General features: G+C 36.5%; 2 long non-coding RNA genes across 2 annotated transcripts; both read left to right on the top strand.

Annotated features, from left to right (window-relative positions):
* The first annotated feature begins 2,393 nt into the window (after window positions 1–2,393).
* LOC116902448 lies at window positions 2,394–105,184 on the top strand. Its single transcript, XR_004388076.1, has 2 exons — window positions 2,394–3,460; window positions 105,099–105,184. It is a non-coding gene; the product is annotated as an uncharacterized LOC116902448 (long non-coding RNA).
* On the top strand, window positions 13,289–15,135 carry LOC116902451. Its single transcript, XR_004388077.1, has 2 exons — window positions 13,289–14,680; window positions 14,721–15,135. It is a non-coding gene; the product is annotated as an uncharacterized LOC116902451 (long non-coding RNA).
* Window positions 105,185–144,179: the final 38,995 nt, after the last annotated feature.

Consider the following 144,179-nt stretch of genomic DNA (forward strand, 5'->3'; position numbering starts at 1 on the left):
TAACATATCATAGCACAGGATATATATTACCAATCCAAAAAATCATAGTGAAGAAATACTGGCCCAAGGTAAAACTAAAGAACAGCCATGAAAACTCCAGACTCTGCATACCCATCTCTGATGTTCAACTCCTTTAAGCTTTGTTGACTGCAACACAGGTCTTTCTCGTTGTCTGGTTCTACACTATGTTAGCAGCTTTCCTCAGCAGGTTTCCCACAGCTCTGGCACCACTAACATCTTGTCTCTCCAAGGCAATTTCAACTTTACAACTACTTGTCCCTCTGTCTTGAACCTACCCATAATCTTCTGGGTTTCTCCAAGGGGCTTGGGTGACTTCTCCAGCTCTGTCCTGTGTAGTACTCTAGGTTCCATTCCAATGCTGCTGCTGTTCTTGTTGAGCATCCCGTGGTACTGGCATATACAATATGCTCGGGTCTTTTACTGCAACTAGACTTCATGAAAAACCTCCCATTGGTTCTCATCATGGTGCCAAGCCTCAAGTTACTTGCATGACTCCTTCAATCCTGGGCCATCTACTGCAATTGAGGCTGCACCTTTACTAATGACTGTTCCTGGCCTTTTACAGTGTCAGGACTTAGGTGTTCTTTATGGCCATAAAACAATACCATCCCAAACTACAAGCAAGAGGAAGAGTGGACATTAGGGATGATAGGACATTTTTAAAACCTCATGGCCACCCCTAGCAATATGCCTCATCTTAAAAGGCCAAATTCCTTAATTCTCCCCTAACACAACAACAAGGGCCCAGTATTCAAATTTATGAGCCAACAGAGGCCCCTCTTACTTAAACTACTACACTTTTGAAAAGCAAACTCAAACTATATGAAGTTGAAGTGGAGGGAGGGTTGGATTATGGAAGGAGTTAGGAGGTGGGGGTTAATAACAAAATGTATTGTATGGGAGCTCAAAATTCTCAGCTATATGAAAATTATATAAAAAAGCACTATATTACAAATTAAAAAAAAAACCACAAGGGATATCCTAATCACATATGAAGAAATTTGTATTTTTTAATTAATTATTTTATTTATTTACATTTCACATGTTCCACTTCCTGGTCACCTCTCTGCTCACCCCCAAACTTTTCCCTCCCCCTCCACCTGCTTTACCAGAAATTTGTAATTTTATTAATTGTTAATAACCAGCACTTGATTAAACAGTTACTGCCTTTTGCAAACGTTATCGTTCACCTCTGAGTAAGAGTGCTGAGTGGGATATGCTCCATCAGTCATTACCTTTTCCTGTTCTTTAAGCAATTAACAGTAGGTGGGTTTATCTGGTGTACTGCTGCATATCTGGACAGGGCAGAATATGCTTTTTGAAGCTGGGGTTTCTGGTCCATTGACCCTACTGAATAGATGGTCCTCGTATTCTGATCTTCAAAAAAGACATGAAAACAAATCTTTTAATTGGTATGCATGCTCAACAAGAAAGAGTCTAAGAAGTAAAAGACGCTGTCAAAAAATAATTTATCACTAAAATTTAACTTTTATTTTTCTTCATGTAAAACAATACAGAAAGAGATAGAAGGCTTTCGATAATATTTAAGGCTGGCTTGTTGCATTAAAAATGTTTTTCGCGGGGTTGGGGATTTAGCTCAGTGGTAGAGCGCTTGCCTAGGAAGCGCAAGGCCCTGGGTTCGGTCCCCAGCTCCGAAAAAAAGAACCAAAAAAAAAAAAATGTTTTTCGCACTGCATTCATAACTGAGAAAGCATTTATTTTAATGAGTACATTTGTTATATAAGACATAATTATGTAAAGTAAAATGTCTAAATTATTTTAGAGACTAAGTTCCTTTAGCAGATGAAGATTATTACTACATTTTTAAAAAGCAGCATGTGTCCCTGTGCACATGCTTGGTACACAATAACACACACACATACACACACACACACACACACACACACACACACACACATACACACACCAGTACCTCCTTTCTGATGTGCTGTGCTAAGAAGTACAGGAACACCTCCTGTATTATTGAAGGGAGTTTTACTAGGCTTCTGTTTCTACCTATATTATTACACACATCATCCACTTGCTTCCTGCCTGCTGCCTATTTCCAATTAGCACAAAAAGATTATGAGACAAAATCAAGGTTCATAGAAATCAGTCGGCAATACTCTGATTGTTGTTATATTTACTAAATGTGTGAGTTCGTTTCCTGATTCTTGAGTGTAAGAGGAGGCACTTACTATAGTTTCTATATGTATTTGATCATTGTAGTCTAAAAATAAATTTCGAAGATTGCGTTGTAGTCCAACAAAATAAGCAAAAACTCTGCAAAGGGGAGCCTTCCTTATCTATCTATCTATCCATCTACCTATCTCTGTATCTATCCATCTATCCGTTCATCCATCCATCCATCCACCCATCAATCTATGTATCTACCTACCTATTTATATTTAAATATTGGTTACAGAGGAGAGTCAATACTGAGTGTATCACTGCCCTTCACACCTACAACCTTCCCAAATCACTGAGAAATGTGGTTTCAGATAATGTGCCCTCCTCCTTCTTATTTTAATTTTAATTCCCTCCTGACTTTAGCTGGTCAACCCTAGCCAAGAACAAACACAAGCAGCAGATCCATGGGACTGGGGAAGGTTGCCCGCATTGAGCTCCCTGCTGGCGCCTTCTGGCTGGACAGTCCGTGCCAAATAGCGCCTAGGGGAAAAAAAAAACAGCAAGAAGGAACTCGACAGATGCGGTTGCGGCACGTCTAGGACCACAATTTGACGGAAAAGGAGAGTGGAGGAGGGTAGCCGGCTGAGAGTCTGCATCTGGGAGACGCAGCAATGGAACCAGTGGCAATGTGTGCGCGCACAGGTGCCACAGGCCTGGCGAGCAATGCTGTGTCTCTGCAGCCTCCCGGCTCAACACACGCGGCGGCTTGCTGAAACTGCATCCGCAGCCGAGCGTGGGTACTCCAAGCTACAGACACCGGAGGAAGAGCGGAAGGAAAGGGCGCGAAGGGGGAAGCATGGAGTGGCAGGTTTTGGGGGCAAGACTCATAGGCTCATTTCCGAGCTCCTCTGGTGGGAACCTGTACCCGACTGCTATGCTCCTCCCTTCTTTTCCCAACTCTCGGTGATCATCTCCGTCTCCCCTCGCGCATCCCTTCCCCCCTCCCTGCTTTCTTTGCTCTCCCTCCCTGCCGCGTGCCTGCTCCCCTCCCCCTCTCCTGTCTGCTCTGGGCAGCGGCAACCTCGGCAGCCTGGGAGATGGGAAGAGAGCGCGCGGGGCGCTGCACCTCTGGAGCCACCGATCTTTCCTACTCCGGTGCCCTGAGCCCCCGCCGCCGCTCTCGCCCCCTGGCTACCCACCGATTCCCGCTACGCTGCTAGGACAGCGCCGCCACCACCGCCAGCCCTCGTCCCGCCCGCGCCTCTCTGCCCTCGCGCGCCCTGGATGGAGCTTTCCCTTGCTGGGATCGGTGAGTACCAGAGACTCTGGGGGATCAGTCACAGGACTGAGCGCCCACCGAACATCCTTAGAGGAGAGAGGCATCACGGCCACCTGCTGGGTATCCTCCTGGCACAGGGTCTCCCGCAGGTCCTCGGGGACATTTGCTTTCAACTGCATCAGCCCGGAACTTGAACCCTTTCTCTTCCAGAGATTGCTTCTTTTCCATAGTAGTCCCTTGTCGCCCTCCTGCCCTCCCGCTGCTACCCTCATTCCCGCGGCAGATAGCCTCTGCCTGGCGTCACTTCAAACAGGGTCACTGCTGCCCTCGTCGTCCCCAGGTCTTTCTGAATTCCATCTTCTGCCGCGCGATATCGCGCAGACCTAGGTTTCTCAAAGTCCTTTCCTGACCCATCTCCCCTCAAAACCTGACCACATAGTCATCATCCGTCCTGCCATCCCGTTCCTCCTTAGAGGCTTAGTGAATTCTGACCTCATTCCTTCCACATGATGCTCTCTTGAAGCTTTTCTGACACTCACCTCAAAACTGATACTGACACGCGGTGTGTCCTGTGTATTGTGTCTCTGCACCTGGGCCATTTAAGTAATGATCAAGCATGAGAAGAGGACAAAAACAGGCAATCTTTTGGGACTAAACTTTTTGTCATTGTTTCAAAGAGTACAACTATTTACGTTTAGATTCCTTCTTGTTTGAGGGCTTGTCTGCTGAGCACACGGAAGGCCCCTTAGTTCACCTGTTTTCCCAGAATCTGTCTTTTTCCTCAGGTCTAGTCAAAGCACCTACACAGCCCAGCTGTGATTATCCCTGAGCTACGCCACCAAAGCTCGGCAACTTTTAAGGATAAGCAGTTTTTTTCTTGAGAGAGGTGGCACCAGAAATACCTTCTACAAGCTTTTCCTTATTGCTATGATTTCAGTTTTCAGTAAGCTAAAGTTCTTATTTCCTTTGTGTTTATTGCCCAAGAGCGGAACGTTGTACAGAAAACTTCCGCATCATGCTCTTAAGGGGAGGTGTAGGTGTAGTCTCTTGTCACCCTTAGGAGTTTCCTGGATGCAGCAGTCCTTCCCGATGAAGTCAAGCTTATCAACTGTTTGTGGTAAGCCTGAACAAAAATAGGCATTGTGTTCAGTGAATGAATCTGAGGGAGTGGGTACCTGTGAGCAGGAAAGAAGGTATTGGTATTCAAGATTCCGCTGTGCTTATATTGTAAAACAAGATCCCTTACAACTTATGATTTACATTCAAACAATCATGTAATTATTTATTTTGTGGTGGCATTTTATTGCACAGAACTGAACATAGGGCTAGTGTTGGGGGAATACAGTTCGGAGTATTCAAAGAAATATAAGAAACTTTGAAGGGTGCCCTATTTAAGAATGGACTGTGTGAATAAGTTTATTTATTTATCTTTTTGAGATTACTGTAAGCAATTTAAGGGGAATGAGACTTGCCTTTCCATCCTCCCCTTTGCAGTTGACGGAGAGGATGTGTTCAGTCTTCTTGAACAGGCAGTTCTCCCTCTATATAAAACAGGAAGGGAGAGTTGATCAAATGTACGATGAGTTTGTTTACCAACGATTGCCTTAAAACCTCCTCCTTTCCCATTACCAAGCGTTTGACTTCATTTTGCTTCCTCTATGGTCCTTGTCTTCGTAGTCTGGGTAGGAACAAAGTGACCAGCGGTGGTTTTCAGCAAATGTGTTCAGCTGCATCAAAATTCACAGGGGCCAGGAATACTAACTTTACTGTTGGTTTTCTAAATCCAGAAATTTGCCTAATTAACCTCCCTGTGGGACTAGGGAAAACACTCAAAACTATGTATTGAAGTTTGCAACTGCTGCAGGTATTCCCTTATGCCATGCCGTGTGAACAATAGGTGAGTTAGAAGATGAATGAAGGGATCTTTTAAATTTCCCCCGGAGATATTTATCTTTTGGTTAGCAATAGGGTAATTGGTATGTAGAGTATATCTAACAATAATGAGTTTTCACTGAATAGATATATCGCAGCTGAATGAAGCAGAGCAGGGAGTAATGCTGAATGTTCTGTTTTTGTGGCAAGCCTAAGTTCAAATCAAAGTATTCTAACATAACTGTAATTTATGTCAAAATATTAACATTGCCTAAGTATCATCTATGAACATGAAAATGAATTTGTCATAAAGCATAGCAGAGATTTTTGTTATGGATTCTTACGTAGAACTCAAGATCCTCCTGGATTTAAAGTTTCTCGAGTTAGGAAGACTATGCAAAATAATCAATTATAGCAGACGAGGAGACAGGACCACCAATATTGGAATGGTGCATTGTTAAGTGTAATGCTCTTATTTATGCGCTACCAAGAGGACAGGTTTAAAGTCAATATTTGCCTTGGCAAAGGAGATGAGCAGTTGTGTAAATGATGTAAAAGATTCATCAACAAGTTGTCCTTAGTTCCTGAACTGATTTTACTGAGAGTGCAAGGTGAAGAGATAAGGGCTGAGAAGGTGACACATACAAAGGGAAAATAAAGAACCTGTGAATACTGGCTTGAAACTTACTCAAAGGGGGATAGCTCAATAAGATCCCTATTATGCTGGCATTTTAGGCAATAGCTGTTCCGACATGGTTTTTCAGAAGTCTACTTTATTTCAGAAATAAAAATAACACATTTTCTTCTTTATATAAAGTGAATATTTAATTTCTTTCACGGAAATTTGAGAGTCAAAGGAAAACTCATGTGATCTGTCTAAATGAATTAAGTACTAAACAAATTTAAAACCAAAACATTGGACAATGAATATGTAAGCTAATACCTAAATGTACCTAAATGGTGGAGGTAAACATCTCTTGCTGTCTTATTTACATTGGTGAGTGTCTTATTGGATTTTATGTACATTTAAATATGATTTAATTCACAATAGTCTATACATTAAAACACACAAATCTTCTTAGCTGAAGGAGCACCCAATAGAATGGAGAACAAGCCATTGTATAAGATTTTTGTAGTTTTTTCCCCCTAGCCTCAGTATATACAGTAACATATAACAACAAGCCTTCTTAGCAAACAAGAGTGATAATTTCAATACTAGTTTCATGACTTAACCAAAGTCTCACAGTTTTCGAATACACGTGACAATCATACGTGACTATGATTCCTACACTTCCCTGTATCTCGTGTTTCAAACCTGTAATTCTGATATCTGGGAGACTGAGACAGGAAGGTTATTCATTCAAAGTTAACCTGGGCTGCACAGGGTGTTGCTCACTGAGAGGACAAACAGGGAGTTGCTCACTGAGAGGACAAACAGGGAGTTGCTCACTGAGAGGACAAAAGGAAAGCACAAAACCAACAAAAGACAGTTAAATTTTGTGGTGAGACTTGTGACTTCTTGAACATTCATTTAATTGCAAAGGGATGACTCACAGGATTTAGATATGGATTAAAGAATCTGAAGGATGCTCCCTTTCTATTAGTTTACTAATGATTTACCAAAGAGTTCCTAAGTAATTAACAGACTCAGAATTAGAGTCCTAGGTTACTCTCCTCACGCTGTGTCTCTTTCTCTGGTATAAAAGCAAACCCCCTCATTGTTTCGGAGAAAGGTAATACAGGATAACTCAGTTTCAGTAAGAAAGAAAACAGACAGATAAACACAGCAAAAGGTTAGCACTGACTCCACGTCACCTCAATGCTTAATCTTTACTTAACATAGTTGATGGTAACCAGTCTTCCTGACACTTTAATTGATCACGTTCTTGTTAAAGCTTGGGAAACATTTTAAAATCATACAGTTGTGAGGCTACCATTCCATTTATATTTACTTTTCTCTTTTTTCTTATTAATTATTTATCATACAATGTAATTTGCTTTTATCGTAACATTATACCACAGATATTTTTCACTTGAACTTTTATAAGCAGTGGATTGAAAGACATTCCCCAAAGCAATGTTGGTTTCTTTAGACATGGAACAGAAATGAACTTGGAGTTCATCTGTCCGTTTACTTAATCTTTATTTTACCACAAAGAAACTTTACACATTGGTGCCCTTATTTCCACTTTGTTTGTCGTCCATAGACTGAGTAGCTTGGGGAGTTGGGGAAGAAAAATCAGTTTCAAAGTTCAAGACCATTATCTGGAAACTCTGGCACCTGTAAATTTATTTTCATTGATATGGGGCCATGAAAAAGTGAACGAATATGTCAATGAGGAGCCGTCATCATTAGTGGCTAGATGATAAACTGCCAGGTGCATTCTTGGACACGGTGGCTCATTACTGCCATCTTCCCAAGGAAACAGAAGGAATTAATGTGTGTAGATAACTGAGTCTTATCACTTACAGCAATATTACATTATCTAAATGTGCCTGGATTGGAGGTAGTGAAGAGAATTGGCGATTGCTTCATAGCTTGCTAGACAAATGAGGGACCATGTGTTAAGGGTTCCTTGTTACAGCCATTCAAGATGAAGATGTGATTGCATCTATAACGTTTCCATGACCTAATTTCTTTGCAGTGCAATTCAGCCTTCATTAACTGGGATCTTACCATACTGTATGATCTGATATGATGAGTACAGACACATGAAAGGATATGATATAGACTTACTTCAAACGCATTACAGTTTAGCTGGATATGCTGGATAGGCAGCTTATAAATGAAAAAGGAGTGCTGAAATACAGGCTACCCTTAACCTAGGACAGCCCAAACTTCCTCAACAGATGATTCAAGGGAAAACAACAAAACAACAATACAGCCTTTGTAAATCTTCACTGTATTTCATTTGTGGTACTTTGTTATTTCTAAGACTTGATATGAAATTAATGCCATTTCTCAAAAGCATACAATTTTGTTGCTGCCTATCTTTAAATATAATGCCAACCAAATACTGATGATAATTTTATTATATATTATTACAATAAATATACTTGCATATTTAGAATTCTTACAAATAAGCAAAATAGGTGATTGAGTTATAAGATCAATTTCCAAGGGAAATTTTCTATACTTTCAATAAGTATACAAATTAGATTAGAATGCATATTTTTTCTTTTAGCAAACATTCACAAGGGAGTCAGCAAAATTGGGGAAGAGAGCTATAAATAACTTCCTATGTCGTATCTTCAATGCTTACAATCTACACATGGCTTTCATAAGACATATTTAAGCTTAAGTAATTAAAATCTGTCTTATTTGATAAAGAGCATTTACTGAATAATTACAATTGAAAGTTAGAAAAACATTGTTGAAATGTTATAATATATTCTTGGGACATAATTTGGAGAGATTTATAACATACTCTATAGACTGGAAGATTATATTCACAGTTATCAAAATTTATAGTATTGTTATAGTATTGTAGTTATTGCAAAGTAGTGGTATGTAATAGCTCCTTAGGATACATGAATAGTTTTATATAAAAAGATTCTCATATGCACTTGAAGAATTTATTTTTCTAATATTTGTTCTTAGTTTCCCAAGAGAAAAAAGAATCTATCTGATTTGTAGAAGTGTGTGTGTGTGTGTGTGTGTGTGTGTGTGTGTGTCTGTGTGCGTGTGTGTGTGTGTGTGTGTGTCTGTGTCTATGTATGAACAAATCAAAGGAATTCTTGTAGCAAGTGGTAACCACATGAAAAATGTATATTAGTAACTTTGTTGCATGAGTATGATTTGGTCTTTTATCTTAAGGAGTCTTAGATAGACAAAAGCTAGCCTTGACAGAAACCAAGAGCCATTCTAGGAGTTTAATCTGTATATTCAATTGCTTCAACAGCTGGGATTATGGTACCAACAGCTGGATTCAGTGAGAGATAATCCACTCTGAGCTCGTAAAGTTCATTAACTCTCTTACTATCTCTGGAAAGCTGCTATATTAGGATATTGCCTTGCTTGCTGCCTTAAATTCTATAATCAGATCTGTGGTCATTACTTTCTCTTATAATATTTAAGAAGTTTTGACTGGATGTTATGGGAAATAAAAAAGAAACCATGCAAGCTACTTTTGACTTTGTTGCCATGTGTCACATGTGTGTTTGCCCAGTTTTAATATTCTTTTCTAGTACTTAACTGATAATATGGAGTAGGCACGAGAAGTGCTATTTTCTATTATACAAAACTATCACACAGATTCACAAACCATTGTCACCAAATGTTTCCTTACCTTTCCTGCTGTGATCCCTGTTGAAAACCATGAAGATCCTTTATTTTCTACAAATACAGTAGTATCTGAGTATCTACAGCCAACAGATCCAATCCTCTTCCTCCCTGAAATCCCTGAATATGTAAATATCATTTAAAATATTAATTTTTATTTTATTTCTTTTCCTGTCTAAGTGCTCTGTGTGTGTGTGTGTGTGTGTGTGTGTGTGTGTGTGTGTGTGTGTTTTGTTTGCATCACACACAGGTCGAAACTATAAATCTTCAGAGCTCCTGGAACTTACATTATAGAAGGCTGCTGTGTAGATATTGGGAACCATACCCAAGTTCCATGTTGCTATATTTTCATAGATGCAGTATCCAATACTTCTGACTGAAGCAGTCTAGACTCATACAATAGTCATTTTCTTTGCAGAATCTTGTTTAATACATGGCATTGGTTAGTCCATTGTGTAGAAAATATCATTCAAGTTCTCACCAGCATCAGTTTTAGAGAGAGGGGTTATCATTTCTACATAGTGTTAGTGAGCCCAAAAATTTGGATTTCTTTCATCATTCTAATTTTCCATTGAGCCACCTCTATCTGAATTCCAACTCAAGTAGATAAAGACAAAGAACACAAATATCAGTGCAAGTGCACATGTGTCTTGTACCAATGATTTCCATGGGGTTTTCTTTTTTTTAAACCCAAGAGACTCTCCCTCAGAAGATTAAAGTTATTGATATTGGAAAATGTTGCTAAACAGAGAGAGAGAGAGAGAGAGAGAGAGAGAGAGAGAGAGAGAGAGAGAGAGAGAGAATGGAATGCTGAGAGAAACAGACACAGAATAATTAAATAAAGCAACTTATGTGAACCTTATTGTTACGTACAAGAGTTCTATGATTGCCAAGATAGGATAAACTTAGTTGGGATTTAAGCATAGAACGGTATATTGCTTGCCATTTCATCTTGGAAAACATATTTGAAAATAATATATTCTATTGTTCTCACAGGAAACAGTCAAGGTCCTAATGATTGACATAGTGAAGTTCTCCTTCACCCTGAATGCATATGTTATTTTTCTAATTACTCCCAGAAATCCTGACAGTCCTAAGCCTATGAAGGACAAATATTAACTGCTACTATAGGGATGCACATGTGTAACTGCTTCTTCTGTTGAAGAGGATGCAGTTCTGTTTACTGGAGAATTACTAACAACTGAGAGTTATATTTATTTTACCTAATTTTTATTTGTTATACTGAAATAACATCATTGTTTTTCTGTGAAAAACAGGCAAAAATTTAGAACCATTTATTGTTCATTGTGTGTTTGTTATTAGCACCTATATAGTTTCTAAGTTTGTCATTCACAGAAGTTGCAAGGAGCATTAACATTTTTGTACTGTTTTGGGTCACAGTTTCCATAGGTCACGAAACATACCTTCACACATACCTTCACAGATCTATGCATTAGAAGAAAGGTATGTAAATCCTTTGTTATACACAGTAGCGATGCCTTCCTTTGTTCCAAAATGAAATTCTATTTATACCTTCTGAAAATGTTTGATTTACAAACATCTCCAAAAAACATTTGAAAGCACGCTAGTTAGTGATTCATACCATGTATAGGAGCATGAAGTGCTCGTGAGAGATTATGTCCCAGTGACAACAAAGAACTTCAAAAAATGCTTTTATCGGGGTCCTTTCTACCACATGCTAAATATGCATCCTAATGATAAGATGCTTTTTTAACATGGGATAACTGAGACTTATGAATCACTAAGCTTTTAAAAAAGATATGGTGAATTTGAACTAGAATCATATTTTAGATAATTTTCTAGTGACTGTATATTATAAAATAGACATCAAGCCATTGAAAATAACTGTACTTGTAAGTACAAATTTGAGCTCCAACCACTGATTATAATAGAGTAGATTATAAATTAAACTCACCAAAAATTTGATGTTTGTTGCACTCATGTCTTTAAAATTTCCTTAATCAGTTTCCTTAGAAATTAGACAAAAGTTTTCCAAATAATCAAAAGCTTAATTTTAGTGATCACTTAAGAATATTTGAATTTAAATAATGCCTTGGGGTTCATAATGACCCCCAAGCAATAGTCATTTAAATGTGTTCATTCTTATTTTTGTTTGTGACACAATGAAATTTTAAAGTTTCTTTCCACTTTATGTTCCTTTAAAAATTGAGATAAGAATCTCAAAGTGCAGGAGTGATTAGGAACCAGTGACTTACAGTACTCAGGATTGATGCCAGTTTTCTGAATTCTCAAGCTGGAAATTCCAAAGTTGGAAACTTTTCCATCCATAGAGCAAACCAATGACATGCTTCTCCGTCACATTTTGTCCTGATGCATAGTTTCTTCATTTTCTTCTCACTGTGTTCTACTCTTATGCTAAGACATGTGCTGCTCACACCTGGTTTTGCATTTTCTCCCCACCCCATGTCCATCACCAAGGCACTGACTCTGGAATCTGCAGTACCTTTTTCTCTCATGTACAGTCTTCCAGCTTGTTCCAACTTGAATTGGTCATTCACACTCTACAAATTATGAAAACAAAACAAAACAAAACAAAACAAAACAAAGCAAAACAAAACAACAACAACATCCAGCCTCAAAGGGACATAGTATTTTCTTCTGTGAAGGAAGACTTCAGGCCCTGAAGTAGTGATGGTCTCTTGTTCTCTTTGGTTGGATGCTATGGTTTGATTGTGTCGTCACTTCAATTCACATTGTATATTTATTTTTTGTTCCACAGTATTAAGGAAAGTTAAAACAGCAAGTTCTTGACATTATATTGAAAAAATTATCATGTTCATAAATGAATATGGCCTTGTCAATTGTTTTGCTTCTATATTGTCAAATTACTTTCTTGCAAGCTGATCAAGAAGCTACTTAATCATGAGAGAATTTAGAAAAATACATAGTGAATCATTAGACAATGTTTCTGTGTGAACTATGAATGGTGAGGTAGTAATTCACTTGCTAGAGGACATGGTTATAACCTTGTGAAAATAAAAGTAGCTGAACATAAAAGGAGTACAGAAGCTCCACAGAGGGAAGAGGTGATAAAGCCACCATTTTGAGCATGATATAGACAAAATCTAACATATATAGCTCCACAGAAACACTACTGCATATATATTTAAAAAATAGTTTAAATTTTATTTTATTTTATTTTAAAGTATGCATTCTATGAACTCAAAATCCCATAGAATTACTAATTGAGAGAGTAACATCAATTTTTATGGGTCTATAAGACTCCTATTCCTTCATGTAAAATATTTGGGTACTAGCAAAGTACAATTAGAGAACATTGGAAACTTCTACAATACTGAATAACATTAAATTCTCATTCATTTAAGGTAAAATGAACTGGTTCAATCTTTGCTAAAATAGGAAACGATACCTAGATAACACAATTATGTAATTAGCAACTCTTGGGTTGGTTAGAACATTTGAGCTCCAACTGCATATGCAGCGGAGAATAGCCTTGTTGGGGCAGCAGTGGAAGGGGAAGCCCTTGGTTCTGCCAAGGTTGGACCCCCAGTGCAGGGGAATATGGGGGGGCAGTAAGGGGGATGGATGGAGAGAATACCCATATGGGGAGGGGGAGAGGATAGGGGCTTATGGACAGGAAACCATGAAAGGGACTAATATTTGAAACGTAAGTAAAGAAATATATTTAATAAAAAAATAAAAATAAAAATAAAAATAAATAAAGAAGCTTAAAGTTTAAACTTAAAAAGAATATTTGGGTTTGATGGGTATACAGTAATATAAAAACTAGCATGTAGTGAGTAGTTAAAATATAATTAGAACCATATTTTTGTGAAAAAATTAAGTATGCCTTTGAAAAGGCAGTTTGCTCTTTTAATTATTATTAAGCTGCTGTGGCCCAACATTTCTTACATTTATTAAATTCATTAACTGAAGAAGGGCCTCTCTTGTTAAGCAATTCTGGAAAGACTGTAAATCCTCCGCAAACAATAATAGCTAGAGGAAGAACAAACACAAACCTTTTTGTGAACCCAATAAAACACTGAGCTCATTGGGCCTCCAAAGTTCAGAATTATTTAAAGGCTCATCCATGAAGAAATGAGTCAGGAGCTTCTGCTAGGTCTGAAAAGCTTACAGTATGATCTGACAGCAGTAGAGTTGCTGATAAAACGACCACTATTTCATCAGGCAATACATTAAAGTTTTGACAAGTAATTGAAAATTGAATATGAGAGAGAGAGAGAGAGAGAGAGAGAGAGAGAGAGAGAGAGAGAGAGAGAGAGAGAGAGAGAGAGAGAGAGAGAGAGAAAGAGAGAGAGAGAGAATTAAATTTCTAGCAGTACCCTGTGAATACCTCCTTGAAGTGGCTCATTCTTATTTTAATTGGACATCAACTGAGTATTGGCTTGTGAGAAATAATAAAGTGATCTGAAAGCCAGAAAGAAAAATTTCTCAGACATCAGTTGTATAGTAGGTCTGTCTATTAATACAGGTTCAACATGAAAGCCCCTGACCCCTCCCCCAAACTTTATTTGTAGTTCAAAGCAATGCAATGTAGCCTTCAGTACATAAAAGATCAACTTCTGGCTAGAGTAACTCACTTCTTCAAATAAATGGGCTTACACTATAAAAGGTATAAACCATGTCCTGGCATAAATAGTATAAATCTCAGTTTACCCCACATTATAAATTTAATAAAATAGTTACAAAACAAAGAGAAATTTAAAGAAATAGAAACATTGCCAAGAGTCTAAACACATTAAATTGTACTTGGAGATAATATCAGAAGTTGGACTATTCATTAAGGTGACTAATGGGAAAACATGGGGGAGTGGGGATAGGAAACAATGGGAGTGGGAAGAAAGGGAGGAAGAGAGACTATCAAAAGAATAAGAGGAGAAGGAAGAGGAAGAAGAGGAAAAAGAGGAAGAAAAAAGGAGAAGGAAAAGGGGGAAACAAACACATAAAGAAAAATTCAAGAAGTATCTGTCAAGAACTCCTGGACAGTGTCAAACCACTAAAGCTATGTGGTGGTTTCAATATGGTTGGGTCAAGGAACTGCACTATTAAGAGATGTGGCCTTGTTGGAGTAGGTGTGGCCTTGTTGGAGTAGGCGTGGCCTTGTTGGAGTAGGCGTGGCCTTGTTGGAAGAAGTGTGTCATTGTCTGGGTGGGATTGGAGAACCTCCTCCTAGCTCTTGAAGGATGGTAGTCTTGCCTTTTTTGACTTCACAACAAGATGCAGAACTCTCAGTTCTTCTTGTTCCATGCCTTCCTGGATGCTGCCACGCTCCCATATTAATGATAATGGACTGAACCTCTGAACCTATGAGTCAACCTCGATTAAATGTTTTTTATAAGAGTTTCCTTGGTCATTGTGTCTCTTCATAGCATTAGAAGCCATAACTAAAACAACCTACAGTTGAATTTCCAGAGAAAGAAGAGAGAGAATAAGGAGGAAACCCTGAAGAGGAAGAAGGAATTTCTTTAAAGAAACAGGAAATAGTCTGGCCTTTTTCAAGTTCTGCAAGATAATAATCAAACCATAATTTTAAAGGCTCAAGAGAACTAAAAACAAGATAACCAACAATAACAAACCATTAAACTACACACGCTACTCTACATTTGGATAAAATCAAATGTGAAAAGAAAAATTGAGAAAAAAGTACAAGGGTATATATTTTAAAGTGCCCCGTTGGATAAAAATAAGATCCAGACAAGAAGTGCTTGCTGACAGGAGCCTGATATGGATGTCTCCTGACAGGCTATGCTAGAACCTTACTGATACAGATGACGATGCTTGCAGCTAACCTTCAGACTGAGCACTGGGACCCAAATGAAGGAGTTAGAGAAAGGACTGAAGGAGCTGAAGGGGTTTTCAACTCCATAGGATGAACAACAATGTCAACCAACCAAAGCTCCCAGGTACTAAAACAGCAACCAAAGAGTACACATGGAGAGACCCATGGCTTCAGCCACATATATAGCAGAGGATGGCCTTGTCTGGTATCAATAGGAGGAGAAGCCCTTGGTCCTATGAAGGCTCATTTCACCAGCGTAGGGAAATGCCAGGGTGTTGAAGTGAGAGTGGATGGGTAAGAGGGGGAGCATCCTCATAGAAGCAGGGATAGAGGGGATGGGGGACTGGGGAACTAAGAAAGGGGATAACACTTGAAATGTAAATACATAAAATATCCAGTAGAAAAAATGCAAAATAGAAAGAAAGAAAGACAGAAAGAAAGAAAGAAAGAAAGAAAGAAAGAAAGAAAGAAAGAAAGAAAGAACGAAAGAAACCTGGTTTTCCCTAAAGACAAAAAAGAATTCTAGGAACAGTAAACTCAAGAAATGTGTAAGGATTTTAAAAATTTTCTGCTGCTCCAAGTAACAGTTAATTGTTTAAAAATAGGAACACAAATTAGGGGATTGTTATCTATGGAAATATAAAGTATATTATCCCTGGATTTTTAAAAATATATTGTAAATTTCCTCATTTTACATAATATTTATTATTTGATGCAGTCTCTGAAAAGTTACTTCCATTTATTGCAAAATATAGGTCAAGTAAATATATATGTTTTAGGCATATAACTAATATGCTAGTGGTGGAAATATTGGCATCATAAAAGTGGAACCAATAAAAAAGTGAACAGGAAAAAAGAAGTTGGGAAAATAGAAAGCAGTTGGTGTAGTGTGGGGTAAAATTAGTGAGCTACAGTTGAGCTTAGGGAAGAAGCTAGTGAACCACTATTTAGCCAAGGATTTTTGAAGCTCATGATGTAAACTGTAAACTATTTGATAACAATCATGTCTCGGTGAATATTTATCAACTATGAGGCATATTATTCTCTTGTGGGTATACTGATAATGGTTATGAATTTATGTTAAGCCTAAAGTTGCTGTAAAATTAATGAAATAAAAATTAAAATGGGTAAAAAGTAATTCATCATAATTATTAACTAAATATTATGTTGAGTGAAAAACTATATAAAGGCCTAATTATATAATACTTAAAGAGAATAAAATGTAGAAAAATAGGTTACTTGAAAATAGCATTATTTAATAAACAATTAAACAGAAGTTTTTTAGTTAATATCAATTAAGTAACAGACAGTGCATATGAATACATTTTATAACACAGTTGCAAGATTCAATGTGTACCCTGCTAAAGAATTCCTTAATTCAAGAAGCAAAATTTATCAAATTAGATGGATGACCCAGATCAATTTACAAATGTGCCTGAATATTTCCGATCTCTTGTCTCTGTAATCACAGAGAAATAATCAAGAATATATGCAGTGTCAAAACTGTTTTTATAGAACATATCATTCAGTTGGAACAGTTTTTTAATACATATTACAATAACTAAATGCAGAATTACAAAGACCTATCACAAGTCCACTATGGGGAAAAGCAATTTTAAAAAACATACAGATTTCTGAGCACTCAATTCATTTAAATATGATTGATAAAGAAGTATGTGGGGAAAAAAACCTTCAACATCTGCAGTTAGGAAAGTGCAGTGTCCTGAAGGAACTGAAGGAGCTTGGGACCCCATATGAACAACAGTGCCAACCAACCAGAGCTTCCAGGGACTAAACCACTATGAAAAGACTATGCATGGACTGACCCTGGGCTCCAACTTCATATATAGCAGAGGATGGCCTTGTTGGGGCACCAGTGAAAGGGGAAGCGCTTGGTCCTGCCAAGGTTGGACCTCCATTGTAGGGTAATATGGGGGGGCAGTAATAGGGGGTGGATGGGGAGGGGAACATCCTTATAGAAGGAGAGGGGTTAGGAGGCTGATGGACAGGAAACAGGGAAAGGAAATAACATTTGAAATGTAAATAAGAAATACCCAATTTAATTAAAACGGAAGAAAATAAAAGGAAAGTGCACTGTCAATTAAGATCAGAGTAATATGCCGTTGTACACTGGGTAGAAGAGAGAGCAAAAACAATGCACTCACTGATTCCTATCGAGAAGGGCAAGGGTGGGCTAAGGTTCTTCATTGCTATATGGAATGAAAAATGATAACGGCAAAACAGGTAAAAGCATCTTCATAAAATTGAAACATGCAAATACCTGTGACCCAGGAATACCATTTGTCTAAAGTGATATTCACTAATGTAACATGAACATAAGTGTGTTGAAGATCTATGATGAATGTACATCCTTAGAGTTTGCAAAAAGGGAAACAGACCTAAGTGGCCATAAATTATTAAATGAATAGCAAATCAAAGTACTCACACAATATCATGTTATTCATCCGTAAAAGGCAACTGACTGTTGTACAGTGAAGTTTTTCCCAGAAAGATACATGCTATACAGTTACATTTACATGGACTTTTTGAACAATAATCAAAACAGGAACAAAGTGGAAGGCAGTGATTTCCTTAGGTTTTGGATCGAAGCTAAAGCTGAATCTACAGTGATGAGAGCAAAATTTTGGATGATGAAATCGTGCTGATCTTCCTGCACTTGACTGTCTCAAACCTGTATGGTACCATAGCAAGGCAACCACAGATCCTTCATGCACTCAAACCAAACAATTGCCTTAGCCAGACCAAACCTACAGCTTGCCAGTCTGCAATCCGTTCTTTTGCTATTCAAACATTTCAAATTGCAGGTTGTGTCCCGAGACTGCATTCTTCCAACCTGTTCCACCACTGACCTAAGGAACTACACTTGCCCATTATGTTTGGAATTGGATTGAGTCTTCAAGAACAGTACTGTGTTTAAAATGAAAAGTTTTTGAAGATGTGTATTAGGATAATGTGCAGTTGTAAAACATTTCTGGACTTGTTCTCCAGAACTGCCATAGTAAGTTTCCTATGCATCATTTTAAATGATTGATTTTCTCCTTCTGAGCACAGAGAAATCATAGCTTACACTTTTTACATGCCATTCTATCCAGCCATGGTCGTAGGGTTGCATCGTTAAAAGCCTATTTCATCAGTAGAGAATGCCCCACTACAGTACATTCAAGTGTTTACTGAAGTAAAGAGCACCAGAGAAAAGGCAACAGAAAGGAAGAAATACATACAACTCAATGTATTTATTGTGTGCTGTGTAGTAAACAGCTGAGTAAATTCAGAGTGTATCATTCCTTTAAATGGCATTCTTTAAGAAACTTTAGCACATATATTTATATGTGAGAATTTTAATAGTATAAAGAAGTGAAGAAATTTCATATAATTTTCTAGGTAAGAAAATAGGCAACCAAATTAACCCATCCGTTCTATGTTCAAACTGCCTATTACTAAACAGCTATGAAAACTCGAGGTCGCTTTATTATTGTCTCTGTGCTCACGTCATTTCACAGTGTTCAGATTCCAGTTGCAGCCAGGTTCTGTCTATTGCAGGCTGTGTAACTAGAGAGATAAGAGCATCCCATTGAGATAATATGCTTTTGTTTCTCATGGTTACCCGAGGAGAGATGAACAATATACATTATTCGAGCAATTGTAGAGAAACTTCAGGCCAAATTTGCATGTTGTTCAACTCAGCATGACGGTGTTTGACTACCAGAAAGAAGTTTCTGTGTTGCCAACAAGGAAAAAACAAAAACAAACAAACAAAAGAAACAACAAAAAGACCCCCAAAACAAGTCTATTAAGAGCATGGGGTTTCCAGAGCTGTGCAATGAGTGATGAAATTATGTATATTAATTAGATATTATTGAGAAAAAAAGAAATTTTAAAAACAAACTTCTTTTACAAAAAGTAAAAAAAGAAATCTAAACATGTTATCAGCCATTTCCATAATACTTTTAAGCTTTGCTCTAAGGTTCCAAGGTTATGAACGTTGTCTTTTACTGAAGAAAGATAATTGTACTAATCTTCAGTGCTGAAAACTTTTGATTCAACTTTTAAATAGTGTATTGCTATTGCATAATAGATACTGGGCTGATGTGATGCATCTGTGAAACAGGGTGCTTCTATTCATTCATAGAAAATAAACATATACATGAGTGACCCCTAATTCCACTGAAGTATTCATAAATATTCTAGTCATGGTTACTTACATAGCCTAGAATTTAGGAAAATTCAACAATATTGTACAAAGTTTGTTTCCTTGCTGCATAAAATGATTTTCTTGAGACATAAAAAACTTATTGAAATAAATCAAGAATATAAGTAGAAATAATTGAGATTTTATTTTCTAACAATTATCAGCAATATACTTATTGACCTCTGCTTGTCCTCCAAAATATGAGCATATATAAATACAATTAGAGGTAAACATATTTATGTATATGTATAGATATACAAAAACTAATGTATAACATATATATATAATGCTTGCATTCAAATGTGCAAATATATATACATATATATTACATACATAATTACATATAGGTCTTCATATTTGTAAATATATCCAGAAATACATACATACATACTTATACACTTATGCCTAACTTATTGAAATGCTCATAGTTCCAGAAAAACCAAATTTTCTGTATATAATCACAATAAAAACTTTGACATAGAAATGAAAACCACAGAGACAGAAAATATAAAACTCACAGTCGTAAACAAAAGAGATTAACTGGCTTCTGTCAGTGGTGGTTCTCTGGTATATTTTCATCTTCATCTCTGGTCCTTGGATATCACTTTCTCTTTTATCTTCTCCATTCCTACATCATCCACTGCATGAGAAGAACAGGCAGAGGTAATTTCTTAATAGGGAAAGGGTGGTACCTACCATTGTGGGAGAGGCTTTACTACATCACTGTGATCAGCAACAGAGGACAGCATCACCCTGTCACAAGATAATCCTATGATTAGGCACTGTTCAATCCTGATGCCCATTTATTCTCTGGTGTACAGAGGAAGCGATATTCAGTGTGAAATCAAACCTGCAGAGCAAAATGGCAGCAAAAAATAATAATAAATCATCATGTAAATGGGCCGTAAAATACAATTTATGCGAAGAATGGTTTGCATTCTAATATAATTTCCTTGAATTACTACCTTATTCAACAAACAGCTATTAATCTGTATGTGAGCTTTCAGTATAAGATAAATGATCACGATTATCAAATGAATTAAGTGACATGAATCAGTTTGAGAAGCAATGGAATGAAATGTGTTTATTAGTGACTTTTACTATAGAGCAGTTTAGTTCTGAGATTAGGAGCTGCCACCTGCAAATCTTTCTACCAAGCATTGTCTCTCCAGAGTCCCAAACTTACACACGGCTGTTGTTTTTATTTGTTTGTTTATCTAATTTATCCTACTAGTAAACCTGTATTTCTGCTTTCTTCACAACTGCCAACCTCAAAGGTGGCTAAGATATCCTTCAGAGGAGAATAGATAAATACATTATAGTATGTATAGACTATAGAATATCAACCAGCAATAAAGGAAAATATATTAACAAAAGTAAAAGAGGATCTTAAACCGGATACTGCTAAGTGAAATAACTTAGCCTTTAAAATTTGTGTACCATACAAATTCAACCAAATGGTTTCCATTCTGCAAATAGTAAAATTATGGACCCAGTGAAAAGATTTGACTGCCTGAAGTTTGAACAAAGAGGAGGATAATCATAGGGCAGTGAACTATCTCTAAGGAATTAAAAATTGTTTTTTTATATTGGAAGATGAAATAAAAGCAAAGAAACCCAAGTATGACAAACAAACAAACAAACAAACAAACAAATCATCGAACAGCCAAAGGAAAGGCACACAAGGATGTAGAAAATGGAACACACATATCGACTAACAGAAATTCCAAAAGACACAAAATTAATAACCATTATATGTAGTCAAAGCCCTTTAGGATATGAAAGGGGGAGGGAGGGTAGTACTGAGATAAGACATCATGAGACAAACAAACAAACAAACAAACAAAGGAATGTTTTGAAGACCTTCAGAAATCCCCAAATACCCATTGATTTTTGTTTTGTTTTGGCTATCTACTGCTAGGCCTGGCCTTGAGAGTGGTTTGTGTACCCAGTGAGACTCTGTTGTAACAAACTAATTTTTTTTTGTATGCATGTGGGTTTTTTGTTTGTTTTTTGTTTTTTTGTTTATTTTGTTTTTCTTTTTACTTCCTTGTTTATCTGGTTTTGTTCCTTTGTTTTATGCAAGTATGTCAGTTGAAGATAGCCTTGAGGTTAGGGGTAGGAGCAGGTTTCCACTTCCGTTCTTAGCACGGGCATTCAATCTTGTGCAGATCTGTGCAGCCCTATGCATGCTGCCACAACCTCTATGAGATCACGTGCACATTATTTCTGCTGTATTTCGAAGGCCTTGTTTCTTCGATGTTCTGTATCTTCTCTGGATCTTCTGCCTTTTCTTCCTGGGTGTTCCCGACGCTTACATGGAGGAACTTGATAGAGACATCTCCTTAGAACTGAGTGTTTCAAGGTCTCTTACTTTTTGTACATTGTGCAGCTATGGGTGTCTAAATTTATTTTCATTTACTGCCAAAGAGGAGTTTCTCTGATGATGGCTGAGGAAGAAACTGATCTGTATGTATAGCAGAATGTCCTTAGGAGTCATTTTGTTGCTATGTTACTTAAGCAAAACAAAAGTATTTGTTTTTTTCCTCTAAATCCCTGGTCTCCTTAGTCCCAGGTTTTTGGCCACCTGAGCACTGTCAGGGGTGAGGTCCGCCTCATGAGTGAGCCTTAATTCCAATAAGAGAGTGGTTGGTTAATCCCACAAGTCTTTTGCCACTACTGTGCTAGCACATGTTTTAGGCGGGTCTTCATTGTTGATGGACTGGTTTACGGGTGGCTTGGTGTTTTTCTTTATTTTTTGGTAGTATGCAGAGTACATCATAATACCACAAACACCAGTTAGTGCAGGTGAAAGCTCTAGGTAGGCATCAGCTCGACTTCTCTATGTTCAAAAAGTTGTGTAGATGTCTTCAGTAAGAGGGACGACTTATCAGTTTGTGCAAAGCGAAAAATAACTTTGGCAATAGCCTGGAATGTTTGGGTTTCTCATGAGTCTCCTTTGTCCATTTACTTAATTAGATATAAGCAATTTCCAGGACTGGATAAGAGATGTCCAGCTGGTACCCATCACTTGACATGACATTTAGATTATAGCAAATATATATTTATATATTCCTGCATTATGCCCTCTTTCTTCCTCCTCTTCATTTGATCCTCCTAATAGAACCTCCTTCATCCATTCATAACTATCATTCTACTTCCTGTTCCTAATTCATTCCTTCTAGCCCCTGACTCTATACCTAACCTATGTGGTTATATGCACTGTATCCTGCTTATTAAAAACTTAATCACAAACATGCACATCTAAGCAAATATAGATCATTATTTGCCCTTTTGTGTCTGGCTTACCTCACTAAAGGTAATTTATTTCAAGATTCACCTGTAAATTTATATTCTTTTAAACAGCTTAGTAGTACTCCATTGTGTAGATGTACCACCTTCTCTTTATGCACTCATTTGTGTATAGACATGATGTCTGTTTCCAAATTCTATTATGGGTAGAACAGCAGTGAAATGGTTGAGCAAGTGTCTCTATAGTAGAATGTGGAATCCCTTAGTAATATGACCAGAAATTGAATATCTGAACCTTGAACTATTCCCTCTTCCTGTGGAGCAACCACATTGATTTTCATACTGGCTGTGCAAGAACATGTGTTTATTTTTTTTATAAGAGATGCAGAGAAAATTAGCAAAACTTCTTAAAGACAAGTGAAAAAAACAGAAATCACCCATGGTTTTTCTTTCTTTGCTCAATTTCTAAGCGTGTAAGAAAGGTCTGTTCTGGAGAAAGAACTTTATATTAAAAATCAGAAAGTACACCCTGTGTGGACCAGAAACAAGAAGCCACCCATGGCTTAAATAAGAGACAAAACAAACAACAACAACAAAACAATTGACTTTAATACTGGCAAATGAACATTTTTCTTAAAATGAAATTAAAGAAGGATATGTAAATATCAACTCATTAAAGTTACCTGAGTCACAGAGATTCGAAGGACAAGAAATAATTCTGGGAAAGAGAGTCATAGACCCATTTTTCTCTAAGGAATTCTACTTTTGTCAGAAGAGATTATGAAGTGGGTGGGCAGGGAGTTGGAAGGAGGGAAAGGTGAATGATAAAAAAGGGAGGAATAGAAAGAGGGAGGGAGAGTGGTAATATTCCAAGAATGTATTAAACATTATTGAGTTACTCTTACTGTGTCACACTAAGGCTAGGAACACTGTAAAATAGTGACTTCCTGTCACTAAGCATTTTTTCCCTGACAATTCACTTTGTTCCTCTTGTCTTGATACCTTTTACCAAACTGATTTTTCTACGTAATAGCTTACTTACTCCTTAATCCACACATATCTATCTGACTTTAGATACATATACTTCCAAAAGCATTTAGTGTTTTCCAATTTTAAGAGGTAATTTCAGAAATATAGGGACTCATACTTTTATAGACTGATGTGGTATTTAATAAAAACTTGAAAGATTAATTTTAGCCATATCTGATAAAAATTTCAGTCTAACATCTGTGAATGAATACTTACAGTTTTAATATTCTTTTGCATGTGTGTTTTAAGCCAGATCATTTACATTTCAGAATGGAGATTCCAAGAATTATGTTGCTTAATGTGGAAACCTAATTTAATCATTAGATATCCTTTAAAAATAGCATTAGCTTTAATTATGAGACGTTCCTGGAAGAATCTCATACTGCTGTAGTAGATTTTGAAGACTGAATATATCCCGAAATTTGTTTCCCTAATTAAGTCACATCTAGAACAGTGCTAATTTGATATGTTGAAGTTATTATGAAAGCCATAACCTTATTGTGCTGCATGATTAAATCAGTTCTTCTCATAAGTGGCTGTCATTAAAATTTCCTGGCCAAAGTAATTTTGTGTTTTTTTTTATTTTCCTTTCCATTTCATCTATATGATCATTAATGGAGATATCTTCAGCTAATACCATTCATAATTAATCATGATTATAAATAAGTCAAGCAGAACACATTACAAAGAAAGATTTGTTTTCTTCTAGACAATTTTTTCCACTGTTAGGCTCGTTCTTGCACCATATAACCAGAAACCCAGCTTCACCAACTGCTGTAGTATGTCTGTATTATGGGATCACAAGAAGGAGACAAGAGGAGAGCATCTTCAAATATCCCCAAATATTCTGCTCTTTCAGAGGAAGTGTCTTTAAAAAAAAAAAAACAAAAAAACCTTATAGCTAGCCATATTCGATCTCTATCTGAACCACATCGAGATACTATTAGAGAACAGACTCTGTTTCATTAATCTTGTGTGAGAGACACGATTTCTTACAAACTCCGGTAAACTGTTGTTCTAGGAACTATGCTTTAAGTAGCAAGAATCTGTTAAACTATAAAGCAAAAAGCATCTAGTTCAGTGGCCTTAAGGAAGGCTTTGAGGATCCCAAGCATCTAACCAGAGGATTTCTGATCCAATGAGTCACAAGACATAAATATGAGTATTTTTCTGGACTGTGAATTTTAATTGTTAGATTCTTTGAGAAGCTTGTTACTTTAGTTATGTTACTTCTATTCAGTTCTTTCCATTTTAGCTGAGCAAACTGAAGACCAAGGGGTCTGAGATACCTGTTAGATTCACAGTTAGTCACAATCCTTAGATTTGCCTCCACTGTTTTGGGACCCCAAAAATCTTAGACTGTCTTTTGATGAAAAAGTGGGTCAAATTTAAAAGTCAGTATATAAATGATAATAAAGAACAAATAAACAGGTGAGTAAGAACACACTTAGGCAATAGAGCCCTTTAAGGATTAAGGGCATTTGGCATAGATCGAGAAACTGATTACAGTGTCAGGTACCCATGATGTCATGCATAAATAATGTCCACCAAAAAAATGGAGGAAAAAAACAAAGACTGTGACTATGAATGCGGAGGCAACAGAGTTCAAAGAAAAGTAAATTTTGAGAGTATATTCCCTGAATGTTTAAAACAGAGTTCAGTCCCAAGCACTGAAGGAAGATAAGGATGAGGATGCAGATGAGGAAGAAAAAAGCTCACAGTTTTATCGACTAATATGGCATTTGTTCACAGGAACCTCAAGTTTTATTCTAGCTTTTATTTATATCTGAAAGGAAGAATCATTTAAAATCTGAGAACTAATATTTCATTTTAAGTTTCTTTTATATGCTTTGAACCAAAACATTTATGCTCTGGGTAGGGATAATATATAATAACTCAAGTTATCTTTCTCTGTCTGAATAAAAAGTGAAAAATTTTTACTAAATAATACACAGAAAAGAAATTTGTGTCTTTATTCCAAAGAAATGTATGTATAAACATGATTATGTAAAGAAAACAAAATAGCATAAATTCATTGAAATAAAACTTTTTAACATTTCAGTAGTATAATTGATAGGATTAGACATATTTTCACACACACACACACACACACACACACACACACACACACACATATTATACCTATTACCTTCTTGTTTCTTCCCTCCACCTCCTGTCTCCATTTCCCTTTTAAAATTTGTTTTGATTATGCATATGAGTGGAAACATGTAAAGTTTGTCTTTTCAAGTATAGTTTATTCTATTTAACATGACCATGTCAGGCCCAAGTCTTCGTGTATGTATTCTAGTATAATTTGAAAACAAGCATTGTAGAATTTCCAGAGCTATGCACCTCTTGGTCTTCTGTACCGTCTGTTACAGTGTGTTCTTAAGGAATTCCTCCAATGTGGCTGAGGAAGATGCTATAATAATTGTTTTTTCAGACTCCTGAGCCATACCTGTAAAAACTTCAAGCTGTGCTGTAATTCCAAACACTGTTAGATGTTTCCAGGCAAAGGAACTCATTAGAGATAAAACAGAGACCCGAGACATGGATTCTCACAGCAGCTCCTGCCTAGAATAGAGGAAAACGTTTTAAACAGTGCCAAGGGTCAGTAGTCCACAAGGACGATCTGTAAAATGTAACTAGATACGAAATAAAAAGGGAACGCAAATTGGAGACGAAAGATTTAAAGATGAAAAGTAATAGTTTTCCATTTAACTTCAAAATATTTAAATAGAATGAAATAAGAAGAGGGCAGGTCTTATGCAGAGGGGTTGTAAATATTCATTGCAGAGGATCCTTGCCTCATTTAGGTCACAGGAAGCCAACTGGTGGTGGAATCTAAAACTTAAGTGGTATCAGTAATAGCACTGTCATGATTAAAGGGTATTTAGAAATTCAGTGGTTTGACATTGTTAAAATAAGTGTCTACTTGAATGGAAGGTAGGGAGAAAAGGTCCAGTGTGTTTGCATCTAATGCCCGTGACCTATTTACCGTTCAAGTCTTACTGTGTCCTAACAATTCCCAATACCTACCTGCTATTAAAATGTCAGTATAGCGTTTGAACAGCTAGTCTTAGTTTTAGTTACGTTCTCGTTGTTTCTTGAGTATTTCCTGCTGGTCCGTGGCTCGTACTTGAAACTTTAGTAAACTGACAAGAAGAATGTTTTTGCACCGTCTGTATGAAACGAGTTTTTGTCTCCTCCTCTTTCTTTCTCTTCTGCTTCTGTTTTCACTCTTCAAGGAGCAGTTTTAGTTCTGGAGAGTTGACTCAGAACTTTTTGTCTTCTAGGACATTCCCCAAATTAACAGTCTAGGATAGGAAATTGTTGGCCTTCCACGAAGATCTCTGGTCCAGCTAGGTGTGTGGGTTCAGGTGAGGGGAAGAGAACTGGGGTAGGGACGCGGTTCTGCTTCACTGATTTTCTACTGGTGCTGCTCCACTTCCTTTGCTGGACCTCGGGCTGGAATCAGCCAGCAGTGGGGACCAACTAGCTGGTGAGGGGTGCAGGGAAGCTTCTGGTAGTGATTTTTGGAAGAGCAGATCTCTTCCCCAAGCTGCGGTATTACAGCTCTTATGACAGAAGCTCTCAAATGCTGGAGTGATTCTCACACACCTTTAATCCTTCTGAATAGGATTCTTAAATACAGTTTCAGCATGGGTCAGGGTCTGACAGCAGGTACTTCATATTGGCTTGGGCTGAGAGCTTGGGAAGACCTCATCTACATACTTTGGGTGCGGTCCTGCTAATATGTGACTGGCTGGCATTTGAGTTCAGGTTTAGAAGCAGAATATTACTTCCCTTTTTTTTGTTTTTTTTTTTTTGTTTTTGTTTTTTTTTTTGTTTTTTGACTTCTGACTTACTGCACATGTAACTGACCGTCCCTCTTCGTCTTGCTCATATTTTGCTAGTATGTTTTTGCTTCTCGTTTTAGTTTTATGTTACAAAAACACAGCATAGTTAATATGTTTTGTAATATTTTAAGTAAATGTTATGTATATACATAACATATATTAATATTTAATAACATAAATGTGTATCTTTAAATTGCATAAGCCTCATGTACACAACTCAAAACGAATATAACTGCTTACTATTTTCTAAATGTAAATGATCACCTGGCTACATTAAGGTAGGTGTTTTCTTTGTGGGTTTCTTTTTAAAGGCCTATGGCCTGGCAACTCTGCACAGAAGTTACGAAGTGCAGTGCAGGAGAAAAAGCCTAGAGCTAGCTAGGCTTGGCTGGACCAGACAGCCTTGTTGAAACAGACAGCCTTGCCTGAATCAGCTAGCTTTGCCTGAAGTTAACCTGAACCATAATGATGAGATTGTAAGGCTTCTTAACCTTTCTGTTTTTAATTATGTATCTCTAAGTACATTTGTTGAACAAAATACTATGATCTATACATGTTAGAACTCTAGCACACTAAAACACTCTACTGACCCATTTATCTGCAGCCTCACAACCTGAATACTCCCGTCACCCCACTGGAAAGTTCTGTGGAAAAATTAAGTTACTTCTAATGTTACTGTTATATACAATAAGAATGGTTATTGTTTATATCATTCAGATAAAATATTTTATGTGAATATGCAGATGACTGAATCTGATTCAATTTTGGCTAAAATTGATTTTAATTTTAATACTGGAGGAAGGTTGAAATGATTTTATCAATATGTTTTCTGTTTTGTTTCTCTGTTTAAAAAAATGACATCAAATAGTTGGTATCCAGAAAAATGTAACACTAAAACATACTAGAATTTTTTCAGACAGAGAGTGTCTCGATTAGCTTGTTTTTCTCACCTTTAAGCTTATGATATTTAAATATTTGAATTATTTTTTTCACTACTTCTAAAAGAAAACTAAAATCTGTTTCTGGTGATAGTACAGTCATTAGTATTCATTAGATTTTAATTGCATAACATCTCAAGTTACGAATGTTCAAATAAAGAACGTATCCTCAAGTAACTGCAGAAACCAGTGCAAAAATATCACCATTGAGAGGATAGGGAGGCTGGGGATCAATAGAGAAGGGAATATCAAGATACAAGTGATCTTTTGGATGAGTGACATGGGAAAGGGAAGACTGATGAGGTAAACACAGAAAGTGAGAGGAAAGTAAAATAGCAATAAGGATGTCTGAGAAGGTCACAAGGGATGTATTTTATTCATTTAACTCAATCGAACTCTATAATACACACAATTCTGGGTATAATCATACATGTATAGTTTTAATGAACTTTTCTCACATCTGCTGACAATGCAACTTCCAAGAGCTAAAAACTACCTCACCAAAAAAAAAAAAAAAAATTCCAATATCAGAAATGAGAAGCCCTTGTTTAAGTTCTTATGTAAGAGACTCCCAAAACATATAGTCCATTGCTATTGACCTTGGTTGCGCTTCATAGGTGGAAGATAAGTCTCTGTCGCTGGAGATGCAATGTGCTTCAAAACAAGAGCAGATGAGTTGAAATTGACCTGAGTGCCCGAGGACTAGCTTTCATGACACAAGAAGATATGCAACCAACACGCTTATCCAGTTGTGATACTTTTGGGTCAACATGACAGCATGACAGGACAGCACTAAGCATGAAGTAGTGCCACATGGACTTGATGGTAACCAACAGCTCAAGTCACATGTATTGAAAGAGAATCTACAACCACTGCTTTCAATGAACCAGCATAAAGCCTGACAATACGATCAATATCTGTCCTTATACCCAGTACTAAGTGTAGTCTTCATGTATCGTCAAGAAAAACCTTCTCTTTCTAACTGATGAATACCACTGCAGAGAACCACAATGAATTAAAATGCAGAATATTGAAACCCAGGCCCAATAGATACATCTATCTATAAAACACTCTGGCATGTAAAGCTTAGACATTACAGAAAGGAGGTCAGAAAGACTGTAAGAGAAAGACTGTAAGAAGGTCAGGGGGTGGTTATGAGATTGTGGCTACTGGTAACACCAGAAGCTACACACCATCAAGTCTCACCAATATGACTGTTGAAATGTGAGCTAAACAAGGATAGCACCAAGGGATATTCCATACTACTCTAAGAAATACCCCAATGGTCAGCCCTGGAAACATAAACACAATTAACATTATATAGGTTGAATAGGTTATTTTTGAAATATAACTTGGTGAATTCTGAGAAGGATAATTATTTTCTTCAGTTGTTTCCCAAAGTGTGAGTCCATTAACCAAATGCCACATGAAATAATTTGTTTATTGTTAATGATTCCAAAGTCAGCTAATGATAAAACGAATCCGTAAAATACAATTAATGATGTAAAGTGTAAAGGGTCCCTGAAATTCGAACAAGAGAAAGGGTATATAGAAGGGTCCAGGAGAGGAAAGAAAAGGGAGAAATATTTTAATTGCATTATAATCTCAAAAAAAGGTTTAAATAGCCACAAAAAGAATATAATGTAAATTATTCACTCTGTTTTGTTTGAGATTTTACAGAGAATGTTAGAATTATAAAAATAACTTTCAGAAACTTTAAAGCTCCACACAGCCTTAAATAATCCAGTATATTTATAGATATATGTATATATATGCATAATATATATGTTCACATATACTCATACATGAATATATTTTAAATACAACTAAAAACTCTATATCAAATGATTTGTGACAAAAATTTATATGTTAGCTTATAGTATAACAACTTCTTTTAACTAATGTTCTGTTCCATTTCTCTTGAACATTGCCCTCAAATTATACTGGTGATAGTTTTCAAAAGTATACTTTTCTAACAGTTGGCTCCAACTTTGGGGGTATGCGTATATGTATGTTTATGTTTTTATATATATATATATATATATATATATATGTTTGTAGGTATGTCTATGTGTGTTAATATATGTGTGAGTGTGTCCATGTGTATGAGTGAATGTCTACATATGTGTATATGTGTTTCTATGTGTGTATATAACATTTGCATGTGTGTGTGGGTATATATGTACATTTATAGAGTACCAGGTTTTCAGGTTGTGATGCTCAATCCCTATTTAAACTGATTATCAATTTTGTGTTTTTTGAATTGACTGCCAAATTGTTTCCAAAGGCCAGGACACCAGGAGTCAGAGACACCATTTTTGGGCCTAGTGAGGAACCATTATAAAGAACAATTAAAGATTTCCGTATATAACCATGTAAATGTCTGTAATTGATTGCTTTCTATTTACTCTAATTGATAATTTACTATTTCCTATTCATTTCTACTTTTCGTTGATGAACAGGTACTAAATTTTCCTCTCTTGTAGAAGAATAATAATTTAAATTTTTTTCTTTGCTTTGGTTCTTTGGAAATTTCTGGTATGTATTTAGTTTCTTCTCTTTACTCTCATTACCCCCATGTCCTGGTTCAATCCCTTCTACACCATACCTTCATCTTTCCTGTAGATCCCTTTCCCACATTCATGACATTTTGGGTCTATTAATTTTAGCCAGGTCCTTACATATTGGCCATGGTTTAAGAGTTATTCTTTGGAGCCAAAGTACTCACAGTTGGGCAAACAATAAGACAAAAATTGTCCCTCTCCAGAATCTACCAGTAGTCAGTAGTTTAGCAGGAAGAGCTAGGATCCCATAAGCCGCTTTTTTGATTCATGATTGGCTATTAACATATTCCATATTTTATAGGCATTCAAAGCTGCATTGAGAGCGTGGTTACAGTTTATGCCTTCAAAACAATATCTTGCAGCTCAACTTTTTAACATCCGGTTCTTACATCTTTCTGGTCTCTCTTCATCAATGTTACATAAAACATAGAGGGGGTAGAACAACTATCATGTTCAGGGCTGAGCAGCCAACCTTCACTTTCTAAGCATGTTGAAACATCATGAGATTTTTTAATGCTGCTTTATTTTGTTGCTTATTACATTTTTCACACTAGCTAGCACATCTTTGTCAATTTTTCACAGGTCCTTTGCTGCTAGAAATTCACCATTTCTTTCAGAGTTTTCAATTTAATGGAGTATGGATTTTGAAGATTTTTAATTTTTTTTAATGTTTATTCAAATATTTCCCCTCTCTTTAATTTTATTAGTTTAGGTTTTCTTTCTTTTTTTCATTAATTTGGCTAAGCATTTTCTAATCTTCTCTATGTTTTAAAGGAACCAAATTTCATTTCATTGACTCTCTTTATTGCTTTTTAAACTTTACTGAATTTTAATTCTGACTTTAGTTATTGCTCCCTAATTACTGCTTCAAGTTAGGCCAGTCAGATTTTGTTTTTCATGGTTATTAGGTACATCATTAAGCTGTATATTTAAATTCTCTCTGATGGTTTTATTGTGGGCACACAGAAGTATAAAATTCTGTGTTTGTCTCTCAGATTGACTTCATTGTATCACATAGATTTTATTTTCATTCAATTCTAGTAATATTATTTTATCTCTTTTTGATTTTTCCAATTATGCAATACTGTATTTTTCCTTCCCAAAATCCCTACCCCAAAAACTATAGCTTACCTGTTTCTTTAGTTTCTATTTTATAGAATAATTTAGAGATTATTGCTGTCAGTGTTCTTTGAAATTTTGGTAAAATTCTGTGCTAAATTCATTTTCCCCTAGCATTTTAAAAACTTTTTTCCTGGGAGATTTTAAATTACTAAATATCTACTGTTATGGATTATAAATATGCTTAAATCATTAATTTCATTGTAATTTATCTTTGCTTTTTGTTTTGTTTTACATATCAAGAAATTGATCCATTTCTTTTGGGTTGTCTAGTTTGATGGAAAATAGACTTGTAAAGTATGTTCTTATAATTTTCTGAATTTTCATGTTCTTTGTCATGATGTCTCCATTTCCTGTACTAATTTTATTTATTTGTATATTTTCTCTATTCGTTTTGACCAATATGGCTAATAGTTTGCAGATCCTGTTGATTTTTTTTCTAAAGAACCAACTCATTTATTCTTTATAATATTTTGTCTCTACTTAAAATTTAAGGAACTGATACCATCCCACAATTCCCTGCACACAAATCCCGTGGGGAAGAGAGTTCAACACTCAGAGGTGCAGATATCCTGAGACAGCAGGACAGGACTGCCACTTCTGCAACCTCTACCCACATCGCTGGTCCAAGGGGAAACTGCACAGTGCCTCTGGACACAGGAATATAGGAATAGTCAGCCTCCCATATCTGCAGTTCTGGTCTGCACCCAGGACGGAACTGAACCAGCCAAAGAGCTCCCTGAGCCCAAATCCCGTGGTGGAGAGACCTGGACCCTCAGAAGTGTGGACACTCCTGAGAAGTCAGAGAAGACTACCCTCTGCCCACATTCCAGACCCAAGAGGGAATCGCATAGTGCCAACTGTGTCTCCTGGGTGCAAGTACCTAGGAGCAATCATGAGCAGGACCCTTTGATTCCTGCCCATGCCTAGAGCTGGAAGACAGTTTCCAGGTACACCTATACAGCTGAAATCAGAGCACTTGTTCTCAGGAAATGCTGAAAGTAAACAGGAAAGAGTTCTACAGGAGTGCTGACTCAGAGGTCTACAGCAGGTTCAAGTCACTCTCAGAAACAGCAAAACAAACAAACACCAGAGACAACCCAATGACTAGAGGCAAGTGCAGCAACATAAGCAATAGAAACCAAGACTACTTGGCTTCATCAGAGCCAAGTTCTCCCACCAAAGAACATACTAGATCTTCAAACACACAGGAAAAGCAGGATTTAGATTTAATAACACATTTTATGATAATGATGGAGGACTTTAAGAAGGACATAAAGAACTCACTTAAAGAAATGCAGGAAAACACAAGTAAACAAGTAGAAACCCTTAAAGAGGAAACACAAAAATCCCTGAAAGAACTACAGGAAAACACAACCAAACAGGTGAAGGAATTGAACAAAACCATTCAGGATTTAAAAATGGAAATAGAAACAATAAAGAAAGCACAAAGGGAGACAACCCTGGATACAGAAAACCTAAGGAAAAGCCAAGGAGCTTTAGATACAAGCATCACCAATAGATTACAAGAGATGGAAGAAAGAATCTCAGGGGCAGAAGACACCATAGAAAATGCTGACACAACTATCAAAGATAATGTAAACTGCAAAAAGCTCCTAGTCCAAAACATCCAGGAAATCCAGGACACAATGACAAGATCAAACCTAAATATAATAGGTATAGAAGAAAGTGAAGACTTCCAACTTAAAAGGCCAGTAAATATATTCAACAAAACTGTAGAAGAAAACTTCCCTAGCTTAAAGAAAGAGATGCCCATAAACATACAAGAAGCCTACAGAAGTTTAAATAGATTGAACCAGAAGAGAAATTCTTCCTGTCACATAATAGTTAAAACACCAAATGCACAGAACAAAGAAAGAATATTAAAAGCCATGAGGGAAAAAGGTCAAGTGACATATAAAGGCAGACCTATAAGGATTACACCAGACTTCTTACCAAAGACTATGAAATCCAGAAGATCCTGGACAGATGTCATACAGATCCTAAGAGAACACAAATGCCAGCCCAAGCTACTATATCCAGCAAAACTCTCAATTAACATAGATTGAGAAACTAAGATATTCCATGACAAAACCAAATTTACACAATATCTTTCTACAAATCCAGCCCTACAAAGGATAATAGATGGAAAACTCCAACACAAGGAGAGAAACTGCACCATACAGAAAGAAAGAATGTAATCTCCTTGCAATGAAACCAAAAGACACACAAACATAATTTCACCTCTAACAACGAACATAACAGGAAGCAACAATCACTATTCCTTAATATCTCTCAACATCAATGGATTCAATTCCCCAATAAAAAGACAGACTAACAGACTGGATACTAAAGAGGACATAGCATTTTGCTTCATACAGGAAACACACTTCAGAGACAAAGATAGACACTACCTCAGAGTAAATGGCTGGAAAACAACTTTCTCAGGAAATAGGCCGAAGAAACAAGGTGGAGTTGCCATTCTAATATTGAATAAAATTGACTTTCAACCAAAAATCATTGAAAAAGATAAGGAAGGACACTTCATATTCATCAAAGGAAAAATCCACCAAGATGAACTCTCAATCCTAAATATCTATGCTCCAAATGCAAGGACATTTACATTCATAAAAGAAAACCTTACTAAAGCTCAAAGCACACATTGTGCCTCCAGGATAATAGCAGGATATTTCAACACCTACCTCAACAATGGAAAGGTCGGAAACAGAAATTAAACAGAGACATAGAAACTAACAAGCTATGAACCAAATGGATTTAACACTTATTTATAGAACATTCCATCCTAAAAGAAGAGGATATACCTTCTTCTCAGCACTTCATGGTATGTTCTCCAAAATTGACCATAAAATTGGTCAAAAAAAAGGCCTCAACAGAGACAGGAAGATAGAAATAATCCCATGCATCCTATGAGATCAGCATGGACTAAGACTGGTCTTTAATAACAACAATTAGGAAAGAAAGTCCACATATATATATGGAAGTTGAACAATGCTCTACTCAATGACAACTTGGTCAAAGAAGAAATAAAGAAAGAAATTAAAAACTTCTTGTAATTTAATGAAAATGAAGATACAACATACCAAATCTCATGCACACACAATGAAAGCTGTGCTAAGAGGAAAAGTCATAGCTCTGAGTGTCTGCAAAAAGAAACAGGAAAGAGCATATGTCAGCAGCTTGACAGCACACCTAAAAGATCTAGAACAAAAAGAAATAAATAAACTCAAGAGGAGTTAAAGGCAGAAATTGATCAAACTCAGGCTAAAATCAACCAAGTAGAAACTAAAAAGGAGTCTACAAAGAATCAACAAAACCAGGAGCTGGCTCTTTGAGAAAATCAACAAGATAAATAAACCCTTAACGAGACTAACCAGAGGTCACAGAAATGTATCCATATTAACAAAATCAGAAATGAAAAGGGAGACATAACAACAGAATCTGAGGATATTAAAAAAATCATCAGATTCTATTACAAAAGCCTATATTCAACAAAACTGGAAAATCTGGAGGAAATGGACAATTTTCTAGACAGATACCAGGTACCAAAGTTAAATCAGGAACAAATAAACCATCTAAACAACCCCATAACTCCTAAAGAAATAGAAGCATTTATTAAAAGCTTCCCAACCAAAAAGAGCCCAAGACCAGATGGGTTTAGTGCAGAATTACTATCAGACCGTCATATAAGACCTCATACCAATACTGCCCAAATAATTCCACAAGATAGAGCACTACCAAATTCCTTCTATGAAGCCACAATTATTCTTATACCAAAACCACACTAAGACCCAACAAAGAGAACTTTAGAACAATTTCTCTTACGAATATTGATGCAAAATTACTCAATACGATTCTTGAAAACTGAATCCAAGAACACATCAAAATTATCATCCATCATAATCAAGTAGGTGTCATCCCAGGAATGCAGGGGTGGTTTAATATATGGAAATCCATCAGCGTAATCCCCTATATAAACAAACTCAAAGATAAGAACCATGTGATCATTTCTGTAGATGCTGAGAAAGAATTTGACAAAATTCAACACCCCTTTTTCTGGAAAGATCATGAATTCAAGACCCATATCTAAACATAGTAAAAACAATATACAGCAAACAAGTAGCTAACATCAAACTAAATGCAGAGAATCTTGAAGCAATTCTACTAAAATCAGGGACTATACAAGGCTGCCCACTCTCTCCCTAGTTATACAACATAGTACTTGAAATCCCAGCCAGAGCAATCAGACAATGAAAAGAGTCAAAGGGATACAAATTGGAATGGAAGAAATCAAATTATCCCTATTTGGAGATGATATGATATTACACTTATGTAACCCCAAAAATTCCACCAGAAAACTACTTTACCTGATAAACAACTTGAACAAAGTGTCTGGTTATATAATTAACTCAAACAAATCAGTAGCCTTCCTCTACTCAAAGGATAAACAGGATGAGAAAGAAATTAAGGAAATGAAACCCTTCACAACAGTCCTAAATACTATAAAATATCTTGGTGTGGCTTTAACCAAGCAACTAAAGATCTGTATGACAAGAACTTCAAGTCTCTTAAGAAAGAAATTGAGGAATATCTCAGATGATAGAAAGATCTCTCATGATCATGGATTGGCAGGATTAATATAGTAAAAATGGCCATTTTGCCAAAAGCAATCTACAGATTCAATGCAATCCCCATCAAAATTCCTACTCATTTCTTTATGGAGATAGAAAAAGAACAATTTGAAATTCATTTGGAATAACAAAGTAGGATAAAAACTGTATCCAATAAAGAAGAAAAATCATTTCAAGCAATGGTAGTGATAAAACTGTATGGTATTGGTACAAGACAGGCAGAAAGATGGTGGAACAGAAATTGAAGACAGCAACCCACACACCATGGTAGAATTTGACAAAGTAGCTAAAATCCAATGGATCCATTTTTATTACCAGCATGTGAAGAATGCACAATCGATTCTTATCAAAGCTTAAGTCCAAATGGATCAAGGACCTCCACATCAAACCAGATATACTCAGACTAATAGAAGAAAGAGTGGGAAAGAGTCTCAAACACATGGATACTGGGGCAAATTTTCTGAACAAAACACCAATGGCTTATGCTCTAAGATCAAGAATTGACAAATGGAACCTCATAAAACTGCAAAGCTTCTGTGAGGCAAAAGACACTGTCATTCGGACAAAATAGCAGCCAACAGATTAGGAAAAAAAATCTTTACCAATCCTACAACTTATAGAGGGTTAATATCCAAAATATACAAAGAACTCAAAAAGTAGACTCCAGAGAAGCAAATAACCCCATTAAAAATGGAGTACACAGCTAAGCAAAACATTCTCAGTTGAGGAATGGCTGAAAAACACCTAAAGAAATGTTCAACATCTTTAGTCATCAGGGAAATGCAAATCAAACAACCCTGAGATTCCACCTCACACTGGTCAGAATGGCTAAGATAAAAACTTAGGTGACAGCAGATGCTGGTGAGGATGTGGAAAAAGAGGAATATTCCTCCATTGTTGGTGAGATTGCAAACTGGTACAACCATTCTGGAAATCAGTCTGGAGATTCCTCAGAAAATTGGACATTACACTACCTGAGGACCCAGCTATACCTCTCCTGGGCATATACCCAAAAGATGCCCCAACATATAAAAAAGACATGTGCTCCACTATGTTCATAGCAGCCATATTTATAATAGCCAGAAGCTGGAAAGAACCCAGATGCCCTTCAACAGAGGAATGGATTCAAAAAAATGCTGTACCTCTATGCAATGGAGTACTACTCAGCTATCAAAAACAATGAATTTATGAAATTCTTAGGCAAATGAAATGAACTAGAAAATATCATCCTTTGTGTGGTAACCCAATCACAGAAAAACACATTTGGTATGTACTTATTTATAAGTGAATATTAGCCCAAAAGCTTGAATTACCCAAGATGCAATTCACTGACCACAGGAAGCTCAAGAAAGAGGGGTGACCAAAATGCAGATGCTCCCACTTCTTCTAGAAAGGGGAAAATATCCATAAGAGGGGATATCAAAGCAAAGTTTATAGCAGAGACTGAAGGAACTGCCATTCAGAACCTGCCCTACATACAGCCACCCAAACTAGATAAGATTAATGAAACTAAAAAGTGCATGCTGAAAAGGACCAGTGTAGATTTCTCCTGAGAGACACATCCAGAGCGTGTCCAATACAGAGGTCAATGCTAGTAGCAAATCACTGAACTGATAACAGGACCTCCTTTGGCGGAATTACAAGAAGGTTTGAAAGAGCTGAAGGGGCTTGCAACCCCATAAGAACAACAATGCCAACCAACCAAAGCTTCCAGGGACTAAACCACTACCCAAAGATTATACGTGGTCTGACCCAGGGCTCCAACTGCATATGTCGCAGAAAATAGCCTTGTTGGGGTACCAGTGGAAGGGGGAGCCCTTGGTCCTGCCAAGGTTCCTCCTACCTCAGTGTAGGGGAATGTGCGGGCGCCTGGTTAGGGAGGCTGGTGGGGGGATCACCCATATGGGGGGCTGGGGATGCAGGCTTATGGACAGGAAACTGGGAAAGGGAATACCATTTGAAACATAAGAAATATATTTAATAAAAACAATTACAAAAATAAAATTTAAGTGCAAAGTTTGCTTACTACTTTCCCTGTATTCATTTGAGGTGTTATTTTTTTTTGTTGTTTTTTCTAATATTTCCAAGTGTGTGATTATGTTACTAATATAAAATTTCTCTAATTTTTTAAATGTAAGTACTCAGTATTATGCATTTGCTTCTTAGGTATGCCTTAAAAATATTCCAAGGATTTGATTATGTTTTGTTTTTATTTTCTTACAATTCTAAAGACTTCTAAATGTCCTCCTTGTTTTCTGTCTTGACACGATTTTCAGTCAGTAGTGAGTTGTCTAACTTTCCTGAATTTGGGTACTCTCTGCTGTTTTTATTGTTGTTGATAGTCAATTCTCTTACATGTGTTGAGACCTGTTTTGTGTTCGTTTTTGAATACTGAGAAGAAATTATACTTTTTAGTTTTTGGATGCTATGTTTTATAGGTTTTTGTTAGGCCCATTTAATTTATGATGCTATTATTTCTCTATTTAGTTTGAGTATGCTTTGTCAGGACAACCTCACTAATGGCAGGGGTGAGGTTTTAAGTGACCTCCTATTATTGTGTGTCAGCATATAATTTTAGCTGTAGTAAAGTTTCTTTTAAAGTTCAGTCCATGTTTTCAAATAGCTATGTAGCGTCCTTCACTATCTCTTCTGGTTGATTTTAGTTTTGTCTTTTTTCTTAGCTCTTAACATAGCTATGCCTGCTTGCTTTAGTAATACCTTTTTCTATCTTCTACACCGAGATTATCTCTGTCCTTGGTGGTAAGATGTGTTTATTGGATGCCATAATAGATGGTCCTGTTTTCCAATCCAATCTTTCAGTGTATGTCTACTCATTAGGGTTCTGAGACATTTGTATTAAAAGTTATTAAGAATGGTGTTTATTGTTTTCTGTTATTTGGTTGTTGTGTTGGGGTTATCACACCCCTTCCTTTAATTAACTATTCTGAGATTATTTATTCCTTTGATGTAGTTAACTTTATTAGACTGAAAATTTCTTTTAGTGCCTTCTACAGAACTGATGGGTGGACAACAATTTCTTCAATTTTTTATTTTGTCATGAAAAGCTTTTTGTTATCTAGTTATTTTAATTGACATTCTCGCTGGGTATAGTGGACTGGGATAGGACTTCTAATTTCTCCTAATTGGAAGAAAATCCTCCCTACTCAATATGGCTTTCAGTCTTCACTGTAAAACCATGATATTTTTATGAGCTTGCTTTCATGTGTGGCATTTTTTTTTACCTTGTAGCTCCTAATATTCTTTCTCTGTTTTGTATTTTTAGTGATCTGTTACTCTTATGTGTTGTGGGGACTCCCCTGTCTCTACTTTTAATTTGTATTCAATATGCTTTTTGTACCTTTACAGATATGTTTTTATATTAGGGAACTTTTCTTCTTTGGTTTTTCTTAAAATATTTCTTTGATCTGTTTTGTTTTGCTTTGTTTTTCAATTTCTTTTTATTCCTTCTGTAGGCGTTATCCCTATGCTTGGTGGCAAGGTATATGCCAACATGACACATCCTAGGATCATGAGGGAAGAAGAAATCTTAATAAAGAAAATTCTTTCATAGGTTTGACTTATAGACAAATCTGTAACACATCTTCTTTCTTGATTGACATGGAAGGGCTTAGATTGCTTGTGTAGTACCACCCCTGGGTCATGACCCTGACTGCATGGAGAAGACACGCAGCTAACCAATAAGCCGCCCACTTTCATGGCCTCTGCATCAGTCTTGTCCCAGCTTCCTGCTCTGCTTGCTTTTCTGCCCTGTCTTCCTGAGATGATGGACAGTGATATGGAACTATAAGGAAAGTGAACCCATCCCTTCCCAAGTTGCATATGGCCATCTTGATTTATCACAGCTGTAGGAACCCTAAGGAAGACAGCAGGTTTTGTGTTTTTATAGTATCCCATGTTTTCTGGATGTTTTGTGGCTGAATTTTTTAAATTTAAATATCCATTTCTTCTGCATAGTCTTCAAGACTTGAAATTAAAGGGCATCTTTGGAAGTTCTTTGTCTCATGATGTTAAGTCGAAGTGTTTTGTTCTTGCTGTTTGTTTTTGTGTGTGCTTTTCCCCCACCTTACAGATACCATGAAAAAGCCTGATGCTTTCAATTTGGGCTTTACATGAGGTTACGGAGTGTGTCAATGTGTGTATTTTTGTATATATATCTATATTATATATATATGTATTATATATATATTATAGATATATATATCTTCATACACACACACACACATATATATATATATATGATGATAAAGATAGCTATCTAACTGTTGCAACTGTAGAATTTCTGTTAATTTTATAACTTTATCTGACTACTAGCATACCAGAAAAAATCTAATATCTTCTTGGATGATTTTAAATTAATCATATTTTCAAAATCTCCTTTTTTCACACATGTTAACAGGTAATATGTTTACAGGATTTGGGTCTCTTTAGCTAGACGTCTTGGAAAGAGGATTCAAGCAGTGTACCACAGTGGCTAATTAAATAACTGGGGTTTGAAAACATATCTGTCAAAACTATAGCACTGAAACTGAAAGTGGCTACTATTGTAATTCAGTGCAAATATTAATAGAATGAGAATGGAATTTCGATGTGTATGATGCTTAATAAAAACTTGCATAGAAAGTGAGGAGAGAGAAAATTCTACTCCATAAAGGAGTAAGTGGTAATCGCGTTCCTGTAGACGTTAGCTAGTAGAAAGATGACAGATAATGAATATTTACTGTCATAGTAGCTTACGGTTCTTTTGTTACTTAATGCTTCATCTGAAAGAAGATACATGCAGCCTTGCAAACCTAAGGTTCAGAAAAAGAAGTGCATTGGAAGCTTGTGTTTATGTAATCACTCACTCATCAATCATTTCTAGACCTTTACTGTGGGACAGTCATAAGTTGAAGGCAGGGAGAAGTTGTCATGTGTTATTGGAGATGATTCAGGGTCTGGTTTCTCAAGTCCAGTGGAAAAGAAATGAAAGTCTAGCTTCCTATTTCCATCTTTTTGGTAGTCTGAAGCAGACTAATCTTTCTGCACTTCATTTTCCCTCTTTTCATAAGACACATAATCAAAATGCAACCCTCATAGTTTTATTGTTCATTAGTTCATGTGAAATATATGAAACATTTCCTGATATATAGAAAGACTTAGATAAATACTAACTATAATTAATTGTTCAAACACAAGAAGCCATTATGGTAAAAATAATTGAGAGGAAAAATTTTGGTCAAGTTGAGTCAGTTGGAAAGTAATGCATAGGGAATCATGTAGGAATAATATATTTCTTAAAAATATATTTCTCATTGTAAGGACATATAGATTATGTGTGTATGTGTGTGTATTTATGTGTATGTATGTGTTTGTGATCCTCAGAAACCCTACTTCCAAAGCTGTGATTCTAGAATCTCTTTTGAAGATTACATAAGTTAGTAATATATATTCTCATGAAAAATTTAAAACTAATGTCCAAAAATATTAATATATTGTGCTATTCAAATCGATAATTGTGAAATATTTATGTATAAATTAAATATATAGTTCTAAGAGAAGAATTATATTCTAGCCCAGATGTTCTGCAATTTTTTTCTTTCTTCTGTGATTTATACAAGGCCATCATATTTCAAAGAATGTGATCAGCTAAGATAAAAATCTTATACAGATGCTTGAAGAAAATGTGTTATTTTAATGTTTTCTCTTTTCATGATACTTTGGAAATAAGTTCTCCTAGGACCTGGATGTTGGTACCATCAGTTTTAAAATAGTTGAGTCACTATTTTGATTTTTAATTTGGCTATGTATACTTTTCTTTTTTGTCTTTTAGGATATTTGTTCATCTCTCTAATTTTTTTTAGCTTTTTTTTTTCTTTTGGCTTTTGAAATATTGGTTCATCTCCTTCAATCCTTTCTCTAACTCTTCCAACGGGGACCCCATTTTTCAGTTCATTTGCCTCTGTGTTTGTCATGCTCTGGCTGAGTCTCTTAGGAGACGGCTATATCAGGCTCCTGTCAGCATGAACTTCTTGGCTTCATCAATATTTTCTAGTTTTGGTGGCTGTATGTGTATAAGCTGGATCCCCAGGTGGGAATGAATACACATGGATAGACCCATGGCTCCAGCAGCATATGTAACAGAGGATGACCTTGTTGGGCACAAATGAGAGGAGAAGCCCTTGGTTCTGCCAAGGCTGGACCCCCCCAGTGTAGGGGAATGTCAGGGTGGGGAGATGGGAAAGGGGTGTGGTTGGGGAGGGGGAAACACCCTTATAAAAAAGGTGGAGAGTAAAGGGGTAGTGGGCTTATGGAAGGGAAACCAGAAAAGGGAATAACGTTTGAAATGTAAATAAAAAAATCCAATAAAAAACATACACAGAAAAAAAAGAAATATTGGTTCATTTCTCTAATTTTATCTTTAGAAATGAGAAAGACCAGAATTATTGTGTTATAGATGTGGTCCATTGATATATATATATCATATCATTCTCAAAATCACTAATCGGGATGGTGTTCTGTCCATTTCCAAACCTGGGAATCTAATAAATAAAGGAACTTATTAGACGGAATCTTGTTCAGGGAATACTTGTTCAGAAGAGGGGAGGGGAACTTTTTGGTAACACTCCAGTAAAAAAAAGAAAAAAAAAAATGAACAAATTGTGTTACAACCCAGGGGATTATTATATTATGAACTCAGAATTATTAGAGATTGCTGTTGTAAAATTTAAGAAAATTATAATTCCATTGTGTCTCCAAGGTCTGTGTTATTATTTTTTTGTCAACTTGACATAAATTAAAGTCTTCAGAAAAGAGGCAACCTAAAACTTCCCTCCACCGCATTGACCTGTGGGATTTTCTTAATAGCTAATTGATGCACGGGGCAAGCCCACTGTGGATGGTGCCCCTTTGGAACAAGTTTACCTGGGCTGTATAAGAATAGTAACTAAGCAAGCCAGTAAGGAGTTCTTGTCTCTAGGTTTCTATCTTGTTGTGTCCCAATCTGATTCAATGATTCACTACACCCTGTAAACTGAAATAAACCATTTCTCCCCCCCCAAAAAAAAAAAAAGAGGATTCCAAGAAGGTGCTATACTCATCACATGCATGACCTCTGCAATGCTATCAAGAATTTCATAGTGCACGGCAGGGTACAGCCAAGCCCAAGTGAGACAGTTCCGAGAGGCACAATTCACATATCCACGAATCTATGTCTGAATTTCATCCAACCTAAATTAGGTAAAGATATTTTCAAGTAGTGGTTCGCTTTCTGTCATTTCCTAGTCACAGATTCAGCTGTGTTCAGGTTCTGAATTAATGGTCTGGTCATGAACAACTGCTGTCTTCATTATCGCCTAGTGCTTTTGAGTTTTTTAACAAGGTGAGTTTTTTTCCTTCTCCCAGCCCACCATTAAGTGTTATGCTTGCAAAACAAACTCCTTGTTTTGTGTCACTCATGTCAAATTCTATGGAAACATGGACATCGTGAGTGTATTACTTTCTTGTCATTGTAACAAAATACCTAACAGAAGAAACTTCACAGAGACAATATTTTATACTGTAAATTCTTTGATATAAAGTCCCAGACTGTAGCTAAGCTCATGTGAAATGTACTGTGTAGTCTAGCCTAAGTTGGTTTCCCACTTGATTAATTCTGGCTGTTTTCCTTTCTTTCTTTCTTTTTTCTTTTCTTTTCTATTTTTTTTTTTTTTTCGGAGCTGGGGACTGAACCCAGGGCCCTGCGCTTGCTAGGCAAGCGCTCTACCACTGAGCTAAATCCCCAACCCCTCTGGCTGTTTTCCTGATACTCAGATTCCAGTTTAAAGTTACCACACCCAGCTATGGGAGGTAGTGTTTATTTTGACTCAAGGTTCAAGAGGATAAGATCCATCAGGGTAGGGAAGACGTGGCAACTGAGACACCTCATTCCTTGAGGTATAAGCTTGTGTCAGCTGGCTCTCTTAGTTGGCAGTTTTAAGTCAGAGAGCTGAGCTGGACACAGGCAAGCTTCTAACATTTTGTTGTCACTCTCGTGCTCCTATATCCTAAATGCTCCACAACTTCCCAAAATACAACTTACTACCAAGGATCCTGTGTCCAAATGCAGCTTGTGAAGGTACATTTTATCCTTTAACTATAATTTATATGCCTATTTTGTCTTTCTGATTTACCTCAATAGGACATGGGGATGAATACTATTGCAAAAGATTCTATGTATCTTCTGAAAGCTCCTGTGTGTCTCCTCACAAGAAGCCTCTATCCTGCTGAGTCTCCTTTTTGTGATTCTGTTTCCCTCTGTACTAGTCTTTCCCTCCAACATTTTATTGCCTAAGTGCTCTCTCCCGCTCCCGCTCTCGCTCTCGCTCTTGCTCTCTCTGGAAAACTGTGTGGATCTAAGAGGGACTGAGATGGAAAAGGGAACAATGGAAGGCAAGCAAGATTTCCCACAAGTCCAAAGTACCCTGACACAGTTTCTTCATGCCCTTCCTCCATTATTGTCATCATAAGAAGCAAGAATTAGATCAAAAAGAAGAACTGTAATCACACCTAGACAGTGGCCACACTGGATCCATCTTCCAGAAAGAAAAATGTAACACATTTCAGGTCTTTCTTAATGATTTTGTTTATTGCTCAATATGAGTGCTGGCCATAAAGAATGCACATTTGGAGTCTGTTCAGTGGCCTTTGAAATTTTGACACATGAATGGTTGTTGGAGCCCAGTAGTGCATGATGGGTAAGATCAAACTTCATTGCCCATCTGAATGAAAATGGCAAAGTAAAACCTGTCATTTACTATATAAGTAGGTGTATTGACTCTCCAATAATAAAAACATAAATTCCATGGAAGCTGTTACCTACACTAGCCACTTTTCTCAATATCTGTGCTCTTTGTTTCTCCCAGGTTCACTGAAGTTCCATTCTCAGATTCCATTTACATCCCAGCACATTTCTAAATCTGTAAATTAAAGACATTGACAACTTGTCACATTATTCTTCTGGACTGCCATTCCATTTTACTTCATAGTCCTTGTTTTTTTTTTTTGTTTGTTTGTTTGTTTGTTTGTCTTTTCTCTCTCTCTCTCTCTCTCTGTCTCTCTCTCTCTCTCTCTCTCTCTCTCTCTTCTTTTTTCTTTTAAATCCTGGGTCAGTGGTGGAGAGGTTGTAACTGATCTTCTGAGCTAGAAGAACAAAAACAAAAACATTTTGGGTTGAGCACCGTTCCGTTCTGTTATGCTACCCCGATTTGACAGTAGGTAAAAACTTTGCCCAGTCCCCAGAAGGCAGTACCTCCTGTGAATAGTTGCCTTAGACAAGCCTCCATTGTTCCAAAAGCTGGATTTCTCACTGAGCAGAAACCACAGCGTTGTAAAGATGCCAGTTTACTTTTTTTAAGCTTGGTTGTTTTAAAGCTAGAAAGGAACCCTCACTGTTGAGACAACTATGAAAGAAAACCTCTTTTCACTACCATAGAACAAATGGACGAAGAGAGTAAGAGCCAAAGTGCAGACTGGGAACCTGGCTCTTCTCCAAAACAACAGAAAAGCCACAGTTAGAAGAAGTAATTGAACACGTCGAAAATCTCTTTGAAGACCTAATGCAGTGGAACTTTTTTTTTAATGAGTAAAATCTAAATGCATGATTATTCCATGTAAGAAAGTATAAGTGAGTGTTTTAAGTGCCAAGTGATGAATTTATAAATGTTTAATGTAGCGAGACCAAGCATTCCTACCCTTCTGTAATGCACATTAAGCGTTAGCAATGTTATTACTTGGAAGAGACAAATCAAGAACCCAGCGAGGTTTTACCTGTTGCTCTTTTGCTGCCCGTGTGCTTTGCTTAGTTTTTGATGGTAATATTATCTCTTTTGATGATGCTTGCTTAGTAGAATTTCTTTCTCCTGAAATAGGAATTTGGGCACAAGAAAAAGGGTACAGATATAAATATAAAAATTTCCACTGTTTACTTTTGAGACTAATAACAGCACTAAACGATTGTATATAACTTAAGAAATAGCTAATGTTATTTCATCTCCCTGGAAAAATGTACAAATAGATTTAACCATATACAGCACACATTTTAGCACTCTATTAGTTTTGAATGTTCTTGCTATATCAAGTTTAGGCATAAGAGTCATCAGTATTTGAAGAATTTTAATATAAAAAGAAATGTGTATGGAAGACCGTGAGGGCTGAGACCTATAATGTACAATGTTCTGAGGATTTATTAAGGTGAAACAGTTTTTATGTTTTGTGTTAAATTGGATATAATCTGTCACATGTTTAATAAATACCATTAGGAGCATTTTTGTGAGAAATCCAGTAGTTATTTTATATTACTTTTCTTCAGCCCATTTCTCTGTTTAATCTGTGGTGATCCAATCTGTAGCATCCATGGGAATTATAAAACTAACCACCTCCATACACACTTCTTTACTCCCTATTGTTTTACTTTGGGTAGGGCTTCCACTCTGGAACATACCAAGCTTAAGGATGATGGTTACCTAGAATATATTTTTTTATAATAGTGAGGAATGGCCAAAGTAGTAGGTGGGGCTTATTAGACTTCTGAGTGCATGCGTGCATGCACGAACACACACACACACACACACACACACACACACACACACACACACACACACACACACACGGGACTATTATCATGGGAAAGAACGTAACAGTTACCTAATGCAGCTATCCATCTCAAGCCACCAACATCACTGTGGGGGATCGCTAACTGGTGTTGCTTAAGGCTCAATCAAGGAGTTCGTTTGGATTTGGTTTTCAGAACAGTCTCCCAGTTTTTCACATAATATTTTCCTTTAATGGAAAAAAAGTTACCTCTTTTCATTTCAATATAAGACTATAAAGCAGGGAGGTAGAATTTCTTCTGAGTCATATCCTGTCTCTGAAAATGGTTCTTAAATGGCATTTCCAAAATATTTCCTGTCACCGTAGCATGGTTGCTGTGGGCTTATCAAGGTGGATGATTTGAACACTTTGTGTCTTTTTTCCTGTTCTTGTTTCAGTGTTAAAGGACTGTGCCCAGAGCCTTATGCATTAAAAGGAAGGCTGGCCCATTATGTGACTCACTAGCCCAGGGTGAATGGTTCAGTGTTTCTGTATTTGTTTGGTAATCTCCTCTGTATAATCACATAACAAGTATACATGTAATACCAAAAGGATACAAAGGAGCAAAATGTATCTATTATTTGTGTGGAGAAACAATCTACTTTATAGGTGGATCTCATTTCATAAATGCAATACTTGATAAAACTTTACTTCGTCATCATTAATTATCTGCATACAACAGAAGAGCGGGATCAGAATAAAAAATCTTAGTGTTGAATGCCAAATTTAACAATACACACATCTGGAGGGCTTTCTCACAGATGTAAGTGTGTGTGTGTGTGTGTGTGTGTGTGTGTGTGTGTGTTAGTGTTATGTGAGAATGCATGTGTAATGTAGAGGCCAGAGGATAATATTCAGTACAATCTTTAATTACTCTTAATTTTAACTTTTTTAAAATTTTTTATTAGATATATTTCTTTACTTACGTTTCAAATGTTATTCCCTTTCCCAATTTCCTGTCCATAAGCCTGCATCCCCACCCTTTCCCCCATACAGGTGTTCCCCCATCAGCTTCCCTTACCACTCCCCAACACACACACACATTCACCTGCACTGGGGGTCCAACCTTGGCAGGACCAAGGGCTTCCCCTTCCCCTGGTGCCCCAACAAGACTATTCTCTGCTACATATACAGTTGGAGACCTGGGTCAGTCCATGGGTTAGTGGTTTAGTCCCTGGAAGCTCTGGTTGGTTGGCATTGTTGTTCTTATGGGGTTACAAGCCCCTTCAGCTCTTTCAATCCTTCCTCTAATTCCCCCACAGGGGGTCCTGTTCTCAGTTCAGTGTTCAGCTCTTTCAATCCTTCCTCTAATTCCCCCACAGGGGGTCCTGTTCTCAGTTCAGTGATTTGCTGGTATCATTGACCTCTGTATTGGACAGGCTCTGGATGTGTCTCTCAGGAGAGATCTACATCTGGTCCTTTTCAGCATGCACTTTTTAGCTTCATCCATCTTATCTAGTTTTGGTGGCTGTATGTGTGTATGTATGTATATATATGGGCCACATGTGGGACAGGCTCTGAATGGCCATTAGTTCAGTCGCTGCTCTAAACTTTGCTTCCATATCTCTTATCTATGGATATTTTCCCCCCTTTTAAGGAGTGAGAGCATCTGCAATTTGGTCATTCTTCTTTTTGAGCTTCCTGTGGTCTGTGGATTGCATTTTGGGTAATTCGAGCTTTTGGGCTAATATCCACTTATCAATGAGTGCATACCAAGTGTGTTTTTCTGTGATTGGGTTAGTTTCTCACTGAATCTGGAGCCTGTAGACATGGACTCGTGAACCATCTATCTTTGGTTACCTGGCTATCTCTGCATCTCCAAATGGTGGGATTTAAAGCCTACGCTGCTTCTGCAGCTGGCTTTTTATTTCGATATCTGTGATGTAACTCGTGTCCTCATACTTACATGGTGCATGCCAAGTACTTTACAGTGGGAGTAACTTTCCTAACCCCAATAATAGCTCTGTAATACAATAAATAAATATTACCAAATATAACAAACATGATTGCCTCCCCAAAACTATTCCACTTTCCAACAATCATTTAATAACAATATATAAAGTTAATTTAAATTTATTTTACAACATATAACATATAGAAACATTAAAATATTTTAAGTTATTATCACTATACCTTGAAAATAACAACTTAAATAACCTCTTAGCTTTGAATTTGTAATAAAGACTACTTAAACCCACCACATTTTTAATATTAAAAAAATCTGGAGATTTAATGCAATTAAACAGTGAAATTCTACTTTAAAAAGTCAATTTCTGATTTCAAACCAGAGAGTTTAAGAAAGTAAATGTATTATCATTGTATTTTGCTTTGCTTTTTTTGAATAATGTTATAAATAAACACATATATTGCCAGTGACTGCCTGTCAAAATGCATTTCTAACCTGATTGATATTAGCAATGAGAATAATCCTATGAGCTTTCAATATGGGGTCATAGGAATACAAGAGGCATATAATTTTTCTGTATAATTTTAAAATTTGCCTGTAAAATAATCAATTTTATAATGGCAAAAATGAGAGATTTTATAATGTATATAACTCTAGTATGTAACCACATTTCAGAATGAGCTTAGTACAGAATTATTATTATGAACTCTCCCAAGGAATTATTTCAGATATGCTTCCTCTGGAGGGAGTAAAGTTTGATAATCATACTGTACGACATTAATTATTCCCTAGGTAATTCCAGCATCTCTAGCTTTTATTTCTTATTATTTTTATTATTATCCATACCTTTAACAAAATAGAAAGAGACAGACAGACAGACAGACAGACATGCTATGATGTTATTGCTATGATGATTTACCATGAGTCTCTGACCACACCTTTCAGTTTCTGGAGCAGCCTATCTTTATAAGCTTTTGATTCCTCTTCTTCTCTCTAACAGGGTCAATTTTCAGTATTGTTATATTCCAGATATAATAATCTACCCCTCTCAGGAGCTAGTTGTTTAAACACATTTATGTACAAAAATCTCTTAGCATTCTCTTTTTGGATCGTAGGCGTTCCGCAAGCACTGTGTTTCATTGGACCCTAGGGAGAAAAAGTGAACACATGCCTGTATTGAGTTATAGAAGCAATGAAATTGATCTTAATCATTTTTGTGGACTATCTGAGTTAAGTAAGTTAATATTCAAACATTTAACTATGCCTCAGTTATGAAAGTGTTGTTTTAGTTTTATAACAGTGCTCAAGAGGCCATCAAGGGAAATCATGTGTTGTGGTATTTGAATTGAAGTGGATAATATAGCCAGAGGGCGATCTATTTCTTGTCTCTGTTTGGAGAGAAACGGGGAGGGTTCTCGGACAGAGGAAGGTGTAGGATGATGTCACAGGTGAGGCAGGTACAGGATGGAAGGAGGCCTGTCATTGGAGGAGAAGAAAGAATGGGCGGGAGAGAAGTTTGAAGGAAGAGGAGGAGACTAGGGGAGAGAGGGAGAGACAGGAGACGAGAGAGGGGAGAAGCCGTGGCAGGTGATGTTAAGATTCTGCTCTGTGTATTTACAGGTTGTTATTAATGTTCCTAAGGGATGGATGGTACTGGGCTTTGTATGTTTAAGTGGGCAATTATATCTTACCAATTGGGTCAAAGATTATTGTGTTGTGTGTTCTTTTATGTGAGGGTTTGAGTGTAGGAAAGTGTGCGGCTGTAGGATGTGTTTCCGCCCAGATATCTAGCAGATATCTGGGGCACCGAGGTGTAGACCCAGCGGGGTAAAAAACCAACTACAATACATTTTTATTTTTATATTTTTACAACAACAGGAAGGTGAAACAATTAATCAGGTATAGTCTTACAAAAAATAGAAGAATAGATCTCCTGGTGATTGCACAATGGTAAAGCAAGAGACACCTCTTTTCCAGAATGGGTCTAGTATTTAGCCTACGGAGTTCAGAGTCATTTCTGGTATATAATCCTAGAATATGTAGAATGAAGGAACATGAAAAAACTTTTAAGTTTGCATATATTCTGGTGTATCAAAGATGCATACCAAATAAACTGGATGCCTACTGATGCTTCAAATTGTTTGACAGCAAGAACACATCATATGGTTTGTGAGGATGGTTTTATTCCAATGTTTATAGAAAGATAGGTCCAATCAAATTTCTCTGGGAAAGATAATTTTTGCCAGAATCTTGCCAATGCCTTTGATGCTTTTCACTCAAGCAGATGCACCAATGTCTCCCATCAGCCTCATTAAGAGAGTGACATAAAAGCAGTGAATAGCCATTGAACCTGGCAAACAATTTATTGGAAAAACATCTGTACAGAAAACCTAAATATGACATATTATTTTTATAATTTATAGTTATTAGAAAGATCTACAAATAAAATAATGACTGAATTCGTTATACTAGAAAAAAATCTGAATACATTAGGTTGTATTATGAAATTACAATGACACAATCACTGCCAAAAGGTACAGATTGGTGATGTCTCAGCAGTAATAATGGCATTGGGCTGGAGATATTGGCTTGGCTTTATTATCTAAGGGTCGCTCATGCTTCTCCATGCTGACTGTGATGACAAACCTATTATGCAACAATTTGACTTGTTATCCCATAACTGTACCTGACTGAGGCATAGCCTATAAGCTGGGGAGAGTGACGTGTTTCACCTATTAATCTTGCCTGAGAACCATACTCAATAAAACATAACTGACATGGGAGTACATGATCAGGCAACACATCAAAAAAGAGATGTTCGATTAGAACTGCAGTCCTTAACAAAATCTCTTGGCCATAGTTGCCAATTTCTTTTGGCTTGCAGCACACAAAACAACTCATATGTATAAAACACAATTGCATTTTAAATCACTTTGATTTCTTCTTGTTTGTGGCAGGTTTGTGAGCAAGGTTCTACCCAATCCTTTTCTCATTTTCATCTTTTACATTACTGTGGATGCTCATATTTACGTGCATACATAAATAAGCACGCACACGCACACGCACACGCACACGCACACACACACACACACATACACACTTTTCACTCATTGCAGTATGTAGTCTGAAGCTGAAAATCTAGTAAATCCTATTACTGAGTAAGCTAGCATGCTGTGATAACCAAAGCAATAGGAAGATTATGACTGTTAAAATGCTGTGATCCAGAACTATTTCTCAAAGAACTCTCCTAGGTCAGCTCTATGCGAATCCTCTGAGCTGCACAGTTGCTGACTTCCTCAATTTTACACTGGATTTGGGGAAAGGATCAGGAGCTGTATTGCTTTGTGGTTCAGTGGAAGAGCTCTTACCTGGTTTTCAGAACGTTGGTTGATTTTACAGCTGCCTGGAAAAACAGTTGCTTAAAGTTCAAGTCTCCTTTGTAGGTCAGTGGAAGGGCACTTGCCTGGTATTCAGAGACCTTGGGATCTTTCTACCACCATAAAGAATAATTTTTTTAAATGAATGCTTTATTTTTGTTTTGAGAATAATGACTTAAAAAAAAGACTTGCGTGAGGTTTGTGCAGCAAGATCACTAATGTCATATGGCTGCTTTTTGGTTTTGTTTTAGTTTTCTTCTGTATATATTTCCTTGGGTATATTATAAAAACTTTATTGACCTCAGTTTCCTCATCTTCAAAATAAAACCAATAAATTGAATTTCCCTAAATATTCTAGGTTAAGTTAGTGTAATCCATCATCTACCTGTTCTGTATAAATGGTTCATAATGTAGTATCCTTGCAAACAGTAGTACCTTAGAAGATAGCCTCTCTCCTTCTTTTCCCTGTTTAAGTGTCAATGTCTTCAACAGCCACAAATACAATAATTCTTAGAAAACACAAACTAGTTGGACAGAGGAAAACCAAGTTCTTGGCAATTTGCTCAGTTCTCTAAGTCTTTTGCTATGTCATTATACCACCTAACAAAATGGAATGTCCTGTATTTTCATGATGAAGTTATTGTTGTGCCTCTGAAATTGTATCATATGAAGCTTCTAATGGAAATATATGGATGGCAAGGTAATTATTATTTAAAAATTATATATATTTATGTATATCATACACATATACACAATAACTCTATGGAAATGTTATGTTTGTAATGTTTTCCCTTTTTTAATTAGGTATTTAGTAATTGTATACAGTGTGCTTTGATCTGTTTCAGCTAACTATACCACCTTCTCCAAGGTCCTTCTCCCCTTTCTGTCACAACCATTTTTCATCCTTTCTATTTTAAACACTTCAATACTCTGCCCTTACACTCTTGGATGTATACAATTCCAGTGAAATGCAATAAATCAGTGGAAAAATATACTGAAAAAAAATTGGTCATCCTCTTGCCAGCACCTACGATCTCCTTAGCTGAAGGTAGAACATTGCACTTACATCCCATTCTGTATGTTGAGATTTTACGTGCTTTGAACTTTCACAGGTTTGTGCATGCTGTAGTAAATATTGTGGATTCAAATGTACAATTGCTCTGCTGTGTCCACAAAACACAGTTTACTCAGTTACCAAGTGCTCATAGCTCTTACACTCTTTCTGCCTTTCTTCCACAGAGATCTTAGAGCTTTAAGACGAGGGCGTGGGAGGCTTTATTCTCTGCATTTTGAACAGTGCTATATATCACTGTTAATTGCCATATGTCAGTGGTAAGAGAAATAAAGTAGAAAGAAACACCAAAACACTTCTGATGATAGTTAAGGGAGGCACTGTCGGCATGACAACAATTAATTCATTAGGAGTAAATTTGATAATATGCTCACTTAACAGAGATGTAGGTTCTCCTCCAGAATCCATGATCCATTGACCCGTATGTTCATGCCCAATAATAGCGATTATTAGTAACTCCTATGACATTCATGCCACTATTTTACTAGTGGACATATGTTGACAGACACATTAATATTTTACCTTTTGGGATTTCACAGTTGGATGAGACTGTTGATTACTTCTCCACTACATTAGCATGCACACCACACCATACTCTTCTAGTTTTCCTTTTACTTACTTAAAAAATTATTCCCTCAAAATTTGAATAATCAGGAACAATAGAAAAGCAATATAAAGTTTAAGCAAAGAGAAGCAGTGTTGTAGAGCACAATAAAAGTTAGCCAATAGGGATAAGTTGAGGTCCCATGCCCATATTGACTTTCAGTTCACATTCTGAGTCAGATCCTATGTAGGATCTTTAGCCCTGGGTCTTAACAACATTTCTAGACTATAGTCAAGAGCATTGGCAGTAATCTGTAATTTTAGGAAGTCTATTGTTTTATTGTCCAACAACTCCAGCAGAAGTAACTTATTTCTGACACTGGAATTTGCATTTGTTAGTCTATGATGACCAGTAGAGGCATTTTGCAATGTTTTAAGGTAAATCTATTTAAAATACTTTTATGTAGGTTTGTGTATATAATTTAGGAAGCTTCTACAGTGGTAGATTTCCATTACAATACTTCGTATGAGTTTTCTAAAAGGTCTTTAGTGCTAGTTATCCATCCTTATATTGTCTTAAAATATTTTCCCAGAAAGTTTGGCATTTTCTATCACCGATTTTAAAATTTATAGGAAAAGTCAGGGAGAAGACTCAGCAATTATGCGTTGTGAGATAAAAGAATGAAATTGCTTGTCACAGGATAATGCCAGCTGACTGTGAGATAAATGTCAAGTCAAAGTCAAGGCACAACCTGGCAATTTATCAAAAATAAACATTGAAGGAAAGTAGAAAGCATTTATCAAGCACCTGCTCTAAGCAAGTTTTATTTCCCCAGCCTAGCTAGTCTTTGATTTAGATGCTGTCACTTTACCTACCAGGTCTGTGTGGAGCTAAATGACCGGGCCACTGTTGCATTATTTAGAATTTTATAACCTTGACTTTTGAATGATCATTAAGTTTAGCACTATAAAACAATCTTTAAAAAGTTATTGTTGGTTTAATTTAGGTTTACTATTTTCTTTCCATAAAATTTTATGCATTCTCCGATTAATGAAAAAGAGGCCATGAATTTTAAAGAGAACAAGGAGTTAGGGTTTGGAGGGAAGAAAAGAACAAAGTTAATTATATTTTAATCTCAAAAATAAAAGAAGTAAAAATTTACTCAGAATAGCTAACATACAATGGCATATTTAATAGAGAGAGAGTGTAAAAATGGATAAATTCTAGAACCAAGGAACACTATACTTATATTACTACAAGATTATGACTCCAATTAAGTCTACTGATTGCTCTATAAAGTTTATACCTAAAAAGCGTCACTGAAATAAATATGTGATATTTTTATTAGATATTGACAGTCCTTTGCCTTCCAAGCTAATTCTAAAAATTACAGTTCACAAGCAGTTAAAAAAATTTTGCTTTCTTAATTTACCATGTTTTCCCACTTTTGATCTGTGAGGAAGGATCCAGACTCCAGCGACTTTCTTTAAACTATAGTACTCAAGCAAGCTTCTTCAAATTTAGAGCTAGGGTACTAAACTGATAAAGCATGTGAAAAAATTTTAAAAATTCATAAACAGCAGCAAGTATGCATATACTGAGACATGAATGTGTGTGTAATTATTGTCACAACTATGTTTTGTGGCATTACTGAAGAAATGGTATAGCAAAACTTTCCTTCAATCTTCCCATACAAATTGCAAGTAACTCTGGCTTGCCCAGAACTGAGATTGACTAAAAGCAATAGAATAGAAAAGCAAAGGAATATAAACTTCATAAAATATAACTACTTAGAAGCTTTGCCTTCTTTCTTTTATTGTTTCTTCATTTGTTTTCTCAACAGAAAACCTTATCAAAGAACTGCTGTAGGTGAGGTATTTGTGTTCTTATGGTAAAATATAATGGAAATAACTATATATTTATATAACAATATGTAGACTTCTGGATAAATCACCATATATTCATGAAACTTTGAACATATATATCCATCTCAAAAATATATATTCATATATATATATATATACATGTATGCATACTTGTATTCATGCATCTGCTGATTTGATATTTAGGTACAAAATAGAAGTTTGATATGATTGGGACCCTATATTTTAGACTATAAAAGACCTTTTGTGTTAGACTGAGATGTTTGGATCCATTCAGGATGAGATTTTACAGAAATATTTTTAAAAAAAGAGTAATATATCTGACTTGTTTATACTGGAAATAGCAATGAAACAAACTATTAGAAAAAAATTTGCTATTCTTTGAGACTTGAAATTTTTGGAAAAATGAAAGGGTAGTAGATGTTATAAAAGATCATTCAGTATTTGGAAGACGGCCATCTTGGTGAAGCATTTAAGGAGAGAGGAGGAAGGAATGGCTTGTGGAGGACTCTCCTTGTCTTTAGCCTGGAAACATAGCAGTGAGAACAGACTTTGTGGTGAGATTAAATAGCTTAACCACTCTATTTTATGAGAACATATTTAGCCAATTTACTTATTTTAATTTTCTTTCCTATAAAATGGGTACGACATTTAATATTACTTCATGGATTAGATGCAACATGAATGGCTTTCTAAATACCTTGTAAATATTCTTAAAATGAGGCCTTCAGTTTATTTTATGAATAAATGTTCATAGTTCTTTTATTATTATTATTATCATATATCATATGATATAATATACATTATTGTTATCATGTAACGTCATTATTATAGTGGCACTACCAAGAAGATGGTTTATAAAGAATATTTAATGAAAATCACTTTTTAAGAGATTCTTCTTTCATACATTGCATCTCTATCACAGTGTCCTGTCCTACTCTGCCCAGTCTCCCCTGCCATATATTCTCTCCACCAGATCCACTCACTCCCTTACCATTTCCTTTCAAAAAGAGAGCATGTTCAACTGAACATGGTATAAAAATTAGCACAAATCCTCGTATCAAGGCTGGATGAGACACCCCAGTAGGAGGAAAAAGGCCACAATTAGAAGCAAAAGAATAAAACACCCAATTCACACTGTTGGGAGTCCAACAAAAATGCCGTGCTACATAACAATAATATTGGCAGAGAACCTAGATTAGACCTCTACAGGCTCCATGTTTGAGGCTTCCATCTCCATGAACACCTATGATCCCTACCTAAATGATTTTGTGGGCTGTGTTCTATGTTCTTGTGGTGTCCTCAACTCCTCTGATTCCTGCAATCCATCTTCCTCCTTCTCTATATGGTTCCCATCGCTCTGCCAGTTTTGGTTGTGGGTCTCTGCATTTGTTCCTACCAGATGTTCAGCAACTGAGCTTGGCACCAATCTATGAGTATAGGTGAATATCATTCCTTCCTCCCTTCCTTCCTTCCTTCCTTCCTTTCTTCCTTTCTTCCTTCTTTCCTTCCTTCCTTTCTTCCTTTCTTTCTTCCTTTTGTCCTTCCTTCCTGTTCCCTTTTTCTTTCCTCTTTCTTTCTTTCTTTCTTTCTTTCTTTCTTTCTTTCTTTCTTTCTTTCTTTTTTCTTCCTCCCTCCCTCCCTCCCTCCCTCCCTCCCTCCCTTCCTGCCTTCTTTTTTCTCCTCTGCCCCATTGCCAGTCATGTTTGGTTCTAGTAAGAGCACCAGTGGAAGGGGAAGCCCTTGGTCCTGCCAAGACTGAACCCCCAGTGAACGTGATTTTGGGGGGGAGGGAGGTAATGGGGGGAGGATGGGGAGGGGAACACCCATAGAGAAGGGGAGGGGGAGGGGCTAGGGGGATGTCTGCTGGGAAACTGGGAAAGGGAATAACAATCGAAATGTAAATAAGAAATACGCAAGTTAAAAAAGATGAAAAAAAAAAAGGCTTTATTTCTAGTAGCTGGCATGACTTCTTGATCAGCCGGGTGTTTGTTTTTTGTTTTTTTTTTTGGGGGGGGAGGTTCTGGTGGCTGCTTTGTCCTCTGTTAGCACTGAGGGAGTGTTGACAGTCTATAGTCATTGATGGGAGGGTTTACCTGGTAGAGCAGGAAAATAATTTTTTAAAATATTTCTCTAAATTTTATTATGTTCGCCGGAATGCATGTCTATATAACATGTATGGTGTCCGTGGAAGCCAGAAGAGCATGTTATATCCTCCAGTCTTACATTTTCAGGTGGTTCTGCACCAACATATGTGCGTTCTAAGCTAAACCCAGGTCCTTTACAAGAGGAACAAGTGCTTCCAACCACTGAAGCATTTGTGCAACTCTATGAACCTCTCTTTTAGTTAATCAAATATTTCAGGCAAACAACCGGATAAAAGTAACCAAAAAAGCAAGTCTCTAAAAGTAAAATTTTAAGATCTAAAATTGTTGTTCAGCAGTTAAGATTGCCTACTGTTCTTGGAGAACATCTGAGTTCTTTTCTTTCTCAGAATACACACAGAGGTTTATAACTACCTTTAACTCTATTTCCCAGGACATCAGACACCTTCTTTATACCCATCCCAGGGCATCAGAATACCTTTAGTTCTTCACCAACATATGCATAAACATAAAAATATATTAATATAATTCTGTGAAGATATTATGGCTAATATTGAAAATTCATGGCAGCAATCATTTTTGAGGTTATGCAATAATTTGAATGAGTAAAGGGAAATATAAGAAAAAACAGAAATAAAACAATTATTTAGAAAGGTAACCAATTAAGCATCAGATAAAAGCCATAAGATCTAAAACATACATAAAGAACTACTGGCAACTGAGGAATGCTGGAAGGAGAAGGGGTGGTCTGCCCCAGGGATAAGCATACCAATTGCTTTTTCAGTGCTAAGCGGTCAGTCCATAAAATATACATACAAGTAACATTTTATAGATGGAATTGGTTACCTTTATGAATACATATGTTTTACATACAAATATTATGCAATTACATTTAGTGGAATAAAAAGAGGCCATGAACTTGAAGGAGAGAGGGACGTAGCATTTGGAGGCTATGGAAGGAGGAAAGGGAAGGGGAAATGTTGTAAGTAAAATCTACAAAAATGTCCATCTGAATTATTCTCTATACAAGGAAATAATATGGAAATCTGGCTATAGTAATCAAATCATACAACTTAGTAAGAAAGAAAATGATCAAAATTTGCTACTTAAGAAGTTCATTGTTATTCAAAAATAATTGTTATTAATGAAGTAATAATATGACTTGATATTTAGAAACAATTGATAGAATAAAAATCCATTCTCCTCATGGTCTTATTTATCTTAATTAGAGTAAGTAGGAAATAAATGTTCTAATAATGATTGGAATTAAAATTACACTCCAAGGGTGATAGTGTCAGTATTGCACTGGCAGACACTGAACATTTTTAACAATGGAGTTTTCATTTTTCTTTACATTGAACTGCATACAAAGTGAGCTTGCTTTCTTGTCTTTTCACATACTATTATTAATGGCATTTCAGATAGTTAACATGTGTATGTTAATATCTGTCTACTGTAGATGAAAAGAATATCAAAATTAACTGGAGAAAAAAGTCAAAATTGTTAATCAGATAAATAGGCTATTTGAATGCAAGGAGATTATTTCCTGTAGATTTTCTGAAATAGGTAATTTCTGCTGAAGTTATAATACAAAATTATTATATTTAAAAGAATAATAATAAACATAATAGCTAGAATAAATGCAGGTAAAATTTCTGAGTTTTGTATTATTTTAAATTGTTTTACTAGGCTTGTAGAATGAATGTGTGACATCATGAACAAGAAAACTGGAAAATACGTTTATTTTCAAATGTGTTAATATTGAATGTCTTTAGGAAATCCAAAAACAATCTTAAAGTTTCTATGAATACTCATCTTCTGCTAAGACATTTTGAGAAATATGAGTGGACAAAAGTAATTATTAGAATCTATAACACAAAACAACAAAAAACTAAAATCTAGGAATCAATTTGAAATATCTCAACAGGTACCATTTATGAGTTTTAAATATAAACCATAGATCTTGTAAATATAGAAATATAAAAGGTCACAAGTGACAGACTATTTAATGTTGTTAACAAGGAAGCATGTGAGAATATACACATGCAATGATGGAGGGTGGAGGGATGGCTGAGTGATAAGGAGCATGTGCTGCTCTTGTAAAGGTGCTAGGAGCAATTTCCGTCTCCCACATGATGGCTCACAACTTGTTATAACACAGCTTCATCATGTTCAGTTCCTTATTTGAACATCCAAGGATGTTCAAGAATACCAAGGATGTATGTGATGCACATATACATACATGCAGGCAAATCACTCCTACACAAAAAAGGAAGTCTAAAAATGCCAATAAGAAATATTTTTGTATCTCTTTGATTAACTAATATGAGGTAAACCAGTTCTATGTTTGATACAAATAATTACATGGTCAACAGTTGCTCATGCTTAGTCTCCCTAATCATCTTATGTGTTCTTACTGTACTAAATGCCTAATATAGAGAAGACATTTATTTTTATATGTTTATTTGTAATATCGAAATATTGGAAGCAAAATAATTGACCCATGATTGAAAGACTTTAGTAGAGTCCTCTATATGACACAAATCTATTCATAAAAATACAGTTTTATTTCTCACATAATGCAAGGTAATATTTTCTGCAGTTATTATTACTTTATATCATATTTCAGTAGACATTATAATATGAAATACACAAGTGTAGCCACCCAATACTTGATTACTCTGATTATGATGAATTTTAAAATCATATTGATAAATCATAATTATATCCTATACATAAGACATACATCCATGCTGCCATGTGAGGTACAGAAATTACAAAGAGACAGCAGAAATTCTTCCTAACCTTAGCGTTTGGTAGTCTTGGTACAAAATAACAAGCAGGGCTAGAGGAGTAATGGCTAGAAAGGATAACGGAGGGGAGAGAATAAAAAAGTGGTCTGGTCACAGACACCATACTCAGAATCTTCCAACACTGTCTCCTTTAGGAACGCACATCCCATTCCCACTAGGTTTGCCATGCTTTGGGAGCTTTACTTTCTCAGTAGGAACACAGCGATCAGATCCATTTTGAGTGCCAGACTCTGTGGCACTTCAGGGCCTGGACTCTTCAATCATGCAGAATAGAAGGGCTAAATGACCTGCACCATCACCTGATAGCTAATCAGCTTACCAGATATGCACAGATCCAAAGACAAATATTCATTCTCAGATACTGTGTAATTCAGATAGGAAATAAAATTACCCCCTCCCCAAAAAAAAGAAAAGTGGTCTGGTGAGGAAGACAAACTAATGAGGTGTCTTAGAGGGTGCTCTCTCAAGAAATTTCCCCCTCAAATTCTTCAGTGCAGCACTGTGGATCAATTAGTTCCTGTAGCAACAACTCCTGTCTTCCTTATAGGTGGACAGAGACCACCTCCTGCTCCACCAACTTAGTTTACCGAAACATGGATTTTCCTCAATGTTAACAAAAACTTTACACAATTGTTTGATATTACAATACAGCAATGTACACTCTTTCTTGATTTACATCCTTAAAACCTTGGACCTGAAAATAATTTATCATAACAAAAGTAATTTATAATCAAAATAATAACATTTACTTTTATAAAAATAAAAATCTTACAAAGTTTTACAGCAATTTGTCATGGGTTACATGAGGCCAGTACAACTGTTGGAAACATTTGTTTTCTCAGTTAATACTTTCATTACTAATGTTTATTATACATTATATGTCATTCCATCCCTATATCTGAGCATGCATGGAGTTTGTCAACTGGGTCTGTTGATACCAGTTTTTTTGTTTGTTTTGCTATTGTTAAACAGTATGCAAAATCAGAGAGTTTTCTGGAAATTACCTAACATAATGAAATTATGAGTGAATATAAACTTTGTCAAGAAACCTACTTCGCTATTATCTACATGGGAGTCAAATTTTTTATTTAATTATGATTCTTATAAAAGCTAAACTTAACACAGTGATGTATGAGTTTTTTTCTTTGGGAAAGATGTGGATTCATAATTATTTTTACCTCTTGCTTTACATATTATATATATATATATATAGAGAGAGAGTGTATGTGTATATATATATATATAGTGTACATATATATATATATAAATAGATAGATAGATAGATAGATAGATAGATAGATAGATAGATAGATAGATAGATAGATTTTTGAACAGTGTGTCTTAAAATCTGGGCATGGGAAGCAAGCGTACTCACCAACACTGAAATCACATTCTTTTAGAAGAAATAAAAATTTTATTTAATCATCAAATCAGATACTGAAATTGTAAAAAAAAAACCAGCCAAGCATCAATTAGAAGAATTTAAACCACAGATAGTGCAGAGACAGAACTCTGTATATATAAATGTACATACATAGGCACATATGTAAGTGTTTTTGAGGAACTCCGTTTGCAGCAAATACTTTCTACATCACCCACATCAGAAAAACTAAAAGTGTGCATGCTTTTCAGAAGTCTAAACTACAGAAATCATGCTTTCATATTGCAAACTCCAAATGGTATTTTTACCTTACTTTTTAATGTTTTTAATTTCACATATTACTATATTTCATCTTTCTACTTTCTACTTCTAGGCCTTCCAATATCTTCCTCATTCCCTTTCAAAATAATTCTTTTTTCTCTCTATCATTAGAGAGAGAGAGAGAGAGAGAGAGAGAGAGAGAGAGAGAGAGAGAGAGAGAGAGAGAGAGAATGATTACATAAGTATGATTGATCTGCTGGGTTCATTTTGTGTATGTGCTTAGTATATATAGTTTAGGACTAGCCACTTAGTATAGGATAAGCAATTACAAAGTTCATCCTTGGGCAAGACTAATTCTCCCATTCTAGAAGTCATTTTCTTCAGGTCTTTGTAAGATTTCACACAACTGCCTTGACATGTTAACTATTATCATTTTCACATCTCATTAGGTAGTCATTTTGTTCTGTACTCTTTGGTACAGATTTCCTGGTGTATGTAGATAACACTTCCTGGTCCTCTGGTCTTTGTACCTTCTTCTCCATGATATTTGCTAAGCCTTCAAAGTAGAGGCTTTGTAGCATATGAATCAATTATGCACAGAAATCCCTTGGTCAGTAGTTCTTAGTATTTTGACAAGCTGTGGCTTTCTGCAATATCGTCTGTCTCCAGATAAGGGGCAAGAGATAATCTTATGTGCGAATATAAAGATGAGTATTTAGAGTGCAGTTAGAAATTATAGTGGTAGGAAAGTACAGGAACAGGTTCCTTTCTATATTCCTCGGCCAAACTAGTCAGGGTAGGTAGTTGTCTAGGCTCTCTGTATCAGACATGAATTCAGTCTAATTTGATAGCTGTTGGTTACTGCTTAGAAATAAGTGCCACTGTTGTATCTCTTCAGATTTCATGTTATGTCAGTTATTGCTGTAGTTCATAGACATCAAAATTAGGTGGGGTTATTTTTTCATTGTCTCCATTGATAATTTGCATGGAAATTTCCTATACCATGATAGTTAGTGGCTTGAGAGAAAGCTTCAGGTAAATCAAGCTTAGAACCCCAAATCCTGTATTCCAAGTGCATATTATCTTCAGTAATAAGAATTTTTTCTCCAGTCTGGGAAGGTCAAGTCAGGGACATGGCAATACCCTGTCTTGTTTTAGTGTCTTTTGAAGTCTTCCAACTAACAACTCAGAGGAAGATTTCTCATCCCTGGTACTGGAATTTTAATTAACATTATAACCTCTAGTGTTATGTTTTCAATAACACACACTTACACACACACACACACACACACACACACACACACACATGTTTATATAATGCAATTTTAGATCAAAATAATATGATTCCTAACAACTTTTCAAGTATCCTTAGTATTATTTAATTCTCCTCCTGTATTTTCCTTCTATCCCATTTCTTTGTTAAAGAAAACATTTTTTAAAACTTTTTTGATGGCACTGATATTCTGATACTTTCCCCTCATCATCACTACCATCACTATGGTCCCTTTTGACTCTTCTTATTCTTGCAGTTACTCCCAGATATATGCTCACATCTAATGACTTGGAAGTAGTAATAATTAGAGACAATATTCATCTTTTGTCTATCTTAGTCTGTACTGACAAACTCACTATAATATTTTCCAGTTCCATCATCTACCTGAAAAGTTCATGATTTCATTTTTCTATACAGCTAAATATTATTCCATCATGTAGATACATCATTTTCATTATTCATTCACCATATTGAAGACAATTAGGTTGATTCCATTTCTCTATTGCTATCGTTAATAAAGTTGGAATGAAGAAGTCTGTGATGTGGACCTTTTCAGATATGCCTAGGAGTATTGTACTTAAGTAGAGGGAGATTATGTTTTTGAGATTTTGGAATCTGTGCTGACTCCTAGAGTAGCTATAAAAATTGCATTTCTAACAATAACAGTAAATGAGGCTTTCCCCTTCCTCACAGTTGATGTCAGCCATTGTATTCTCAGCCATTATGATTCTGTGAAGATGAAATCTCAGAGTTGTTTTAATTTGCATTTTCCTAATTGCTAAGAATGTTGAATGCCTTTCAAAATATTTCTTAGCCATAATTTCATTTCTTCTCTGAGAACTCTTATTGAGATTCATATTCCAATTTAAAATTCCTCTATCTTTTTTTTTAGTCCTTGGGTTTTTAAATCATTATATATTCTGGATGTTAATTTCCTGTCTAATTTGCAGCTCAAAACTGTCTTTCCTACTCTGTGGGCTTTCTCTTCACTTAACTGATTGTTTCTCTAGCTGTGCAGAAGCATTTTAACTTTACAAGTTCCCCTCGTCGAGTGTAGTCTCACTTCTTGGACAAATGGAGTACTTAATTCAAAAAGTCCTTTTCTATACTTTTCTTGTCAAATATTGTCTATATTTTCTTCTAGATGTTCCATTGTTCTAGGCTTTACATTGACGTCTTTGCTCTTCGATTCATTTGATTTAAACACTTGTTCTTTGTTATAAGTATAATTTTATTTTTATGACATGTTTGTTCATAAGCAGCCTCAAAAAATTTTCATCAGTAAACATAGAAATAACCAATAATTTTACCAAAGTATCAGGATACAAAGTCAACAGCTTTTCTCTGCACTACTTGTGATGAGGAAGTTATCACTCTTATTTATAATAGCTTCATAGCAGTGACATGCCCTGGAATAAACATAACCAAGGACTTAAATACTCTACATGGAAAACTTTTAAATCTCTGAACAAATGAAGATCTCCCATGCTTGTGGATTGAAGTAATTTACATTGTCAAAATAATCACCCAACCAAGAACTTCCAAATTGATTTTATTTCCACTAAAAATTCATACAGCCTCCACAGAAACAGGGAAGTGCCCTTAAATTCATAGGAAACTACAACACACCCTGGATTTCCAAAGCAATGTGGGATAAAATATAGAAAAAATTACTATTTCAAATTTTAAGATACACTGTAAAGTTTTAGTTACCAATATTTTCTTAAGAATGTGAAGATTTCAGGAAAACCTATTTGAGGTTGAGTTGAACTTTGAGACTAATGGTCAATTAAAAGTTACTGGAAGGCTAGTCACATTAATGCACTCTTTACATTGATGCCAAACAAATGAGCAAAATCCACTAAAAGGCAGGAAACCCAAACTTTTCCATATTTGCCTTTGATATTTTGCATCTGTAACAAAATGATGAGATCTCTTTCCTCATTAATGAAGCCTTTCTATTATTTTATTTTTTATTTTTCTTTTATTGGATATTTTTTATTTACATTTCAAATGTTATTCCCTTTCCCAGTTTCCCGGACATAAGCCGCTATACCATCACCACCCCCCACACCTATAAGGGTGTTCCCCTCCCCGTCCTAGCCCACTTCTGACTTTCCACCCTCACCCTACATTCTCCTACACTGGGTGTCCAACCTTGGCACTAACAAGTGCTTCTCCTTCCTTTGGTGCCCAAGAAGGCCATCCTCTGAAATATATGAGGCTGGAGCCATGGGTCAGTCCATGTATAGTCTTTGAGTAGTAGTTTAGTCCCTGGGAGCTCCAGTTGGTTGGCATTGTTGCTCTCATTGTTGCTTTCTTTAATTCCTCCAACAGGGGTCCAGTTCTCAGTTAAATGGTTGCTGCTAGCATTTGCCTTTCTGTTTGACATGTTCTAGCTGTGCCTCTCAGGAGACAGCTATATCCAGTTCCTGTCAGAATGCACTTCTTAGCTTCATCAATCTTATCTAGTTTTGGTGGCTGTATACAAATGACTTACAAGTGAGACAGGCTCTGAATGACCATTCCTTCAGTCTCTGCTCCAAACCTTCCTCCATATACTATGCAAACATTTGTTTCCCCTTTAAATAGGAGTGAAGCATCTCTACCTTGGTCAACCTTCTTCTTGAGCTTCATCTGGTCTGTGGATTGTATCTTTGGTAATTCAAGCTTTTTGGCTAATATACACTTATCAGTGAGTGCATACCATGTGATTTCTGTGATTGAGTTAGCTCACTCAGGATGATATTTTCTAGTTCCATCCATTTGCCTATGGATTTCATGAAGTCATTGTTTTTGATAGCTGAGTAGTATTCCACTGTACAGTTGTATCACATTTTCTGTTTCCATTCCTCTGTTGAAGGACATTTGGGTTCTTTCCACCTTCTTGTTATCATAAATAAGGCTGCTATGAACATAGTGGAGCATGTGTCTTTGTTGTATGATGGAGCATCTTTTGGGTATACCCAGGACAGGTATAGCTTGGTCATCAGGAAGTGAATGTCCAATTTTCTGAGGAACCTCCAGACTGATTTCCAGAGTGGTTATACGAGATTGTAATCCCACTACCAATGGAGGAGTGTTCCTCTTTCTCCATAACCTCACCAGCATCAGTTGTCAACTGAGATTTTGATCTTAGCCATTCTGACTGGAGTAAGGTGGAATCTCAGGTTTGTTTCGATTTGCATTTCCCTGATGACTAAGGATGTTTAACATTTCTTTAGGTCCTTCTCATCCATTCAATATTCCCCAGCTGAGAATTTTTAGTTTTGCTCTGTTCCCCACTGTTTAGTAGGGTTATTTGGCTCTCTGGAGTCTAACTTCTTGAGTTCTTTGTATATTTTGGATATTAGCCGTCTGTCAAATGAAGGATTGGTAAAGATGTTTTCCTAATCTGTTGGTTGCCATTTTGTCCTAATGACAGTATCCTTTGCCTTAGAGAAGCTTTGCAGTTTTATAAGGTTCCATTTGTTGATTCTTGATCTTAAAGCATAAGCCATTGGTGTTTTGTTCAGGAAATTTTCCACAGTGCCTATATGATTGAGATTCTTCCCCACTTTTTCTTCTATTAGTTTGAGTGTATCTGGTTTGATGTGGAGGTCTTGATCCACTTGGACTTAAGCTTTATACATGGTGATAAGAATAGGTCTATTTGCATTCTTCTACATGTTGACCTCCAGTTGAACCAGCACCATTTGTTTAAAATGCTATATTTTTTCCATTGCATGGCTTTAGCACCTTCGTCAAAGTTCAAGTGACCTTAGTTGGGTCCGTTCATTTCTGGGTCTTCAATTCTGTTCTACTAATCCACCTGCCTGTCTCTATACCAATGCCAGTTTTTATCATTATTGTTCTGTAATACTGCTTGAGGTCAGGTGTGGTGATTTCCTCAGAAGTTCTTTTATTGTTGAATATAGCTTTTGCTATCCTGGGTTTTTTGTTATTCCAAATGAATTTGCAAATTGCTCTTTCTATCTCTATAAAGAAGTGAGTAGGAACTTTGATGGAGATTGCATTGAATCTGTAGATTGCTTTTGGCAAAATGATCATTTTTACTATATTAATCCTGCCAATCCATGAGCATGGGAGATCTTTCCATCTTCTGAGATCCTCCTCAATTTCTTTCTTCAGAGGCTTGAAGTTCTTGTCATACAGATCTTTCATTTGCTTGGTGAAAGTCACACTGACTTTATATTATTTGGGCCTGTTGTGAAGGCTATCATTTCTTTGTCAGACTATTTATCCTTTGAGTAGGGGAAAGCTACAGATTGTTTGATATAATTTTATACCCTGCCAATTTGCTGAAATTGTTTATCAGGCTAGTAGTTCTCTGGTAGAACTTTTGGGGTCACTTAATATACTATCATATCATCCTCAGTTATTGATATTTTGACTTCTTCCTTTTCAATTTGTATTCCTTTGACTGTCTTTCATTATCTGATTGCTCTGCTAGGACTTCAAGGACTATATTGAATAAATAGGGAGAGAGTGAGCAGCCTTGTCTAGTCCCTGATTTTAGTAGGTTGCTTCAAGTTTTTCTCTATTTAGTTTAATGTTAGCTACTGGTTTGCTGTACATTGCTTTTATTATGTTTAGGTATTGGCCTTGAATTCCTGATCTTTCCAGGACTTTTATCGTGCAGGGCTTTTAAATTTTATCAAATGTTTTCTCAGCATCTAATGAAATGATCATGCAGTTTTTTTTCTTTGAGTTGTTTATATAGTAGAATACGTTAACAGATTTCTGTAAATTGAAACATTCCTGTATCCAAGGGATGAAGCCTGAGTGATCATGATGAATGATAATTTCTTTCTTTTTTTTTTTTTTTTTTTTTTTTTTTTTTTTTTTGGTGCTGGGGACCGAACCCAGAGCCTTGCACTTCCTAGGCAAGCGCTCTACCACTGAGCTAAATCCCCGACCCCGAATGATCATTTCTATGTGTTCTTGGATTCGGTTTGCTAGAATTTTATTGGTAATTGTGTGTCAATATTCATAAGAGAAATCGGTCTGAAGATCTCTTTCTCTGTTAGGTCTTTGTGTGGTTTAGGTATGAGCATAATTGTGGCTTCATAGAAGGAACTGGGCAGTGTGCCTTCTGTTTCTAGTTTGTGGAATAGTTTGGACAGTATTGGTTTGAAGTCTTCTATGACAGAATTCTGCACTAAACCCATCTGGTTCTGAGTTTCTTTTTGTTTGGGACTTTTAATAACTGTTTCTATTTCTTTAGGAGTTATGGGGTTGTTTAGATGGTTTATCTGTTCTTGATTTAACTTTGGTACTGCATATTTGTCTAGAAAAGTATCCTTTTCCTCCAGATTTTCCATTTTGTTAAATATAGGCTTTTATAGTAAGATCTGATGATTTTTTGAATTTCCTCTGAATCTGTAGTTATGTCTCCCTTTTCATTTCTGATTTTGTTAATTTGGACACACTCTCTCTGTCCTCTAGTTAGTCTGGCTAAGGGTTTATCTATCTTGTTGATTTTCTCAAAGAAACAGCTCCTGGTTTTGCTGATTCTTTGTATAGTCCTTTTTGTTTCTACTTGGTTGATTTCAGTCCTGTGTTTGATTATTTCCTGCCTTCTAGTCCTTTTGGGTGTATTTGCTTCTTTTTGTTCTAGTGCCTTTATGTGTGCTGTCAAGCTGCTAATGTATGCTTTCTCCTGTTTGTTTTTGGAGGCATTCAGAGTTATGAGTTTTCCTATCAGCACTGCTTTCATTGTGTCCTATAAGGTTGGGTATGTTGTATCTTAATTTTCATTAAATTCTAAAAAATATTTAATTTCTTTATTTCTTCCTTGACCAAGTTATCACTGGGTAGAGCATTGTTCAACTTCCATGTATATGTGGGCTTTGTGTCGTTTTTGTTATTATTGAAGACCAGTCTTAGTCAGTAGTAATCTGATAGGCTGTATGGGATTATTTCTATCTTCTTGTATCAGTTGAGACCTGTTTTGTGGTCAATTATATGGTCAGTTTTGGAGAAGGTACCATGAGGTGCAGAGAACAAGGAATATCTTTTTTTTTTTTTTTGGATGAAATGTTCTCTAAATGTCTGTAAGTTCATTTGGTTCATAACTTCTGATAGTTTCTATATGTGTCTGTTTAATTTCTATTTCATGATATGTCCATTGATGAGAATGGGGTGTTGAAATCTCCTACTATTATTTTATGAGAGGCAATGTGTGTTTTGAGCTTTAGAAAGGTTTCTTTTATGAATGTAGGTTACCTTGCATTTGGACCATAGATACTTAGGATTGAGAGCTCATCTGGTGAATTTTTCCTTTGATGAATATGGTGTGTCCTTCCTTATCTTTTTGGATACCTTTTTGTTGAAATTCAATTTTATTTGATATTAGAATGTCTACTCTAGCTAATATCCTTAGGTTTGATCTTCTCACAGTGGCCTGGATTTCTTGGATGCTTTGGGCTAGGAGATTTTTGCATTTTACATCATCTTTGATGGTGTGTCAATGTTTTCTATGGTATCTTCTGCCCTTGAGATTCGCTCTTGTATTCTGTTGGTGATGCTTGTATCTATGATTCCTGATCTCTTCCCTAGGTTTTCTATCTCCACGGTTGTCTCCTTTTGTGACATTTTTTGTTTCTATTCCATTTTTAAATTCTGGATGGTTTTGTTCAATTCCTCTACTTGTTTGGTTGTGTTTACCTGTAATTCCTTAAGGGATTTCTGTGTTTCCTCTTTAAGGGTTTCTATGTGTTTACTTGTGTTGTCCTGTATTTCTTTAAGGGAGTGATTTATGTCCTTCTTAAAGTCCTCCATCATCATCATAAAATGTGATATTATATCCAAATCTTGCTTTTCTGGTGTGTTTGCATATCCAGTATTTGCTTTTGTGGGAGACCTGGTCTCTGATGATTCCAAGTAGCCTTGGTTTCTGTTGCTTAGGTTCCTGTGCTTGCTTCTTGCCATCAGGTTGTCTCTGGTGTTAGTTTGTCTTGCTGTATCTGACAGTGACTTGACCCTCCTCTAGGCCTCTGTGTAAGTACTCCTGTAGACCTGTTTTCTTTCAGCCGGATCTGGGAACTGAGAGCTCTTCTCTCCAGTATGTAGGTGCTCCTGACTACTGGCTTTCAGCTCTTGGTGCAGGCAGAAACCCGAAGGTTCCTGCCGCTGAGTACTATTATGTCTCTATGCCTAGGGGGCACAGATAGCATATTCCATTTCCTCTTGGGTCAGGAATGTGGAGAGAAAGTAGTTGTCTTCTCTGGGTTCTCAGGATAGTCCTCACTTCTGAGGGTCCATCTCTCTCCCCACAGGATTTGGGTGCAAGGAGCTGTGGGACCGGTTCAGTTCAGTTCCAGGTGCAGGCAGATAGAAGCAGATGCCTGTTGCTGACTGCTCCTATATTCCTGTACCCAGAGGCACTATGCAGTTTTCTCTTGGGCCAGGAGTGTAGGCAGAAGTGGGCAGAAGTGGTGGTCTGTCCTGAGGGCTCAAGATTGTCTGTACTTCTGGGAGTTCAGCTCTCTCCCTTACAGGTAATGAAGCTGCTCTTAACTCACTCACTCACTCACTCACTCACTCACTCACTCACTCACTCACTCACTCACTCTATCTATCTATCTATCTAACTATCTATCTATCCATCGTATTTTCAATATAGGCTCTCTCTGTGTAACCCTGGATGTACTAGAACTTTCTCTGTAGACCAGGCTCTCCTCAAACTCACAGAGGTCTACCTTCCCAAAGCTGGGATATAGGACATGATCCATCCTTGACAGGCCTGAAGTCTATATTCTGACAAAAAAAAGGAATTAGCTTTCATTCCTGCAAAAGCAGATTTGACTCATAAAAATACTCAGGTGACATATTTTTACTTTAACACTTTTTGCTAATGTAATTATTATACTTGGAAAGAATTAATTGAACAGATATTATATACACTGTGATATTTCTGTAATATAAACGTACAGCTGAAACTAATAATAACTTTAAAGTTGGCTTCAGTAACTTCAATCTCAAAGTTTCAGACTTAACTCAATCCAGAGCTGGACTAGTTGATTCCTTGTCATCTCAATTCTACAAAGGGATTTGACAGCAGGTTACGGAGGAAGGCCTGAGGAACTCTAGTGTGTATCTTGTGAGCTAAGAAGCATAAGAGGATAGCATTGCTTCTCGCCTCCTTCTTGCTTTACAGCAGGTTTACCAAGTATTTATAGCCTCAAAGAGCCTGCTGCTCAAGCATCTCCTTTCTTCCTCTTCAATGCATCACTGAAGAACTGGTCCACCAGCTGTGCTGCTCACAGCCTCTCACCGCCTATCTATTTACTATCAGTAATGCGCAAGGGGTTTGAGGGAGGCTGGGTCTCAGGGCACTCAATTTCTCTGTGGATAACAGCCCATGAAATTCAGACATCAAACCACAGGTCTCCGCTTCTTTTCTTTAAGAGCTAAAACTACAAAGAGACTTTTGCCGGTTTGCACATTGCAGAACCGAATTTGATTTTCCTAAAATGAAGTGGAAACATAAGAACCTGTTTTGGGGATGAATTCCAAGAAAGCACGTTTTAATGAGATTGGAGAGTCAGCTTTACAAATGACAAGGACAACAGAACCACTTAACAGTTTTGTTAAGAGCCAAGTACCTGAGGGGCTTGCAAGTGACTACTGGATTGATCTATTCTACTTTGCGAATATAAATTATAGTCTTGCCTCATTGAATGAGACAAATATCCACTTATTTCAAGGAATTTTACCCCATATTTTTTAAAATTTGAGAAATACATTGGGCAATGCGCTGTGTGGGGAGAGAAGTAATAGGCTGGGATCTTCTCCCTAAGAAGATGGAATTATTGAGATGATCGCATTATTGTCTTCTTTTTATGATTTATTTTCTTATTCATGCTTTGTATACATGGCATTTTGCTTGCATGAAGTTATCAGATTCCATGGAACTAGAGCTATAGATAACTGTGACCTGTCATGTGGGTACTGGGAATTGAACCCAGGTTCTCCAAAAAAGCAGCCAATGTGACTAACCACTGAACCTATGCTCCAGTTCTGAATATTGCATTCATAAGAACAAAATCAATTACTTAAATAAGGGCAAAAAGTGTACATAAAAATCTAAAATATATTAATCACATCAATGTTTTGGGCTTCATGGCATGTTCCCTGTGAGTGTTCCGAGCAGTAAGTTTTCACAGCTATCACAGGGAAAACTCTGCAAGCCACAGTTGTTGAATTCACTTTAGAAATTGAAACATGTTCATGCAATTTGTATTTTCTACCCTTCAAGGGACTTTAATAAGAAACCTGGATTAACCAGTGTTCTTCTTTATTTTTCTAATTGTTTTGTTTTGTTCTATTGAGCCATAGTTTCTCTGTTAGCCCCAGGTGTCCAGTGTGTCCGTTGCATTTCTGAGCATCCATTACTTCTTCTGGCGTGCCATCTGCAGAAGCAGCTGGATTTTTCCCTGTGCTTCCTTTCTGTCCTCACGTAGCACTGTTTAAATTATGCTCATGCCTCCAGAACTAAATTCAACTTACTGAACTACCTTTCAATGGTCTAAGGTCAAACCGCAAGATCTTCAAGGATAATAAAAGATGCTCAACATCTTTGAAAATTATAGCCAGGTGGTGGTGGCACACACCTTTAAACTCAGCACTTATCAGCAAAGGCTTAGGGATCTCTATGTTCCAGGGCATCAAAGAATAGAAAAATGGGTTTCTAAACAGAGAAACCCTGTCTCCAAAAACCAAAATGAAAAGTAAACCAAACGAAACCAAAGTGGGGGTCGAGGGAAAAAGCTCTTAAGATATTTAATCTCTTATTTTACAGTTTTTACTTTTATTTTTCATACACATATTCTTTGGTCACTATTTCTTGGCTTTTTGTCATGGCAAAAGCATAGGAAAAGTAAGCATTAGCATTTTACAAAGTATTTCCCAAACATGTAATTATGTCTTTACCCACCTTATCCATCTGATTTTGTCTGGCTGGATGTTAACCAGTTCTTATGTATTCTGTATTCTGCTACACTTGTAGGTACAACTGTATCATTGTGTCATGAACATACCATTCTGCTGTATCTATCTACTACCACTCTATACTCTTTCCATTCTGATCCCTCTTCCACAGTGAGCCCAGAGCAATGAGCAGAAGGGAAAGTGATATAAGTGTCTCATTCAGAACTGATCACTCTATGCTTATTTTCTTCACCTTGTCCAGTGTAAGCCTCCACAGGTCCAGCTAGTGAACCTGAAGCTTCTCTATTGAGCTTTCAGAGAGTCACTAATCTGTAGCTACATCAAGACAGAGTAAGTCAGTCCATACTCCTAAGAGTAGGAGTTTCTTCCCTGAAACTATGACCTCTCTAGTCATAGACTCTTAGTCCCCAAACTGTATAAGAAATAGATTGGATTTTTGTTTAGTGGTGAGGAACTGTTGGTAATGAATAGCTTCCAGGAGAAGGAGAATTCATTTTCTTTAATGGTATGATAACTGGTAGGTCTAACATGCTCCAGTGCTTAGCCACATAGCAAGACTGTGTAAGAATCACCAATGGGACTTGTGGACATGACATGGAGTGAGTATGGAATGGTGTTGGATCTGGGAAAAACCGGAAGCCTATGAAAATGTACAGAGTGCCTGGAACTCTCTGAGAATTAATAAAAATATTTTTAAAAAAATAGTCCTGCTGGTACATATCTATTCTCAAATAGATACTCAGTGGAGTTTAAGCCACAAAGTTGGAGTTATACCTCTATAAAGTAAAAGTGTGTAACGTTTTTAAAAATAACCAACTGAAGTTTAATGTCACCAAAAATTCTGAAGCTTGAAAGATGTTAGCTCTTTATTTCCTCTTAGCAGGAAAAATAAGTTTGAGCTGATTTCCCAAAGAATTTTGTGAAAAAGAAAGATGTTCCCAACTTTCCTGGAAAGACCATCTGGCTTGTCTCAAATGTGTGATGTGTTATTTCAAGCTACAGACATTGCTTTCTGACAGAGAGGAAGGGATTTGGGGTAAAGAACCAAATTCTCGAAGAGTTCTATCAAATTTTACTTTTCCGCTTTGCTCCAACTAATCCTTTTTTTTTTTTAAAGATACTCTTATTTTTTGAGATCATGTTATGATTATATAATTTTGTCCTTTCCTTTCTTTCCTTTAAACACTCGCATTCACTCTTTCAAATGAATGGCCTCCTTTTCATTAATTGTTGTTACACACAACTACGTACACTCCCACACTCCTGGATATATAAATACAACCTGGTCAGTTGCCTGTAATTTGTGTTATGTTTTCAGAACTGGCCATTTGACATTGAATAACCAGTTTGTATGCTACTCTGGGGAAGGCCATTTTTCCGGTTCTGTGTTCTTTGGGTATCTATGGTTATTCGTGTAGATGTGAGGCCCCATGACATTTCCTACTTCCATGTTAGCACGTCTACGTGTATTACACTTGTTCAGTGCATGCTTAGGCAGCTATGCTAAGTTCCTTGGTATGGATTCCCACATTTTTAGGACAACACAGTCTTACAGCAAACTTCATTTTCCTTTGGCTCATAAATTTTCTAACCCTTGTTCAAAAGTGATTTCTGGATCCTAGACTTGTGCTGCAGATTTACCAGTTAGTAGGAATCTTCTTCTTCTGCAGGTTTACAAGTGCAAAACAAAATGTCTCAAAGCTGTAAGGCGATGACTTACCTTACAGCTGAGTAAGTTTTCTCAGAATACGAAGTTAATTTTATTGTGTATCTGTTTGTGACAAGTTATTCTGATATGTAGTGACCAATTAGAGAAACATGAATAAATGATCTCTACAGACTATACTTAAATATAGAGAGAGGAACTATCAAACTCATAATTGTATGCTCAGTGGACAGGACTTGAAAAGTATATCATGAAAATTACACTGAACTCCCATGTAGATACCAAGAGTTCTCTTCGTCTTTTGAAAGACTCTCACTGAATCCTTCTATTATGCATTGACATTTTCTCTGATGCTTGATGTTTATCTCTATATACATATTTTCCTTGCACCATGATCTGTTTATTGCTTGTGCCTAAGCTTTAGTGTATATATTGGGGAATTGTGACGGATAAAATATTATGCTGCTCAACTTTGTGTTTTACTAAATGCTCTCTACGCAAGTAGTTAATATATGAATCATTTTCTTCAATTCGTTGTTGAAGAGGACAGTCAGACTCCACAGAGCACACTTGCTAAGTGTTTTATTTAAATGTAATATGCACAACATAGTGAAGGAAATGGAGTACTGGCAACATGAAAAGTCCCAATGATATTTCATATTTAATTGATCATAATTTGGAAAGCTCAAAGGATGTCTGGTCCTCATATGAAAGAGAAGCTAGTTACCTGGCCATGGTCTCTTATAAAGATATAAATTACATTGATGGGGGCCCTAGTTACTGCCCAAAGTCTTTTTTTAATAATACTATCATCTTGGAGGTTAGAAATTCAACATTAGCTGTGAGGAAACAAAGTTAAAAGCCATACACATCAAAACACAAGTTTAAAAGGATCCTTGGCAAAAAGGAATAAGCCAGATTCGCCAAACACCAGTGGATAAAGTGAGTTCACCAACAAAGCAACTTATATATTGTAAATTCTATTAGAGTTAGCCAGCCAAAGCCCCAACAGGACCAAAAGTACTTTAGAAATTATAATGTTCTAACATTTTATTCATTAATTCATTGTTTCCAATTGCCTTTTAGCAACTCAACATTGTGCTCACTTAGCATTTAATTGACCTAGAGGTGAATGCTGGTGCTAAATCCAGTTTCACACACTACACTGTGACTTGCACATGGGTTTCCTCTTGGCTTTAGTGGGTTTTCTTGAGCAACACAGATGTGTGATCTGTACAGCAAACACGAAATATTTTATTCAAATTGAGTTATCTGAGAATGATAGGACCTTAATAATTTTCATCCTACAACTATGGCAATTTAGATCTATACAAGTATATTTCAGTGGAATGTTCGCCTAATTAATTGATTGGATAATAAAGATGACAAGAAGCTAATCACTGGGTGAGGAAAAGCGAAAGGAAGCACCATGTAGAGGGGGGTCTATTAGATCTGGTAGTGGAATCCACCAGAATCCGCCACCGGAAGATATCTATCTAACATAGAATAGTTGTTGAGGTTAGGATAATAGCTTCCACGCCAAGCGGTTGTTTTATTTGTTGATTCTGAACTAAGATTGTCTGGTGTTTTCCATTTTGTGGCACCTCAGGTGGGCCAGAGAGAAAAAACATAGACAAGGTGGAATTTGGCCAGGAATTGGGCCAGGAAGATTGGGCAAGGACTGAGCTCCAGGGGAAACATAGTCACAACAGAGCATGGGTTGAGAGTGCGCCCCCAGCTAACTTGGGAACTGTTTGGCAGCACCTGGCCACTGGGACAAGAGTGTGATCTAGGAGTTCTGGAGAGGCCGAGCCAGCATTGGTAGTAAAGGTGTTGGGTAGGGGAAACCTACAGTCTCGATCTTGGGCTATGTACCGGGCTGGGAGCAGACCGAGACCGCCAATCAGTGCCAAGGTGGCAATAGTGTGGATTGTTTTTTAATAATTTCACACTACAGTATATATTTGCTTGAACTGTACGTGTACACGTGACACTGTCTCTTTGGGAAAAAAAAGATGCCTTTCCCGTTTCCCCATTGCATCTTCAAATGCCTCGTTTTCCATCATGACAATGCAAGAGCAACATTCTTGCTCTTCTATGTATGTCTACCTGTTTGTTAGCTATACATCTCCACTTTTCATTTTTGATGAGAAACATTAGTTCATTTCCCTTTTGTAAATATAGGTTGATCTTCAAGTTCATTGAAAGAGAATTCCTACTCATTATCTGCTATTTCATTCATTAACTTACTTTGTGACTAAAAATATCTATAATTTTAATGTAGTGAATTAACTAGCTTTTCATCTTCTAAGTCGAAATGCATATAACTTGACAAGGTATTGTTTCCCAAACTTAGGATAACAAAACAAGTTCTTTCATATGTTTTCCTTCATATAATGTAGAATATAACCCTCCTAAATTTTAATGTGATGACTAGTAGTAAATGGAAACTCAACATTATCAATTTTCCCACATTATAAGCCCCATTTGAGGAGAGAGTCTTGAGACTTGCCTACCAAATATTTTTGCATTCCCTTTGTTAATTTCCTCCTGCTTTCCCTCTCTGTCAGTCTTCTCAGGGAAAGAACCAGCTATAGTAAAGTCTTAGGAAGCACATGAAGCTATGTGGACCCACCTTTAGAGAAACTGGGTCTAGCAGTTTAGAAAAGTGCCATTAGAATGTGTTTGGTTTATATACGTGCCTCCTGAGTAATTGGCAGGGAAACACACACAGCGATAATCAAGACAGAAGGGATGGATGGAAGGGAGGAAGGGAAGGAAAGAGGGGGAAGGGAAGGGGGAGGGAGAGGGAGAGAAAGAGGGAATCTCTATTATTAGCTGATTACCAAAAGTATTTGTTTCTGGTATTATTTCATGGCTTATAACAACATATCTTCCAATGATACTATGCCACTTCACATATGGTATCAAAAATTACAATTTTGATCTCCCTTTTAAACCTTCAAGCTTTCGTCATACATTTTCCTTCTTAAATTTGTTATAACTCAAGAATACTTGTTTTTATTTTTAAATAGTTAATTTCTAGGACAGGTGTTTTAATGAACAGATAAAGGGTCCATCATCATCTCTCCATACTGTTTGCGGCATGCAGTCATTGCTTTGTTATATGCTTCCTCCTAGGACCCTTTCCTTCTGCAGCCCTCTCCTTAATGTACCTGCCACTGCCATTTTCATGTATCTGAGAAAGTGTCCCTACTGGCCAAGAAGCTTTCACTGGGAAAAGGATTTTGATTTCAGCACATTAAGTTACACCCAGTGTTAGTTGCTTCCTTGCTTCTGGTTAGTCATATGCCTTTATTTGTTTGTTTGTTTGTTTGTTTGTTTGTTTATAATAATTGTGCTTGCTACATACTACATTTTGAACTTCTTGCTTCTGTACATTTATGGCATGTAAAAGGTTTTCATCACTGTCTATGGAAACGTTTTCCTCTTCTTTATATGCATGTTTACATACTCCTAATACACATGTTTCACATGGCTTGAAGTTTCTCTAAAGCTAAATAATGATTATTGTTTGCATTTCTTTTCGAACTAGAGCATTGCTATTGTCTTATATTCCATTAACTATATTGTCTTTGGCATTGTCTGGTACATAGACAATCTTAAGGGGTGCATTTTTTATTTAGAAATGGTAATAACCTTATATATAGAAACTAATAAGAGCATTAAAAATGTCCTACATGTTTCATTCCCTCTTCTAACTGTTATTTTAAGTACTTGCATGACTATCTATTTTGTTTTACATACTATAGTGTGTGTGTTTACAGTTTTTGCATACAGACATTTATATGTCTCTATAAATACTTTAGTGTGGTTCCTTGCTACAGTCAATTGCAGTGTGGAACCTGTCATTTTGACAGGCTTTATTCAAAGGCTAGATTCACCTTCTATTATATTTGGCATATCTTTTCAACATTTGATAAACTGTTGGATTTTTTTCCTTATTGCCTGACTATAATGGTATCTATTGATGGGTATATTGATCTCTGGAGATGTATTTCCACTGCTTTTACATGATTCTTTGCTCTGTAATCAATATTATCTCATCTATCAATTAATACTTAGCAGTCTGTAATATGGTCTTATTGTAAGTATTGAGACATTTTCTGTGGTTATTTTTCCATCTAGATGATTATTTTTCCTAGAGTTTTATCCAGCATCCCTTGAGTCCTTGTGCATGATATACATTCTTACTGAGTTTTATTTATTCTTTACTTTGCAAACAAAGCAACATCACATTATGTACACATTAGAAGAAACTATGATTGTGTTTTTCTGCACAGTGGCTAATAGTACACTAGCGGTCTAAATTCTTTGATTACATTTATTTTAATTTGTATTTTAGATTCATACAAAGCAAAACAAACATTAGGGACTCTGCTTTCCTATTCGTGAGGTCTAAAGCTAGCTAAACTTTGCCTACCCTCAAGTTTACAAACATTAAAAATTAAATGTGGGGAAAAAGAAAATTTTATGTTTCTTTGATGTTACCAAAAGAAAGAAAGAATGAAAGAAAGAAAGAAAGAAAGAAAGAAAGAAAGAATATTTCTTTATGATGCAAAGGCCATAGTCTTGTGAACTGTAGCCAAACAGTTGAACATTTAGGCGAAGCTAGTTGAGTCTTCTTTTTCAAGTCCACTGTTTCCTCAGAAGTAGTGCTGTGCTCTGAAAAGTACAAGGTCAGTATGTTTTGGAAATGGTCGTGCCACATTCTCTGAGTTCTAAGAAAACCTTTATAAAAGAAGCCTTTCCATTGCTTAATTCAGCACTTCCTGAATGACATTTAAGCAGATTTTTTTTAAAGTGTAGCATATTCTTGGAAACTGTTTCAGGCAAGAGGGAGCTATAAATGTACCTAGTCTTTACTTTTCTTTTTTTAATCTCTTACTTTTTTTCCTTCCTTTCCTCGTCTTCATTTATCAGTTTTCATTTTAACAGAGCCCTGCATTTTAGGAAGATATTTCTTTTTTTATTGGATATTTTTTATATTTACACTTCACATGTTCTCCCCTTTCCTGGTTTCCTGTCCATAAACTCCCTATCCCATTCCCCCTCCACCTGCTTCTTTGAGGGTGCTCCCCACCCATCCATTCACTCCTTCCTGCCTCCCCACCTGACATTCCCCTACACTGGAGTGGAAGTGGGGGGGGGGTCGAGCCATGACAGGACCAAGAGCTTCTCCTCCCATTGATGCCCAATAAGACCATCCTCTGCTAACATATGCAGCTGGAGACATGGGTCTGTCCATGTGTTCTCTTTGAATGGTGGTTTAGTCCCTGGGCTAACTGGTTGGTTGGTATTGTTGTTCTTATGCGGTTACAAGCCCCATCAGCTCTTTTAATCCTCTCCAATTGGGAACCCCATTCTTTTTTTTTTTTTTATTAACTTGAGTATTTCTTATTTACATTTCGAATGTTATTCCCTTTCCCGGTTTATGGGCAAACATCCCCAATCCCTCCCTCCCCCCTCTTTATAGGTGTTTCACGTGCCCCCCTCCCCCATTGCCGCTCTTCCCGAATAATCATATCTATACTGGGGTTTAGGCTCTTAGCAGGACCAAGGGCCCCTTCCACTGGTGATCTTACTAGGATGTTCATTGCTACCTATGAGGTCAGAGTCCAGGGTCAGTCCATGTATAGGTAGTCTCTAGGTAGTGGCTTAGTCCCTGGAAGCTCTAGTTGCTTGGCACTGTGATTCATAAGGGGTCGCGAGCCCCTTCAAGCTCTTCCAGTTCTTTCGCTGATTCCTTCAACGGGGGTCCTATTCTCAGTTCAGTGGTTTACTGCTGGCATTCGCCTCTGTATTTGCTATTGTGGCTGTGTCTCTCAGGAGAGATCTACATCCGGCTCCTGTCGGCCTGCACTTCTTTGCTTCATCCATCTTGTCCAATTGGGTGGCTGTATATGTATGGGTCACATGTGGAGCAGGCTTTGAATGGGTGTTCCTTCTATCTCTGTTTTAATCTTTTCCTCTCTATTCCCTGCCAAGGGTATTCTTGTTCCCCCTTTTAAAGAAGGAGTGAAGCATTCACATTTTGATCATCCATCTTGAGTTTCATGTGTTCTATGCATCTAGGGTAATTCAAGCATTTGGGCTAATAGCCACTTATCAATGAGTGTATGCCATGTGTGTTTTTCTGTGATTGGGTTACCTCACTCAGGATGATATTTTCCAGTTCCAACCATTTGTCTATGAATTTCATAAAGGCATTGTTTTTGATAGCTGAGTAATATTCCATTGTGTAGATGTACCACATTTTCTGTATCCATTCCTCTGTTGAAGGGCATCTGGGTTCTTTCCAGCTTCTGGCTATTATAAATAAGGCTGCGATGAACATAGTGGAGCACGTGTCTTTTTTATATGTTGGGGCATCTTTGGGTATATGCCCAAGAGAGACGCCAGCTGGATCCTCAGGTAGTTCAATGTCCAATTTTCTGAGGAACCTCCAGACTGATTTCCAGAATGGTTTTACCAGTCTGCAATCCCACCAACAATGGAGGAGTGTTCCTCTTTCTCAGCATCCTAGCCAGCATTTGCTGTCACCTGAGTTTTTGATCTTAGCCATTCTCACTGGTGTGAGGTGAAATCTCAGGGTTGTTTTGATTTGCATTTCCCTGATGACTAAAGATGTTGAACATTTCTTTAGGTGTTTCTCAGCCATTCGGCATTCCTCAGCTGTGAATTCTTTGTTTAGCTTCTGAACCCCATTTTAATAGGGCTTTTGTCCCTGCATTCTTCTTGGAGTTCTTTGTATATTTTTTTTGGATATAAGGCCTCCATCTGTTGTAGGAGTTGGTAAAAGATCTTTTTCCCTAATTCAATGGCTTGCCTGTGAACATTTTACTCTTGTATTTCTCATGCTCTGGCAGATCCTGTCAGGAGACGGCTATATCAGGTTCCTGTCAGCATGCTCTTAGGAAGATATTTCTAATGGGACTATATTTTCATTTTTTTTAAAAAAATTCTTTCTGCCCTAGCTTTGTGCTAGAACACACAAGTACATTTTATGATATATAGTGAATTCATATTTATTTACCAATTCAAATATATCATTTGTGGAACATGCTTTCTCCAGTCAACCCCCTACCAGTATAAATTCACATAAATACATGAAAGTATGTGAATAATAATGTAATACAATGATTTCATTGATACGCATCATTAATGAGCACTAACTGCCCATCAGAAAGTACAATGAATACCGGAGGGCTTAGCAATACTAGTCTTGCAGAGGACGAAAGTTTAGTTCTCAGAATCTATCAGGTGATGCAATACCATCTGTCACTCCAACTTCAGGAAATCTGATACCCTCTTTTGAAATCTACAGGCATAATGTGCAATATATATACATAGATATATACATATATATATTTATATATATTCAAAAATAATAAATAAGCATTTTAAAATTTAATCTCATTTAATGTGTGCCAAAGTCATTATTATTATAACTCTTGCTTTCCTCCAAAGTATATAGTATTCCTCTGAACCACTCAAAAAAAAATCCTTCAAACAGATGTCCACACGTTATGGTTGAGTCCTTTTGTCAACATTTCTTTTATATTGATTTCAATCAATATTACTGCACCATTCACCATAGGTTGTTTGTTTGTTTGTTTGTTTGTTTTTGGCATGTCACTAGATCCCACTTTTGACCCCCTTTCTAATTTTTTCAATGTCTCAATATCTGTTGCTGCTAAAGCGTAGCCCTTCCTAGGTTTTGTGGTTATCGCATTGATAATTCATATTGTTCACGTATTTTAATCCACAGACCCTTGAAGTAATCAATAGTTGGGGGTGGAGCATTGTGATCCATCTCTCCTTATTTCTATCACAGCTTCTTTATTGGTGGGAAAAAAATCAACAACCTAGGAATTGGAACAGTATCTGCAATAAAACTTTCAGGACATTAAATGAATTAATATCTATAAAAGGGCACTGACACTATATGTGGACATGGATTTATTACCTATACCCCAATGACTTATAAAATCTAATAGCCCAGAGTTTCACAATGAAACTGTGGACCAAATATCCAACCACCTGTATTTGGACTCTGTGTTCTACTTTAGTTTCAATATATATGTATTTCAAACTTTTATTCATAAAATGTATGACTTTATCCATCCAGTGAACTCACTAAATGAAAACAACATACAATATTGCAAAGGATCAGAGAATTGGAAGCATATCCGTCTTTATTATTTTTTAAGGCCAACCAATTAACAATCAAATACAAAGTTGCCTTGCCGTCAAGTTATTTTAATTTACCTCAATTATACTACTTCATGATCTAAACCATCAAATACTTCAACTTATGTATTGCCTAAGCTTAACATTATAGAAACCTTTTTATATAAAAGAGATTCAATTAAATATTTTACTGCTTGCAAAAAAGATTCTGTGACTTCCTACCTCAAAATTCAGGCTGAATTTATTCTCTTGAACAAGGCTACAAGTCCAACATTACTAAAGGGGATGTAAAGGGAGTAGAACAACTAGGTAAAAAGCTATGAATGTTCTTAAAACAAAAAAACACCCCGGACATTAAACTAGAGAATCAGATATTTAAGTCCTGAGTCATGTCCTAAGTAAGCTATACACATTAGCTAAGACATAGAATCAGTATGGATCCTTATTAACAGATTAGTGCACTGAGAAAATGTTGTCTGTGTACAAATGGAGTACACACACACACACACACACACACACACATACACACACACATATTTGTAGAAAACAGAATGGTGAAAAACATGGTCATAAATATAGAATGACAAGTACCTTGTGCTTTTACTCATACATAAAAATGAAATCAAATTGTATAAATATATATAAATTATATATATATATATGTAGTGTGTGTGTGTGTGTGTGTGTGTGTGTGTATGTGTGTGTGTGTTTCTATCTGAGATTAGTGACTCATAAAACTCCAGCATGTGGGAGGCAGGGGCATGCAGATCTCTGCTAGAACAACCAGAGCTACACAATAAAACCCTATTTTGAAATAAAACAACAACCATAAAAATTTTATATGAGTGTGTGTGTGTGTGTGTGTGTGTGTGTGTGTGTGCGCGTATACATGCATGTATTATTAGAGAAGAGTAAGCAGACAGAGGAGAGAGAGGGGAAATTAACAGTTCAGTCGGTTAGGAGACTGTATTTAAAGCATATCAACATGTATGAAAAGGTCACACTGTAAACATGAATCCATACAACTGATGTACATTAATTAAAATACAGAAATAAAAGATAAAAATTAAAAGAACATACAGAAAAATATAATAATCACCTCCAAATAAAGATGCAAAATCGCCCCAAAGTGTAGAGGAATATTCCACTACAGCCCAGATCTTCTAAGCACATTCTCAGGTTAAAGAATTCTACATGAAAATGTGAACTTGAAAGGCATGCTACTAACCCAGTTGAATTCCTGTTCCCAGCATGGATGAAACACACTGGTACTTTAAGAAAGAAAGTGGAGATTCGATTTGAAGTTGGATAACTGAGAGGAATAAATAACTCTAGGACCCTCTTACTGGATCTTAGGTCTTTCATTTTCTAAGCACCTATTTTCTCCAAGTATTTTTAAACCACAGCTTCAAAGCCCTCACATTCTCATTACACTCTCTGGTAGTCAGTGTTTCAGCACAGACGCACTGATGCTTTGGTCACACTCACTACATAATACCCAGTTCTTGCCGTAGCTCAAAGTTCCATTAATGTTTTAAATAATATTGCCCTCATGATTCATAACAATCTTTCAGTTTCCTTTTTGTAACCTCAAAGAATAATGAACTGAATCCTTCCATTCCTCTATTTCCTTGGCAACTTTTAAAATTGACTCTGTATTTTTGCTTTCCAAATTCATTGTCAGTTTTGTCAAATTGCTCCAGTGTTTTCAGCGTTTTTGAAAATTATACAATAAAGTCGGTAAAGACTTGTGTGTGATTGAATTATTTACTTTTAACTTATAAAGAGAGGTTTGTTAATACATAGCTGTGACTTTTTAACACGTAACCTGAGTCATTAACCACTTTCCTTTGAGAGCCAAAGTATCCTAGGTCAATATTAAGTAAACTACTGAACTTTAATATCTATGTGCATGTCTTAGGATTTATTTCAAAAACCTTATTAAAATCCAGTTGATTCATATAAAACACTGACTCTTCTGTAGAACATTTTCCCTGAGATTGAGCTGCATGCTTGCCCACTGTAGCCCACAGACTTCTCTACAAATTCCTGTCACAGTCTTTACTAAAATATCCCATAATATCCACTTTATCTGTCTCATTTGCGAAGTCCTTTATGAATGAGTTTGGCTTCAATTATCTCTATTATCAAAACTCACGCATAAAAGTTACTTGATAAATGCTTATTAAATTAATGAGTAATGAAGATTCCCATAGTTTCACCTTAATTATGGAGTTCGGCATAAAGTTTACAGCTTTCTCTGAAATTATTGTAGGAAGCAAATTGCTAAAATGACTCACAACAGTCTGGGGGAAGAGAGAAGCCAGCGCCTCACTTAAAATGCTATTTTAGCTTTGCGAACATATGGGCTGTGTCCGTTTTGTAACCAAAAGAAAATTCCAGCCTTGCAAACAAAACTGCATGTTGTTGTGATTTCTTCTCTGTTCCTACTTTTACAAAACACCTTTGCATTTCTTTATAAAATGTCAGGAACGGCATCTCATTAGCACTCATAAGACAGAACTAATACTTGAAGTACCTTGGAATACCTCACTTAAAATCAAATGAAATTGTCGAAGTTCAGTAAAATCGTGCATTTTTGGAGTATAAATATCTTGAGGTCATTCATGTCAACCTTTTCAGGGCCAGAAACTTCTTTTAAAAGCAAAATTCCTGTAAGGAAAGGCTCATCAATAAATAGTCAGTGTCCCTGCACATAGATTGAATAATTAGTTTCAGTGGCAAACTAAAGAATTCAATGGAATGGAACACAGCGACCTTGAATTTTATATAGAATCTTTCCTAATTGAACCGTAAGCTAGTGCTAGAGATTGTTATTCAGTCTACTAGGAAAAAGGTCAATGGAATATCAATAAATCCTCTTGGATTTGTGAATTAGTTTTCAAAAGGATAATGTTGAGTGAAAATGGATTGCATTCATTTCCAATACAATAGAAGGGAAAAATTACTTGTTCTCATTCAACCATTTATATTTACAGGAAAAAGATTTGCAGGGAAATTTGCAAGAACGATTTAGAAAAGTAATGGATATATTGGGAGTTGAACGTATTTCTTATTTTTTTTAATCATGAAATATCCTAAGCATTAACTTAAATTAGGAAAATGCTTACTTCATTTAAATCTCCTATGATCTTAAAAACCTGCTTCTGCAATGGTGACGCATAGCATTGAGAACATAGTAACTTAGTGCAAGCTTAATTATAAGAAATCTTTGGACAGGATATGAAATTAACTATGGAAGAACAGAGGGTTTGGGGGATGAAATGTAATAAGCAATTACAAGTTAATTCTAAATTAGAGGGATCGTTAGCAGAATTTCATAAGCTTTAAAGGAAATACTAAGTAAGGGCAAAAATGCAAACAAAAGTTCGAAAAATACCTGAGGATATAATTTAGAGTGGTGGAAAGACTTGTGTAATTGATTTGTGTTTGTAGCAACTAAGACGCGAAGAAAAGGACCTAGGTAGTTGAAGTTTGAAGACCACCCTTGTCTTTCCAAATTCAACTGCTGAGACTTAGACCCAGGAGTGAGGAATCATGAATCCATCCAAGTTTTGCAAATAGGAACAGGATTTGGAAGATATCTGTCACAAGAGAGAAGGTGAAAAAAACGTAAATGTCCCAAGTGGAAGTGACAGTGCAAATGGGACAGAAAGGAATCCAGAGACGTATTACAAGATTTCAAGTCAGAATTGAGATTTACTCTTTATAAGAAAGTGAAGCTGGATGTGCAAGGGTAGCATGACAGGATCCTATTCTTTCCCCTTTCCCACCTTCTTCCTTCCTTTCTCCCAACCAACTTAGTCTCTTCAGGTTCTCTCTCTCTCTCTCTCTCTCTCTCTCTCTCTCTCTCTCTCTCTCCCTCCCTCCCTCCCTCCCTCCCTCCCTCTCTCCCTTCCTCTTTCTGTCTTTCTCCCCTCCAGCCTTTTTCTGTCTTTATCCATTTGTCCCTGTTTCTCTCCTACCCTCCTTTTTGTCTCTATCTCTCTTCCTCTCTCCATCTCTCAAAAAAACATTTAAGAAAAAGGAAAAGAAAACAAATGAACAGAAGAAGAAATGAAGCAAAAATCAAAAGTCAAAATAAACCCAATACGAAGATACAGGCTGAACAAGTTACATTTAGAAATGTGTATGTATATCCATGTAATCATGTAATAATTAATGCAAAAAAAAGAGAGATTTGAAAGAGCAAAGAGAGGCACATGGGAGATTTTGAAGGAGGAATGGCAGAAAGAAATGATATGCTTTATTATGATATCAAAACATTTTTAAATTAAAAAACAAACACAACAAAACAAAAACTGAAGTTGGTTTTGTGGGAGCCATCTACTCCTAGTATAGGCCCTGCCTTAGCATGTGGATGACAAATGAAGTGAAAATCCATTGCAAAGCCCTGATCTTTCCTTTTCTCAGTAATCAATTGTAAATAGCTTCTTGGTTAGGGATGAGACTTTTGTCTGCTTTCTCTCTCAGTACAGGGTTTTAAGGATGAACCTTGTAGTCTTATGTGAGTTTATGTGCATATCAACCCTGTTGTGTTTGTATCATCTGCTACCTCTTGCTCTTACAAACTTTCTGCAGAGTCAGGACTGTGAGCCTAGAAGGTATGGGTTTGATAAAATATCTCAGTCACAAAAGCTAGTCTGACAATGGAAATGACAACCCACATTAGATTTTAACCTCATCTTACTCTGTAGTCCAGGCTAGCCTCAAGCAAGATCTGCCTGCTTCTTCCTCCTGAGTCCGGCAATTAAAGGCATGCTACACTCAGAACTTAATTTGAACAGTCTTAGTTTGGAAAAATGCCAAATATGTGTGTGTGAGCATGCATCTGCATGCACACGCACACACAAATATTCAAGAATAAATTCTAATGAAAATCTTAAGAAAACAAATATGCTCATTTCTTGTATGTCTAGTTACATTCTTACGATGACTATTTTTATCATTGGAGAGAAAAGAAACATATCCTCTTCCATAGTCTCCCTTATTACCTAATCAATATCACAAGAACACAGATACGTTTTAGGCCACAATGAAATCAAAATGTTCAAGTATGAAGATATATATATATATATATATATCTGATAAGCAGAGATATTGTTCCATTTGTTTCCATGCATGAGTGTTTTTATCTATTGTATTAAGAAATATATACTTTTACATAGTAGTTGTTGGATATTTCTACAAAATGTCATGAAATTTCTCTGATTCATGTTCCTTTTCATGTATTTAAAGTCTTTCTAATGCCGGGTATTTATATGGAGGTAACTGGAAGCTTCATTACAGGGATCATATTTTAATTTGCCTGCATGTGCAAAGTATGACATTATCCACTGGAATGGCAAATCAGTATGCATCCAAACATTGCACTTCAACAAATTAAATTGTCTTAATTAAAAACAAAGCTTTATATGAGTCATTCATTATCCAGAACAAGAAGAGAGGACCCTTTATTTCCTACTGAAAAAATTAATAGATGATTATTTCTTTTTCCTTTTATTAGGATCTTCTGCCATAAGATGTTTTGTAAAGTCAGAATTTAATATTTAGGTACTTCTCTTCAAATGTCTAATTTTTCAGGCTGGAAGATTGCAGAGTCGCTAAATGTGAGGATTTTTCCAAGAATGCATGTGTGTTTCCTAACACACAGATCAAGTGGTTAACAACTGTTATCAACTCCTGTGTCATAGGATTGTCTATCTTCTGCATGTAACTGTACACACACACACACACACACACACACACACACACACACACACACCTGTGCACATAGATACAAATTAAAAATGGAATCTTAAAGAGAAAGAAGTGCTATTTAAATTCACTTTCCCAAAGTTTCTTAGAGGGCTTATAAATCTACTTTATAAATATGCATTTGCTATAATCATCTTTAAATTAGAGTCATTTTAAGATTTCACTTGTCATAATTACATATGACTCATTGGATTTGAGTTCCAAGTCAATTCATCTTAAGTTATAGACAGATATTTTTGGTTCCATAGCCCAGAAAAAAATAGCAAAGAGAAGAGTTGACATTCTTCATATCCATCCAGCTGCACTAAAGTGTGGGTGTCATTACATATGCCAGTGAACATCCGTATGGGAACACACTTGACACCTGACAGGTGACTGTGATGGTAAAGACAGTGAAGGCCAAGAGAATATAAGGCAGGACCCAGGTTTCCTCTTTTACCATTTGAAAAGTAACTGGAAGCGATGCTTAGGCTACTCATGCTCATTCTGGCAACCTACGCTGTCAGTGAGCTTAAAAGTTGCAAGAGGAGATCAGTTTTTTCAGAAATACTACAGGTGATCAAATACATAATGACTTCATGGTCAGTAACAAAAATTTTACCTGTACCAATCTCTCTCTATCTATCTATCTATCTATCTATCTATCTATCTATCTATCTATCTATCTATCATTTTGCTATCATTTTTTATCTGTGTGAGGGTAGGTATAGAGGTCTTTGTTAAATATATCCTTTCTTCCCGTTCACCAGATTCCATCTTCTAGGTAAACACAATTCTTTTTTTATTTTTTAAAATTGTATTTTCATGGATATTTTATGTATTTACATTTCAATTGTTTCCCCCTTTCCCACTCTCTTATACCCCTTTCCTATCCCTCTGCTTCTATGAAGATGCTCCCTCTCCCACCTACCCACTCCTACCTCAACACCCTGGCATTCTCCTACATTGGAGAAGCAAGCCTTCACAGGGCTTTTTCTCCTAACGATGCTGGACAATGCCATCCTCTGCTACACATATGGCTGGAGCCATGGGTCCCTCCATGTGTACGCATTGGTTGGTGGTTTAGTCCCTGGAGAGCTCTGGTGGAGTCTGCTTGGTTAATATTGTTGTTTTTCCTATGGAGTTGCAAAGCCCTTCAGCTCCTTCAATCTTTTCTTTAACTCCTCCATTGGAGACAAAATTCTTATCTTGCCTTTTTCCAGTGCAGGAAGTCAACATTACAGCACTTCATCATTTTATAATTCCTTATTAAATCCATGAGGGACCCATTAATTTTCAGGTGTACCATAATAAAAGAACAGAACTTAGTAGATTAAAATGACCTTATTTTTCTTACAATTTAAATGGAAGATTTATCATGGCTCAGCTCTCACAGCACCCCCGAGGAGCAGTCTCCTTTTTCTTTCCTTGGCTTCTGAAGGTTGTCGGTAACTGTTGATCTGTAATATACTACGCATCTCTTTCCTGTCTTCATGTATCTTCTTTCCATGTTTCCAAATCTGTTATTACAAGAACACTAAGTAGGGTATTAAGGGGCCATAACAATCTAGTGTGACTTCATCATAATCTTAGCTTTACTAACGTCATTTTGTTTCTATATTATTTTGCTGTAGTGGATAAGACCAGGATCTAGTCATGCTAAGTAAGCGCTATCCCACTGAGCTGCATCATCTGCTTTATTGAAGCTTTCTGGGCAAAGGAAACCTGTATAGATTTAAGGTACAGAGCCTGATGTTTTGTAACATAGTCACCATAATCAAGTTAATTAACATGGCCATCTTAACTTTCTTGGATTCCCAAGAAACATTAAGGCTTGTTAATTGGGTCGCAAATGAAGATTTCAACATGATATTTGTATGAGATGTAACTTAACCCACATTAGGGCACTAATTGTATGTTGACATTTAGCTGGAATATCAGTTACTATAATTTCTATTTACATTTAATTAAAAAAACTCTAGTGCTCATTAAATATCTAAGGATCTTTGTATGACCTAGCACATAGTGTACCGCAGGGACGAAGGTATTCTTGTATCGTCTTATTTCAGTCTCTTTTTAAGTTATAAACAAATATGTGTCTTTGCTGGGCATGATTTGAAGTTTTCATCTATGCACAAGTTGTAGAAATAAGCCATTCACAAAACTATCACTTTACCTTATTATTTTTGTGATAAGAATTGTATGTATAATAAAGTTGAAGTATACAGTGTGTCAGAGCAGTTACACTCATCATACATATCCCATGTTGCATATGCTGTGATTTACAACTTTCCTTCCTCACCTCCTATCTTTGCCAATGACTTCCATTTCTGAGAATTTGAAAATAGAAGGCATCATATAGAACTTATCTCTGCTTGGCTTTTTGCATTTAATATAACGCCTTTGGATTGTATGTATTTACATGTTTATATGCATATATGTGCAAATATCATGTTTTTATAAATCATGTGATTGCCCCTTTTCACTCTATTGTGTTCTATTGTGATTGAATACCAGATTTTATTTCCTTTTGTCAACTGGCAGACACATAAGATGCTTACATTTCTAAGCCATTGTTAACACTGCTGCAGTAATTATTAACTGTGCAAATATCTCTTGGATACAACCTAACTTCTTTGGCTGTATACCCAGTAATTTGGTTGCCAGATAATATAAAAGACAATAGACTGTGTGCTATGCTTCTCTTTATTTCAGTCATGTTTTCACTTTTATCACAAATGTTTGATAATATGAATTGATCTAACCAGATGTAGAGTGCCTTTATACTACATTTTAGCTTTCTCCTGTTGTTGGAGACTTATACCTGTATATTTAATGTATGTGGAGCATACTTCACACACACGCACACAGACACACACACACACATACACACACACAGACACACACATACACGCACACACACAAACGCACACACACAAACACATGCATACACACATAAAATACACATACATATACATGCATGCAAGGACATTATTAACAGAAAACTATGTACTATAAGTGCTTAGAGTCAAATTTGTTTTTTTTTTCCTGAACACTTCTTACTTATGAGTGAACACTTCTTACTTATGAGTTACAAGAGTAAACTAGTCTTTTGAAAGATTATACCAGGTCACCAGTGTTCCTCAATGTTTGATCAATAGTCAAAATCCATTAATAGCAGTGGCACACTGAGCCTTGGAAAAATTAAGGTGCAAATTAACCTTTTCTTAGCATGTTAAAACTCTGTATCTAAGATTTGAAATATTTTAAACGTTTATCTACTACTACTACTACTACTACTACTACTACTACTACTACAACTACTACTAATATAATAATAATAATAATAATAATAATAATAATAATAATAATAATAATAATAAACCAAGTATTTCTTTTCTCATGTTCAGTGATTAGACTTCTACTGCATGCTTGGTACATTATAAACAGCACTACACTATTCAGGATTTTAATTTCTTTTACTGAAAATTATATATTAAAATCACAGAGCTCAAACCACAGAAAGCAATTAAAGAAATTAGAGTTGAAATTTGATTGGCTTCATGTTTTTATCCCACATGGTCAGTATTCATTTGAGATGTATAATTTAATAAGAAACTTCAATTTTTAAAATCTTCCATTAGTGAAAAACAACTTTACAAGAGAAGAAACATTATTTCAAATCATGTTTGCTTATGGGTTACAGATTATCTAATTAAAGTTTCTGTTAAGATTAGTATAGATATTTTTGTAAAACAAAAGCATCCTAAATGTGATCTTGGGTTTATTTCCTTTATTCATAGTATTGAGTATTGAACTCAAAGCCCTAAGAGCATTATATATTGTATACTACAGAGCTTAAATATTATTTTGCAATGCTTTCCTAGGGTTTTGTTCTAAATAAAAATGCTAAAATGAAACATTTCTGAATTAATTTTTATTTGTTTCATGTTACATTAAATAAGCATTAAATGAATCTTTTAGCCAGTTATTCTTTAGATATTTGTTTAAATAACCACTATTGTCAATACTCTGGAACTAATCTACACTTTTTAAGAGCATGGTCCAAAAAATTCTTCAAGGAAGACTCTTTGAACATATGGAATGTTTAGGTATGGGTATTATGGACCATGCACCCAACCTAATCATATTCTCATTTGACATACTCTATGCATCTGTGGTTTTATAATTTGATAATTCTTCATACCACAAATTTGATAAGTTAGTATTAAAGGAAATACCCAATAGATGCTAATCTTTCAGCAATAGTTAAGCTCTAGGTTCTGCCTTGTGATGATAGAACTTATTCAGGATTGTCAGTGTTCTGAGACAAGACAGACCAAAATTTGTGCTACAGAAGCCTATTCAAAATAGCAGATAGCATAAGCCAACAGCACTGGATTCCCAGCTCTGTTCTCCTCTTCTAAGCCTAATTTTTTTTTACTTCTCCTTCCTTCCTTAAATCATTTCTCCTTTCTTCCTTATTTCTTCTCCTTAATTGGTATCCCATTGTTGCCAAAAGTAGAGTAATACCCCATTACTGAAAATGTCATATTCTGAAACTAACCTACAAGACTCCTCCCTGAAGATTAGCTCTCGTAGTAATAAGCTGTTAAAGAGGAAACCAACAGGGGTTGGGGATTTAGCTCAGTGGTAGAGCGCTTGCCTAGGAAGCGCAAGGCCCTGGGTTCAATCCCCAGCTCCGAAAAAAAGAACCAAAAATAAAAAAAAAGAGGAAACCAACAGCTTTACACTGTAAAGCCTATGAACTACAAAATGACCAGCTTGCAAAAAATCCCCAATAGTGAAATAGTGGCCCTTTTATCTTGGGCATAACCAACAACTGTCTAGATTTGCTCAATGAGAAGGAACTCACGCTTGATATTGCAAACCTAGCCAACTACCAGTTTTTCAAAAGGTCAGATCCTTAGGTAAGAATCCACTATGGGCATTGGCCATGAATCAATATAATTTGAAGAACTTTATACATACAAATAAGCATAGCTATCTCCACTCATCAAGGAAGCTTTTTTTTTTTTTTTTTTTTTTTTTTTGCAGCAGTTGGAGAACATTACTGAGACTCACAACTGATCAAAATGCAGAGAGTAAAAAGTAATTGCAGGTTGCCTAATTCCAATATCCTCTATAACAGAACCCCTAGCTCTTAGGCTCAGGGAGCATCACAGAATCAGGGACAGAAATATTGTAAGAGCCAGAGGACACCACCTGCTGTGACATAATGTCTTTTACACTGGAAAGTTGTACCCGGAAAATTCCAACAATATTGTTGCCTAAACATAGGCTGCATAATGAAAAACACAAAAATAAGTGAGATGGATGGGTTGACAACATGGCTTGGTGGGTAAAGTCATTTGCTGCTAGGACAGATAGCATGAATTTGATCCCAATAACCCACATGATAGAAGAAAACTAACTCCCCTGACTTCCACACATAAGACACGACACATCTATGTACACCAGAGAAACAGATTAAATAAATAAGTTAATAAATAAATAAATAAATCAATCAATAAAACATTTTGATAATTGACTCAGCAAGTCTTGTTTATATATGTGAGCATAGAAATACATGCATGGGGATAGATAGATAGATAGATAGATAGATAGATAGATAGATAGATAGATAGATAGATAGATAGATAGATGTAGATAAACAATTTTTATGTAACAATAGAAAAAGAGGTTATTAACTTGAGAATGGAGTTGGGGTGTGAGAAGCTGGAGAGAGGGTAACTGAAGGGGCTATAAAGAGGTAAGGGAAAAGAGAAAAAGATAAGATTCTATTTCAATGAAAAGCATATACCAAGAAGTATATGCTGGAAGGAGAAAGAGGACATGTGGTAGTTTAAATGAGTTAGGCCCCATAGGCTCATATATTTCAATGTTTGGTTCTTTGTTGGTGGAATTATTTTGAGAAGAATTAAGAGGTGTGATCTTGTTGGAGGTGGTATGTCATTGTGTTGAACTTTCAAGTTTCAAAAGTCCATGCCAAGCCCACCCAGTCTTGCCATCTCTGCCTCCAATTTGTGGCTCAGTTGTGAGCTCTTAGCTACTCTTCCATTGCCTTGCATTGCCACCTGCTGTCATTCTTCCTGCCATGATAATCATTGACTCACCCTCTGAAACTATAATCAAGACCCCAAATAAATGCTGTTTTAGATAGATTGCTCTGGTCACGATGTCTTTTCATAATGATAGAAAATTAATTAACACAGGTCCTGAATTGGAGGTAGAGTTCAGAAAACAAGAAAAGTTTGAGAGGGGAGAGGTAGAAATAATGTAAATGACAGCATGGATACAGTACAAAAGTCTCAAAAATGTAAATTGAAAATCAAAACAAAATAAAGCAAAGGGCATGGAGCTGCACCGTTAAGAATATTATTGTTCTTGCAGGTCTAAGGTCTTTTACCACCACCCACACGGTGGCCTTTAACTCAAGGGGAATCCTATGCCTGTTGACTTCATTGGGTACCAGGATGCAACAGAGTCCACATAAACTCAAGATGGATGGATGGATGGATGGATGGATAGATGGATGAATATTGACATAAAATGACTAATTGTTATTGCTGTTGCTATGGACAAGACAAGAAGTCAAGAGAGTCATAGCAATCTGTACCTAACCTGTCTTTTCACTGCTGGTTCCAAGAGGTTTATTTATTTATTTATTTTTGTGTGAGTGACTCACTATACAGACTTTATTTTGAATCCACTTATTTCCAGGTTCCAAGTTCTTTTTCCAGAGTTAATCTCAGTACCAAAAATCAGAAATGTAAGAACCATCTAAGTAAAGAGGAAGGGAATTTCATTCCTTGTGGGTAATCACTTTGGCTCAGCTTGACCATCAGCCTATTCACCTTCTTCCAGTATGTAGACATATCTACTTCTCCAGAGGCCATTCCACCAGAATTCTAGGCCTAGTCACTGCCTAGCAGTACCTCAGAGACAGAGAACTCAAGGAAAGCAATGCTTAAATTGTACTGATTCAATTCAAAGACACAGTGACCAGAAATTAAATTGGTTTTAGATTATGTTAGTGAAATTAAAACTAAAAATGTTTATTACTGTTGTGTGAGCCAGAATTTGGTCTACATAGGCCATTATTTACATTAGGTTCTACATTATAAGATAACAGAGTGTTAATAATTATAAGAATTATATGTGAGCCCCTATAGGAAAACTTCAGCTTTGCCTCTTGACCTGTGATGCTAAAATATTTATTTTCTAGCTTTGAGACATACACCAATTAACTTCTGACCTTGAGATGTAAGGTCTTATATTTTATTTGTGCTGTGCTATGGATTCAGAATAAATTCACTTCCTATGATATCTGAACAAAGCACCTGCTTTGGAAAGATTCCTGTAGTACGCTTCAAGCCCCAGAGTAGGGAAGCCCTTTGTCTCAGTATTTTATTGTTGTGATAAAGACTATGATGAAAAGCAACTTGAGCAAGGAAAAGTCTGTTTCAACTAACAGTTCTTGGTAACACTCCATCACTGAAGATGCTCAATAGCTTTTATGTCCCAAAATTTCAAAATACTTTTACAGTCCTCCATAAAACAATATGGTCAGGATTTTTCCAATCTCATTTCTAGTACCAATTTTTGTTTTAGCTAATGTTTCTATAGGTGTGATTTGAAAAAAACACAAAAAGAAACAAAAACCAACCAACCAAACAAACAAACAAACAAAGGCTGTGACCAAAGCAAACTTGAAGAAGGAAATGTTATTTACTTTAGATTACAGTTCCACATCACAGTCCACCTTAAGGGACTTCAGAACAAGAGGTCATGAGAAGAACCTAGAGGGAGGAACTGACACAAAAACCATGGTGAGTTCTTCTTTTTTACTTGCCCTTTCATGGCCTTTCAGGTTCCTCAGCCTGATTTCCTCCAGCACCCAGGACCATTACCCCAGAGATGGCACTGCTCTCAGTGACCTGGTTCTCTCACACCAATCACAAATCAAGAAATGTACCACCGACTTTTCCCATGAGCAAATCTGGAGAGGACATATTCTCAATTGAGTTTCCTTCTTTCAAAATGACTGTAGCTTTTGTCAGGTTGATATAAAACTAGACAGCACTCTCATAAATTTTCCTTATGAGGTCTTAAAAAAAAAGAACCCCTATCATTTGCTAACTCCTATGCTGAAGTTCATGTTGAGACACTAGACTATAAGTGCAAATTCAGACAAATCAACTTGAAATATTTACTGCAGTAATCACTCACCTGTCTCAATTGAATTTTAGGTCCCAGAGATAAATATGCTTGGAAACTTAATGATTGTGGCTAATTCTTGACTCCTACGGCTCAGTATGTAATAAGCCACATTCAAGTCTGGCTTTCTGAGGAACCTCAACACTATTCCCTGAAGTTCTTAGACATATCAAATACATTTACCTTGTTCATAAGGTTCAAGATGGATCAACCAAGGCAAGTAGACAATAGGGAAGGGACAAGAAAATCTCACTGTAGAGAGATTCCAATTCCAAGTGATAAAAGTGAAGCTATTAGAATTCAGAAAGGCCTTACATATCCATCTCTTCTCTTGTTATCAATTATGGACCAAGTGAAATGATATGCATTTCAAAATCAGCTTCCAAATAGAATGCTGAATTATCAGCTGCAAAATAGAATGCTGAATTAACATGCATTATTTCACTCCCTCTTCCTCTTCACCCGTTTTTTTTTCTTTTCTTTCTTTTTTTTTTTTTTGTGCTATTAGAGCCCACAATCTTAGTCATATATTTTCTTAAAATAAAGGTAAAACCAACATTTCCATATAGTGAGGATGGTTTCTGTTGTTTCTTTGCTTGTCCATGCTCATTATATAGAAGGACCCCTTTAGGCCCTGAAGTTTAGGGCATCACAAGCTGATCATGATACAAATCTACAAGTAAAAATTGGACCTCTGGAATCAACTTTTCTGGATTGCATTTATTTGGGTGTACTCACAAGATTTGCTTGCGTGACCAAGGTGTGGTGGTTTAAATATGAATTGCTCTCATAGACTTACATTTTAATGCTTATAGAATGGCATTAGGAGGAGTGGCCTTATGAGGAGGCGTGACATTGTTGGATGTAGTGTATCAGTAGGAGTGTATTTTTTTTTTTTGAATTTCAAATGCCTAAGGCAAGTCCAGTTGCTCTCTTTTCCTTCTGTCTGTCAATCTAGATGTAGAACTCAACTCATTCTTCAGCATTATGTCAGCTTGTGCTTGCCATGCTTCCTGTCATATCTTTAATGGATTATACCTCTGAACAGTAAGCCAGCCCTATTAAATATTTTCCTTTATAAGAGTTGCCATGATCATAGTTATCTCTGCACAGCAATAGAAACATTAATTAAAACACTTGGATAAGCTACTGAACTTCTGAGTATGCAATGCTTTTTATGTGCAAATAACATTAATAAGTAGAACTGTTTACAGAATTGAATGAGCATGTAGACCATAGACTGTCTTCCTCTTTCTCTCCCTCTACCCCTCCCTCCCTGCTTCCCTTTCCCCTTCTCTTCATCTCTTTCTCACTCACCCGTACATACACATAAAACATATAACTGCCTTTATATCATAATTATTGTTTAATTATGTGCTGCTGTTAGTGTTAATGAGGTTCAAACTCTCCAGCAGCCAGGCCCTAACTCACCTTCCCTGCCTCCTGCATGGCCTCTGTTGTACTTCCTATGTCTCTGCTCCACTAAAGTCAGATGATGTTTTAGTTCCACACTCTATTATCCTCCCTTCTTGTCTGTGAGCACGCTGCACTGTGGGTTGCCATTTAGCATTCAGCAGGCACAGTGTATTTTCTATTAAGCCCCTGCCAGGGAAAATGGAGCACTGCTACATTTGTGTCCCCAGACAAACATTTTGTACAAAGTTCTTCATTATTCTTCCTTTTCTTTTTCTCTTTAGATATGAACCTTTCAAGGACGAAAAGAATGTGTTAGAAGTTCTGGTATTCGTAGCACCTAGCCACTGTTAGCTACCTAGAAGGCATTTAGAAGAACTGTATGTTGAATTAATGTGGGCTTGAAGACCCGGTCTAGTAATTGTGAAGCCATAAAATTCTATTTAAAGTGTGGTCACAGGAATTGACTCTGTGACCCCTTCTGGCTGCAAATCTAATTTATTGCTATAAATGGCATAAAGTAATTGTCATTATTTGTTCAAAAGTCATTGTCCTTTAATCACATCTACTGACTTGAACCAAGGGGCATGTGTCCATTAACAGAATGAAGTTTTAAATATACCAACAATGGCACTAGCAGCATCATTTCATGACCTCTAAAGTTTTCTTCTATCGAAGTGATGTTTCTATTTCTATTTTTCTGTTCTTATTATGCGAATGTAATTTAGCACTGTGATTAATCATTTTCAGTCTCTTTGATCAACTAATTGAATATTAATTGAAAAATATGTAAAACCAATAGGTATCCATTTTTTGCCCTTGGTAATTTTTACTCAAATGTACTGTAGTGTTGTCCTGTACAAATATTCATTGATATTACTCAAGTAAAGGCTTCTATACAGAAAAGTAATATACTCTGATTCATCAAAATTTGCATCCATGAGGTGTCACATCCATGAAATGTTTCCTCATGAATCCAAAGACCTGATTTAGAACCTCTGAAACGCATAGTGGAAGCAAAGAACCAGGCCATGTAAATTTTTTGCAGACTTCCATACACATTCTATAGTACACTCACACACATGCAAACACACATGCACATACACACATGGACATGCATATAAACACACATTCACATACACTTAATCAATCTAAAACCATAAATGTATTTATATTAAAGAAGCGATAAAAATGATGCTGGAGAGATGACTCATTATTTAAGATCACTGACCTGTTTTCCAAAGACTTAGGATCAATTCCCAGCATCCATTTGGACTCTCATGACCATCTGTAATTCCACTTTCAGGATATCTGGACCCAGTACACTGTTTTGGTCTCAGTAAACAAGCAGGTAAACAAGCAGCGAGTGGATAGACATGTTGGCAAAAAAACTCATACACATAAAAAATATTAAAAAAGGAAAATTAAAAAAAAATAATCAAATTTGAAATATCTCACAAATCCAAACATTTTCTTTCTGATTACCAGTAATTTAACTGCCCCCATTAAAATAGTCTTTGGGATGCTTTCCAATTATCTGTTATGATTTTCATGAGTCCATGTTAGTCCCCTAATGAAACTTCTTCTATCCCATGGTGCTTTGAGAATAATTTGAGTTCCTTAGAATGGGTTTCAATGCCCAACCAGGTGTAATCTGTCTGTAAGCCCTGCTTCCACTCACTGAAACCACTACAGGTACAGTCTTTTTTTTTCCCCATTTTTTAAATTGGGTATTCCTTATTTACATTTCAAATGTTATTTCCTTCCCAGGTTTCCTGTCCATCAGCCCCCTAACCCCTCCCCCTCTCCTTCTCTAAGTATGTTTCCCTCCCCAATCACTCCCACTTGCAGCACCCCTGACAATCCACTACACCGCGGGTCCAACCTTGGCGGGATCAAGGGCTTCTCCTTCCATTGGTGCCCAGCAAGGCCATCCTCTGCTACATATGCAGTTGGAGCCCAGGGTCAGTCCATGTGTAGTCTTTGGGTAGTGGTTTAGTCCCTGGAAGCTCTGGTTGGGTGGCATTGTTGTTCTTATGGGGTTGCAAGCTCCTTCAGCTCTTTCAGTCCTTTCTCCAATTCCTCTAAAGGGGGTCCCATTCTCAGTTTAGTGATTTGCTGCTAGCATTCACCTCCATATTTGACGTGTTCTGGCTGGTCTCTCAGGAGAGATCTATATCCAGTTCCTGTCAGCATGCACTTCTTAGCTTCATCCATCTTATCTAGTTTTGGTGGATGTATATATATGGGCCACATGTGGGGCAGGCTCTGAATGGCTGTTTCTTTTTTCCCTTAAATATGCATTATTTGTTTCTGACCTGTGATCTTTGTGTCTGCTTTTCATCTTCGAAGGTCAAAAATGTAAGGTGATGCACATGAGCCTGGTGTTCCCAGATTGCACCCTCCTTTTTATTAATATCTTTCATCTAGGGAATTAAAAATGGCACATTACATGCTTCATGAAGATAAATGCTCAATTGTGGTTTTACCTAAATGTGAGAAACATAGTTCAGCAGAAGAAATTCTACCAACTAAAGCACTTTCATTGGTTTTTTTTGTTTGTTTGTTTTTTGTTTTTGTTTTGTTTTTGTTTGTTTTTTGTCAATTGAGGAATTAACAATATTGAAAATAGATACCTAAGTAGAATAATGTTTAAAATTTTTCCAAGGAAGCCATGTGCAATTGAATCAACAATTAAGAAACGAGACTTTGTGATGTCAGGGCTGCATTTGACATGTCACAGGGACATTCGACATGTGTGCCTCGGTACTTCCCTTTTTTAAAAAAAATTAAATTTTGTGTTTACATCCTGCTTACAGCTTCTCTTCCTTCCTCTCCCCCTAGGCCTTCCTATCCCTCTATCCCTTCTCCCCTCCTAGAAAAGGGGGCCTCCCAGTACCCATGAGGGGTTTGAATTATCTTCAAGGTGAAAACTGAGAGAATCAATTCTCAAAGTCCTACTTAGAGCACATTGCCCACAATACCATGATGAAGGCTGCAAATTATGAAGCAGCTTAGCTCCATTTTCTGCTACATTTGCCAAAAACAAAACAAAACCGAAAGAAAAAAAGCCCAGAAAACATGTAGATATGGTTTTATTTATATAAGCAGGCAGAACATTAATCCATACTTGCATTCTCTTAAAATGTGTTTGAATTGACATTAAAGTGTATACTTTAAGAAAGGGAGTACTAAAATTGACAGAAATTTAAATTATCTTTATCTCAAGCATACATAACTGAAGACTTCATTAACTGCTTATTAAAATTAGAGAAAATTATTTAAATATACTAATTCCAGTGTAGCAAATTTTAAAGCCTTATGACCATGGCGGTGGAGTAACAGTTGTGTGTGCATGATGTGTGTCTATGTATTTATGTGTATATGTGTATATGTGCATGCAAGGCATCGAACAAATAGCTTTAGTGGCCTCTATGGGAATGGAACTTAGTGATTCTATGATCAGCATAAGTAGGATGTAAGTGTATGTAGTGAGATTTCAGGAGGCCTTATCTTAAGGTCATAGCTGAATCTTTTCCTCCTTTAATCTGTATTCTCTAAGATAAAGATGTTTGTCCTGATAAATTGGTCACACACACCAGTAATCTTAGGGCTGATTGAACAGTCGGAAGGTGAAGCAGAACAATTACATTTGAAGCTGCTCTTAAGGACACTGACAGTCTCTAAATTAAAAAACAACAACAACAAAAACCATTGCTATTTGCGCTCTCTCTCTCTCTCTCTCTCTCTCTCTCTCTCTCTCTCTCTCTCTGTTTCTTCCTTTCGCCCCTCCCTCTCCCTCTCTCTTTCTCTCTTATCTTATTGGATAATTTTTATATTTACATTTCAAAAGTTATCCCTCAGTTTCCCACCCATAAAACTCCCCTCCCCCTCTCCCTCCCCGTTTCATCCCACCCACCCCTTTCCACCTCCCAGCCCTGACATTCCCCAACACTGGGGGGCAGAAAATTGGCAGGAACAAGGGCCTCTTCTCCCATTGATGCCCAACAAGGCCATCCTCTGCCACATATGCAGCTGGTGCCATAGGTCTGTCTATGTGTACTCTTGGGATGGTGGTTGAGATCCTGGGAGTTCTGGTTGGTTGGTATTGTTTGTTCTTATGGGGTTGTAAAACCCTTCATCTCATTCAATTCTTTCTCTAACTCCTCCGTGCTTAGTTCAATGGTTGGCTGCAAGCATCTGCCTCTGTATTTGTCATGTTCTGGCACAGCCTCTCAGGAGACAGCTGGATCAGGCTCCTGTCAGCTTGCATTTCTTGGCTACACCGATATTCTCTGCTTTCGGTGGCTATATGTATGTGGGCTGGATCCCCAGGTGGGGCACTGCTTCAGTCTCTGCTTGCACATTTTGTCTCCATATTTTCTCCTAAGAATATTTTTGTTCTCCATTTTAAGGACTGAAGCATTCACACTTTGGCCATCTTTCTTTTTGAGTTTCATATGGTCTGTGGATTGTATCTAGGGCAATCTGAGCTTTTGGGCTAATATCCACTTATCACTGAGTACATATCATGTGTGCTTTTGATTGTGTTACCTCACTCTGGTCTCATCCATTTGCCTATGAATTTCATGAAGTCATTGTTCTTGATAGCTGATTAGTATTCCATTGTGTAGATGTACCACATTTTGTGTATCCATTCCTCTGTTGAGGGACATCTGTGTTCTTTCCAGATTCTGGCTATTATAAATAAGGCTGCTATGAACATAGTGGAGCACGTGTGTTTGTTATATGTTGGAGCATCTTTTGCATATATGCCCACGAGTGGTATAGCTGGGTCCTCAGGCAGTGCAATGTCCAATTTTCTGAGGAACCTCCAGACTGATTTTCAGAATTGTTGTACCAGCTTGTTCTCTCTAGTGTGACTGAATTCCAGGGCATCAACTTCCCATCTTTTAATTAACTGTAATCTTATTCATAATAAAATGAATAATTCAAGAAATTGTGATAACAGTTCCCTTTACTTATATGAACCATGTATGTCAGGTGACAAATATCAACTTGAAAATGAAAGATGGGGCTGGGGATTTAGCTCAGTGGTAGAGCACTTGCCTAGCAAGAGCAAGGCCCTGGGTTCGGTCCCCAGCTCCGGAAGATAGAAAAGTTAAAAAAAAAAAAAAGAGTGAAAATGAAAGATGTATATATTATGCAGGTCACTTCATCTTTTGACCTTCATTTTATTAATGATCCATACAATTGAAGCATTCAGAAAGTTTAGTAAGTTTTTATTATATTTTTTCCTGTGTATTTAATTTATAATATAAATAAAATGCACACTAAAAGTGTATTTTGTATGAAATATATGTATTTGGCTTTCAAGATTTAACCACTCCCTTAGAGTCTCACAGAATCCACTCTTTAAATGATATATATTAACCAATGACTGGTGGTATTTTTGCTTGTGTTTCAATAGTATTTGCCTAAGAACTAAAAAGACAACTATGTATTGGCATGAGATAATGCTGTTTGAAAAAAGGTACATGTTTATGAGGTGAGGTACATGATCTCTGGCCATATGGTCCTTTAATAGTATGTGTGGCACACTCAACACATTTAACTAATCTCTACTTTATTTACCTTTCACAGATTTAGAATGTGATAAGTCAAGTATCTGAACACAGTGGAGTAGTTCAACACTCATCTCAGCTTTCCATGCTATGTTCTCTACAGTGTGAGTATACATTCACTTTTCTACTCAGCTTGGTAGTGTGGAAATATATTATTCAGTCTGCACTCACAGTGACTGTATATTGTTTGGGAAAATTATATGTTAAAACTCATTGAACCCATAATAAATTTAGATTATCTGATTTGAGACGAAGTTTTACAGTATTAGACTTAATACTATTTCAACATTACAGCATGAAGTAATTGTTACAGTAAAGTAATGTGCTGGCCTTCAATCCTATGTGAAATCTTTAAATTTCTATGGTCATTAAGTATCTTTGAATTCCTAGAAAAAACAAGTATTATATTTAGAAACAGTTATGCTACCTTCTGAAAAGTTCTTGAAATGTGTTTGATAGATATTACTTGCAATGGAATTTTAAGTTCGAGTCAGTTTCTTTCTTTCTATTTTGTTCTTCAGTAGCTATCTATTGAAAATGTGTTTTTGTAATATTGACCTGGTCAACATTTGAAATACAGTTTCTATATGAATATTAGTTTTTTAACAGCAATAAACTTTCAAAGATCACAAATGAAATCATTATAAATTAAAAAATAATTTATAAGCCAGGGTGTGGTAGCACTTGCCTTTAACCCCAGCAATCAGGAGGCAGAGGGAGATGGGTCTTTAAATTTGAGGCCAGCTTTGTCTACTGAGATTTCTAGGATAGCCAGAGCTGTACAAAGAAAACGTAGCTCAATAAAAATGTCCCAACATTACATGACCCAATAATTCCATTCCTATGTATTTACCCAAGTGAAGAGAAAACTCATTTTACTTGAAATGAATATAAATATTTATACTAACTTCATATTTATTTATCAAAATTTGGAAATAATGAAAATGTTGTTGGGTGCAGTAACACATGCTTGTAACTCCTGCACTGAAGAGACCAAAGCAAGGGAAAATGTCTGAGGACAGTGTGTAATGGTTTAAAGGCAGCTTGAATATACAGTTCAATTCAGTTTCAAAGATGCAAACAAAAAAATTTGTATTTAATTGTTGAATTAAAAAACAAACTGGAATATCAGTACCACAGTATTCAACAATAAAAAAGTTACTGATTTCATGAATATATAGATTCTATTTTTTTTTCTGTTCAATACTGAAGAATGAATCCAAAGCCTGGTGCCTGCTAATCAAATACTCAGCCATTTATACACCCAAGCCTCCAATGTATAAATCCCAAAACCATTTGGTAATGGAAGAGGAAAGCCCCAGATGTCTAAGTATTATTTACTACCAAGGATCTAAATTCCTGAAAAAGACACAACTGAAACAGGAAGGAGCAAACCCATTGTTATGTGGGATTGATGCACAGGCTAACTGGATACAAAAAACTTCGGGTTGCATCAGGAGAATGGGGATGACAAGGCTGTTCTGTATGGTCTCAATTGCTAGATAAATTGAATCAAAATGCACAAAACTCTTAAGTTTTGACATTAACAATGTTAACTCTTAACACTGAGTTATACAGAATAGAAATAAGGAACTGAACCAAAGTGTCTCTCAGGTAGTGGGGAAACTGACAACTTTTATAATTAATTACAGAGGCAAGATGTGATTGAGTGTAGCAGAGAGAAGTTATCAATTTTTTAGATTGAAAAAATAATACTTTGTCAACTTCAAATCTAAGAGAATAAGGTTAACGGCATAAAGAGTAGCAGATGTATTCTACTTCTACTGGGTAGTTTTCCCTCAATGAAGTATAGATAAGCAACTCTGAAACCATTTTTTATCTATGTAGTGTAAAATATGTGAGTAAATGAACCACTAGTAAAAGGAAGAAGGTTTCCATAAGAGAAGAAGCTATTCACAAATGGAAATGGTTGCCTTGAAATATGCATATAATGACAATTAATAAAATAAGAGGCTATCAATTTTAGAAAGAGCAATGAGGAATATACAGAAGTATTTGGAAATAGGAAAGGGAGGAAAATGTACCCATGTGTACCTATGGCTATCTCTTATAACACTAGCTGTATTTCTGGAACATTCCTGGAAACAGAGAAAATGCATGGCAACAGCTGCTTTGCGTGTCTGAGTTTCACATAAAACACAACTAGACCTCCAGAAAGTGATGGCTGATTCTTGACCAGGACAAGAAAAATGCATGGCAATTCTGAAACATTGAGCTTTCAGTAACTAATGCTCAACTGCGAATAACTAATAGGAGACTACAGTTTGACTGAGAAAACACAGCCCTTGAATTCATGCTCGCATAATTCAGTGTACAAATAAATAAGTGTAAAGACAAATACTCTTTGAATAACATCTGCAATTATTATATGCTGATACCTCCTCTACTCCTGAAAAGGAAGATTAATTCTGTTCCTCAATGTAGTCTAATGTGACAACTCTTTTATAGAGAACAGTATATGGAAACAAGTGTTAGAGATCCTGGCAGGCAGCACCCTTGTGGTGCCACCAACATTAACATCTCCATTCATAAACTCTGGAGATACTTTTTTCCCTGGTGCAGAGGTAAGGACATTGTGGTTCTTTGATACCCTCTCTCTTAGTGCTCATATCCTGAGTTTTCTCACAACAACAAGTTGGAGGAACTTAAATCAAGAGAAATAAGTATGAAATGATTCACACAATCACATGAATGTTCTAGGGTAATGATGGGAAGAACTGAGCATCACAGATGAAGACCACACGTAAACAGTATGACTTATTTCAATGGCATATTCTGGGTTTGGGTCTGAAAGAAAGAAATGAGTAAGAGAGATACAGCTCACAAATTCTGCAAGAGGCCTGGGGCTGGCTTAATGTCATTGTCTAAATTGATTTCTGCCAGTTGCTTTATGCCATGTTAACTAGGGAAGAAGCCAGAAAGGGGAACAGATCATACCCTATACATCTTTATGTGAGTTGGGATTTCTATTGCTATGGTAACACACTATGACCAAAAGCACCTTGGGAAAGATACAGTTTACTCCGTCTTACAATATCATATCACAAGATATCACTGAAGTCAGTACAGAAGTTCAGAAAGGACAGGAACCTGGAAACAGGCACAGATACAGAGGCCTTGAAGGAGTGCTGCTACTCGCTTGCTCATCTTGGCTTGCTCGGCTTACCTTGTTATAAAACCTCAGAACACTAGCCCAGAGGAAAGAGCACCTGCAATAGGCTGAATCCTCCCACACGAGTCACTAATTAAAAAAAGAAATCACCACAGGATTGCTAGGAGGGTGAAAGCATTTTCTCAATTTAAGTTTCTGCTTCCAAAATGACTCGGCCAGAATAAATATGTAAATATAAAGATATTAAAACGTAGCACCGAAAAATGAGTAAAGGGATGTGAATACACGTCTTCTGAAGATCAGCTAGGTGGACGTATGTATAGGGGTAATGGAGATAAACATAGTGTTTAGTAGAAATGACAAATCTAGTGTCTACTGCCCAGTGTGAAAAGTAGAGTTCATTGTAGTCTATCATGTATAGGGTCGAAATGCAAAGCCATCATAAGAAGATTGTTATTAATTATTCTTATTTGATCAATACATGTTATATGTTTGTACTGAGATATTACACTGTACTTGATAAATGCATAAAATTATTATGTGAAAATCAAAATAATATTTTTAAGTGTCTGAGACAGGAATGTAAGTGACCCTGTTTCATCATTATCCACTCGATAGCTGGTTATGTGCCATGCTAAATAAGACATCACACTAATATAACATAATTTCATTTAATTAAAATTAAAAGTGGAAATTCTACTACTAAGAAGGTTATTTTATGTGAATTATAAGCTTTCTACTCTTTTGAGAAATGTATTTAGACTTTTTCTTTGTTTACTGTAGTTAATTATCTTTCATATAGATTTCCTTTCTGGGTTACAATATGATAATTATTAAAGTTAGTCTCGTGTGTTTAGATTTTAACCACACACTATCCATACTATCTAAATGTCAGTTTCCATTTCTCTGTATTCCACTTGGCTCTGTTCTCTGACAATATTATCCTTCTGGACAAACAAGCACAGCTTTTTAATATAGAAATTTAGTCTGGTCAGTCTATATTCAAATTTCATTTAATATCTGCCAAATAGAAAAGATGCTGTTAAAATAAGGGCCTTAAATCTATTGTGCAAAGTAGTTGAGTGTTTAGGGCTGTCAGTACTTTTCGTTTTTACTCAATAAGTCTCTGTTTTAATAATAAAGCCTATTTCATTTTTTTCATGACTTTGTTTTGGTTTTATTAAAAGTTTATTCTAATGTCTTTTGTACCTTACTTCTTGACTCTAAGTACATTACGATGGGGCATATTTTCCTTTCAGTTAAAATAAAACAAAACATAAACATGCTTGCAAAAGAAGATAGCGATGTCAGGAGCAGTGGGAAATTTCCAAGACTTCGAGTGTGGGAGGGGCTCTCTAGTGCCATGATTGATGCTGTGTGTCCTTTATTTCTCATGATATGATACTTGAAAAGGTAGATGGAGATACAGGAAGATACATAATGTACAAGGGGGAGGGGAGAAGTAGATAAATAACAGATAACACATTCTTCCATTATACCAAACATAACACAAACAGGTCATAACCACATATGAAAAGTGAACTTAAAGTAACAATGCTAAAATACATAGTAGAATAAAAGTCAGTGGCTATGAAGTACTGTGTATGATATTATGCTATTGTGTTTAATCATCATGCATCCAAATGATATTTTACTATTTTAATAGTCAGTTGTAAGTGCCTCAAAATTTATGCCTTATAAAATAGGTCAAAAGAAAGAAAGACAAAATAATTTTTAAATTGTGCTTTTTTACTTTTGAGGTGGTCGTGAATTTTTACAGAAGCCTATGTTTTCCCTGTAGCTATACTACTAAGAGACAAAAACATACTTCACAGTCATCAAACCCTCAAAGGCAAAGCAAAGCAACTGAAGATTTACATTGGCAATAATTAGAATGACTAAAAGAAGAAAAAGTTCTCTCAACTTTTACTTAAAACCTACATATGTGTTAAATGCATTTCTATCTACTTTTGAAAATGAAACATCCTTCATGAATTTTCAGTTTCAAGTATTACCTTCTGCATTTATTTTGGTTTCATTTATTTGGTTTATTTTTATTTTTATTTGTTTGTTTCCTACAATGTATTTCAGTCATTTTTACACTCTTCCCCATTGCTTCCTGATTACACCTCTTATGTGTACTTACCCAATTTTATATCCTGTTTTTAAAATCCATGAAGACCAATTTGTGCCACTGATATATGGTTGGCTTAATCAGGAACTATACTCTTAGGGAAAACTGTCTTTCCTTTTCCCAGAAGATAACAAATACTAATAGACCATGGTTAAGAATGCTTGTCAAACTCCCCTCTGCATGCTAGGATTTGGTCCCACTTGGTCCTGCACAGTGTATTTATTATTACTATTGATTTTATAAGCTGTTAAAAATTATTGTGAGTTCATATGTTCGTATGCTCTGCCCTATCCAGAAGATACTGTTTTCTTGTAATCATCTAATATCTCTACATCTTTTTTTTTCTGCCCTGTTTTCTACAATGATCCCTGAGTCTTAGGAGGGCAGCATAATATACATGTATTCCTTTTAGTGCCAAACATTCTGTGCTTTCTTACTTTCTTCACCTTGGCAAGTTGTGACACTCTGTGTTAATCACCATATATTTGTAAACATACGCTTCTCAGATCAGAGTTCATCTATACATCCATAGGTAAGAGTAATAGTCATTAGGAATAAGTTTAATACTATGTCCATCTAGCAAAAGAATAGAAGTTGGTTCTTTCCTAGGTCTTATGACCTGTCTATCCATAGCTTTTTGGATCAAAGATGGTAACTGCTCTGGGTTTATTCTTTCAGCATAGTGCAGGATTTAAATCTAACTAGAAAGAGATTGGTTACTCCCTTTATATTTTTGCCACTATTTCACTAATGAGAATGTCTTCCAAGATCCATCATTATTATCTCTTACAGACTTCACAGTACCTTTGACGATTTACTTTTGTAGCATGCTTAGTATCTTGTAGAACTATAAAAGTTAGCCCGTAGTGATGAAGTTTTCAGATCCATATCTGTTTAGGTTAGTAATCGTCTATGACTCAAATATTTTGGTAATAAGGTTGTATGGCCAAGTTCTGTGGAATATCAAAGAGCAATGGCAATAGCCACTGATGTCTGATGAGCTATAGAACCTTACTAAATGATGACTCAAAAAGAAGTGACCTATTCCTGAAACTTGGTCTTATTCATTTGTCTCTGGCATCAAATGGGGAACTCTTTGCTTTGTTTTAGAAATAGAGAGACAGACAGATGTGTAACAGCAATTGTAAAAGACTCCATGTATTTGTAGAGTAAGGGAGTTGATGGAAGGAGTGAAAGGTAGCAAACAAAAACAAAAGGTGGAGACCTGGTGTAATTATATTATAATTCCAAACTAATGAATTTTATATTATATATGTATACATACATATATATTATATATTATATTTGCACACATTTTAAGAATCTTCTAACATAGAAGGTTGTAATATATTTTCAAAGGTTCTTTACATACCCCAGACAGATTTTCAAGGCTAAAAAATAAGATGATGAAAGCTAGGTTGCTTATGGGATAAAGGAACATTTATTTGCGATGGTGATTATGTAATTTATTGTAGTTACTATAAAAATCTGTGTGCACGTGCCTCAAAATTCTAAGAGTACATCTATCACATGATTGGGCTATATCACTCTTGGTTCTTACCTAAAAGACTGCATATCTTACTCTAGAGAAATCTGCTTGTCCTTGTTCTTTGGTAGTCTCCTCACCACAGCCAGGAATGAGAATATCTTTGATGTTCATCAGCTCATGAATGGCTATTGGAAATATGGTATGTTTACATACCTGAGGATTACTCAGCTACTACCAAAAATAAAATTATGAAAACCATAGGCAAGCTGATGTAGGTGGAAATAATAATTCTGAGCAAAGTAACTCCCAGACAGAAAATACAAATGTCTCATGTTTTCCCTCATCCATAGGTATTAATATTGAATCTTCAGATGTATGTGTTTTATTTAAAATACACATAAATATCAGGAAATTACCAAGGATCCATGAGGAGGTAACGTCAAGAAGTATAGATACGACACACTGTTTTAATGGGTTAAAGGGAAATGATGGAAGGATAAAGTTTAAACTGTAATTTGGGCAGAGTAAAGCATAGAGGAGAAAATATGGGACAGAATAAATAACATCATTTTTCTTCCTTCTATCTCTCTTAAAAAAATCTTCACTTTTATTATTTTTTATGAATAAACTCTTTAAGTTCACTGTATTTTATATAGCGAAAAGTAAAGGATACTAATCTAAAATTTATACTTTTAAATTAATGTCATTAATCTACAACCTTCAAAAAAAACCTTAATATAGTGTACTTTACATTCCTTACTTTGGAGTACTATTTTCAGAGTCAATCACAATGTTGCTGTAGGGTGGTATAACACCATGCCAAGCTGTACTTATGCTCAGAGCCTATGTTGAAGACAGAACACTGTCTTAGGCAATGAAGTGAAACTATGTGGCTTCAGCAGAAAATGAAAGATGCTGGGCAGACAAGAAGAGCTTTAGGAACATGTTCAAGGTAGCTTCTTTGCTGTGATATGAGATCTTTTGCTCCAAATCTTTAGGATCGTCTGCTAACTTTGTATGTGTCTTATGTGAGTGTGTAAGGTAAAAAATGAGGAGAAAGTTTAACAGGTAATTTTCATTTTCAGGGTTCAACAATGAGAGGGAAAAGTACATTTATGTTGCATGAGCCAGGTTTGAAATTTGGAAATTTGTTTCTCTTGTTACAGCAGACAGCTTTGGGGAGTTATTAAAACCACAGTCCAAATATACTTCATTCAGAATACTACCACACCAAAATTTATATAGTTATTGTTTATGTTTCTTTTCTTTTACTCCACAATTACACTTAAGTATTAATCACAGAACTCTCAGTCACCAATATTGGAAATCCTCAATTTTAAGCAATTTTTTGGCTTATTTGTGAATGGAGGGGATATACCAGTCACACAGATTATTAGAGAAAACAGGATTGCTAGGATTGTCCAGGTTCTGGAGGATGAGTAGTCTGTAGTAATGGACTTTGTGAAATTAATTCTATAGACTCCCTTTGTAAATACATGGTTCCTGAGGTGAGAAATGCCATTCTTTGATGCATGAACTCTCAGAAGTACGTTCTTCGGATCAACTGACTTTTTGAAGTTTGTTTTGTTCCTATTTGGTTGTCTTGCAAATCCGTGTTTACTGAGGTATACCGCCATCCATCCTTGACATTCATGAGAAATCCATTCTGACAGAGTGCAGAATTGTCATTGATTATGTAATTACTTTTAAGACGACTGCAGGTGACTGCTACCATAGTAGCAGAAAAGAAAATGGATTGTTCCCTGGAAACATAAGGACATTCTGTTTTGGATCATTTGAAGTAAACATATGACTAGAATATGAGAAGGCAATGATGAAAAGAACCAAGGAGCAATCTCTACCAACAAAAGTTGGAAGTAATGGAGATAGGCTTTTCATTAAGTTATCTGATGGGAAAGAACATGGCACAAATCAAACAGTGAGGTGAATGTGGGAAGTTACTACCCACAGATAACAGTGCAGATAAGAGAAAAAGGTAAAAACATTGAATGTACATAAATCAAGTTGCACAAGAAAACTTATTTTCTACTTTAGTATAAGTTGAAAATTATACTTTTTTGAGATATGGTTTTACTGCGTGGCCCAGTGTGGCCTTCATTTTAAGATCTTCCCTTCTTAACCACCCCAAAATCTAGGATTATCATGTTCATTGATGTAATCATAAATGTCTTCATTTTTCATCTTGGTTTGTATGGCTGATTTTCTCTGCAAACATACTCTATTGGGGTATTTGAAGGGATCTGTTCTATACTCACACTTTTGTTTCTGCACTGTTTCTTTCTCTATGACAAATTTTATTCTTTATTCTAGAATGATCTAAAGTCCTTTCCTGACTGTCATCTTCTTGTTCCCTTGCCCACCGTAGTTTCAGTCTGAATCTCTCCTCCTCCTCTTCCTCCTCTTCCTCCTCCTCCTCCTCCTCCTCCTCTTCTTCCTCCTCCTCCTCCTCTTCTTCCTCCTCCTCCTCCTCATTTTCCTCCTCCTTGTCATCTTGTTCTTCTTCCTTCTTCCTTTATTTTTTAAGTATAACTTTCTTATTGCAGTGTTGGCTTTTCTTTCTGTACTTGAAACCTTCTGTTGTTCTATAATATGGTTATTATTTTCTTCTCTTCTTCTCACTGCTTTTTCCAAAAAGGACTCTTCCTTTTCTCCTTGAGAAATATGCCAGTGAATTTGGCCATGGTTAGCTCACATGATGTAATGTGCCTTGTTCTATCACTTTTGAAAACTAATTGCTGTGCTATCAACAGATGACTCACTTCAATGTCACCCTTGAAAGGAAGCTTGAATTTGAAGATTAGACAAAATAATAAATGATTCCCCTATCTCCTATTTACTGGCTGACTTGACATTTTCTGCCTAATTCACACTTTACAAGAACCCTGTTTTAAAAGATAGCTATGACACAGTGAAATTATATAGAAAATATATAGCACACCCCTTCATACATAGGAGAAACCACAGGGAGAAAAAACGATAAATCTTGTTTGTATGACTAGAGGACTTAAGGGACTTAGAGCCAAACATTCATTGTCACCACCTGGCTCTTGTCATTCAAGCCAGGGTAACTATTTATTCTCACTTGAGAATGATAATATCCCAAACTGAAAGACAACAATAGTAAAACAATGAATAATAATTAAACCATCAAACAATATTAACCTGTATATTAGGCAGAGGTTGCAAGTTAGTAACGGGATTTAAGCTTCAAAAACACATAACTTAGGCCTAATCTTCTCACTAATTATGCAAGAATATGCAGCTTAGGAAGGGAGTTACATTTTGCTTGTACTCACTTGAGATTACAGTTTCTTTCTTTTCTTTATAAACAATTTACACATTTGTAGTTATACTGTCCAAGTTCATATTTGCCACAACAACAAGCTAGTGAGATGTCTAGGTCGTTAATAGTACTTGCTGCTCTTGCAGATGACCTGGGCTCATTTTTCTGCATCCACTGTGCAGCTCACAACATGACCAACATTAAGAAGCAAAGTAATGCATTACTCCAAATGATCCTAACTCCCCAACTACTGAATTCAAAGACAATGCAATAGGCAAAATGTTGGGTGAAGATTTCAAAATTTACAGTTAAAAATGAGTCATGGCCACCAATAGGCCACCACAGACAGGTACATAAATTCAATCCAGGACCAGAAGAGGAAAGCCAGATATACAGAGAAAACCATCAATAAAATGGATGAGAACGGCAGAAAAACAAACAAAAACAACATTTAGTAATCTAATCAGACATAACCAGAGAAGAAAAAGTCATGATATGTCATAGTCAGTGTGCCGAAAATACAAAGCAAAAAGTATTAGGGGTCAGGTGTGATAGCTGACACCTTTAATCCCAGTACTTGGAAGGCAGAGCCAGGAGAGCTCTGCTTTTGAGGCCAGTCTGGTCTTTAGAGTGAGTTCCAGGGCAGCCAGTAACACACAGAGAAATCTTGTCCAGGAAAAAAAAAAGCCATTTTGCCAACAAAGGCAAATGCATGAGGGTATCAGATCTATTATTAGCTACACATAAAGCAATAGAAGTGTGGGTCAACACATTTCAAACACTGAAAGAGTGCCAACCAAAATTACTATTTCTAAGAAAGCTATAGGATATTTCAAGACAAGCACAAATTAAGGCAGTTCATGATCATCAAAGCAGCTGTATTCTTATCAGAGGAGAATGACATTCTCAATCGGAAGAGCAGAAGAAGAAAAGGGAGGAGTTTTCGTAAGAGTGCTAAATGAATAAAGGAAGTGAGAAATAGTCCATCATCCCCATCTTAGTAAGATGATTAATCTTTGCCCTCAACTTATATCTGAGTCAAATGAGAGAGATACCTTTGGGTGGCTTGCAAAAATGTTTTTTGAAAAGAGTAACTGAAAGGAATGAAAATCTTTCCCCAGCTTTCAAAAATACTTCAGATAGTAAAACATCCAGGGGATGGGGTGACGTGTGGATTTTTGCATATCTGCCTTGTCCTTTGCTGGTATGTGTTTGTTCTATAACTCTGCCTCTCTAGTGCAGTAGTTCTCAATTTGTAGTTGGAAAGGTCACAAAAACATGAGAAATTGTATTAAAGGATTGCAGCATTAGGAAGATTGAGAACCACTGCTCTAGCAAATACTAACTAACTAACAATTTAAAATAACAAACAAAAATACTTAGCAGATAATCCAAACAACCAAGAAAGTGTCAATCATTGGATTATTGGAGAAACATAGATGGAGGATGAATAGATAGATAGATGACAGATAAATACTAGATCAATTTCTTATATTTACATTTATATTCATAGCAATATCAAAATTACAGCTGGGAAGTAGCTACAAGATAATTTATGGTTGGAGATCATAAATTTGAGTGAGAGCAAGAAAGGAAACAGAAAGGGAAACTGCTATAATTATGATTTCTGATCTCAAAAAATAAAAGAAATATTTTCAAAAGAAAGATATAGTCTATCTAACTGAATGAAAAAAACTAAATTCAGCTGTTTTTTGTCTCCAAGAAATAGACTTCATGTGTAAAAATACCTACAGAGAGTCAAAGAATGGAAGTCAATTTACCAAATAAATGACTGCCAAAGTCTTCTAATTCATCTAATAAAAGCCGGTTAGATATTCATGTGGATCAAGAAGATTTAACAACTCTAAATATATATATGAATGGAAATGCTGAGTTCCCAATTTCATAAAATAAGCATTAATGAGCATAGAAAGTCAGGCAGGGCTGATATAATTCTAGTTGTGACTTTAGTATTCCACATTCATTTTTACTTAAAACATCCACAGTTATCCAACAAAGAAATATCAGATGTAAGCCATTTCACAGGTTAAAACATTTATAACTTCTCTATGGAATAATAGATGCAACATAAGAGAAGGCATACTCTTCCCAACGGCCCACGGGAAACTGTGACAGAGTGAGAGACATCTCAGCTGTAAATCAAGTTTTAAAGAAATATTAAGAGAACAGAAATCATTTATTTTCGTCTTGCTTTAAAAATTCCAAATTATGATCGTGACAGCTTGTGTGATAATTTATATCTATTCTTCAAACAATAGACAAGAAATAAAATGTAAATTATTTTGTAGACCACATTGTGTCTGAAATATTCGTCATAGGCTTTATACAGCTGTAGGTGATTGAAGCAAACGCATATGCCTGAGGCACTTAGAACATACAAGTAGAATTAAGTTGCACAAATCATGTAAAAAGTGAAACATTTCCAAACAAATAAGATAGGAGAAGGATGAAGAAGGTTGGGAAAATTAAAGTTTCATGGTTTTCTCCTGTGGCTCTGTTTCCCTGCCCACCATTTATCTTGACTGTCTCAATAACACAAAATTTTATCTAAGAATTGCTTTTAAAAAATCAAATGGACAAGTAGTCTATAGTTTAAACACCCTCAGGAGTTATTGGTTTTCAGATGCTAAAGTAATGGAGAATAGATGCTATCAATACGCCTGGTGAAGCCCAGACACTTCAGCCTGTACAATAATCAATATCCAACTCATTTTTTCCACATTTTTCTTAAGCACTTTATACAATTTTAGTTAAATACAATGAGTGTTTTCAAACATGCTGTGGGGCCAGAAATAATCACTATCCTGCCGTTCTAGCTTGCTCTCTGACATTGTGTGTGTATGGGTACCACCTTTGTAAAATGGCAGAAGAAAACCATCCTCTTTTCTGTGTTCAATTTACTATTCCAACAGACCACATCAGAGCATCTGTTTGTGTCATGCCTAGGCCCAGAATTATGCAGCGTCCTTAGGAAATTTGAGCTGACAGCAACATTTTGCCTCTGAGTTACTATGGCTCTTTTCCTCTTATAGATCACCGTAGCTCCCCCTCTTTAATTTCAGTTCTATGCCATTTATATTAACAAGTAAAAATGCATAGAAAAGGTCACTAGTGACCCAACCTTCAGCTACGTAACATTTACCTTGAGGAGAAGAGATTTGACTTTCCTGCTTCTAATCTTCTTTCCCTCTTGCTCCTCTCTATATTTTAAGTGGTTGTAGCCCTGAAGGGAAAGATGTACAGCCTGCAGGAGTCCTCAGGTGACACTCTTATCCCCACACAGCTCTATGTTTAAAATCTCTGATGATTTTAATCAATGTTCTGCAATAATGAGGATTCTAGCACTGGCTGCAGTTTTCTCTCTTTGAGAAGATTTGCACAGACCTTCTCTAGTCTGCCATTTCAGGCTCCCGGCCTTGCTCAGGAGACACATGACTGATCAGACACTTCTGACTGGGTGAGGTAGTGCAGCTTCCACAGGCTCATCTACTGATTTCTCAGGGGATGGTTCTCACAAACCCACCTAAGAAGTCAAGGTTAGCAAAGGTGTCCAATTGCTTTGAAGCTATTACAAAAATAGACAGAAGTCATTTTTCTTTTCTTTTCTTTTTAAAATTTTTCCTCATTTTTCAACTTTATTTAATCTTTTTTTTTCACAGTCCAGATTTTATCCCCCTCCCAGTCCACCCCGGACTGCTCCATTTCCCATACCTACTCCCCTGTCTCCAGGAAGATATCCCCACTGACCCCCACCCCTACACCCCACCAGACCTCTAAACTTCCTGGGGCCTCCAATCTCTTGAGAGTTAAGTGCATCTTCTCTGACTGAGTCCAGACCAGGCAGTCTTCTACTGTATACATGTTGGGGGCTCCATATTAGCTGGTGCATGTTGCTTGGTTGATGGTCCAGTGTCTGAGAGATCGCGGGGGTCTAGGTTAGTTGAGACTTCTGGTCCTCCTACAGGATCGCCCTCCTCCTCAGCTTCTTCCAACCTCTCCCTAATTCAACCACAAGGGTAAGCAGATTCTGTTCATTAGTTGGTTGCAAACATCTGTATCTGAATCTTTCAGCTGATTGTTGGGTCTTTTGGAGGGCAGTCATGATAGGCCCTTTTTCTGTGAGCACCCCATAGCCTCAGTAATACTGTTATGCCTTGGGGTTTCCCCTTGAGCTGGATCCCAATTTGGACCTGTCACTGGACCTTCTTACAGAAGATTCATTCAGTGTTTCCAAAGATTTATGGTCCATTCCCTATAAGCTGGAGAAAAAATGAGAAAGTGAATGCATGTACATGCATGCCTCTATGTGTGTGTGTGTGTGTGTGTGTGTGTGTGTGTGTGTGTCTGTCTGCCTCTCTCTGTCTCTGTGTCTCTTTCTCTCTCTTGGTGGGAGGGTCAGGGTGATCATAATGTACTAGATTGACTCTAAAATGTATCATGAAATCAGTATTTATTTTTACCATTACCACAGTCTTACGAAGAGTTATTATAATTTATTTCTCATATAAATAGTTCTTTAAAGCTAGAGATTTGTGCACATCTTTACCTGAAATCTTTGAGTCAAAGAAATACTTATCTGAGAAAGTGTTGAACATTTATTATGCACTATTCATGGAATTGTTACAACAACACATGAGGCAATGACGAACAGTAATCTCATTTTAAAAGTCAAGCAACAGAAGTTTAAAAAGTTTATTAATGTGTCAGAATTCCATAAAATAATGGAATTAAAGTAGAACTGAGTTTCTTAAACATGTTTCTAGCCATTGTGTTAATATGTTCCATTTCCCTGATCTCTTTACAGTTTAAATTGCTATAAGCACTTACTAAATTATTTTTTAAATGAACTGTTAATGAACAGTCTAAAACATATTTTTTGACCCCAACTACAGCTCATTTATCCCTGGTCCACGACACAGTGTCTTCTTTGGAATCTTGTCAGTCACTGACTGAACTTTCAAATTTCATGCCTTTTAAAACAAAACAAAACAAAACAAAACTATAAGCAGCTCTGTTGCTGACACAACCTATTTCAAAATTAATGTATAGTAGTTTGTTTCAGTAGAAATCAGTTTAAGATATCTAATAATAACAGTCAATGTGGAAAGAAAAATGATTTGTACATTCTGACTAACATAGTCATAAATAGGCATAAAAAGGTAACAGATGTGTATATAATCAAGAGTAAACATGTGGATGGTGACTTAGTATTTTTTGGATGTATTGCAGCCTTAGACAATATTCTGCTTGGATCAGAAATAATTTATATTTATATAATAGACCGTTTACTTTGTTCAATGACAGTGTTTTATTGTCGGAGACTCTACCCTGATGTACCAATACTCAGAGTGCTTTGAAGCTATAGAAACCAGTTTCAGGCCAATCTAATTAATTTTGCTCATCAGTACCATTAAAGAAATTACTAAATACTAGTGATATAAAAAAGGTTATGGACACTTCATATGATATGTAAGGATGTACCCAGAAAAGGTGGAACTCTGCTGTTCTCCATTGTCCTAGCTGTTAAAAGGAAAGGCATGGGACGGGGGGAAGGAGTGCCAGCAGCTAATGAATTTGAGTTCTGAGATCAGTCAACATATTTATCATGAACTTATTAATTCAGCAATGTGAGGTATTATAAGGAATGAGAACCATGAGACTCATTGTCTTTCTTCAAAAATTTACATATGAGTCTTTATTTTCTCTTATGTACAACTCCTATTTTTCCTTCAATGTGTGCTTTGTTTGGAAGACTGCAACAGCCTTACTATATTCCACTAGTTTTCAAATAGACAATTAATCAATAACTTAGATTTTAACTAACTATATTTCTTACAATTACACCTAGAATCACTTTAATTTCTCAATCTCCAAAAGGCCCCAAATTTGGGCACACGCACACACACACACACACACACACACACACACACACACACACACACACACACACACCCCAGTTGTTTAGTTAAATGGATGCTAAGTGAATGTCAAATTGGTTTCTAAGCATTTCTGTTTACACCCATAGAGATATCTGGACATGGATTTGATCTAAATGTTCAAGATTTGGCTAAATGCATAAAATTCACTTTTTTTTTTTTGAGAAGAGTTGGGCTTTTCTGCTTTCACCACCATCTGTTGACTGAAAAATCTTCTCTGATTCTTCTCTAATGAGATCTGGGACCTACACATATTTATAGTTAGAGAGGGAATAAATTTAGAGGGCAGTTGGATAATCATCATTAACAAATTAATCAGAGTAGATTTACCCCAAGTCTGAGATCTATTTAGGCCGGGATTCTTGGCTAGATTATTTTTAGAACCAACAGCTTTTAAATCCAAGCAGAAATCTCTCTTTACATTAAGGCCATTATCACACCCATCATCACATCTCACCATACCTGTCATCATTTCAGTTCTGTGAGTTCTCAGGATAAGATAGCATCACATTGTTGATGATGGTTTTTCCGAGCAGCCTTCCTAACACTTTCCAGTACTGTGGAAACTAAACAACAGAGAAGAGACTTTCTGGTTACCACCAAGTTGATTTCTCCATGTACTGTGACAAATGTGTGTGATGTCTTCAGTAACAAAGTCTAAAACCCAAATTCTGGTGGGTAAACAAAAGCAATGGCAATACCCTCTTGTTACAATATTTCCAGTTCTCTGGGAACTACAAAAAGCCCAGTAGTTCCCAGAGACTACTTTCTTGTGCTTTAAGAGTCTAGAATACCTATGACCAACAGCACAAGAACAGCATCCTACTGGGCTTTTTGTAGTCCCCAGAGAACTGGAAATGTTGTAACAAAAGGAGATCTTGCAAGTAGGTTGTGGTAAGACAAAAATAATCTGGAGGAAAGGCATGGAGACCCTCCGTCTTTATCAAGAGCTGAAGTCTCTAGTGAATGGAAATAAGAAGGGATAAGGAGAAGCTGTAAGTAGATTGTTACAGGTTTAAGCGGGAATACATAGAGATCATAATGGAAGACAAGAAGGATGGTGTGAATCATCTACTTCAGTCTCAACCTGACGTGGCCACTAGTGTTCCAGGAAGATAGTGTTTGTAGGTGTCAGGAGCTGACACAAAGCAATAGCATGGGTCAAAATGAAGGACTGAGAGAAAACATAAGAAGAAAAGCTGAGTCTGCACCAAGGTTTTGGTAAAGTTTGAGAGAATGGGGTAGGGCTAGAGAAGGGTACCTGCAAGCACATGACCACATGCTGCACATAAGAATGGAGAGATTTCAATGAAGAACAGGAAGGAGAGTGAAAATCACCTGATTCTCAGCCAGAAGTGTCCACTGGGGAACAGGTACTATGATTGACTGACACCAAGAAATGGAAAAAGGCTAGAAGAGAAGGCTAAGGCATCGATGGAACAATAGTTGGACCAGCAGCAAGAATCAGAAGAGTCTCCAGGAAATCAAGGAAGCAAGAGAGAGGAAGCACTTACAAGTCTGCTATAAGGCACAGGCGTTAAAACCGTAGAGACTGTGCTAGAAGTCAGGAGGAGAGTGTTGTGGAAAGTTTTTTATTTCCCTTTTAATTTCAGTAGCTAAATTTACCAGATACAATACTCCAGGTTGACAATTTTTTCATAAATTTGAGAAATATATTTTTGAAATTTATGTATTTTTTATTTCATATCTTTGGGTGTTTTGTCTACAAATATGTCTGTGAACCACATGCATGCAGTGGCAACAGAGGCCAAAAAAGGGCATGAGATCCCCGGAAATGAAGTCATCAGTAGTTGTTTGCTGTCATGTGAAGAGTAGAAATTGAATGTGTATCCTCCAGAAGAGTACAAGTGTCCTTAACCACTGGGCCATCTCACTAGTTTGAGAAGTTATAATAAATCTTTATAAACTCTTCAAGCTTTAAAAGCTTTTGTTAAATAATTAAGTTTTATTCTGATGAGCCTGGTTTTATAAGTGGCAAACCATCCTAATTCACTTTATTGTTGACAAATGTTTTAATTAAAAGTCTTATCTAGATTGTTTTCAAAACCTCTAATATTTTATCTCTTTGTTGTCTTTAAAAAGTTTCCTATTTTTTAAAAATGTTTTTTGCATTTGCTATTTTTTATATTCTAATAATCTGAAGGTCAATTATTTTTAAGCTCTGCAGTCTATTTCCTTTAAGTTTATGAGAATTTATTAAGAGAATGTACAAATAACTTTTACTGGGTGATCTGATTAATCTACTTTTTCTTCTGTTTGGTAATCTATTTTTTATGTGATCTATTGTTGGTAAAACTTTATATAGAGGAGGAATTTTTTATTTTTAATGCCATTTCAGTTTCTAATTTCTTCAGCAGTTCTATCTGTAATTTTAAATCTTGTATTGAACGCTTTATTCATGTCTTTGTTTTGTTTTCTTAGAACATATTTATTTTAATATATACAATATATCTTATAACTATATTAACACATTCTATATAGCGAATGGATTAGTTGTACATAGTTATAATATTTTTCAAATTCTTTTTCCTGTAGTTCTTTTAGTTATATTAATTAGACATCCTCATTGTAGTGTTAGTGATCTTAGAGGACACTCCTTGTCTTCCTTTTGCATATTGTTTTTATTTCTGCACTATGGCTTATATACCTGGAGTTTATTGTTTAAAGCCTTTTATTTTTCTCTTTGTATGTTTCATTCATGAAATCCTAGTCACTTTTTATCTTAGTGGTGGCATTTGCAGTATTCAGTGGAGTACTATGTCCTGCTAGGGTTGATGTGCCCCTTTCTTCAATGAGACCAGTGTTTAGGTCAGAGATTCTAACCCACTGGGAAGTGAGGTTTCTCCAGTGTCCAGTAAGGGATCCCACCTGAGCCTGACGCTTCCTGTGGGAGTTATGGAACTCTCTGTACAGTTTCTGGGTATAATCAGAGATGTGTATTGTACCCACTCTCATCCTCATTCCCCATTCGTCACCTTTGTCATCGGCTCCCTCTGAAGGTTCAGTTTCCCCCACCTGGAGCCCTTACCTAGACTAAATTTGGTTCCCAGCCTGGTTCCACAACATTCTTTGAAGCTGAACTACCCTCTAGCACCAGTACCTTTACCACAGCTTGTGACTGGTCTGTCTTCTTATTCTTAAGAATTTATTTTATTTTCATTTGTATGGATATGTGTATTTATGTTTGTACAGATGTATGTGTGTGTGAACATCCAAGAAATCACTCAAACAAACAAACAAACAAACAAACAAAAATGGTATTGGATCCCTAGTACCCGGAGTGACACACAGTTGTAATTTATCTGAAGTGGGTGCTGAGTACTAACCTATCATTTGAAAGAGCAGCAAGCACTCTTAACTGCTGGCCCATCTTTCTGGTCCCAGACAATGTTCTTTTATGTCCTATATTGAACTTAGTATTATATAATGCTTAAAACACCCCAACTTCTATGTGATAGTGGAATTTTTTGTTAAATGTAAACATACATTAATTTATTTTCATTTCTTGGATTACAATTACTTATGATTTTGAAATTATTTTTAAATATGTATTATTTAAACCATGTTTTATGCAAAATACTCTGGAAACATTTTTATGTCAATTTTTTCAAGGTATATATTTTATTGTTGTTCATACTTTTATAATAAATACTATATTGAATATAAAATCTAGGCAGCATATATACTTCATCATTTCCTTAATATTATAATGTTGCCTGTTCTAAATTTCTTATCAAGTCTTCCTTGGGATAGAGAAAATATTCAATAGTTATGTAAGATTAAGAGACATTACCTACTTTGATTGCTAAGTTTCTGATTTCTAACAAACCAAATGTTCTGGTAAATCTTATAGAAGGGATATCTGACCAAAAAAGCTAATGCTTTCCCAAGTTTCTTTTCTTACTATGGCCACTTGGATGGCAATTAATGGGTAGAATTAAAGGCATTCATGAGCAATCTAAAATAATTGAAAGTAAATAGGAACATTTTAGAAAATAGACATATAAAATTTATCATGTAGAATTTACAGTATGTAAAAGTATTTTGGATATACACTGAGTGATAAGAATTCAAGGATCAACTAAATTTGTGCATTTGCTGAATGTCCAAATTACATAATAATTTAGGACATATTAAAGGAAAGATAGGGAATAGACAAGATAGAGAATTTGTTTTTATGGATATAGAATCATGTAATTCAAGAAAAAAACCTCAATCACAGATTGATGCAAGCAAATAAATTGTGACTAAAGTCACAGGAATGGAGAGGTCCCTCAGAGGCACCAGTAAGGATGTGAAATAGAATAATAAATAGCGAGAAGTTTTAAATGCCAAGTGCTACTTAACTAAGTAGACTTCACAGTTAAAATGACATCATGGTATAGATAGAGTTTAAGTGTCTTATTAGGGTTTCCATTACTGTGAAGAGACACCATCACAAAGACAACTCTTAGAAAACAGTTAATTGGGGCTATCTTACAATTTCATAGGTCCATTCCATTATCATCATGGTTGGAAGCATGGCAGCATGCAGGTAATCATGGTGATGGAGGAGCTAAGAGTTCTACATTTTGATCAGAATGCATTCAAGCAGGAGACTGTCTTTGATAGGCATACAGGAGGATGTTCTCCTCCACACTGAGCAGAGCTTGAGAACTAGGAGCCCTCAAAGCCTGCCTACACAGCAACACACTTCCTCCAGCAAGGCCATATCTCCCAATAGTGCCAATTTCCTCGGCTAAGCATATTCAAATCATCACAGTAAGAGTAAGAAAATAAGAAGGGAGAAAACACCAATGTTACTGAAATATCAAGTAATATAAATATATCAAACACTGTGAATTAAGCTTAATAGTGATTTACTAATTGCTAAATAAATCATTACTTATTTTCAGTGAAGTAACATAACAAACGCCAAGTAAAGAAGTTAGATGAAAGCCAATGTATTTCAAATAATTCATATATGTAATTTCCAGAAACCTTACACTCATGGAACGTACAATGATAAGAGAGTGAATGTCAGAGAAACACTGAAATATAAGAAATATAAGAAATGAATATATAGAGTCATCTTTCATGATGACCGAAGCAAAAAGATGCTGATGAAAACACATGCAAGCACATCACGGTTATAAATAAAAAATACAGAGCCATTTCCATCTGCTAGATTGTATATTCTCTTTGCAGGAGGAAGATGGTATTATTGGAGTTGAGGCAACCAACATTATTTTGGAGCCTTATATGATTGTCTTTGATTAAGAAAGAATTAGCTTAAAAAAGGAAAGCAGATAACCAGGCGTCAAGTATTATAGACAACCAAGAATATAGGAAAAAACAGATGATAAATTAGCAACAACAAAGGTAATCCAACAAAAGCGTGAAAGCATCAAAGCTTGAGTCATTTCCCCAAGGGCAAAGCATTCATGAGAAAGGGTCTAGGGAAATGTTGAGGTAAGGATGTTATAGAACACTATAGAGCCTCAAGAAAAGACCAAGAAGCAAAGGCAAAAGAACATAGGGTCACTGAGGCATAGACAGAGAAGCACGAGTTTGAGGCCCTGAGAAGGAGGCAGTACAGAAGAGGAAGAACTAGGTGGAAGGACGGTAAAGACTCAGAAGGATGCATTTAATAGTGAACTGGGAGTGTTTGCAAAGAGATCTCACACAATGTAGCAGAGTGATAAGCAGGGGATTGCGAGAGCTGTGAAGAATCGAATGTGAATGTGAAGTTTTTGCTAGGAAGTGATCCACTTACAGATTTCTGCTGTTCCATATCCTGTTAGATGGCTTTGTTTATCATGTCATGGCTAACTTCTGAAATTCAATCCATAATTCTGTCCTCCTTGTTTGTTAGATACACTATTTTTCATTTCCACTCCTAGTGACTGTCTCCCTGACCTTTCAGCTCTTCACAGGGATTAGCCTAAATTTGTTTATATTATATAGTTATATTCATGACAGTTTATTTTAATGGTGCTATTAAAAATAAGGACAGCAGCTTACATACACAAATACTTTATTGATAAAGTCCTCAAAGAAATTAAAGATTTTTAATAACTAATTTCTGAGATAGAAATTCTCTTTTTCTACAAAGGAAAAGAGGTAAGTCTCTTTTTCTCCAATGTGAATTCTAGAAATGGAACTCAGGTTGTCATGCTTGATAGCAAGTACTTTATCCACCCACCAGTCCCTCATTGTCAAATTCTATATTTGCAGTCTATTATTAAAGGTGATATTCATCCTATTAAAAGTAAATAAGAAACCAAAGACCAGAATATTTGTAAGGAGAACTTATTATAATCAGGGAAGACTTGAATTAGGAATGACTTAAAGGTTAATCATGAGGGAACTTAACACAACTTAATGAGCCTTATTATAAACCACAGGCTGTTTGTAATTTCACTTTGTCTGTCTAGCACCTGAATAATTCATGTTCACTGTATGTGAATGTACTAAGGAGTAATTTTTCAGTTTAATAAGAAAGTGTTACCAAAAAAGTCAATAGAACAATTGTAGTACATTATTTTTATATGATTCTTCAAATCTTACTAAAATACCCACACTATATATGAGAAGTGCTATTTTCATATTAACCATCTGTATTGTGTTGATACTGATTTCGTTTTATTATCAATAATATTTATCACTACCTACAAAAAAGCATAGTTAGACAAGTGTAGTGCCACACAACCAGGATTCCAGTGCCTCAGTTAAGTCAAGAGTTTAAGAGTTAGACTGCAATGATCAAAGCATCAAGGTATCTCCAATGGTATACCAACAGTACTTGTATCTATGGGTAATTGATAGATGTCTAATTAAACCTAAAATCCTCATTTGTAAGGAGCTACTGGTACTTTGACCATAGCAAAAATCCCATGGCTAGAAAGATCACAAGCCTTCAAGGAAAAATCTACTACTATAGTATTAGAATAGACTTTTTCCCCCACAATTTCTTTTCACAATGAATTTCAATTGCACCCCTCCCTCATCTCCTCTCACTCCTACCCCTGCAAATCCCTCTCCCATTACCCCTTTTCTCTTCCTCCTGAAAATGGGAAGCTTGAGTACTACCAACCCTGGGACAATATGGATGCAGGGAAATTTCACAAGACATGACTCCTAGATGAAGCAGAGTCAGTGAGCAGCTGAGGAGAGATGGAGAATCATTGCTTTCAGGGTTGACAATCCAGTCCTAAGTGGTCAACCCTAAGCCCATTCACATAGTGGCAATACAAATTGAACTCAATCGGATCTCTCTTTCTCAAATGGAAATTTTCTATACATTATTTGTGTGTAACGGAAGATAATTTCAGTAAAGATAACATGAATTTGAGAATCATGTAAAAGGAGATATCAGAAAAGTTGAAGAGATGAAACAAGTGAAAATAAAATAATTACTGTATATTCACTTATGAAATCTTCGAATGAATTGAAAAAAAGAAGAGTTGCGAATAGCCTGTGCCACATACTGAGACACTTTCTCAATAGCAATGAAGAAACATATCTACAGGGGACAACATACAAAGTTACCATATTTGGTCACAATTATAATTTAAAAATCACATGTTAAAATAATATGGAATGTGATCTTCAAAACCAATTGTGGATTTGAGTAAGGAAATATTTTACCTGCCTTTCAGAAAGAAAGAAAAATAGTGTCTCAAAGAAATGCCAAGGTCCTTTATTCTAATGCTTATGCTGCCAATTTGGTGAATACACTAAAAACCAAGTCAAAATGTCATGATTCATGGCATTTCTAGTGAAACCTGGGGAGTGGGGGGTGTGGCTAGGAGCTCAGAGGAAGCCCTAAGATGGGGCTCAAAGATCTACTGTGCCCTTGTCTGTCCTGTGATGAGATAAAGGGGAAATGACCATCACCGAATACCTAACTTGCCATGCTTTTGACTATAAATTCTGCCATAAGAAATAAACTTGTTGTTTGCTGAGAAGCAACAATGTTTTTGACATTTTGTTGAACAGCTCAAAAACGCTAAAACAAGGATTTTTTTTCCTTAATGCCATAACTTGTCTGTGTGTCAGGTAAAAAAAAAGTCCTGACCATTTAACCAAATAATAAGGTCTTTTTTAGAGCGTGCTGCTTTAACTTTCTGCATATTCTTTGCAATTGCACAGCCTCCAAAAAATTACTTTCCCTTTTTGTACTTGAAATACCTACCTAAAAATGCAGATGCTTATATGACATGTTTTGCATATTTTTATAAGGATGAATAATATCATAACTGTTCTTCACAGTGTTAAGTAGAAATTAGATCATCCCCAAAGCTTCTTGCAGTTACTTCCCCTGTGTATTTAGAATTGTGAGAAATGTATGTGAGACATTGAAGAAATCCTCCACAGCATGATTTTTCTGTATGTGTATGGTGAGCAAGGCAATGCCTTAGGTATTAAGAAACAAGAATATAAATCCAAAGAGCTTCCTGGACGTAAGAGTGAGACTATTTATGCACAATAATTCTTGCCAAATGGCATTCCATTATGAAATTATCAACAAAAAAGTATGGTCTGGGGATACGATAGGTTTAGGAAATATTACTTATGATACTATACTCCAGACAGGAAGAATATGAGATGAAGCAATGAGAGAGAAAAATCTTTTATATGCTTAGAACATTGATGCTAATAGAATAAATGTTGACTGTTAGAACAGAAAATGGTTGCTTAAGGATCCATCACATGGTTCTTTTCATATTTTTTCCTCCTTCCTTCTTCCTCCTCCAATTTCTTCCACTTTTCTCCCACCTCCTACTTTCTCTTCTTCCATTTTCCTCCTTTCTTGCTCAAAGTTTACTTTTTTCATTTCTCCATCACAAATCCCCTGGCAGACTATATTCCGAGTACATGTCTATCGTTGGAACAATCAGTATTTGTCTATGAGGTAATTTTAAAATATAAATATATAAACTTGGTTGGTGAGCTGAAATTTTAGAACCAAGGGCCAAGTCATATCTTTTTGCACAAATGGGGAATGGTGCTTTCCAGCGCACTATAAACTGGGTCTGAAGCAGGAGAGAACAAAGGATAATCACATGACCTATTTAAGCAGATTTTTCTTCCTATGTGTCTCTCAACCATGTAGGTTTTGTTTGTTTATGTGGAGAGAGGAGTACATGACTAAGGAAACCCAACTCCAACAGTGTCCCAAGCATATTTAGTAAAGAGAACTTCACTGACTCATCTCCCTGCTCTTCTTTTCACGGCATCTCTGTTCACCCTTCATGTTCAACAGTCATCTGAAAGCATGTTCTCAAGATAGATTGGAAGGGTGTGTATCACACACACACACACACACACACACACACACACACACACACACACACACACCATGCACACACAACAGCGAGAACTCACAACTCTTGCTTTTGTAGGAAATTAATTTTAAAATTCTTTTAGTAATTTTTTCTCAGTTACTTAGATGAATGGTATTTATTTATGCCTTCCCACATTGTCTACAAAGAACAGCATTTCTTCATTTAAGAAGTTTGTTTGTTCATTGCTATGCAGCACTAAAATGTCTTTTTCCTGCTGATAGGAGAAAAGAGACATATGTCAGATTGAAACAACTGGAAAAGCAGGCTACTAAATTATAACTGAAGATATAATCAGCTTTGCACTCCAAAAATTGGTTATTATTAGAAGCACTTGAGTCTGTGAATAGTCAAATATTAGCTGGCAAAGGCAAAAGATCCTTATGTGTGCTAAATAATTTTCTTAAAGAAGAGTAATAAAGGAAGAAATTTGGTTGAGAACATGATGAGTTGTCATTTCAGTTATTAAGACTCTAAATAGGAGGCACCTAACTAGGAAAATATAAATTAATGTCACATATAAGATCTATTGTCAAATACTCCACATTCTTAGCATGGGATTATTTGCAACAAATAAGGATATATTTTCATGACTTCTCAGAAAATAATATTTTTCTATATTTTCTTTCATATGGAAAGAATATAAGATATATTGCCCTTTTAAAAATTAGTATTATAGACAACAAATTGTTTGTAGGCTATAACTTTATTAAAGATATCAGCCAAAGAAATATTTCTACTGTTGTATTTAAGTATCTTCTCATTCTTTCCACATTCCTATGAAATAGCATTGTTTCTTAAAGTCTTACTGGGTAATGGTAAAACAAATATTGAAGTTATTGCAGAGTGCATCCAAATCCAGGTAAAAATGCACAGAGGTCTGCTCCAGCCAAGGTTTTCATTGCTGTTAATTGAAAGTCTAATTGTACAGCAGAAAATTTGGAGCTGAAAATTTACTGTCATTGAATGGCAGAAATTTAATTAGGCTTACTTTAGCTCTCTTATTACTTCATAATAAATACAAAGAATCTTACAAGCAAATGTCTTTCTTTCAGACACTAAATAGAAGCTAGTGAATTCACAGTCTAAAGTAATACTCAGTTCAAACAAAATTATCGTCTCACATAAAAAGGAAGTAAATGCTGCCCTCTTCAACATCCTGTATTATGGTAGCACAATCCTTTTCCTAATCTCCATACATGCATAGCATTTTTAGGTTTATTCTAAATAAAGGGGGAAGAGATAGAACAGCATGGGATACAAAAATATTAAAGTTATTAGTGTTTATCTGCCTTAAGCCTAAAGACTCACATATGTCTTTTCATGTTTCATATCAGTATGAAGCTTGCCATTTGAGGCACCTAGAATGAGAATTTCTGGTCTTTCTTCCTTGCTCATTGAAATGAGAAAGTTAGTTTATTTAACGTTTTAGTCAGTATCCTATTGCTGTGAAGAGACACCACTACTATAGCAATTGGAGCTTGCATACATTCAAGGTCTAGGCTATTATCATCACACCAGGAAGCAAGGTAGCACAGGGACAGACATGGTGCTGGAGAGGTAGTTGAGAATTCTATGTCAGGATGGGCAGGCAGCAGGGAGACAGATCCTGGACCTGGCTTGTGCTTTCAAAACCACAAAGCCCACCACCAGTGACACATTTCTTCCAGAAAGGCCACACGTCCTAATCCATGTCAAGTATAACCACTCCCTAAAGTTCAAATGTTTAAATAATGTTGCTATAGGGCCATTTCCTATCCAAACCACCACCTCTGGGAATCATTGTCTTGTGCAAAGTGCAGCAGCAACTTCTGGTGATGAGAAGCTAAGGTGGAATCTGCCTGCCTAACTGACCCCCAAAAGTTCTTTGAAGAAAGGGAGGACATGTCAGTAAAAGAGGTGCAGTGACTAAATGTAGTCAATATTTTAGAAGGAGAAAGTACATTTCAAACGGTTGTACACATAGACAAGTGTAGAGGAGCACTGGATGTTGGAGAAATATCACTGAAAGTAAAATGGCAAAATTGGTTTTAAACTCAACTGCTGAAAACAAAAACTTAAAACATTTATGTTTTGGGAGAAAAGACAGTAGTCAAGTACACTTAATTTAAGATGAGCCTTACGTTAGAAGTCATTTTCAACATTCCAAATACCTCACAAACTGTAATGATTATAATTATTTTCTAACTGCAAATTGCAGCTAATTATTCAGTGAGCTAGGGATGCAAAAATCTCAGTTCTACAATAAGTGATTAAGTGATCTTGAACTCAAGTCATTCAAGGACTCAGACCCTTTTTTGTTTTTCCATCTTTATTAAATTGGGTATTTCTTATTTAAATTTCAAGTGTTATTCCCTTTCCCAGGGTTCCCAGGCCAACATCTCCCTAACCCTTCCCCCTTCCCTTTCTCTAGGAGCATTCCCCTCCCCATCCTCCCCCCATTACCACCCTCCCCCCAACAATCACGTTCACTGGGGGTTCAGTCTTAGGACCAAGGGCTTCCCCTTCCACTGGTGCTCTTACTAGGCTATTCATTGCTACCTATACAGTTGGAACCCAGGGTCAGTCCATGTATAGTCTTTGGGTAGTGGCTTAGTCCCTGGAAGCTCTGGTTGGTTGGCATTGTTGTTCATATGGGATCTCAAGCCCCTTCAAGCTCTTTCAGTCCTTTCTCAGATTCCTTCAACGGGGGTCCCGTTCTCAGTTCAGTGGTTTGCTGCTGGCATTCGCCTATGTATTTGCTGTATTCTGGCTGTGTCTCTCAGGAGAGATCTACATTTGGGTCCTGTTAGCCTGCACCTCTTTGCCTCATCCATCTTATCTAGTTTGGTGGCTATATATGTATGGGTCACATGTGGGGCAGGCTCTGAATGGGCGTTCCTTCAGTTTCTGTTCTAAACTTTGCCTCCCTATCCCCTCCCAAGGGTATTCTTGTTCCCCTTTTAAAGAAGAAATGAAGCATCTGCATTTTAGTCATCCTTGAGTTTCATGGGTTCTGTGTACTTAGGGTAATTCAAGCACTTGGGCTAATATCCACTTATCAATGAGTGCATACCATGTGTGTTTTTCTCTGATTGGGTTACCTAACTCAGGATGATAATTTCCAGTTCCATCCATTTGCCTATGAATTTCATAAAGTCATTGTTTTTGATAGCTAAGTAGTATTCCATTGTGTAAATGTAACACATTTTCTGTATCCATTCCCCTGTTGAAGAGCATCTGGGTTCTTTCCAGCTTCTAGCTATTATAAATAAGGCTTCTATGAACATAGTGGAGCATGTGTCTTTGTTATATGTTGGGACATCTTTTGGGTATATGCCCAAGAGAGGTATAGCTGGGTCCTCAGGTAATGAAATGTCCAATTTTCTGAGGAACCTCCAGACGGATATCCAGAATGGTTGTACCAGTCTACAATCCCACAAACAATAGAGGAGTGTTCCTCTTGTCCACATCCTTGCCAGCATCTGCTGTTGTCAGAGTTTTTGATCTTAGCCATTCTGACTGGTGTGAGGTGAAATCTCAGGGTTGTTTTGATTTGCATTTCCCTTATGACTAAAGAAGTTGAACATTTCTTTAGTTGTTTCTCAGCCATTCGGCATTCCTCAGCTGTGAATTCTTTGGGTAGCTCTGAACCCCATTTTTTAATAGGGTTATTTGTCTCGCTGCAATCTAACTTCATGAGTTCTTTGTATATTTTGGATATGAGCCCTCTATCAGTTGTACGATTGGTAAAGATCTTTTCCCAATCTGTTGGTTGCCGTTTTGTTCTAACAGCAGTGTCCTTTTCCTTACAGAAGCTTTGTAGTTTTATGAGATCCCATTTGTCAATTCTTGATCTTACAGCATAAGCCATTGGTTTTTTGTTCAAGAAATTTTCCAGTGCCTATGTGTTCTAGATTCTTTCCACTTTTTTCTTCATTAATTTGAGGTATCTGGTTTTCTGATATGGAGGTCCTTGATCCACTTGGACTTAAGCTTTGTAACAGGGTGATAAGCATGGATTGATTTCTTTCCAGCACCATTCGCTGAAAATGCTATCTTTTTTTTTTTTTATTGGATGGTTTTGGATCCTTTGTCAAAAATCAAGTGACCATAGGTGTGTGGGTTCATTTCTGGGTCTTCAGTTCTATTCCACTGGTATATCTACTTGTCTCTGTACCAATACCATACAGTTTTTATCACTATTGCTCTGTAATACTGCTTGATTTCAGGAATAGTGATTTCCCTGGAAGTCCTTTTATTGTTGAAGACAGTTTTAGCTATCCTGGGTTAGGACTCAGTTCCTTAACTACAGAATGGGAAGTTGGGTCCAGGTGAACAACTAGAGAGAGCCTCTTATATTTCCTTTTGTTTGTTTGCTGTTGCAGGTTTTTTGTGTCATGTTTTGTTTTATATTTTGTGCACACTCTAGAGCTCTGGGTGAATTGGATGATAAAAGATAGTTAATAGCTGTCCTTAAATCTAGACCAATTATAAGTAAATAATCACCAGGTCTCTGTTAGGGAGGGAGAGTTTAAATGAATGAATATGGACAATAAACTAACTCTGCCTGCCCAAGCTTTCAAATTTTACAGTTTTGCTTCAGTTAAAATTATATAGTAGGATAAGTTGAGCATTAGAAATGTATGCTATTTATCCCCAAAAAGTTCTACATTTAAATTTAAATAATCCAAACTTCTCAATGTATATACAATTTCTTCTGAAACAAGTCACCACTGTTTATAAATAAATTCATTAAACAAGTATTTTTATTCTGAGTCTTAAAAAGACATAAACCTCCCCTAAAATATTCATTCTCTGCTATTCTTGCCTTTAAAGCATGGAGCTTAGATTTTGAACTTTTTAGATTACTTTCATACAAAAAATTCCTTAAAAACATCTTAGAGGGGCTAGTCTTAATTAATTCTTTATCACTAGAATTACATTCTAATGTGATTATTAACTTAGATGATATGTAGCAAAGTTTTAAAATAATAAAAATGAACATAAACACATACAATGGAACCTGTTGTGTATACAATAAAAATTTAGTCCACCACTCTTTGAACACAAACTGGGTATTATTTAATACTTGAAGCAAGTAGGGTTTTTTTCCTACTCTCGTTTCACTGCAGTCGAGATCAAATCAAGTATAGCATTGCTAAAAAAAAAAAAAGATATAACTATCTATTTCTCAAACAAAGCTAGATTTTTTCATTCACAGAAAAAAATCACCTCAGATGGAATCCTGTAATCCTCAGGTCATTGGCTTGATCATGAACGCTTGGACATTAAAAAATCATAAGGAGTTGTTTACTGGTCATTATTCTAAAGCCTGAAAATCATCAGGCATAAGAAGGCAGGATTTTTATTTTATTACAGAATAAGATAGCAAAGACTGTGTTTCAGATTAATTCTGGCAGCTGTGTTTCTATTGAACCCTTAAAGTGGAAAAAATTTACAGTCAAACTCAGGACATGCAAGTAGACTTACCTCAAGCTACAGGACTTGGGAAACCACTCCCTCATTCTCGAGGAACTTCAACTAGGCACTCTGGATTGGCCTGCTACAGAAACTGAAAAAAAACATTGGAGTCCAGCAGAGTGTACCATCCAATTCTCAGTGTGTTCTGTTTGTATTACTTTAGATTTTCAAAAGCATGATTCCTTTATGCCATTTGGATACAGAAAAAAGTATAGAAAGTGATTCCATAATTAAATTTGCAGTTAGAAAATAAAACGTTAATTCATGTTTTGCAAATATGATTTCCTAAGTTATTAGACTTCATAACAGCTAGAGAAGGTTTTAACATAGAGTCATTTTGGAATGATACTTAAATAAATGTTAAATTTAGGCTATAAAGAAAAGTAAGGAGAACTCTACTTGAGGCAAAACTGCTTTGATTAAATTTTATAGTACTATTAGCCTTAGGGTCACTTCTACTTCATAGGGCAGATCATCATAATTACATATAATAGAATTTTCTCCCAAATACATTACACTGTCCAAAGGAGATAATCTTATTTCAACACAGGAAGAAAAAAAAAAACTCTGTTCATTCTTTCTTTGCATCAAGAAAATTCTGTATGTGTTGGTTGGAAGCCTCCCCATAAGAAATCTGAGCAAAATGATACATTCCATACTTCCACAGTCTACATCTCTTGGGGCTTTGAATTCTAGGGGAATATATTATGTTTTCAACCTTCCAACATAAATGGTATAAATATAAGAGCAGTTATATAATAAAGACATAGCTGTGAGTTTGGAGGATATTTTAAAAGGGATTCTTGTCCATAGTTTGGGGTGCCTTATAGACTTTTGATAAATGGGTTTTTTTAGAGATGAAATTAAGAAACATTAAATGCTTTTTTCACATGTCCAATTATCCTGTAAAAAAAAATATTTACTAACATTGAAACAGTGTTCAGGGTGTCTTTTTTAATTGGTTTTAAGAAACCTTCTCTTCTGGTGGTTCAATCATTTCATGCTAGGTAAAGACATCTTGCAGCTTGAGTTTGAATAATGACCACATCTTTCTTTTTCCGTTCTGTATTTCATTCTTGGCATTCTAACATGTTTAAATAAATAAATCAATAGAAATATCTCTCTGATAATTTTGGCATAAAATCCTTTCTCAAACACCATGTTTAAAAGGACTTCATCAGGCCTGTAACTTAGGCTCCCCTTCCGTTTTATTCTGGGTTTTAGTATCTACTCTGACCTTTCAAAAGCCTGAAAATCATAACTTAAAATGTGTTTCTATTCCCGTACATGCGACTAAGTGAAAGCCAAGCTTTACGTCACACAGGACACGCATGGCACATCTGGATGCCAGTGAGAAGAGTGTAGACATCCCTTTGGGAGCAGGACTGGTACTATGTTTCATTCTTATCTGTTGGGGGGCCTTCAAGTAAAACCCATCTTTTCTTACCTAAACTGAGCTACTTAAACAATTTAAGTGCTCTAGGTAACTGACATGGTGTATTTTCAGTTCTGTAGAGTAAGGCATATAAAAACTTCAGACCATCAGGAGCTTGACTCCTTCCTTTGCACTGATGTACTCTGACCTTTCACTGCATACTGTTCCACTTCTCCCTGACTCCCCCTTTTTGAATACACAAAATGATATAATGCATTGTCTTTCGTCAATATTAGTGTGTGTGTGTGTGTGTGTGTGTGTGTGTGTGTGTGTGTGTGTGTGGAATAAAAAAAATCAAAAAACAAAAACAAACTGGCACATCTTTTTTTCTAATTTTCCCCTCTACAGAGCCTTTTCTTATGCCATATATTTTGATTCTAGTTTTGCCTCCCCAGATTCCTACCTGCTCCTCCCTACCTCCCCTTCTTTTCATACCTACTCCCTTTCTGTCTCTCATTAGAAAAACATAGGCTTCTAAGCCACAACAATCGTACATAACAATGTCAATAATAAGATGAACCGAAAACACCTACTAAAGTTGGACACAGCCACCAAGCAGGAGGAAAAAAATTCCAAGAGCGGGAGCAAGAGTCAGAGATGCACTTGCTCTCAGAGTCAAGACTCACATAAAAATACTAAGTGCAGATCCATGTAGGCCCCGTACTTAGCTGATTCGGGGTCCTTGTTCTCCTGGTGTCTTCCATCCCCTCTGTTTGTTACAATCTTTTTGCCTCCTCTTCTGTGAGATTCCCTGAAGTTTGCAGTAGGGGATTTGATGGAGATCTCCTATTCAGACACTTTCTTCATGCAATGTTAATCCGTGGGTCTCTGCATCTGTTCCCATCTGCTGCCCTATGAAGCCTCTCTGATAAACCTCTGATAATGGCTGCATAAGGCACTGATCTATGAGTATAGAATAATATTATTAGGAGTCATTTTATGGATACCTTTTTAAGACCTGTAGTGTTTGTTTTTAAAAGTCCCTGACAGAGTGCCTGCTGTACTACCTATTGCTAGGTACCAGAACTGCATTTATGCACACCCCACAGAGTCAGGCTTTTCCACATGAAATCCCATCTTCTGCCTCAGCCTTGGTAGTCTCTGACCACTGCTGATTCTGTTGGTATTGTCCATCTGAGCACAGATCCTGGTTCTCCATTCCCTTGCTGCTTCACATTGTCAGACTGGAAGACAGGCTACCTAATCTCTGGTTCTTGGTTACCTAAGCAGTTTCTGGTATGGATTCCTTCTTGTGGAATGGGTGCTAAGTCAAATAATACATTGGTTCGCTACTTCCACAAGTTCTATGTCACTGTTGCCCAAACATATCTTTTGCAGGAAACACAAATTGTAGGTCAAAGGCTTTGTGGCTGGGTAAGTTTCCATGCTTCCCATTCTGGAGCCTGCTGAGTCCCTTCCTTCACCAAAGAGACCAGGATGTATGACTAAAGGCTCAATGTGGGCACCAACTGCACTTCTCTGTGTTCAATGAATTGTGTGGCTGTTGTCCTCAGCAATGAGGCCCCACTGTCAGTTTGCATAGAGCAACCCATTGACTTAGCAACAGCCTGGGTTGTTCAGGGATTTCAATAGGGCCCCTTTGGCCCATAACTCATTTGAATGTAACCTAATTCCTCCACTGAAAGTCTCCATGACAACAAAACATGGCTTGTTAGGATGCCATATCCACCATTACTAGTATTCCTCATTAGGATCCCCTTCAAAGATTCCAAAATTTCCATTTCAATAGTTTTCCACACCTTTTCTCAGAGCACCCCTTATCCATCTTTCTCTGCCTTCCCTCTCTTTATACCAGCTCCCACAACCTGATTTCTCAGCTCTAGTTCCCAATCAATCCCCAGTATACCCATAAAATCCAATTTATCCCCCCCTCCGCCAGGAAGATCCATGTATCCCACTTCTTGTTAATTAACCTCTCTGGATCTAGAGATTGAAACTTGGTTTTATTATTTTCTTGAGGGCTGATATAGACTTATGACTGAATACATACATACTTCTCTTTCTGGGTTTGGGTTTTCTCACATTCTATAAGTTCTGTGACTCTAGAGAACCCAGACTAATACACTCGGTTTATGTTTTCTGGATTGATTCTATTTTTAGTTTTAGTTCTTGAGCAGTTTTATTGGTTTCCTTCAGCTGCTGTTTGTATTTTCTTGAATTTCTTTAGAAGATTTATTCATTTTCTCCATTTTTTGTTTATTTTTCCTGGATTTCATTAAGAGATCTATTCATGTGTGTTGGAATTTCCATCATCTATTGTGATAAGATAGCTAAGCTGCAGTGGAGACATATTGCACTGGCTGTTATTGATTGTGTTTTTATACTAAAGTCTAGATATCTAGCTTTGGGATGATCCTAAGACTGTGCACTGATTTCTGAATTTTCCACTGTTTAACAGGTTAGAATTTAGGTGCAGAGTGCCTTGATGGGTCTGAGGCAAAGCATGCCACAAAGGTATCAAAGCAAGTAACAGATCTCATACAACAAATTTATTGGGAGGAGGAGGGCATTGAAAGGCCACCTCAGAGGCAAAACATGAGAAAAAGAGACAGACAGAGAGAAGGGACAAGAGAGAGCATGATGGGAGCTTTTAAAGGGTTGGTGATTAGTGATGCCATAGCTCTGGCACTGAGTCCCTGAGGGCTGACTAAAGGGGCTTCTGATTTGTAACAATCCTTTCTTTTGCTTATTATAGGAAGGGGTGGTGGTGAGGCACTAATGGGACACTGAAAGAGCACTGTACTTTTACACTGCTTCCTGAGGTCTGAGAGCATCCACATCTTTTGGGACACAGGAAAACTGGGATGCTGGCCAAGTTCTCGAAAAGCATGCTGCTCCATTAGCTGCCCAGGATCTATAGGACCATCTGTGTCTAGGGAAGGACAAGCCTAGTTGAAGCAATCTGTGATGCCGAACCACCTGGGGCCAGCTGCTTTGAAGCTGTCCAGGATGCTGATTTTCAAGGAATACTGGGACTTGGCAAGATGCTGAATCAGATATAAATTAGAGGCAGTGGATTACAATTTTCTTAGGTGTACATTTGAAACCTTTAGGCCCATGATACTGGTAGCTAATGGAGTGATGTCCAAAGACCAGGGAAAGGGTAAGGAGTTCCTATCCTCAAGAATAAGCAGGAAAGGCAGGTGGAAAACAAGCTGTTGATTGACAGAAGTACTTACCTGGAGTCTATTGGCCCTGTAAAAGGTGCATTCAAAAAACCAATTCCCTGAATCTTACAAGAATGTTTTTTGTAAGTTTTCAAAAAGAAATGTTTTAGACAGGCTACTAGCATTTCCATTGTTTGTAATCTGTACTGAAATCCACATTGTCTAAAAGGCAGTAGACTCATACCTTTAAGTCATAGAAGCTTTGGAAGTAGCTTTGGGTTAAAAGCATGAACAATCTTTAAGGTGAGCTCAGGGAGAGCAGAAATCTCCTATGGAACAGAAGGGCAAAAGCTTGCTTGATCTTGATTTTTCAGCACAAGACTGACAATAAAATCAGGCCATCATTTCTCTAGCCAGAAGCCTGGGTGTATATAGAATAGACAGAGATGTCTTTAGCACAAGAAAAAGCACTTTTATGTCTGTTCGTAGAAGACAATCAAAAGTAACTTAGAATCTTGAGCTTGTGACTATGCTAAGAGCAATCACTGCCAACCAGAGCTAGATTAATAATTTCTTAGAACTCCACTGATGAATGCTAAAACCCAGATCTTGTGAAGTCCTAACATGACTATACCGAGGGAAAGAAATTTGAAGCATTTTTTAAAAAATTTTCATATACCTTAAGTTACTTTCTTATCACAATGTAAGCTTTTACACACTCAGACCTTACATAAACTTTATACCCTTTTTTCCTATTCATTCACCAGAAGACATGGATGGCTGATTACTGGGAGCAGTCATTGTAAAGTGAGTTTCTTTAAATAAAAGAAGAATAAAAATTACATTGAAATTTATTTTGTGAGTATCTCTCCCTCTCTTCCTCCCCCTCACTCTCCCCTTCCCAATCCCCTTCTCCCTCTCCCTCTTAAAGTCTGGCTGCAAGTTCAGCTGGGTCTATATCTAGTTCTGGGAAACTGAAGTTTGTTGTCTGATTTTTTTTACATATGAAGAGAACTTAGAGGGCTGCTATAGCCTTTGTTACTGCTACTAAACCAAAGAAACTATCACTAGCCTCCTCATCAACACCATTAAAGATGTGAGGAAAGTAAGTTTTATCAGAATAAGCAGGAAGTGCAGACCAAGCATATTCTGAATCTATTAAAATGGCGGAGACTTACAGGCTACCTGGAAAACCACCCTAGAATCCTTCATGGTCACTGGGAACCAAGGACCTAGATAGTCTTTCCCTGTCAAATCCAGAAAATCTGATAGACTTTCTCCTCCAGTAGAAATGTGTGTGTGTGGTGGTGGGGGGGGTTGGTTTGGCCTATCTTGGCTAGTCAAAGTAGGGCAATCAACTCCCAAGTGTCCTACTTCTCAAGGCTTTGAACCATTCCCTGGGAGCTGTGTAGGGTTAAAGGGCTGTTTTCCATCCAATGGCCCCTTTCCCAAGAAGATGAGCCTAACCCTGTATAGAAAAATTTTACATTTTTTTCTAGAGCAGGACACAGAGAAATCATAGAAATTAAGAGTGGAAAGTAAAGTATAGAGGAGAGCAATTTGGATATAAGATATTTGTGAGAATTTAGAAATCAATTTCACCTGTTTATTTATTTATTGATTGATTGACTGATTGATTAATTGATTGATTGATCTATTGAGCTGTACCAAGGACAAGCTGTTGTAATAATATCTGAGTCCATGGAGGGAGGGAGGGAGGGAGGGAGAAAGAGAGAGAGAGAGAGACAGAGACAGAGAGACAGAGAGAGACAGAGAGAGAAAGAGAGACAGACAGACAGACAGACAGAAAGACACAGACACAGACACAGACACAGACACAGACACAGACACAGAGAGAGGAAGTTCTGAACTTGAACACTATGAATGTGTATCCCTACAAGCTCCAAGAGGGTATCTGGGAGATGAAGTTAATGGACTGCAGGCTGGAGCAAGATAAAGCCAGGAGAGAGCAAGAGAGAATGAAGATAACCATGTGGGTGCAGAAGGCAGCAGGAGTCTGAGGCAGAGCTACAGGAAGGGCACAGCTGGCCACAGAGAAGCAGCAGCTGAAGAATCAGACACTAGAATTTGGAAACAAATTCACAAACAAATGATCTGTACATAAATTAGGAGGGTTAGATCAACAGCTTGTTTTGGAGCAGATGCTTGGTCTGGGGAGAGGTGTGTGTGCTTCATATGTGCAAGCAGCAGCTGGCCTTCTCTTGTGCCACCAGACCTCTGCCACCTCTACCTCCCATTGATCCAACCCCCCCCCCCAAACCCCAACCCCCCACTACACTCAGATCAGTTCTAACATTTGTAAGGTTCTCAGATAATATTGGGATCCATGGTTTTGCTAGTCAGCCATATTTGAATAACCTGAAGGTCATTGAGGACAGATTCCAGTGAAATGTTTAAAGCCATGAAAGCTGGGCATTCGATGGAGAGCCCTAAGGTTCTCCAAAAAAGATACGAAAGGGGAGCAAGGAGTTGGGTGATGAAGTTCTTATAGGTGGGATAGATAGAGGGGGAAGTCCAAAGCCTGAAGTCCAAGATGTCTAAGGACTTAGGGAGATCGAATGAAGAATGCACAAGCCAGTGAATCATTACACCACAGCTGGGAGGCCCAGAGGAGAGACTGGTAACAGGGCTTTTGAATGAAACCAGAAGGTGAAAAGTGTGCTCAGATCAAAGCCTCACACAGGGGAAAGGGTCAGTGGTGGGTACCACTGCCTCTAAGAGTACTGAAGACTTGGGGAAGTATTTACACCAACTGAGAAAGAGTATTCATCAATTGCTGGCTTAGACCAATGGTGTGCAGGAGTCATCAGAACTAATACTAGGATTTAGCGACAGTACCTTGATGATCTGGACCAACACATGCCACAAACAGGTCACACCGCAAAGCACTTCTTACACAAGAGATTTATTGGAGGTGGAATGGAGAATGAATGGCCCCTTTAGTGCAGGAACATGAGGGAAAGACAGAGAGATAGAAAGACAGAAAGACAGAGAGAAGAACAGAAAGAGCAAGGGAGAGCATAACTGGTGTGGGAACACCTTTTAAGGGATTGGAGGCTAGTGATGACATACTAATGGTGCCGAGTCGCTGAGAGCACATTGCTCAATAGGAAAGCCTCATAAAAAGTCTGTCATGGTAGGGTCAGTCTTCCACATCCTTGACAGGGCATGATGAGCTGTTGGTAAAAGTATTCATACTTATCCAGTCTTTCTTAACAGTTCACTAGATTTCAATATACAACTCTCTGTTGTATATAAAAGTTGCCTACAATCTGCAGAGGCACCAATTTATCTTTTAAAAATATTTCAAATGCATTTCAATTAAAATTTAATTTACTCACCCCCCTCTCCTGTCTCCAGTCCCTCTCATGTCCCTTTCTTTACCACCACCATGACCCTCATATTTATAAAAACAATAAGGAATTTTAAACTTTATGTCGATTAAAGGTTATGTCTCAGTATTCACCTACTCTGAAATGTAAAAAAAGTTACAGTGTAGGAAATCAGAGTGGAGAAAATGTACATCGCAGCAATTGACTTATTTCAAATGACTTTTTTTTTTATCATTTTGAAGAGGCTGTATTATGACTGGATTGCATCTCCCTAATTTTCCATTCATATGTTGAAATCTCAACCTCCAGTACACAATCATGTTGAAAGAGGAGTGAAATAAAATGAGTCCAGTAGTA

This window comes from Rattus rattus, chromosome 1 (genome assembly GCF_011064425.1).
Source record: "Rattus rattus isolate New Zealand chromosome 1, Rrattus_CSIRO_v1, whole genome shotgun sequence".
Classification (NCBI taxonomy): domain Eukaryota; kingdom Metazoa; phylum Chordata; class Mammalia; order Rodentia; family Muridae; genus Rattus; species Rattus rattus.